The sequence below is a fragment of the Rhizophagus irregularis genome, chromosome 9, assembly GCF_026210795.1.
Source record: "Rhizophagus irregularis chromosome 9, complete sequence".
NCBI lineage: Eukaryota > Fungi > Glomeromycota > Glomeromycetes > Glomerales > Glomeraceae > Rhizophagus > Rhizophagus irregularis.
Window position 1 is genome coordinate 3,100,856 of NC_089437.1, and position 102,953 is coordinate 3,203,808.

A 102,953-nucleotide genomic window follows, 5' to 3' on the forward strand; every position below is an offset into this window, starting at 1 on the left:
TTGAATTTTTAACTTTAAAGAGATGTTCCTAATGTTTTAGCTTTATTTTTTTCGTAGAAACATAGTTTAAACTTAATCATTTTTTATCTTGTTTAGCTAATCTTGAAAAGTACAAAAGATAGTGTTTAAAAAAAAAAATAAACAAATAAAAATTTTTAAATTTTTTATACAAAATTTTTTGCTCTGGACTTACAACGGTTTCTGTTTCCTAGTTATAAAAATTATATATGATATAATTAAAGGAAAGGTAATTAATAAGTTTTAATAATTTGGGATTATTATAAAAGAATTGTGATTATGCAGGATGTGACCATATATATAGAATAACTGTATATATATTAATGATAATTTTTTTAATTATATAACTTTAATATAAAATACATTGATTTATATATTAAATTTTAAAGTTTTTTACTTGAATACTGTTAAACACTGGTAATAAATATTTTTTTTAAGGTTCTTTAATAATTATTTATTTTATTACTATAATTAATATGATGATATGACGTAGAAACTAGAAATTTTATACATTTTTATGTTATACAATACATGACTTATTGTGCAACACGAATCGATCGAAAAATAAGATCTGGGAGAAATCTTATTGGCTGATAACTAACTACGTCATTACGGAAGATCGAATCTTATTGGCCGATTAGGTGACGCATTTTAATAAGCTTACTTTTTTTGGTAATACAAAATGGTGACGTTTCCGTGAATTTCTGACCTTATCCCCCACTTTGAATTCAACTCCGTTCACAGGTATATAAAGACACCACTTTTAACAATGGAAGCTGTAAACTTTTCATCGAGAATTTTTTTAATTTTCTTGCTGAACAGCTTCGCTGTTCCATTATACTTATAGGAACGATATATTCTTGAAATTTTTACGCCGATTCAGATACGATTTCTTCCGCTATTTTACTGCAGTCTTATTTCCTTTTGTCATTTTTCCTACTTTTTTAATTTATAAAAAATTTCCGTCAAAATGGCGGGTTCTGAGTACTCTTCTCCTGAAATATTTGCTACTAGGTTAGCCGATCCTAACATTTGTACGTGTATTCTTTTTCACCTGCTTTCTAATTTACATGATTTCAACGTTATTAATAATACTTTTTATTTTGTTTTCGCTTTACTAAAGCAACTAGAACAAAATTAACAATTTCAATTAATTTACGGGATTCTATTGAAGCATATCAAAATGCCGACTATAACCATTTCCTAGAAGTTTTGATACCAGTTTTGAAAAAAATACTTGAAAATGAACAGCCAGTCTTTCACAGCAATTCCGAAGAGCAAGTAAGTTTTTTTTTTACGGATATTAGTGTATTGTGTTTCAACTAAAACATTTATTTTGCTTTTGCAGAAACTAAGAAATCTTCTCTTGGAAGTGCTTTATCGATTGCCGCAGAATGAAGCGCTTAAGCCATACGCAACTGAACTATTACAACTCTTAATGGGCTTGTTAAAAGTAGAAAATGAAGATAACGCTGTTATATGTTTAAAAATTATTATTGAATTGTATAAAAGTTATAAACTACTTTTGGAGGATCAAGTCCAGCCTTTTTTAGATATAGTTAGAGAAATGTATTTGAATATGGAACAAACGGTAAAGGATGCCTTTGATTCATCCGGATCTTCTGCAACGCCTGGTGCTAGCACTGTGAGTATTTAATATGGTATCGAATTTTCTTTAAGCATAATGTTTTGTATTATTAAGACTCTTCTCTTATCATATTTACGCGTCAATCAGCCAATTCAAACAATAGTACCACCTTCTCCCAGGCCTACATCACCTGTATCCGACGTAACAACTAATGAAGCTACACCAAACAAAGTCTTAGCGAAGAGTTTACACAGTTTTAAAGTCTTGACAGAATGTCCTATTATTGTAGTTTTACTGTTTCAATCACGCCGTGAATTTGTAAATGATAGTATAAAAAGTTTTGTTCCGCTTATCATAAAGGTAATTTGAATGCTAACAAGTCATTACAAGCGATTAACTGTTATTGAAAAAAAAATATTGGATATTATAAATATATCAGACGTTAGGACTTCAAGCTCGTCCACAAGCAGAAGCTCACGAAGCAGCTAATTCCAGAGGCGAAATTTTTGTTGGAGTTGCTCCGGGAATCAGGGACCGTGTAAAATATACAGAATTCATAGTTGCTCAAGTCAAAGTAAAGTTTTATATGTAATATGCGAGTCGATGCATTATTGAGAATATCTAACGTATTTATTACTTGTCTTGAATAGACAATGTCGTTCCTAGCATATTTTTTACGAGCTTATCCGGATTCGCTGTCTGAATATCAAAATAGGATACCGGATTTCGTTATTCGACTTCTGCAAGATTGTCCCCCCGAAGCTTCAGCAACTAGAAAGGTTTTCGAATATCACGTGTTTTATGTTTTTCACGTGAAATTCACGTGCTCATTATTAAAAAAATTTTACTTATTTCTTGTCGAATAGGATTTATTGGTTGCAACCAGACATATTCTGTCGACTGACATTCGAAATACTTTTATTAACAAAATTGATATTCTCCTCGATGAGAAAGTATTGGTTGGTACTAGCGTTACGTCTCATGATACGTTAAGGCACGTGACTATTTAACTTTTCGTAATTTCAGTTTCTAAATAGTTTATTATAACTTAAAATATTTCTTTAATGTAGGCCAATGGCATATAGTATGCTAGCAGATTTAGTTCATCATGTACGAAACAAGCTTACTCCTACACAACTTTCCAAAACAGTATATATGTATTCGCGCAATCTACACGATCCGACGTTGGCTGCCGGTATTCAAACAATGTGTTCAAAATTACTGTTAAACCTAACTGAATGTATTGTAAATATTCCTAAAAGAGATGACAAAGACGAAGGTACGTCCGGTGATTTTATCAGTATTTTATTAAAACGCGAATTAACAAGTTGCATTCTTTATAATAGCAAGAGAATTGTTAATAAAAATATTGGATACTTTTGCCACTAAATTTACAACATTGAATCTTCTTTTTGTGGATTATCAACGTCACCATCAGAAAAAGAAAAGTACAGAATTTAATGAAGATAATTCGGCAGAACAATCAACTGATTATTTCGACTTTGAACAAGCACGGCCTATCCATACAGCTTCACCTAATGAACTACAGCAGGATATAATAAATGGTATTTCGTTATTTTGTAATTTCTAACAGTGTTTATACTAAATTATTTATTGTTTGTTATTTAGAGGGACGATTTTTATTCAGAAATCTTGTATCATGCCTTAAACCAATTATAATTGGATTGAAACAAACCAATCCGCCACTACCACAACCAGATAATTCTAACGTAAATTCTATAAATCCCCAGCTGTATAATTCTGTTGCACGTGGTTTTACTCAAGAACAAATAGATATTTTTGTTCGTCTATTCCGAGATGGTGTTTGCTGTTTTGATTATTTTAATGTAGATAATTTAGAAAGATCTCAAATAAAACTTACCGAGAAATTAATATCTTTAGAAAGTTCAAGTAGAATTGGACCATTTTCGAAGCTTGAAAAAGATGCGTTGGAGCATTTTAGTAGTGCATTTTTCTTTATAGATCCTGCAATTTTCCAAGAAATATTTGCATCGCAAATGGGTCTCTTTTTTGATAAAATACTACAAAACCCTTCATTATTACAAATTCCACAATTATTTTTGGCAACTAATGAAGTAATTTCTCAAAATTTTGCCGGAATTCTATTGCGATTTCTTGTAGATAGATTAGATAAACTAGGAGGACAGGATACATTATACTCTTCCATAATGCTTCGTTTATTCAAATTGGCGTTTATGTCTGTTACCGCTTTTCCACATCAAAATGAAATGGTTCTTCACCCACACCTTGCTAACATCATTACTTCGTCAATGAAATTATCAGCAAAGGCCAAAGAGCCATTCAATTATTTTATGTTGCTTAGGATTCTTTTCAGAAGTATTGGTGGTGGTAGATTTGAAATGTTATATAAAGAAGTTTTACCATTATTACAAGTGCTTTTAGAAGGATTGAATACCCTCCTTTCATTAACAAACAAGCAGCGCATGCGTGATTTATTTGTTGAATTATGTCTTACGGTTCCTGTTCGTCTCAGTGTACTTTTACCTTATCTAAGTTTCCTGATGAAGCCTCTTGTCTTGGCGTTACAAGCTGGTACAGAACTAGTTACACAAGGCCTGAGAACTTTGGAACTTTGCATCGACAATTTGACGCCGGAGTTTTTGGATCCTATAATGGCACCCGTTATTAATGACTTGATGCACGCCTTGTGGAAACATCTTAAACCATCACCGTATAATCAATCTCATAGTCTTGTGACGACTAGGATATTAGGTAAATTGGGAGGTCGAAATCGTCGTATGCTCAAGGATCCGCCACAACTTGCAACAAATATACCTTCATTAAGCGGTCTAGATCTTCAAATTTATTTTGATCCTTCATTGACGTCACATTCATTTTCTTTAGATGAATGTTTATCGTTATCTATAAGAACATTGCAAGATTCTAATGTCTCTACTTTTTATAGAAAGCACGCTTATAAATTTTTAGTTGCTACTATTCCACTTTTGTTCGATTTGAACGAAGGAGATGAAGGTTTGGCTGCTTGTATTACCGAAAGACTTCATCAAGAGTTTTTGCCGAATGTAATGGGAGAAAATACAGAATTGCTAAATAGTAAATTGTCAGCAAGTCTTACAGACAATGACAATATGGATGTTGACTTACCTAATAGTGAAAATCAATCAGCAATATCGAAAAAAGTTAAAAAGGAGGGTCACAAACAAATTTTGAGAAGAAAGAATTTACAAGAAGATACATTGCAGAATGCGATTTGTGCATTATTTGTTGCTTCATCTATACCTGAACTTAAAGATCAAGCTTGGCCTTTCTTACAAGATATTTGTAAACATTTTGCTTTATTAGAGGTTGGTGAAGCTATTGATTTCCGTAATACTAGAGAGAAAAAAATTGATTTCCATAATTATGAGAAAAAATACAACTTAGAGAATAAAATTATGGTGGATGCTTTGGTAGAAGTTATGACATCTGAAAATAGCAAACTCCGCGAACTTGCTGCGTCAGCTTTGAAGATAATATACGAAACATGTATATTGGTTACAGGAACAAAGGAAGTAATATATTATTTCCCTATGTTTCACGTTTTGGCATCACGTTTTTGTTCTTGCTGTTACAAACAAGAATGGTATCGTAAAAGTGGAGGCTGTATGGGTATATCAGTTCTTAGTTCACAAATTGACATGGGGACTCGATGGATGATGGACCATCAACTTGAATTCGTTAAGTCTTTGCTATTTATTTTAAAAGACATGTCGTCTGAATTCGCGGCTGGCTATGTTGATAATGCGGCGGACATTTTATTGCATGTTCTTAAGGTTTGCAATCGAACAGAACAACTTGTTGATAGAGATGATAATCAGATGTCAGACATTCCTCAAGAATCGCCTGATAGACAAAAATTTGACAGGCTTATTACTCTCTTAGTTTCTGAACTTTCAAACGCAAATGCTACAGTTAGAGAAACTGTACAAACAGCATTTTATCTTTTAGCTGAATTAACGAAGAAAGATGTGACCGTATTACTTTCTAAAGCGAGAGATGAATTACTTAATCCTATTTTTGGAAAACCACTTCGAGCTCTTCCACCTTCAATGCAAATAGGACATATTGATGCTATTACATTTTGTTTATCATTGGATCCTCCGTTTTTAGATTTCCATCAGAATGAAGAATTAGTAAGGTTACTTAACGAAGCCCTTCAGTTAGCTGATGCCGAAGATCAAAATTTGGTTAGTAGAACTACACAATTCAAAAATTCGGCGTCTGCAATAAACTTACGGATCGTCTGTATTAAATTATTATCAAAAGCTATGGCACGTTCAGAAACTTTTCCACAGAATACTGCTGTTAATACCCGATCTCGAATTACAACCGTTTTTTTTAAGTCATTATACTCGAGAGCACCTGAAGTTGTTGATGTAGCAAATAAAGGACTTCAGCAAGTTCTTCAACAACAACATAAATTGCCAAAAGATTTACTTCAAGCAGGTCTACGACCTATTTTAGTAAATTTGTCCGATCACAAAAAATTGACTGTTCAAGGACTTGATGGTCTAGCTAGACTTTTGGAATTGCTTACCAATTATTTTAAAGTAGAAATCGGTAAGAAGCTTCTCGATCACCTTATTCAATGGGCGGAACCTACTGTTTTACAAGAAGCTGCTGGGAAACCTTTAATAGAGGTTGAATCCATTAGGATAATTGTTGCTATCTTGAATGTATTTCATCTTTTGCCATCAGCCGCTCATATTTTTTTGGGAGATCTGGTTCCCATTGTTTTAAATTTGGAAGAACAATTACGTCGCTCAAAATCTAGTCCTTTTAGATTGCCTCTTATTAAATTTTTGAATAGATATTCATCGGAGGCAATTGAGTATTTTTATGACAAGATAGGTGACAGAAAATATAGTAGATTATTTGTTAATTTGCTTGGAGCAGAAGAGGCATCTAAACTTCGACAAGTCATAATGGAAGATCCCGTTAAGTTAATAAATAGGACTTCAAGTATTCAAGATCAAAATAATTTAGATCAAAGTAGTCCAGATGAGGCTAAATTTCAAAGAATTTTGATTATTCGTCAAATAGTAAAGTATCATCCAAAGTGGTTAATTGAACCTTCTTCTGAAACTATTTTGAATTGTTTAAAACTTGCTTGGAATGATCAAGGTCGTTTAGAGCGATTGAAAAATGAAGATACTCTAAGTTTAGATCAAACCCGCGAATCTAAATATTTGGTTGAGATTTTTATTAGTTATTTAAAAGAAAAGCCAGATGATTACGACCTTTTATTTGATCTGGTTACAATCTTCTCTCATAGTAGTTTAATCGATTACACATTTTTGAAAAAGTTTTACCAAGAGGAAGTTGCAATGAAGTATACTGCGGAACAGAAAAGAATCATTCTGGATAAATTTTTGGATACGTTTGATGATCCGTTCATATCACAATGTATCAAAAAACAATCTTTAAGAATAATTATTACTCCTATGCTTTTATATGCCTTTTACAAAGGACAATATGAACAAATCATTGGAACTAAACAGATGGATAAAATACAGAATTTATGGCATTACTTGGCTGATACGCATGATGAGATTGAAGACTCATTACGGATTGAAGTACTTCAATTTTCAACTCTTCTTGTACAAAAAGTTCCACATATTATAACTACACGAAGCTATCTTGCAAAATTTGGTTGGAATTGGTCGAAAGTTGATGATATTACAGCAAAGCAAGCTGCTTTTGTTTTTTTAGCTCATATTTGTGCTGAATTTGATTCTATAAGTTTTAAAATAACGTTCCAATCCTATGCTGCATTGTTACGCGCTCACCAACCCGAGGCAAGGACATTGGTAAAGCAAGCATTGGATATTCTTGCGCCGGTCGTTCCAAGATATAGAATTCCGCCACCGCCAATCGATGAAAAGAAAGATAAAAACAAGAAATCACCACCTCCTACTTGGATTCATTATACTAAGAAAGTTCTTTTAGAGGATGGTCATAGTGTTTCCCAATTAGTTAATGTTTATCAAATGCTTGTACGTCACCCGGATTTATTTTATGAGTATCGGGAGCATTTTATGCCCCAAATAGCGAATACTTTAACACGATTAGGATTACTTCAGAGTGCAACTGCAGAAACTCGACTCTTGACAATAGATCTTTCTGAATTGATTCTGAAATGGGAAAGACGTAGAATATCAGAATATCGTTCACAAGATCATTACACTAATAGCGCTGCTTCAACTCCCGTCGCAACAACACCTGAAAAACGAAGATTTGAAGCCGAAACAGAGTTTTCTCCGCGTAAAAGACAACTAATAGAACATGGTGGAGAGTTGCGTGGAGTTATATCGGACCAAAATTCTAGATACATTTTAAATCTCAGTTTGAGGGAGAACGTTGTCAATTATCTTGTTCGATTTGTGTGTACTTCTAGTGAGTCGGTCATTAAAATTGGATTAACTCGAAGAGCTCTTGATTTAACAAAAGAGTTTTTACAACCCGAATTCTGGCCAGAAGTTAATGTGAAGTTGAATATTTTTGATCGCACTCTTAAAGCTGATGTTACAGATAATACTCTTGACAGTATTTGCAATAGTTTGGACGTTATTGATGTAATTTTGGATCGGAAACAGACTGATTGGTGCATCACAAACATTGACAACTTAAGAGAATTACTTGAACGTAGTATTAAAAGCAATAATTCACGCATTCAAAAATGTCTTCATCCAGTTCTAGTTAAAATCTACAAAGTATATGCAAGTATGTTCCCAGCTGAGCCAGTTGAATCATCACCAGAGCCGCAACCTGTAATAAAACAAGAAACAGATGTTGATAGCTTTATTAAGATGATCCATACAACGATTCAAGATGGACTTCAAAATTTGAATAATTTATATAGCGTGATGATGTTATTGAAAGCTGTCGGCCATTCAATGCCAAAAAATATTGATAATTTCTTACCTGGAATTATCCAAGTTGTTCAAAAACTTACAAATGATCCAATACAAAATACTACTTCTGGTGGAAGTAATATTGCGAATAATAATGTACAAAATCCAGATTCACCTGTTAATGTCTTAATTATGTCGTTACAATTAGTGAATTCTCGAATTACAGAGCTGACTGAATCAAGACAAGCCTTTCTTACATCTCTCTCACACTTAATAGAAAAGTCAAAAGACATTGAACTTTCACGCTCCATTTTCGAAATGGCAAAACAATGGGTAATTGATAAAGTTGAACCATATCCAACTATGGAGGAACAGGGTAGAATACTACTAAAGATGTTATGCTATGAATCTCTAGAAGACAAGACTTTAATTGAGGATTATCTAAATCTAGTCGTTGAAATATATAGTAACCCCTCATTTGTTAGATCTGAATTGACTGTAAGATTGGAACAAGCATTTCTTATGGGAACGCGTTATGGGAATCCTAAATTACGTAATAAGTTTATGGATATATTTGACCATAGCAGGCCTAAACTCTTACCAACGCGTCTCACCTACATAATCTCTGTACAAAATTGGGAATATCTTGTTAATTATTTCTGGATTCATCAAGCTTTAGATTTATTGATCGGATCAATTTCTTCTAAGAAAAAGATTCAGCCACCAGTTCATTGTTTACAAACAAAAGCAATTACTACAGTTGGAGTTCCTAATATCACATATCATCAATCGAATATAAGTGAGGAATTGAAAGAGTTTATTATAAGTCGTCAAGAATTTTTACGTGACATGAAAAAATCACGTGTTAGCGATTTATTATCACCTTTAAAACAACTTCATCGTTTAGACGATAATGTTGCTTACAAAATTTGGGTTGACCTATTTCCAATATGTTGGTCTGCTATATCAAATAAAGATAGGCAAGAATTAACAGATAGTTTGGTATCTCTCTTATCAAGAGATTATCATTCATTGCAGGCTGATGCGAGACCAAATTGTATACAAGCCTTATTAGACGGTATATCTCGTTGTGTGCACGTTATTAAATTGCCTCCACATTTAATAAAATATCTTGGAAAGATTCATGGTGCATGGCATATTTCTATGGAAATGCTTCAACGTACTGTGAATGATGGCGATAAAGATGATGAAAAATATAAAGATAGTACCTTGGATGCTCTAGCAGATTTATATTCTTCTTTGTCTGAAGATGACATGTATTATGGGTTATGGAGGCGACGTGGAAAATATGTTGAAACAAATTCAGCAATTTCGTCCGAGCAAAGTGGAAATTGGGTACAAGCACAAGTAATTTATGAAAATGCTCAGAATAAAGTTAAATCATCAGGTTCGCAATGCACTGAGCCTGAATATTTATTATGGGAAGATCGGTGGATAGTCTGTGCGCAGAAATTACAACAATGGGACATTCTAATTGACTTCGCAAAGAACGAGAATAATACTGATTTAATGATTGAATGTTCTTTCCGTTTAACGGATTGGACAATTGAAAAAGAGTTAACCGAACAAGCTAATATGTTAATGTCAGATTCCTCTTCACCGCGTGGTAAAGTATTTGAAGCATTTATATCTCTAATGAAATCTCTCAATAGCAATAATTTAGAAGAATATAAGAAGTTATCTGGCGAAGCTCATCAATCGGTTTTACATAAATGGCATACATTACCTAATGTGGTATCTCATAGCCATATTTCATTATTACATACTTTCCAAATATTAGTAGAATTTGATGAGGCTACAAAAATGTTTGCAACTTTAGCCAGTATAAATAATCAAAATGCGGACACTAAAGCTAGTGAGCTAAAAACTGTATTACAAAGTTGGAGAGAACGATTACCTAATATGTGGGACGATATTAATATATGGAGTGATATTGTAGCATGGCGAAGGCATGTATTTGCTGTCATAAATAAGTCGTTTGCTCAATTTCAGTTACAGCCTAACAATAATACGATGGCCCCAACAAATTACCCGTTTCGTGGTCATCATGAAACTGCATGGACAATAAATCGTTTCGCTCACGTTGCAAGAAAACACCATTTATCTGATGTATGTGTAAATTTCTTACAGCACATATATTCATTGCCTAATATTGAAATCCAAGAAGCATTCTTAAAATTAAGAGAACAAACCAAGTGTCATTATCAAAATCCAGGGGAAGTGTCAGCAGCTTTGGATGTTATAAATAATACGAATTTAAATTATTTTGGTCCTCAACAAAAAGCAGAGTTTCATACCTTACGCGGAATGATATTAGCGAAATTAGGTAGAAATGCAGAAGCCAATGATAGTTTTTCTCGGGCAGTTCAAGTTGAAATGCGTCTTCCTAAAGCCTGGGCAGCTTGGGGATACTATAACGATCGCAAGTTTAAAGAGGAGCCTGGTGATACCACTTTAGCTGCTAATGCTTTGAGTTGTTATTTACAAGCTGCGGGTTTGTATAATAATGCCAAATCAAGAAAGTTACTTATCCGTATTTTGTGGCTTTTATCTCTTGAGGACCCTCAGAGCCACATATCACGAGTGTTTGAAATATATAATAGCAAGAGTGACGTCCCAGTATGGTATTGGATAACGTTTATACCACAACTTATTATTTGTTTGATGCATAAAGAAGCCAAACATGCTCGTATTATTCTTATGAAGATTGCAAAACAGTATCCACAGGTATTTTCAATTTATAATGATGTTTCGCTTTATTAAAATGCAATACTTATTATATATATATATATAGGCGCTGCATTATCATTTAAGAACAGCAAGAGAAGAATACATGTTAATTAAAAAGCAGGCTGCTATTGCACAACAGCAAGCAGCAGCTCGTACTGGACATATGCCTTCTACTGTTAACACACCAGCAACTCCAACACCTGTACCTGCGTCAACGACAAACGCTGCCGAAGGATTAATTAAATCTAATGGAAATATTCACCGTAAAGTGCAGGCAACTCAAAGTCAAGCAAGTCCTAGCCCCGCTCAAAGAAGTCCTTCTCAGATGAATACTCATCCAATAAACTTTGGTAATCAATCAAGTTCTGTACCTCCTCAACCACCACAAAGCCCAGCAATGCAAGGTATCAATAATGGCATGAATATGCCAACATCATCCCCTAACGTTCCTGTACAATCGATACAAAATATTCAGGGCATGAATACAGTTTCTAATGGGGTGTCTCCTGCCACAATCTCGAGTACTCCATCAACTTCAACACCAACAAATAATATCCCTACAACATCTAACATTGTTTTGCAAGGACATGTAACTACAACACCTTCGGCGAGTGTTGAAACTGGAAGGTCACCAATGACGCCAACTCCAGGAATTAATCCAGCTATGCATACATTACAATCCATAAATCCAGTGGGAGCTCAACAACAACTTCCCAAGCAACCATGGGAACACGTAGAAGATATCATGTCTATATTGAAAACGTCATTTCCATTGTTGGCTCTTTCAATGGAAACCATGGTTGATCAGATTCAGCAACGCCTTAAACCGTCATCAGACGAAGATATTTATAGGTTGATAGTTACACTTTTAAATGATGGCGTACAGGTAAAATAAAAAAAATCATTTTTTTTTTGCTTATTCACTTAAACAAATACTTATCATTTGAATTTTAATCATAGCAACTAATTACAAGATTGAACAATCCCAATGACAATGGATTATTATCTCCAATAATGGAAGCTAATATCAAACGTTTTGCAGATAATTTGTATGCGGGACCAATTAAGGTAAAGAAGTATTGACATTTATTTTTTATTTGTCACCTATAAGGAGATCTATATTAATGTTAGTTTAAATTTGTCTTGTGAATAGACGGCATTTGAAGTGGACTTTATTATCCGGAAGCCAGACTTGGCAACTTATGTTGAGACTCTTCGTAAATGGAGAGATCGGTTTGAAATTGTATTGGATAGCAAACCTCGAAAGCAGCATTTAGAACATTTCAGTACCTATCTTGTTGAGTTTCAACATCAAAAGTTTGAGGAAGTTGAAATACCTGGACAATATTTATTAGTGAGTTAAATTAAGTTTGAAATTTAATTAACATATCGATACGCAAATAAATAAAATTTTTTTTTTTAGCTTAAAGATAACAATGCAGATTTTGTACGAATTGATCGATTTTTGCCAGACGTTGAAGTTGTTAGAGCTCATGGGTTTTGTTACCGAAGGGTTACAATTCGAGGGCATGATGGAAGTCTTCACCCATTCGCTGTCCAACATCCATCAGTAAGACATAGCCGTCGTGAAGAACGAATAATACAACTTTTTAGAATACTTAATAGGTATAATTATTATAAACGATCGATATTTTAAGAAAGCTAGAATTAACAAAATTCGATTAAATTTTAGCGTGTTAGAACGTCGTAAAGAGAGTCGCAAGCGCAATCTTTCCTTTCATCTTCCATTAATCATCCCATTAGCCCCTCAAATTAGAATTATCCAAGATGATTCTTCATATTGTTCACTTCAAGACATTTATGAGGATCATTGCGATAATACTGGTATATCAAAGGATGATCCAATTATATATTATAATAAAAAAATGAGAAATAATTTATCACATCTTATAGTGGTAATGTTTTTAATTTTTATTCATTCTTTAATTTGTGATTCAAATTTTATTTTAATTCAGTTTTTTTGAAAATTTTAGAGAAAAGATTTGTATAATTTAAGAGTCGAGATCGCCGAACAAATTGCTACGAAATATATCCCAAATGATACGTTAACAAAGGTGAGTTATATACTTATTTCAAATTTTGTATAATTATTAAAATTTTTTTTTTTAGTTCATGTATAAAACTATGAAATCGCATGAAGATCTTTGGACGATACGTAAACAGTTTACCAATCAAATGGCAGCAGTATCATTTATGACATACGCATTGTGCATCGGCCAAAGGCATCCACATAAATTCATGATTTCGCGAAATACAGGAAATATTTGGACTTCGGAATTACTTCCAAGTATGTTATTTATTTTGTTTTCATGCGTAATCATATCTTTTATAATATTCATAATCTTAAATATTTTGTTAAATTTAGCATTCAATCCACACCAACCCTTGTTATTCAATGCTGAAGCTGTCCCATTCAGATTTACTCGAAGTATTCAACATTTTATGACGCCAATTGGAATTGAAGGAGTTTTTATTTCAGGTATATTAGGATTATAATTACGGTAATTAAGAAAAGAATGAAAAAATGTGTATTAATACATACAATCTTTATAGCCATGATGTCCATTGCTCGTTGTTTAATTGAACCAGAGGTATGCCTTTAGTAAGTTTTTTATCCTCTTAAAATTATGTTAATATTATTTAATACTTTTCAGTTCGATATGGGCCAGTATCTTGGAGTATTTATTCGTGATGAGTTGATCACCTGGCACTATATGTGCCAAAGGATGATCAGCGAACAACAACTTCGAGACAGAGTCAAATTAAACGTGGAACAGATTGTTCACAAAGCAAAGATTATTGCTTGTTTAGAATCAGATCGAGAAAAATTGCTAGACAAAGTATGTAAAATCTTCTAATAGTTTTTGATAAATTCAATTTACCAACATTTTTTGTATATATGAAAAACAGCATTTACAAATACATCAGAGGGCCGTTAGCAATTCGCTTCTAGACTTGATCGCAATGGCTAGCAATCCACAAAATTTGGCCGCAATGGAGGTTAGTAATATTTTTTTTATACAAGGCTAAACCGTTTCTACTGTATTTTTTTAATCATATTCTTTATCACGTAAAGGTTATTTGGATGCAATGGTTATAAATGAATCCGTATGCAGCTATAAAAGTATTAATTTTTAATTTACAAAAATATTATCCAAGGTGGATAATAATCATAAATTTAACTTGTATTTATAATTAATTATACACGTGTCCTAAAAAACCAAGAATAAAAGAACTTTTCTAACAAAAAGTTTAGCTGAAATTAAGCATCATGTGAATTAAAATTTAGTCACATGAGAACGCTTACTTTGTACAACTTTTGCAATATTTTAAACCGTGTTTTAACTGTGAATTGTGAATTGATTTCTTTCGAAAAAAAAAATTATGCGTTAATCTTCATACATCGGTAAATTGTTTGACCGATTCTTAAATAAAGTTTGAAAAGTGTAACATCTTTGTCAATTGGATTTCTAACTCTTTTCATTAACTAATACCCCCTGTTGGCATTTTTCCTGCTTCATCCTTTAATAAAATACCTTTTCAAACTTGATAAACTTGGTTCTACCTGCTTTAAATATGCTGCAAAATACTCAGGTTTATTCTAAATATCCGAGGGTTCAAATATTTTCTTTCTACTTTATTCTATTTCTAATTATTTTTTATTTTTAAGGCCGAGGACATAATTTCGGTTAAAAAACATACCCCTTCCATAAAAAGCACCATCACCACCACAACCACCTCCTTATCCGCTACATTAACATATGATGATGAGCTGAATAGATTACCTAGAAAGATAGCAAAACGTGTTGTTACCTTTCAACCTCGTAGTTCACAATTAGATCGTGAAACTTTAGATTCGCATCAGTATCCATTTCGAGGATTTTTTACGTTATTCTGGATAGCAATGGGCTTTTATATAATCCAAACTGGTGTAAAAAATTTTCAATCAGCAGGAATTTTATTAGATTTAACATTCTTCCGATTATTTTCACAAGATGCATTGGGGTTGATTTTAAGCGATGCATGTATGGTCGGATCAATGTTTTTCGCAGTTTTACTTCAAAAAGCAATTGCACATGGTTGGATTAGATGGAGATATACAGGAATGATAATTCAACACATTTTTCAAATTACTTTTTTGTTTGTTCCTATTTATTGGACATTTTTTAAGTAAGACAAGTTAGATTTATTTAATTTTTTTATAAAAATTATTATTCACCTATTTTTTTAATTTAATAGAGGCTGGCCATGGGTACAAAGCGGTTTCTTTGTTCTCCACACGATTTCTATGTTAATGAAACTTCATTCTTATTCTTTTTACAATGGCGAGTTGTCTACTTATGTTATTTATCTTTACGAATTGAAGAAAAAATATGCTAATTTAATTGGAGATTCAAAAAAAAACGATAACGAAATAGATGAAAAGAAAGAAGATGAAAAGCAACAAATCTTGGATCAATTAAAAAGCAAAATTGAACAAGTTGAGGGTTATCTTCATAGTCCAGCAGGAAATATTCGTTATCCAGAAAATGTAACTTTTGCAAATTACGTAGATTTCTTATTGGTCCCAACCTTAGTATACGAACTAGAATATCCAAGAACAGAAAAGTAAGCGAATCTTAAATGATTTATATTTTAAAATTAGGTTAATTATTTATATTTTTGTAAAATGTAGAATTCGTCCTTGGTATCTTTTTGAAAAGATTTTGGCTACCTTTGGAACATTCTTCCTTCTATATGTAAACACAGAGACATATATAATTCCTGTCCTCCCTAATGTTTCAACTTCAATTTATAACGCAATGGTGCAAATGCTTTTTCCATTCATGATGAATTATTTATTAATATTTTATATTATTTTTGAGTGCATTTGCAATGTATTTGCAGAATTAACTTGGTAAGATAATAATATAAATGTTCGAATAAACTATACGTTATTTATTAATCTTTTTAATTCTTTAGTTTTGCTGATCGTAATTTTTATGATGATTGGTGGAATAGTACAACATGGGATGAATTTGCAAGGAAATGGAACAAACCTGTACATCACTTTTTACTTCGACATGTATATCAATCTTCAATCGAATCCTACAAATTGTCTAAAAGAGACGCTACATTTATGACATTCTTTCTATCATCTTTAATACATGAACTTGTCATGGTTGTAGTATCTAAAAAAATTCGAATGTATTTATTTTTTCTTCAAATGTTTCAACTTCCTTTAATTTGGTTAAGTAAATTACCCGTAATCAAAGGAAACAAATGGTTTGGCAATGCGTTCTTCTGGTTCTCATTATTTTTAGGACCTCCAATGTTAGGAATTTTATATTGTAGAGAAGTATTTGCATCGGATTAATAAAAAGTACTTAAATTCATTCTTTAAATATTCAAGAGATAAAGTTGTAATTTTAATACAATTATTTTCAATAAATAAAAAATAATTTCTGAAGGGTGATGACCTATGTATGATCGTCATCATATATCAAAACCGCGATTCTGGATCAGATTAAACGAGACGTTTTTACAATAACACTTAATTTGGGAAGAGGTCTCCCTCTTTGGATGCAACAATTTCACTAGTTATGGATTTATCGAGCGGATAATTATTATACCAGCCTATAATTTTTGACGCTGCACCGCAGAGGAAAAGAAGTCAGCTAAAACTTGATGTAGAACTGGGTACGGGTTTAATTACTAATACTTAATAGTTTTAATTGCCAACCCGGATAAGATCGGCACTATCGCTATATAAACGTATTAGTAAATTTTGGGGCAAATTTTATTATCATTTTTGGAATCTGAGTTGCGTATATAGGTAAGTCATAGATATTAAAATATAATTATTGATTCATTTTACTGTATATGCATATGTACATATACCAATTAAGTATTTTTGACAAATTTCCAAGGATTTTCTTGAAGTATAAAAGGTACTTTCTTATATGCTCAAAAAATCAATTCTTCAAATTTATAATTATTTTCATACATAGTATATTCAGACTATTAGTAATTTTATTAAGTACCTTATCCCCAAAATCAATTATAAAAATAGTGCTGATCTTATGATTGCCAATTAATTAGAATATAGATATCTTTTGATTTTATTTTTGGGAAATTTGGGTTTTTTCTTTACTCTTATTCTGTACAGTGAAAGAAGATTGGTGTTAAATCAGGCCATAGGTCTTGAAAACTTATTTCCATTTACTTTTAGATCCAATTATAGATGGGTGTAGTATAACTTCTTTAATTAATATGATCTGTTTAAAGAAAGTAGATGTATTTAGGATTAGCTATGAGTGGTTTGTTTTGATCATTTTATTTTTTGTTATTTTTTCTTTTGTTTTAAATTATATAGCTTACTACTGCAAGTTGGATGAAATAACCATATAAAAAGTTTTATATATTGCATAAATTAATTTTTACTTACTGATTTCAATAGGATAATTAAAAAAATATATATATATTACCACTTAGTAATTATAAAAGAATGGAATACAGCTCATTTAATTTGTCTTAATACAGAAGGCAATTAAAATTATCTGGTCAGTTTATTTTGCTAAAATTTTGTAGATTATAATGTATTAATGTAATATAAATAAAACTAGGAATGTTAATTTGCTTAATGGTTCAGCTTAGGGGCATGCCAAAAATCAGCTGATTTGAAAGGGGGTGGGGAGTCAAGGTCTATATATATCATGTGTCATTTATATATCTAAATATAAATGTAAGTAATTTAATTATTTTTATATAATTATTATAATGCAATTATCTTGACTTCTAGTGATCCAATTTTAATAAACTTTTTTTTTAATTTATAGCTCTTATTTAGCTCTACAAATTTAGCTTTACAAAACAAAAAAAAGTTTGTTCAAATTGAATCACTAGAAGCCAAGATATTTGTATTTATAATTTACATTATAATAATTATTATAATGCAATTATCTTGACTTCTAGTGATCCAATTTTAATAAACTTTTTTTTTAATTTATAGCACTTATTTAGTTCTATAAATCTAGCTTTACAAAACAAAAAAAAGTTTGTTTATTGAATCACTAGAAGCCAAGATAATTATATAATACTAATTATTATGTATAATATTTAATATTTAATAGTAATAATTTTTTTAGCCAATCAGATTTCAATCAGGTAGGGGTGGGGAAACTACCCTAGCGTTCCCAAGAAAAAAAGCACTTGGTGGCCGGCATTATGCGGAATTATGCACTGTCACATGAACAGTGCGGTGACAAATAAGGCGTGACAAATAAGTTTTTACCAACTCAAAAAAAAGCTAAGTCCAAATCGAGATAAATATAAACAATGAAAACACTGAGGGGTGTGACGGATGTGATGATTTTTTACATAGTCACGTGCCAAGTGCTTTTTTTTTCTTGGAACGCTAGGGATGATGGGTGGGGGATTAAGGCTTACTAATTGAGAAAAATCAGCTGATTTAGCGCGCCCTAATATAAAAAAAAAGAGGTCGTCTAAAGCGGGGGCAAATCACGTGATTCGGTGTAATTTTAATTAGATTAATTTTTTATAAAGAAAGATTAATAGAAACTTTAAAATCATAATATAAGCGTATTTTTATCTGCTTTGCAAGTTTACTTAAGGAAAGAAAGTGGATTATGAATATTGTTTTTTACTTTACGTATGAATGAACGAAACTTTGCCAATCATATCCAAAAATGGATAACGAAATTGAAAAAGTCAAATAAATCAAAAACAGCATTCAAACCCCTACTCTGCGCTCTAAGTAAACTTGCAGAGCAGGCAAAAATGCATTTAGGATGTGTGTTTAGAATGGTTGAATATATGGTAAAAAGTTTTATTTTATGAAAACAATTTTTTTCGAAGTCACGTGATTTGCACTTGCTTTAGACGACAATAAAAAAAAGTACTATTAAGTAAATTTTTTTTAATTATTTTCAGATATATTAAACAAAAGTGATTTTTTTAATTTAAGCTATAGTTTTCATAAAAACGTTACTATAATGTTGAGTATCAGTAGTATAATTTAATAAAGTCATTTTACATAATAAATTTATTTTTAAAATTGTTAATTTTTAATTTATTAAATTTATTAACTTAAATTTTTATTTATTTTATAATTTAATATAATAAGATATATTAAACTAGAAAACAGAAACTATTATAAGTCCAAAGTAAAAATGTGGCAGATAGAAAAATTTATATGATTAATTTTTTTTTATAATATATAAATATATATTATTTTTCACTTTACTCTGGACAATTATTATATTTACTTTTATTTAAAATTTTACAAATTAAAATTTAATTTTTAAATTAAATTAAACTAAAGTACAAAAATTTTTATAACTTAATTTAATAAAAATCTTATTTACTTATAATAAAAATTGTTAAAATTATAAAGTAAAATTTATATAAAAAATTTTATTAAACATATTTGCAAATCAAATAAAATGTTTTTTTTTCTAAAATAGTTTTACATCTATATAAAATTAATATTTTTAATAAAAAGAATTAAAATTTAAATACAATTGTATTTTGAATATACTCCCTTTTTTTGGAAATTTTATATAATAAAAATGCTAATTATTTTATTATATGATATTGATTTTTTTGAATAAATGCAATTTATACCTTATATACTTAAATAAACTCACATTATATGTGTATTTTTGCCTCTTCTACAACTTTATTTACTATGGTAAAAAATATTAAAACTTTATTTTTAATTTATATCATAAAGTACGTTCAAATACAAATATATTTAAATTTTAAACCTTTAATAAAAATTAATACTTCTTTTTATAAAATAAATTAATTAAATATTTATTATTAAATTTATTAATAAATAAAATTTCATACCATTCTATAATTTTACTTAAAATTTTACTTTAATTTTAATAAAATAATAATTATAGTATTAATATTTGGATAAATCTAATTGTAATAACTTGTTACATGTTATATTTGTAACAACTCCAATTTTATCCAATAAAATTTAAGATCAGGTATAATGTAAAGTGTAAACAAAAATAAAAATCAGTTATTTAACTAAAATAAAAGAATTTTTTTAAAAAATTTCAAAAAACTAAAATTTTATTTATGAAATTATTTTAAGTATATTAAGTAAAAGTTTTCCAAATTAAATTTTGCATATAAAATTTTATTTGTAAAGTGTATACTAAATTTATTATTAAAAAAAATAAAAAAAAGATGTTATAAATAAAATATGTAAAAGTTGTTACAAATACATTTATTCTTTAAAGGTTTTATTTTTTATCACATCTGTATTATGTTGCACCTTATAATATATTACATATAAAAATTAAAAATAACATTCTAAATTTTTTTTAAAACTTGTAAAATAATCAAAAATATGCATAGTATAAGGTTTTTTATAGTATATAGTAAATGCATAAGGTCTTATATTAGAATTTTTTAAGAAATCTTAATGAAGTCATATGATAAAAATAATTGACATAATTAATATACAAATTTACCAAAAAAGGGAGATGCAACATATCACAGGTGCGAAAAAAAATATATACTCTTATTCTATATACTTAATAATTTAAATATATATATATATATAAAACATCATATTATATTATTATAATGTTTTTCTTTTTAAACTAATTAACCAATAGAATTTTAATAAAAAGTAAAATGAAAATTTTATTTAATATAAATTAAACTATAATAATTTTTAGTTAAATAAACTATTAAAATTATAATAAATTTTGGTTTAAATTAAATTAAGTTAATTAAAAAAAAATAGTTATTATTATTTTTAAAATAAAAATGAATTTATTTCTCACTTTGGATAAAATTTGATATTTCTTTATATCTTTAAGTCATAATATTAAAAATGCCAAAAATGATATTTATAACCTTTTTTAAGATATTAAGTAAATTTGTAGAGTAGGCAAAATTACCTATAAATTGTAATTTTAAAGGTTATATAAAGTTCATATTAAGTTTTATTTTTTAAAAAAAATTTTTTCATCAAAATTATATTATTCCTTTTTGAAAATAATTGGCAAATAATCAAAATGACATTATTTTTATATATTAAATTTGAAAAGAGAAGTAAGAAATCACTTGAATGAGAAATAAATTTTTTTTTAAAAAATAAAATAAAATAGTTTAAAATAAAAAGTAAGTTATTTAATTTAAAAAAACTAATTAATTTAAAAAAATAAAAAAATTTAATTATTTAATAAAAAAAAAAATAAGCAAAATTCTAGTTTAAAAAATAATTAAATGTAATAATTTTAAAAAAAAGTTGATTAGAAATTATATAATTCTACTCACTGGCTAATTTCAGTTTAATTTCTTTTCTTTTCAGCTAAATATAATTATTCTCTAAAAAAAATAAATAAATTTCAGATTAAAATAAAAAGTTTCTTTTTAAAAAAATAAATAAATAAAACAATTTATTTAATTAAAAACTGAAGAATTTTTTTATTTTAATATATTATTTAGCAGTACATATAATTTAAAAATATATTAAAATTACCTGATTTGATAGAATTGGATTCTGAAGAATCCAATTTTGTATAAGCCTATTATATAATTTTTGTTGAAATTGTATATAGTTTTAAAAGCTTATTAATATTATAATTAAAATATTTATATATAAATATTATACATTTAAATTAATATATTAAATTTTAAAATAATAAACTTATTTTTAAAAACTTTCAAATGAAATAATACTTTTCAAATATATAGCCTTTTTATTTACAGTATAAAAATTTTAAAAATCAAAACTATATATTAAATTTTAAAAACTTTTTTTGATTTATTAGGATTTAAATTATTATGTATTAAATTAGGTAATTAGGATTAATTATAAATTATGAATATTTTTAGTTAATATAATTACATAGTACAGACTTAAATATATTTTATATAATAAAATAAATAATACCATACTATTCCAATCGGATCTTACCATCCTGACCATTATTTTATTTATTTACTTTATTTCAATTTCACTGTTACTACTGATTGGTGATTGGAATAATATTTAATTGTTAAAGAACTTTTTGCTATTGGAAATTTGAGTATTTGTTCTATAACCTCGGTTGTGTAATACAATTTCAAGTGATTTTTAGCTTATTTAATGAATCGTTCCTCATTAATCTAGTTTTTTCTGAATGAAACTCAATTATAATCTCCGTAAACATCATTCTATTGTAATATTTATATAATCGGCAGATTGAAGACGCAGCAATTTTCATTAAAGATGGTTTGTTTGTTTATAAAGTCAAATTTTATAAAGCATTAAACTTTTAAAGTAAAACAACTGAAACGAATTTACATGAAACGAAAAAAAAAAATCATGACGGAAGATTTATTCTTTGTTTTCCTGTTGTAGAGAATTGGGTGCACCAAAGTTTAATGGCCTTGTTGTAATTGATGTTAATTTTTATTTTCAAAATTATGATCCAGAAAAAGAGTCCAGTTTGTTACAAAAGTATCCTCATCATTTTTGATCGATCGTTATGAATTAGCTGAAGTAGATGACGCGCAGAAATGACACGCGGCCGATCTAATTTTAAAAGAGAAAAAACTTCAGCAATAAACGCGGTCATTGAAATTTGACGATGAAACATAAATTTGATTAAAAACGGAGACTTTTCGCCCCAATTTTTTGCGGCACCAGCGTAAATAAGGAAAGGATGGGTTCATCCGTGTCCTGAGACCAAATAATCAATTCTTTTTCAAGTATAGATTTTCTGTAATAATATCGCGGGTTTATTTGTTAATTATATAACTTCAAAGACCCACTCTCATGTGCAAATTAATCGGCGATATCACTTAAATATCATCATATGATCTATTCATAATCACTAAGTTGAAAGGTAGAATATTTATTTATGAGTGAAAGGGACAATTGCGAAGTATAAAAAAAAATAACTGCGCATGTTGTTGTTGCATGCATCTTTCGGTTGCCGTATTCAACTTTGGTACAACAAGAATATATTACAACATTATAACTAAAAAAATTAGTGTCGTAATACATGCTATCATCGTTCATAAAATCTAAAAATTTTGTCCTCAAAAATTTAAGACTGCTTTAAAGATTTTTTTTCAGTCAAGATTATTCTGCCGTACTTAGAATGTTTAAAAGAAAAGTTGTAATCCATTATTGCTAAGTCGTCATTTTTTCTTCTGATTTCTTTATATCCTTACAATGATTTTGTTATAACATCTGTTTTGTAGCTACGGAAATCGGGAGACTCAAGTAGTAGTAATAATGGCAGTAGTAATGGAAAAACTGGAGGCGCTTCAAAGTCTTCAGGAAAGACCGCTGCAGCCACAAGTGATAGTTCAAGTGCCCCAACGATCGTAGTTGTGAACGCCGGTGAACAGGTTCGTAAAACTTTCAGGTTTCACAAAGTTTCTACGAAAATATGAAAAAGGTTGCTATAATGCATCTGAAACTTTGTCGGACTTGAAATTATAATTTCCAAACTAATTAATCAAACTTATATTCTTGTTTCAGAGAGGACATGCTACACCTCCAGAAAATTCGGCACCTTTATCACCTGCAAGCAATCCGCACAAATCTCATTCAAAAGAAGAACCTCCTAAAAGGGATCCTTTAAATCGTTTGAAGGGAACACCAAAAGACGTTATCCCTATAAGCAAAGCACCACGCCGCCAAAGATCTTCAAGGTTCCATGTAACAGAGAAAGTTGAATTGGAAAAATTACCGAATTTTAATGGTTAGTTTGAGCTATCACCATATATTAGATCTTAAATAATTGAATTTAATAGTAACCTCTTATCAATGGAATTATCAGAGGTCCCATCGGACAAAAGACAAGACCTTTTTCTCAGAAAACTCAGTCAATGTGCTGTAATTTTCGATTTTAATGATGCAAGCGCTGACCTCAAAGGAAAAGAGATTAAGAGGTCAACACTGGCTGAACTTTTAGAATATATTACCACAAATCGAGGAGTTATCACTGAGCCAATATATCCTGAAGTCGTTTCGATGGTTGGTAATAAATTTTCTATATAAATAAATAAATATATATATAAAATCAGAATATGAATTCTATATTTTGATTTATTAGATAATAATCGAACATATACATGATTGGCTAGTTTGCTATCAATCTTTTTAGAACCATACCTCCACAAGTAAATCCTATAGGTGACGCTTTCGATCCCGAAGAGGATGAACCCGTACTCGAACTTGCGTGGCCTCATCTTCAAATTGTTTACGAATTTTTTCTTCGATTTATTGAATCACCCGATTTCAACACGAATATTGCCAAAAAATATATCGATCCACAATTTATATTGCAAGTTCGTAAAATTTTTTTTCGATTACTGATTATGTATTTCGCATTTAATTAATCTTTATACCTTATTTGTTTTATGGCTATAGTTGTTGGAATTATTTGATAGCGAAGACCCAAGAGAAAGAGATTTTTTGAAAACAACATTGCATCGTATTTATGGAAAATTCTTAAATTTGCGCGCATTTATCCGAAGGTCTATTAATAATGTGTTCTTCCAGTTCATATATGAAACAGAACGTCATAACGGTATTGCTGAATTATTGGAAATTCTTGGAAGGTAAAAGTTAATGTTGACGATTCGTTTTTTTGTTAATTTAGATGAATTGAGAATAAATTAAAATTTTGATTATTTTAGTATTATCAATGGTTTTGCATTACCATTGAAAGAAGAACACAAAACATTTCTCACAAAAGTCTTGATACCTTTGCATAAAGTAAAGTCTTTAACGTTGTATCACCCTCAATTAGCATATTGTGTGGTACAATTTCTGGAGAAAGATCCATCACTAACAGAAGAAGTAAGAATATGTTTTTATTGTTGTTATTGTTATATTATTATTTTTAAATATTGTTGTTTAGTTTTATATAGATATTTATTTTAAATTAGTTATATATTTCGTGTTCAATTGTTTCAGGTTATCTGTGGTTTGTTGAGATACTGGCCAAAAGTGAATAGTCCCAAAGAAGTTATGTTTTTAAATGAAATCGAGGAAATTTTGGACGTAATAGAACCACAGGAATTTGTAAAAATTCAGGTTCCATTGTTTCAGCAAATCGCTCGATGTGTATCAAGTCCACACTTTCAGGTATATTATTATAGTCAATTATAATTATCATTTATTATTAATAACATTATAATTGTAAATAAAGGTAGCGGAAAGGGCATTGTATTATTGGAACAACGAATACATCGTCAATCTGATAGGCGATAATGTAACCGTTATTTTGCCGGTTATGTTTCCTTCTTTATATCAAAATTCAAAAGCTCATTGGAACCGGTAACTAAATAATATTCTCCAGTCTTTAATCATTATTTCGTTTGCGGACACTTAATTAACTTTTCGTATGATTTATTAAGTACAATTCATGGCTTAGTATATAACGCTTTAAAATTGTTTATGGAAATCAATCCAGCATTATTCGATCAGTGTACGGCTCAATATAAACAGAGTCGTCAATTGTAAGTGTAATTCACAAGAATAATTTTACTAACATGCGTTAAATGTGATCTAATAGAATATTTAATATTTATAGGGAAAAGAAAAAGATGCGGGAACGAGAGGAAACGTGGCACAGATTGGAAAGAACCGCTGCACACAATGCTCAAGGACTTCCGCTTCCTTATACCATTGGCGGACCTTTGACGTCTTCAAGAACTGACGTGTCAAGTAAGAAAATAATAAAACGTATTAAGAATTTTTTATAACTACAAATACTTTCTAAATTAATCTTGTAAATTTTAGCCATCCAAACTTTTGACACCGAATTAGAGAATCCATCAAGTGGTGAAGAGTCAGGCGAAGATGAACATCAGGAAGTAGAGCAAGATGAACATGGAGAATTGGTTCGTTATTACTTTAAAATAATTCATAACATCGAAAATATATAATTAAAATATATACATATTTATATATATATATATATATATATTTTTTTTTTTTGCTTCCTTCAGCAACGTTTTGATGATCGACCAGATGGTTTTAATTTATTCCGTCGAAAATCAATTATACCTGTTGATGAATCTGTGTTGTCTGAATTATCTAGGCATCGTAGCTTGGAAGAGGTTCTTAATGGCCCACCAGATGCTTCAGGCAACCCAACAAAAAACCCTTAATTTTATTTAGTTCAATGATAGAACAAAAAATTTTTTTTTTCAATCTCTTTCACATTAGATGTTTGATTGTGAATGTATTGTATGTATGGGATGAGGATAATGGGTCTGGCTTGTTTAGTTAGAAACGCTGGATTAGTTTCGTGTATTTTACTTCTCTTTTTTTTGCTTATACTTCATTGCTTGCGACAATTATAGAACTAAAGATGATGTCGTATTGAAGTGACAAATTGTTTCAAATTATTTTATGTCGCTTGATATCAATTGGACAAATAGTTCATTGTGTCGCACATTTCACAGAGACAATTCTTTAAAATTTAAATGTAATGACAAAAAAAAAGAAAGGCTTTGCCAAGGCTTTCACAATTCTTTTAATATTGTATAATTTCCCACGCGTTTTTAATGCTAATATGTTCATATTGCAAAAGAAAAAAGAAAAATGTGTCGGGCAATTTTATATATATTTTTTATTTTATATTTTATTTTGGATGGGAACTTATTTGATTTTTTAATTTTTCTTTATTAGTATTAATTTTATAGTGCCGTCATACACACTTTACTTAGTCAAGTAGATCAGTGTTAAACCTAATATAACATCATTAGTATTTTTATTGCGCAGGCGCTTTTTATTGTTGCCTACAATACAGAAATGCTTTTCATAATAAATTTTTAAAGCACTCCTTAATTGATATTTTTTTTTAATATTAATTTGAAGTATAATAATTTAACATAAATTTATTAAAATATTATAGATGATAGAAAAATTCCTAATATATAAGGATTAAAGCCGGATATTCAAATAAAAGAATTAGAACTAATTTGATTGCCCAGTTTAACAGAATTTGACTATTATTGACGGATAATTTTAGATTTACTAAGTGAAAATTTTAAATTCACAAATGTTGTCAAAAACACATATGTATGTAACTGTAAATAAAGGTTCAGAATAACTTTTCATATTTAATTTATTTATTTACTTTCTCTAATTCATTAGCAAAAGAATCAATTTTTTTAAATTGCCAATTCCAAGCAGTATTATACAAAAATGGTCTTAAGTCAAATCTATTATCATCAGGACTATAAGCTTCAGCATGATATGATGGTGTCAGCGTAGTCATTTTATGCCGATTTATTGAATGATAAAAAAAGAATCTTTTGACTTTCTCTGCAATCTATATTATATTTTATTAAAAATTAAAAAATAAAAAAATAAATAGACCAGAAAATAAAAAGTTCATTAAAACAAAATATAAACACCTGAATTGGTCTTAATTCTGATCCCCATTCATGTATAAGTTTTGAGAACATTGAAAATGGGCCACATTTTTCTATTTTTCTTAATTTCCCAAATATTGATAATTCATCATATGTCATTTCCATATCAACCTATATAAGGAAATCACGTGTATTAAATATTTAATTATTTTTACGTTCACAACTTTGTGAATGCAAACCTCGTCAGCTTGAACATAATCATGAGTTATGGGCTCAAGTTCGGCTGTTGGAATTGCGTTAAGGAATCTTTTTCATAAATAAATAAAGTAAATACATGTTTCAAATCCATTCTTAAATTAAATAAACCTACTCATTTAGAAGTGGAATGTTAAATTCATCTCTTGCATAAGCAATAAATTTACGTAAGTCTTTTTTGCTAATACCTCCAATGGGATTAATATCAGCACTCGAACAATCATATTTGGTTAGATAACCTCGAAGACTAATTAGTTAAAAAATAAATTAGAAAACATGTTAAATATCAATATTACCATTAATTCTTTTACCATTCATCTACATTTGCGCTGCCAAGAACAAGCAGCGAACCATTTTGATTTCTAACCCATGGCATAAGTTGCGCAAAAAGATACGCAAGTATCATCCTTAATCTTGCCTTAAAGCAAAAATTTCATTAACTTTTGACGCGCAATAAATAAATAATATATGATTTATACCTGAATATTTTGAAGTGCAAGATTCTCAATATTTGAACCACCATGGACTCGAAATCGAGGTGTCTTGTTTGTGACCAAATTGAATAATGTTTGAATTGAAGTTACTATATCATTCATATTCAAATCAATGTGATAACTATAAAATTAGGATTTGTTTAAGTGATGTAAATTAAATAAAATGCGAATACTAGTAGTTGAACAATTTCGAACCTTCCTATAGCACTTGCTAAATTCTTAGCACGTTCTCGCGTCTCTTTACTTGAATTCTCAGTCCCCATATAGCAAGTGTGAAATAACCGACTAAAGGATATAATAACGTCAATTCAATACTAAGAATTTATAAACAAAATGGTTGTAATAAATTTGATTACTTTGCGAATTCTCGTGGATCTTTAGGAATGTAATCTGAATCCTTGCTCACTCCTGCAATTCTTCTCGCATCAATAATAACTCTAGTATCTATTAAAAAAAATCTTACATTTAATAGATGTAATAGATGAATATAAATAAATACAATTAACGTTATTAAGTACAATACCTCCATTTTTTGCGGCTTCTACAACAAGACGACACATTGAGTATACTATAATTGCCGTAGCGCAACTATCAATCCCCCCACTAAGAGGCAATAAATATCCATTCATTTTTGATCTACGAAGATAATCCCAAAGCCAACATGCTGGACCCAATCTAATAAAATTAATATGTTAATAATTCTTATTAAAAGTAACCATCGTTTAGGTAAAAGCAGCTTACGCAATTTCTTGTTCGGGTGTATGATAAAATTCTTCGATAGGTTTAGTTAAATGAATGCGTATATTATTATTTAACACCGATTGTGACAAAGCTATAGGAGCTTCAATGCGCTGATACCGAGGAGTATTTGTGGCTTGCATTCCTCTGCTGCTTATACTACGATGTGAGCGTACATCTTCTATGTCAATAGTTGCCGTAATCACCTCCTAAAGTTTGAGTTTGTGAAGATTGAATCTATTTTTTCGTGAACAAACTAGAGGAACTATAACGTACCACATCCTTTAAAGAAAATTGGGAACCTTGAGCAACGATTTGACCATTGACTGCAATTAAGGTACAGCCATCATAATATAATCTATCGCCATCACACCCTTGTTGATTAGCGTAGAGATAGACTCCACCGTTCTATCATAGATCGATTAAAGATTTTTATGAAATGTAAAAATAGCAATACGTTTAAATGTAGGAATACCTTCAAAGTTGCTTCTTTAATTAAATCTACGCGTCGATAAAGTTTTCGAAGTTCATGATGACTACCGCTACTGTTAGTAATGATTTCAACGCCATCCAATCCCATGCTTATATTTGGACTATAATTTAAAGATTGGGAGCTAAGTTGAGGAAATAAATGTTTTTTTAATTATATATTTATCATCTTCACCTAACCTATTTGGCGTAAATAATTCTTCGCATAATTCTATACCAACACACGTGTCAATTGTAGAAATCACCGCGTCACCAATAGGAACTATAGACTTTCAAAAAAAAGCGCAAATAAAATACCATAAGAAAAAAAGGGCATCTTTTAATTTAAAATAACTTACTTGGCCCGTAATTTCCCTTATGATACGTGGGAGTCGGTATTCTTCAACGTATCTTGCCGGTGACCAAGCAGAAAAATATCTTAGCTCGCGATAATTGCCGTCGTTGGCAAGAAACAACTTTGGACGGATTAATAAAATCTTGCCATTAAGAATGATGACGCGACAATTATATTTGACATTTTTATGAACGACGGGCCTTAATTAATATAAGAGATGAGAGATTATATTTATTATATATGAAATCTGATAACTAATGGCGCAGTAAAGCTTACATTCCAATATCAAGTAATATATTTTTCGCTTCATCGAATTGCAATATTTTGCCCATCATTTCCCATGAATGCAAATAAGTATCTCCTAAAGTAACCATTAACTTATCCGAAATTAGTTCATTAATAGATATGGTAGAACATATCAACAATATTTACCTTCTAAAAAATGATCCAAACATCCATAACCGCTGAAAAAATGGTTAATGCAACTTAGCTCCATGATTCGAATACATAGATTGATAAATTATCAACTTTATTATTACGTTATTTCAAGTTCCGGTCCAACGCGAAGTGTAGCACCTTGTTCTTTAGCAATACGAATACTCTCTAAAATACGCTCCAAGTTGCCCTCAAAATCTAAAGCCCATTGATTAAGAGAACAGGTTGCAACAGTTATGAGATGTCCCATAATATTTGATATTCTAATTTAGAGAAGCAAAGAATAGTTTGTCTTTGATCAATATTAAGATCATCATGTCCTTTCCCACCAAAGTCACTGTCACGTGATCATTTGCCGATCATATCTAAAATGGTCAGATTAATTGTCGAAAATTTTTTGAAATAAGGCCATTCTCATATCCAGGCCGGGTCAGTTTTTGTTAGATCTCAAAAAAAAAAATTTTTATACATATAATTATTATATCGGGTAAGATATTTTAAAAGTTAAAATTTTCGTATGAATTTTTATATATATAATTTTTTGAAAAAAAATTAAAAGCCGGGTTGCCGGGTCATTTTCAAAATTGCTATGTTAAGAGAACCAAAAAATTAAGTTTGCATGGATTAATGCTTAACATATTATTCAGATTTGGAAAATCATAATCCAAATGCATTCTTTCTCTACAAGTTTGCTTATGATTAAAAGGAAGGTTTTTAATGCCATTTTTTGATTTATACGGTCGTACCTCCGTATAGTCACCCCACATCATATATATAACAGAATAAATAGATAACACATTTGAGATTTTGAATTATAAGAAAATTCCCTCTCTATAATCACGATACAGTCAACTCTTTTTTTTTATTTTTATATCTCAGAGTAAAAACAGTGTCAGTAATGACTACAAAGAAGCTTTATACAAGTACCAAACGGTAGTACTATAAGTGACTGAACAACTAAGTCGCCCGAGGACCACTTTACTTAGGTGAATACGGTAATAATCTAAAGCGGAGTAGTATCACGTGACTTAGCAAAATATGTCACACCCCAGTGTTCTGGACTTTCTGGGGGACAATTTTTTCGTAATGCCGGTCAAAACTACTCCGCTCTCTCTTTTGATGAGTACATTCTGCTTTAAAAGTCACTATGTGTCCGACTGTGTGATTACATAGAGATACCACTGTATATCAAAGTTGACTTTAGTAAGAATTTTCTCTTTAAAGTAGAAATCCGTAAGTTTATTTGTTTTATTTGTTTTATTTGAAAATTCTCTCTTTAACGGATTATTATCTATTTTTGGAAATGAACTGCAAATTGATCACGTGCTTGGTTTTTTTTGGGACTCTGCGTTTTTACGGTTTTACACTATGAAATAAATATCTTGCAAAAATACAAATTAGATTATTAAATTAAGCAGTTCAGACGCTTGCTAATGGTTTAAATGGATTCATCATACGATATTTTTTTTAGTCAAACTTTAGACGCAAGCACCCCAGCTTAAACGGGGGATCATGCGTAAAATCAAACGAAAATCATATATTCTCACGCAATTTCAAATTATTAATTTAAGCGTAACCTTGTTACCAGATTACCGGGTTTAATCATATAATATTACGTGAGATTTGGATTTTTGAAATTACTTACTCGTTTGCTGTCTTTCAATTTCAGTCTAAGTTTTTGATCTTCCTTCTCGTAGGTTGAACAAAAATAACTTTTGTTTTGGATACTGGTCTTGAAATTTGCCAATGCTATAAATTGTTATAATGCCCGTTCTTGATTTGAAACTATATACCACCATCTCTATATGTGTCGCCCTTGTGGCTTTTGTTTATTCTTGTAATATCTTCACCCCTCAAAAATGGTTCCCACCACCAGTTGAAAATTCGCCAAATCAAGTTACTCACAGTGAGTCTGTTGAATACCAACCACCGCTTAATGGAGTTGATAAAATTTGGAGTAATTCTGAAAAAGGTCTTGGCGCTACTTCTTCAATATTTCAGAGTATGTTATCGGAAAGGATTTTAACGCCAAGAAAACCCGTAATGGGACCTTTTCTAACTTCTCTCGTGAATTTTTTGCAAAAAGAAAAAATTTGTATTATGGTATGTGTTTTATATTCAAATTTGATTTCATCGTTTCTTTAAAAATAGCATTCAATATGTTGTTTTGAATGCAAATTCTTTAGTATTGATGTCAATCCCATCATGAATTGTAAATTATTCATGTTTATAGGTTTTCATCAATATGGCTTATTGTTTTTTATTTCTCCTCGGAAGATTCACACTGAAGTTCTTTTTTGGGGAGTTAAGAGTTATCGAAAGTCAGGTATTTATGAATAAAATTTTATTCTTTTACATAACTATTATATTTTATTAATTGATATTTATTGTATAATTTAGCATATGTATGATAGGCTACTTAACTTTCTTTTATTTAAAGTAGTCTTTGTTGGAGCAATTTTGGAGCCAAAATGGGAAGAATTACTTATTTGGACATCTTGGTTTACAATTCTCGGATTTTTGAGAATTTTTAGTATGCTTTGTCGAGACAGATTTGAATATGTAAGACTTAATCTTCTTTAATTTCAAAGATTCCTATAAATTCGCCTTGCTTTTTTTAAAGCTATCATTACTAAAAAATTTAATTCCTCTTTAGCTTACATTTTCTCCAAATACTCCAGTTCAGGCTCATTTACGAATATTAGTCCTTTTAATACTTATTTTATTATCTGACATCTTCTGGTTTATAATGTGTATATCAATATTTCGGTCAATGCTGTTACTTCTGACATTTGAGGTTAGTGTCAATTTTTGTAAAAGCAGGTTTCTGATTGGACGATAAGAAGTGTAATCTAATTTGACATATTCATTTCACCTCTTTGTAAAATAGTGTTTTACGTTATTTTTGGATACTGTACAAACATTGATTAAATATTTAATTCATCTTAGAGATATAACAAGACAAAGTGTCTGGGAATCTAGAGGAATTCTTTTATATTATACCGAATTTGTTACCGATACTTTGATACTTGTTGCCACTCTTGGTCATTATTTACATATCATGGTGAGAAAGATTCTCTGTTTTTATTTAGATAAATTAACAACGTTTAACCCTTTTTTTTTCTCTGGTTTCGTTAGCTTCTTCATGGTATTTCATTTACCTTAATTGATGCAGTTTTGTTCTTAAATATGAGGAGCGTCTTCAACAATCTCAGGAAAAAAATTGTTGCATACTGCAATTACAGACAAGCTATATCCAATATGCAAACACAGTAAGATATTGAATATTTTGGCTTTAGTATTCGTTCAATGAGAATTTAGATATATTTCTATTTTTTTATAGATACCCAAATGCCACTGATATTGAGTTGAAGGAATATAATGATGACTGTGCAATATGTCGAGACTCTATGGATAAAGCTAAAAAATTACCATGTGGTCACATGTTTCATTTGTACGTTGATTTGTCTATTTATATTTTTACAAAAAATTTGCTAATTAGATTATTTAATATGAAAAAAGGACTTGTTTGCGATCTTGGCTGGAACACCATAGTTCTTGTCCAACGTGTAGACGATCTTTATTGAAAGGAGACTCTCCTAGAATATTAGAACATATGGAAGTTCCGTTTCTTTAAGAGAGTAGTTTTTATTTTGCAGGGACTTGGATACATATTAGAATTTGATATTCTGATATCCATTTGTAATCATATTAGACATGACAAATTCATTTTTTGAACAATTTAATCATTTCAATATTTCGCTTGTTGAAACAATAACAAAACCATCAGCAAATATAATGACATTGATAGTGTTTAAGAATATGAGAATATCATTTAGATACATATTACCTATTTCTGATAACCAATAATATAATTAATTGGTTTCGCGTAGGTATTTTAAGTTTGGTTTTCTTAAGGGTAGGGTATTTTAGTGGATTTATGAGCACCTTTTATAGTAATGACCTGTAAAATGTCCTGTAACATTTCCGAATTTGCTCATAATAAACAAAACAAAATACCCTACCCTGAAAATTTTATTGTTGTAATATATTTTCATTTATTGCTTTCTGACTTAAGGTCATTGTAGATAACCATTATTTATTTTAATATGTGTTTTTTTTTATTTTGCTAAAAATGAAATTTTTAACTTAATATAAAGTTAATATAAATATAAAATATAAAATTGCCAATAATAAAGATTTATATTAGCATTATAATAGTTGTAATATTGCAATTTTTTTTATTTAACTATATAATAGAAATCTTTATAAATATACTAGTTGTAACCTGTTACTTTGCAATAGGAAGATTTAATCAAATTTTATATAATACCTGAGCTTATTTTTCATTTAAATCATTAGTAATTTGTAGTTCCATTTTTTATAAAACTATCATTATATTTATAATAAAATCGGTCAATATGATCAATATGTAACTTTTATTGATTATATAATATAAATAAGCAAAATTAAAAATTACAATTCAAATTAGTACAAAATTGAATTTTTCTTTTTTAATATAATTTAGTAATAGTAATAAAATTTTATTTTAATTCTATTTATTATATAAGTAAAAATATTAACAAACTTATTAATACTATAATCATATGATATAACTATAATTAAAATTTTAAATATAACTATACAAAAATTTGAAAAAAAAATATGGATTTTAAAACTATTATTATCAATAAAATGTACTTTTTCTTTCTTTATAACAAATACCTAAATTAAATTGTATCTCATTACTATTTACTAATAATTTTCTTTATTTGTAGCTTTTACTTTTAAAAAAATTATACAAAATAAATTTATATCATTTATTTTTCAATTTTTATATTTTTGTTAAATCAATTCTTGTAATATATAATTAAATAATAATAAATTACAACTACTTATAGTCTACTTATTTTAATGAAAATAAATAAATTTACCAGTTAGAATTAATCCTTTTATAATATAAAACCTTTCTTTATATTGATATTTTGTATTTATTGCTAATTACTATGATTTTACTAATATCATTATTTATATGAATACTTATTTTATTTTTATAATAATATATGAGATCTTTGTATAAAAAAGAATGAAATTACTAAAAAGAATAAAAAAAAATAAATTAATGCCAAATATTGGAATGCTATAATTATAATTTGGGATGCTGTAATTTATTCAATTTATATGTAATTTATTATGTAAAGTGCCAAAATAATTTGGGATGTTATAATTGAATTTGGAATTTTACTTATAATTATAGCAGCCTAAAATAATTTGAACAATATGTATAATGCCAAATCTGGATTTATTTAAGCTTAAAAATAATATTTGATATATAAATATAAATTTGATTTTTTCTGGTAGTTTTATCCTTCTTTATTGCAAAAATTTTATATAATTAATATATTCATTATTGCTATTTTCAAAATAATGTAATACAATCATGCATGTATGAAATTTTGATTACCATTATGATTACTAAAATGATGATTAATATACCGTATAGTAGTGTTCCTAACAGATCATATTAGATCAGATTTTACTTAAATTCAATCTGATCTGAAATTAATTAAATCTGATCTAATCTGATCTGATCTGATCTGAATCAGGATCCCACCTACTACTAAGATATGTTACTGGTAAAAATTTTACTTTCATATGAAACCTTACCTTAGGATTTACTTAAATTCTATTGGTTAATTGACTAAAAAGGAAAAAAATCATAACAATGTAACATAAAATTTCCTTTTATAGTAGAATCTTTAAAGAGTTTTATATGTAAACTTTACCTTAGGCCACAGGATGACCTATCTTAATAGTAAGTGAGATCCTTCTGAATCAGATCGATTTAAATTTAATCTGAATCAGATCAGATTTAATCAGATTCAAATCTGATTTGATCTGATTCAAAACTAATTAAATCTGATCTGATCTGATTTGATCTGATTCAAAACTAATTAAATCTGATCTGATCTGATCTGATCTGATCTGATTTGATCTGAAGCTAATCTGATTTGTTCAGATCAAATTTTTTTGATCTGAATCTGAACTGCGGATTAAATTTATTTGATTTGATCTGAATCGACAGATCGGATTTTTTTCAGAAAGACTACCATATAGCACTCAAAATAAAATACTGCGTATATATCAATTTCACCAATTTAAAAATTGAATTATACCTGGAATATCTTGTATGGAATATAGAAAAATTGGCCAGAATTAGCCAAATTCTTACTAAAATTAAGATTTTTTAACCATATATCATACCCGGGTATATTATAGTGAGGTACGTGAATAGGAGATTTTTTGCTTTTAGTGCGCTATACGGTATTAATCTGAAAATATATATTCTTAATAAATTACTAAATATTTTAATCAATTATATTAGCTAAAATAATAAATCTTTAATAATAAAATTCAATATCTTATTGGTATTTATTTTGCTTGTAAAAAGTGTTTTTAATACTATAGTATTGGACTTAGTATATAAAAAAAAATATGCTTTTGTAATAAAAGTATTAAATTAAATAAAAAAAAAACTGAAATAACAAAGTAAAAGTTGTGTTTATTTAAATTTTATCATCTAACTTACAAGATGAACTACTTAAATTTATTATTCAAAAAAAAATTACCAAATTTAAATATTCTTTAGAATTTAAAACAATTTTTAACTTCTTTTTATATTTTACTTATAATAGTGCATTTTAAATAATAAGAATTAATTTATTTTCAAAAAAACTTTTAAGTAAAATAATTAAAAAATAGTAATATTGATATATTAGATAAAATAAATAGTATATTACAAATTATATCTATAATAAAACTTATTATGAATTTAATATTACTATCTAAGTAGATTAAATAAAAGTATCATCTTTAAATAATATTTCTGACATTTATTATTACATTATAAAACTAATTAGTAATGAAAAAATAATTCATTCAAATTATATAGTTATATTCAAATTAATTATGAAAATATGATTAAAAAGATAGCTAGAAATAACATTATTTTCTAAAGGAAAAGAAGAGTTAAAATTATGATAATGTTACAATTATTATAGCTATAAAAAAAAATAAAAAGTAAAAAATTTAATTTGATTAAAAAAAATTACTATTTATTATATCATAAATTTGTTTTATTTTTAAAATATCTCAGATCTTGAAAAATTAAAAAATGAAAATGTTAAAATATATAAAAAAATACATTCTAAAACTAGAAGAATTTTTTGAAATATTATAACAAAACATATTATTTATAATTTAAGAGAAATCATAATGTATACTTTATTAATAATAAAAGACACTTGAAACTTATTGTAATATATCTTCAATATTGGATTAAAGAAATTGTAATCTATTATTATTTTTTTATATAATATAATAATGCATATATTTATATAAATTCTTATTTTTATTTTAAATTTATGATAATTCTGATGATATTTAAATGCAAATTTACCAATATTTTTACAATTTACTTATATTAAAGTTCTTTTAATCTATTAAATTCAATTTCTTTTATTTATCAATTTCTAATTCAATACAATCAATATTATCATTTTTTTTATTTTATTTATCTAAAATTCAAATAATAATAATTAAGGTTGCTTGTCTAAACCTCTTCAAAATCCTACGATTAGTTTCGTCAAAATTTTACTATAGATTTATTATAGTTTCGGCAGAGTTTCAGCAGTTTTGGCATTTATAATAAGTTTCGGCAGTTTCGTCTTTCTCCAAAGTTTCACCAGTTTTTTAATATAACTTTAATATAGTTTCGGCAGAATTTTGCTTTTCGGCGAAACACCATCTTGCCTAAACCCCTAGGTTTCGGCAAGCAACCTTAATAATAATCCAAACCTTTACTATTACATGCATCGTCATCTTTACAATAATTTATTCTATTACTTAATAAATTCTTTTCTAAATTAAATAAAAAATTTGTACAATTTAAAAATATTTTTGAAAATAAATGAATTATAGTAGTAAATTAAATTTATAATTTTACCAATATTAAATTTAACCAATTATATATAAGTAAAATTGGATAATACAAACTATAAGACATTTAAAGCTGCAGCATAATATTACAAAAATAATAATTTTTATATTACTTTTACTAAATATAATTTTAGTAATAAAATTTTATTTTGTATAATTTATAAATAAATACAGTAACACCTCTCTAAGTGCACCCCCCTTGGGACCATAGTAAAAAAATAGTAGAATGTGCACTTAGAGAGGGTGTGCATTTATAGAGAGTAAAATATTAAGAGCTCTTATAAGTTGGGAAATTCAGATCGTGCACCCTTAAAGCTAAAATAATTTATATAACATACACTTATGTGAGTGCACTTATAGAGGTGTCACTGTATATATTTTTACAGTATTTTATGTTTTATATATAAATTGAATTTTTAAAAAATTTGTGAAGTAATTTGATTATATGCCACAAAAAAAAATATTTAGGTTACTATATAAATAATAAAATCTCTATATTTTTTATATAATAAAAAAAACTAGATTCAATAGAATTAAAATTAGAAAGTAAAAATTTAATATATTTATCAAATGCTTCAATATATTTTATAAAAATATCATTATGATAAATTTGTGTATTATCAAGTATAAGTACATTATATTTATTAGAATATAAATTCATTTGAAATACCTAATGTAAAAATAGTTTAAAAAAATAAATTAAATAAACCAAAATATTAGCTACTAGTTAAAATAAGAAAATTTGACTTTAATATAATTTGACTTATATTTAATTAAATTCAAAAAAATTTGACCTAAATATATATTTGATTTTGTTGAATTATAGTTGAATAGTTTATTATAAAAAATATGTGAAATATTAATCAATTATATTATGTCATACATCACTTATATGATTAAGTAATAAGTACAATTAAAAGTTTAATTTAACCTTTTTTCATTTTTTTTTTATATTGTATTTCTTCTACTTTTATATAAAATAAATAAATAAATAAATTTCTTTATTCTTTTTTTCTTTTTATTTCATTTTTTTCTCTTTATTACTTCATTTCTTTTTTCACTTTTTCTAAAAAACTTTATTTATTATTTTTTTTTTAGAAAATATTAAATGAATTAAAAAAAACATTTTTTTATTAAATGAATAAAAAAAAAGTTTTTTTATTGAAAAAACATATAACCTGACGTTATTTTAATAAATGAATCAAAAAAATGTTTTTTTAATGAAAAAATGCTAAACCTGACATTTTTCACAAAAAACATTTTTTTAAACATTAACAGGTTGGGTCAGGTATCTGACTCAACCTAATATAAAAAACGTTTTGACGTAATCTAATATGTAAAAAAATGCTGAAATGTTTTTTTTTACAAAATAATTGTAAAAAAAAATATTTAGAATTTTTTCTTATAATTTGTCATATAAAAAACGCTAAAACATTTTTTTTTGATTTAAAATATCAGATCAATGGGTTGGATCAAGTACCTAAACTGACCTATGATATTTGGGTTTATACATGAAGTTGAAATATTTTGACTTAGGAAGGTCAAAAGTCGAAATTAAAGTCAAAATGGTCAAAATTACGTCATGGTCATGTGATTTTCATAATTACAATTTAATATAAAATTTTAAACATGACTGTCAATATTGATGCTACAAATATGAAATACATATCATTGGAATCCTCTCTTAATGAGCTGAATCCAACTGTGTAAAGATCATAAAAATTGAATCACTGGATGCAGAGTTCGTTAACTTTGAATTTTAATGTTATTGTTTACTGTAAGACTATTTAATACCAAATTTTAAATGTGAATAACTCCGTCAATATTGATGCTACAAATATGAAATATATATCATTGGAATCCTCTCGATGAGCTGAATCCAACCGCATAAAGATCATAAAAATCGAATCACTGGATGCGGAGTTCGTTAACTTTGAATTTTAATATTATTGTTTACTATAAAATCATATGACTATGATGTAATTTTGACTATTTCAACTTTTGGATGGGCCCAAGTCGAAATCATTTCGACCATTTTGACCATTTTGGAGGTTAAAATTAACCAATTTCAGTTTCATGTATATTCAGGTTAAGTCATCAAATTCGTGATTTCCTTTAAATCAGGTCAAATCAATTACTTGATTCTACCTGATCCGTTCAGAACTCTATTCATGTATTCATATAAAAAAAGAAAAAAAAAGAAACAACTGTTTTATAATATTAAAAAATTAATTCATAATACTTATGACAAATCTTAGTTTATTCAGTTTGCTTAATAGTATTCTACAAAAAAAAAACATTTTTTAATTATAATAAATATATTAATACACCTGCTAATTTATTTTCTATTTACCTTTATTCTGAAAGAAAAGATTATTTCTAAAAAATAAAAATAAAATAAATAAAAAACAATAATAAAATTTTTTTAAAAAAATGAAAAAAAAATATATTAATCTTCAGCATTTTTTGTATTTTTAATCATGAAAATATTTTAAAAAACTATTTTTAAGCAGGAAAAATATTAGGTTTGACATTTTTTTAATTCATTTAATGAAATAACGTCAAGTTATACATTTTTTCATTAAAAAAATATTTTTTTATTCATTTAATGAAAAATGTTTTTTTCAATTCATTTAATGGAAAAATGTCAGGTTTAACATTTTTTGATTCATTTAATAAAATAATATCAGATTACAGTCAACTCTCTATAAATGTATCCTCTATAAATGCACCTTTTATCTAATCCCAACTTGGGCCTTAATGCTAAATGCACAGTTTTTATATATATGTATTCTGTAAATACATCCTTTATAAAAAAAATTTTATATAGTTTACTTATAAAATTTTTGTATTACCTTAATTTTAGATTAATATTATATAGATTTATATGTATTCTATAAATGCATACCCTCTTTAAATGCACTTTTATATCTGGTCCCAAGGGGAATGCATTTATAAAGAGTTGACTGTATATATTTTTCATTAAAAAAATATTTTTTTTTATTCATTTAATGAAAAAATTCAGGTTTAGCATTTTTTTATTAAAACAATGTTTTTTTTTTTATTTAATAAAATAATATCAAATTATACACTTTTTCATTAAAAAAAATGTTTTTTTATTTATTTAATGAAAAAACATTAGGTTTTCCGTTTTTAACTAAAAAAAAAGTTTTTTGTTTTTTTTTAATGAAAAAATGTCAGGTTTAATATTTTTAACTAAAAAAAACTTTTATTTATTTTTTTTTTTAATGAAAAATATCAGATTTAACGTTTTTGATTAAAAAAAACAGTTTTATTATTATTTTTATAAACAAACATCAGATTTAGGTCAAAAAAAATGGGTTAGCATTTTATATATATAAAAACGCTAAAATATCTTTTTTTAATTCAAAATATATCAGATCAACGAGTCAGATTACCTGACTTAACCTGATTCATTTAGAACTCTATTGTAAATTACATAATTTAATTTTGAATTAGTAATATTTATTTGTAATTTAAATAAATGCTAATAATAATAATATAATTATAAAGTTTTTAAACATTTAATAAATATAATACATTCAATAAATTTGATAATAAAAATTGAAATAAATTCAGAAAATAAAATAGGTTGTGATTAGATTATAATTCAACTTAATAAGTTTTAATGTTAAATATTGATTAATTTAAATTTAAATAATGGTTGAATAATTAGTCTGAATTTAAAACTATTGGTATTTAAACTACACTAAAAATATTAATCTCAATTTAATGCAGATCAAACTACCATTAGATCTATATTTAACCTAAGTTAAATTGTTTTTTTTTAACTAGTGTAAAATTTTATCATACTATATTTGAATAACAAATTTTTTAAATCTTTTATTTGTATAACTTTTTTCCATTATATTTATTATAAAGTATATTTATTTTTTGCAGCTTTATTCATAAAAATAAATTTACCAAGTTTAAATTCACATTTAACTTTCACAATAAATATATTTCTAAAAAATTCATTTTACTTATAAAATGTCTGATATATATGATAAAATAAAATTATAACAAATACTTACAAAAAATTACTAATTTTTTAAAATATTATTATAAACTTAGATACAGTAGCTTAGAAATTTCAATGAGTATTATTAGGTACAGTTAATGTATAATATTTATTTTTATATATTACTACTTATTTTTCTCATAATTTTCCAATTTACACTTTTATATTCTTGATTTCCTTGGCCACCTTCTTTTTCTTACTTGACTGAGTGTTAGTATCATTGGTTCAAACTTTGGAACTGCCTTCTTGATTTACCTTCTGAGGGTGCCTCCTTCTTTGCTTCAAGTTAGGGAAAAAACTAGCAATTGCAATAACTTATTTACCAAATTTTATAAGAAAATTTAATTTTTAAATATATTACTAACATTATACATGCTGCCCAAATTATTTTGAGATGCCATAATTATAATTTGGGATGCCATAATTCATTCGGTTAATATATAATTTACTATGTAAAGTGCCAAAATAATTTGGGATGCCATAATTGAATTTGGGATTTTACTTATAATTACGGCAATCCAAAATAATTTGGGTGGCATGTATAACTAACATATAGTAATATAGATTTATTTGGTAAGTAAAACAAAAATAAAAATAATTTATTATGATAAAGTAATTAAAGTTATTTCCTATTAATAATATATTTTAATAAATTTTAATAATTAAATTAGTTAGGTAAATTTATTTCTTAACTTAAATAAAATTTGATATTTCTTTAAGTTATAAATTGTCAAAAATGTCAAAAATGGTATTTATAACTTTTTTTTAAGTTATTTAAGTAAATTTGTAAAACAGATAAAATTACTTATAAATTATAATTTTAAAGATTATATAAAGTTTATATTAAGTATATTTAAAAAAAAATTTTTTTCATTAAAAATTAAAAATTACATTATTTTTTTGAAAATAATCAGCAAATGATCAGCATGATATCATTTTTATATATTAAATTCAAAAGGTGAGAAATTATTTAAATGAAAAATAAATTTTTTCAAATTAGTTAATTAATTAAATAATAATTAAAATTAAATAATAAAAAAATACATATTGTATTCTAATGTTGAATCTATAACTAGTTCATTAACTTTTATATTTTCTTAATTCAATTCTACTATTACTGCTACAATTGATTGCTTTTCAAATAATCATTTTACCTGTAAATATAATAAGAATTATACTAAAAATATATTGCTATGATATATTTTTCCACTTATTAAAAGCAAGAATTATACCAAACAAATTATTTTTAATATTATTAAGTAATTTTATTAAACTTCATCAATTGTATCTTTTAAAATACATTCTGATAATACTTTTTAAGAAGATAATACAATTATCAAATTTAACTAATAAAATAAACTTTTAACTGTAAGATTTTTAATCACCCTAATGCAAATACGTCGCTATTTCCGGAAGACAAGCACTTCAAGCACATTTGGAAGATTTGGAAGCATAATTTACTAATAAAACCTTTGGATTGGAAGCTTCCAATCCGAATTTTATTCTATTGGAAGCACAAAATGCACATCACTGCCCTAATGTTACTCCAAAAAAAATACTGGTTAACTAGCATTATGTAGAATTATGCACTATTATATAGATAGTGCAGTGATAATAATATATTAATATGTGAAAAATAAGATTTTATCTACTTAAAAAAAAACTAAGTTTCTCAAATAAATATAAACAATGAAAACACTAAGGGATATAACAGAACTCTGCTTATTTATAATAAAAGTTATTGTAGAAAATTAGCCCTTTATTTATAATTTTTACCTTACTTTTTTCTTAAATTCTATTGGTTAATTAGCTAAAAAGAAAAGAAATCATAACAATATAATATAAAATTTTCTTTTATAATAAAATTTGCAAAAAATTTTATATATGATTTTTATTTTAAAATGGCTAAGATAACTTATTTTATAAGTAAGCGGGTTCTAATATAATAGATATGATAATTTTTACATAGATATGTAATTAATGCTTTTTTAAGATAATGCTAAAATAAATTAGAATTTTTATTTTATTAGAATATAAAGTTATATAATAAGATAGTTATATCCAATAAAACTATTTGAATAATTATTAATAAATGGAATATATAATTATTCAATGTAATCTTATCTAAATTTGATATTTCTTCTTCAAGTATTGGATTATCATTGTTATCATCATCAGATGATCCATTAAAAGATAATTTTTTTTTTAAATAATTTACTCAGGATCTCAGATATCTTTTATAGAACTTATAATTAACTTTTTGCCAAAAAAAATCCAATTTGCTTTTTTTTTTATTTTCAGTTTTTTGCAATTATTTCAGCATTTAATAATCTAATGAATTTTTTTATTTTATAAAGTTCAATAAAAACTACAAAACAAAAAAAAAGTTTATATAAGAATGCCAAGATAATCACAAAATACTGATTTTTTTTTGAAATTTAAGGCTAATTTGCAAAAAGTTTAACATCTAAATTATATATATAATATTCAGGATTCTAGTCAGATATAATTATATGTAGCAAAGTATTAAATTATTAATAGCCAAATATATATTTATGTAGCAGGATATATTTTTTTAATATATATATAATTTTTTTTTTTTTTTTTTAATGATTTATATATGCTTTATTTTTAATATATATATAATATAATATATATTTTACATTTTTTTATATTAAAAAATCTAATAAAATATGTAAATAAATTTATAAATATATTTGTATAAAAGAAATTTCCAATTTTTAATATAAAGAATAAGTTAATTGTATACATGATACAGGAACTATTTTTAGATGTGATTATGTAATGTATTTTTGATAAAACAAATACATGACTGCGTAATATTAAAAATATAAAATATATACGTGTTCATATAATGCTAAAAAAATATATATTTAAAATGAGATCAATGGGTAGATGGGAAGGGTAAAATAAGTGGTTTTCTGTTTTTTTATAATTTTACATTATAATTTTTGTAATAATCAATAAAAGATATTTCATTTTTACTTAGAAAATTTTTTAAAAATATTTTTTTTAAAAATAAAAATTTCATGTATTGATAACATTACAAAAATATGAATAAATTCATAAATATCTATTAAATCATAATGAAAATTTATATATAAGTAGATTTAAATCTACTGAACAATTTTACTTAAGAAGATTTTAAATATTTACTTTGACCAAAGTGCTTAAATTATGCTTTGAAGTCACAGAATAGATATATTAAAATATTTATAAGAAACACTTATAAGTTGTAATATTACAAAAAAATAATAATAGCTTTATCCATGCATTATTTCAAATTTTTTTTTTTATTTTTTTTATATATATATTTTATAAAAAAAATTATATATATATATATATATCATAAAATAAGTTATTTAGTAGTGTAAAAAGTTTATGGATTAGATAAAAATTTACTTAGCAGACATAAAAAATATTTGCTTATTGACCTTAGTAAATTTTGAATTTTTTATCTAATCTATATATATATTGTTCAAAGTTCTGTAAAAATGCTGAAATTTCAGAAAAAAAAAACTAAAAAATAACATAACTTTAGAAAATCCTAAAGAGAAAAATTAAGTAAAGAAGGTAATAAATACTAATCCTCTATTTACCACTTTAACTTTTCAAACATTAATTAATAATAAAGAAAAAATCTATTCCTTAAGTGACTCTTCAAGAAAAACCTTCGCAATGTTTTTAAAAATAAAGAAATTAATGGAAAAACTTCACACTAATGTAGAATTTAAAGTCCAGCCACCCAGTACATAACTGTTACAATTTTCAGAAATCCAATAAAAGAAAAAGTTTTGCAGAAATAAAATTATCTTTAGTGAGAATCACTTCAAGTAAGTAATTATATTCAAACAAGAAGTTAAAGATCTGTTTAAATCTTAAAAGAATTACTAAGAAGTTTTTAAACAAATTAAAAAGCATTCTACAACCATTTAAATAAGAAAAACCAAAGTTTTTCCTTTAATAACTAACTTCTGCTGGAAAAATGGCCAAATAATCAGCAAATGAGAAATGTAGTTGATTCCTAAATAATACTAATATTTGAATATACTCAGATATTTGTAAATATCTAAGTCATAGAATTGCAAGTGGATAAAAACAGGTAATATTTGTTTTGTACCTGTTCCATATTTATAAGAGTTGACTTGAATATAATCTAAGTAATTTATATTGAATTAATTTACAAATAATACAATTTTATATAATGCTAAACTTGTAATAATAAAAAATGAAAAAAATTAATGAATATAAATTTAATAATGATACAGCAGAAAACAGTTCAACTGCTGTATAAAAACAAAATACTGAGCAATCATCAGCCAAAAAGCTAAAATTAAGCAAAATACTACTAAGGCGCCAACCAGTTAGATCTGAAATTATTTTAAAATTATTAATGATAATAATAATATAAAAAGTATATTTGCTTAATATAAAGTTATTAGAATATATTTAAAGTTAATAATAGAATGAATCAAGTTGCTTTTATTAAAAAATGGGTAATGAACTAGACTTACTAAGAATTAAATTTTTTTTACTTTATGAAATCTATATAGCTATAAGATATTACTTGGGTCAAATATGATAAATTGCTAAACAGGAAAAATAGGTAGGTATGATCCAAATACTGAAATTCTGATAGGTCATAGTTTTATTATAAGGTTCTTCTACCTATTAGTAAAATGGTTTATTCAAATTTATTTAAACAGTCTAAAAAGGTCTTGAGTCTCATCTATTAATGAATGTACAGCTTCATTATAAAAGATTCAGAGTATAAAGAGTTAGCATATTCTAAAATAAAATTTGCAGTTACATAGAAATCTATAGAACCTTTCTGACATTACAAAATAGTAATGTGAAATGTATTTTGTCTAATTTTAAGTAGATACATTAGATCCAATTTAAACTTGTTATTAAGTAATCTAATATTTTTAATTTTAATAATCCCTCTACTAATCAACTTGAATTAGTAAAAATTAAAAATTAAAATCTACCAATTTCATCAGCCCTTCTAAATTGACCGATCTATATAAATCTAGAAAAATTAAGTAACACCAAACCATTAGTCCAAATGATCAATATTTCAGTATCCCAGTCCCCCCAAAAAGAAACTAAGAGTAAAAATGCTAAAATTTCAGAAAAAAGAAAAAACTAAAAAATAAAAAGAAAAGTAATAACCTTAGAAAATTTTTAAGATAAAGAAGGTAATAAATACCAAATCTCTATCTATTACTTCAACATCTTAAATGTCAACTGATAATAAAGAAAAAGTCTATTTTTTAAGTGATCATCTTGCTTCAACTTGAACTTCAAAGAAAAACCTTTATAATACTCCCAAAAAAAAAGAAACTAACAGGAAGCTTTACATTAACGTAAAGTTCAAAATGCATAACTGTTACAACTTTTAAGAATCTGATGGAAGAAAAGCTTTACAAAAGTAAAATTATCTTTGATGAGAACTGTTCTATAGTTTTGTAATTTCACTAAAACTTTGAGTTAAAGATCTGTTCAAATCTTAAAAGAATCTTCAGAAAGTCTATAAATGAAAATAAAAGCACTTTACAACCACTTGAATGAGAAAAACCAAAGTTTTTCCTTTAGCAACTTCTGCTGAAAAAATGGCCAAATGATCAATAAGTGAGAAATGTAGTTGATCTTTCTTAATTTATTATTATTAAAATTTATGGGTTTCTATTTTTTAAATAAATTATTTTATAAAACATATATAAATCGTTAAAAATAAATAAATAAATAAATAAATAAATTATTTTATAAAGCATATATAAATCATTAAAAAAAAATAAATAAATAAATAAATTATTTTAGCTTATATACCAATTTTAATTCCAGTTTTTTTGTAATATACTGTATAATATACCATTATTTTTTTTAACATTTTTTAAGTTAATAAATATGTAAAATCACTTAAAATTTGAGATTTTAAGTTAGTTTTCTTTAAAAAAGTTTTTGCATTTAATTAATTATCTTAGAAATTAGTTGTAATTTGATAAGTTATTAAATTTATAAAAAAAAACAAACTTAATAAGAATAAAAAAATACCAAAAAATATTAAACATTATTTAAGAATTAGTTCTTATATAAAAAAAAGTAACTTAAAGCAAGTCCATTATTAACTTTTATTTTTATTTTTATTATTTTACCCAATTAAAATACTAAAATGGATTGTATTGTGGTAATTATTATTATATTAATAAATTCTTTAATATGACTATTATTAAATAAGTTAAAAAAGTATTAATTGTATAGCATTTGTTATCATTGCAAATATCTATTATATCTATTATATTTTAAAACAAAATTCTAATATTTTCTTTCTGTAAGGTTTATAGTTTTATCTTTAATATTATAAGGCATTTTAACTCTGAAAAACAAACTTTTATATATAAAATCTGTAAAGAAAATTTAGATCAGAAATCCATAGGGATGACTTTTATTTATGTAATCTTTTTAAATAAGTAGGCCGAATCTATTTAATTGCGTAGTTATAATATGATATTACATTTAATTATCTAAATAATTTCTATTCTCCTTTTGAATTTTAAGTAAATTGCGGAACAAATTAAAAATACATCTGAATTAACCTAATACTGTATACATTCTAATTAATAATAAAGTTCTTTAATGACCTGTTAAAAATATGTATAAATAAACGCTCATTTAAAAATTTCAATATTAACTATAAATAGCAATTAGAATAATTCTGATTTATATTCAATTTGAATTTTGGGAATTCCTTATTTTATTTTTAAAAAATATTACAATCAATATTAGTTGGCATTCCACTTGTTAAATATAGCTTTTTTCTTTTAAAATGCGCCATTATAAAATTAATTATCAAATATATTTAATGATACATTATGAATATGTGATCCGTTGATTATTTACGTAATAAAAGAATGTTTATATTTGATTTATATTTAAATATAAAAAAATGCTCATTTATTATATTAATATGATATCTTGTAACATTTTTAATCAAAAGAATATGGAATTATGGTAATATAAAATAAATTAAAAATCTAAATATACAATATGGGAATATAAGATAATTCTTGTGTAGTCAGCGATTATTTATCTATAATTTGTAGTACTTGATAAAGACCTTTCCTTTTTTGGTTAAAAAAAAATATATGATCTACCATTATTCGACTTTCGAACGGAAAAATACTTCTTTCATAAAAGAAAATTAAATTTCAAAATTTTAAAAATTTTTTACATTCCAAAAAGAAAAAAAACAAAATAAATAAATAATAATTTGATAATAATGAATAATTATATCGAACTTTATGTATGCTAGTTGATCTTGGTAAATTTGTCTAAAGCAAAAAAAGCAAAAAATTTGATTTCGAATAGAAGGCTATAATTATTTACCGTTATACTGTATGTCGTGTAATAAAGAAAATCTTCAAAAAAAGAAAGAATTAAATTTTTTTTTAAAATAATTTATTATTATTATTATTTGTTTTCATTGCCTGTCATGCACAAAAAAAAACAGATAAAAATAATTAAAATATAATTGGTTTTAATAAATCTACGAAAAAAAAAAAATATTTCTTTATTTAAAAAGCATGGTAGTGCTAAATTATAATAACAAATTATATAAAATAAATTACGATGATCATTATTCTATTTTTAAAAATCATGTATTATTAAAAGAATTTCGCGTGGGAAGAGTTTTTGATTGTTACTCGAAAATTAAACACGTTTACAGAGTTGTTTACTTGTAGGAAACCGGATGTTCGGCTCAGCAATCTGCTTCAACCTGCTTAGATAAAAAAAAAAAAGAGATTTTGCTTAGCGCATTATTAAAAAAAAAAAAGCCGTAATTATTTGAATATAGAAAGTGATGAGTGTGGCACTTTGTTATACAAGATACTAAACAAAGCCCGTTAATTGAGTTTTTTTCTCTTTTAATATATCTCAATGATTAAATTTAACATCAGAAATATGATATAGTATAGATGATAATGTATAATGACAATTATTTTTCCTTGTTAAAAAATAGTTAGTTAATTCACCTTATCTTTTATGTCCTTTGTTACTCCGCCTTCGGCTCTTTTTCTTCCATTGTCAATTTATTATTAAAAACAAATATTTCTTTTTAACCAATCAATTTTTCAGTAGACCAAACAAAAAAAACACTTACACTAGATATAACGGACTTTTGCTTTATTTTGAATAATAAAAAATTAAACAATATTTACAATATTAATTATTAATATTGTTATATTGTTAAAATAAAAATTAAAAGGTAAAAAAAAAAAACCAGAAATTTTTTATTTACATTTATTGGTTTCTTTTTGCTGATTGAAATATCTATTCTATTTACTTTTAATAATTTATATGAAGCATGGGTTTATCTTGTGGTACCCGAATTTTTTTTATTTATCTTCCCGCTCTTTTTTAAAATTTCTGAGCCCTTTTTAATAATCACATTCTTTTTTTTCGGCTGAAATTCTAATCGGAATATCAAATGATTCACAGCCAGTAAGAAATATTTTGATTTCACAAGTTTTTTTTACCAAAATTACAAAACAATTTAGCGCCACTTGACTTCGCCATAAAAAAATCAGGTAAATTAAAAAATCATTTTTTCCCGCAGTTATTATAAATACCCCTCTACCCCTCCTTTCTCCTTGTAGCATTTAATGTCACACCTCGAATATACCACATGTAACCAAAGTAGACTTATTACCCCTAATCCCCCCAAAATTGTCAAAAATAACGCAGGTGGTCGAAAAGTTATCTTTGCTTCTTTACCAAGATTCTCCCTTTCCCTCTATAATTTTCTTGGTAGTGGGCCACTGGCTGGTCCTTGCATCGTTATAGGTACCCAGTCACTCGTTTCCCATTCAAAGGAAAAACTTTTTATTTTTGTTCGTTATTAAAAATCTTTATATTAATATATATATATATATATATATTTTCGTCGTCTTCGCTTTTTATTTTCTTTTGTTTTTTTTTTTGTATTTTTTATTCTAATTTCCACATAAAAAGAACGACCTTACAGAACAAACAAATATATAAAAACAACTTGTATTTTCCTTTAATAATTTAAAAACGATATATATATATATATATATATTTTTTTTTTAAAAAAAAAAAAAAGATAAAAAGATAAACTGTATTCCTTGTAAAATAATTTTTTATAAATAAAAAATAATAATGGACGCCGGCGGTGTGCAAGTTCAACATCAACCGTCCAACCAAGACCCAACAAGACAATCCTGGAGGAATAACAGCTCAAACGGTGACCAAGGTAAACGTAGGGATAGTGGTAGTAATAAATCTAAGCCTGCTAACTTGAAGTCAATAAACGTGGAACGCGCTCAAAATATGAGTACGACCTCAAGAAACGTTTACAATAATAATATGCAACAAGGAGCACCTTCTATCAGAACTCCAAAGACGGCTCAATTTCCAAAACAAAATCATCAACAACAAATGTATGTAATGCAACCAAAAACTGCTACTTTTGTTAAAAACGATCAAAGACAACAACAAATGAACTTACCTAGGTCTTCACCTCAAATGTTGAATTTAAATAATAGGTCATCTCCACCTCAAACTGTTTTTATTTCAAGGTCTCCTCCACAAGTACATAACTTGTCTAGGAGTCCTCCTAAGATAAATAATGGTAATGTTCAGAATAATAATTCTACTGCTTCAAACAAACAACAACAACAACAAAAGACGTCAAGTTCTAGACCTACACCAAAGCCGCTTAACTTGTCAAAATCTTCATCTCAAGTTCATAACAATTTGGGAAGAGTTCCTCAAACGGCTACTTTTCCTCCAAAAGTGAATAGAGCCTTAAACCTTCCCAATCCTCCTAAATCGGCAACTCTTGTAAAACCATCATCTGGTTTTCCAAAAGACATCAGACAATCAATTAGACAACCACAATCAGCTACGATTCCTCAACAGGCATACACTTATGTATATGGTGAGCAACAATCAGCTTATTTGCAAGCTATTGAACAACAATCTAGGATTAGATGTTATGGTGCAAATCCTGCTTCTTTTCGATTTGTTTCGACAAATTATCGTGAATTGGGTTCAGGAACTCCTGTTGTTGTTCTTAGTCATCCTGACGATTCTGATTCTCAAGGTTCTTCGCCACCAACTCCAGGATATTTACCTTCCGATGGTTACAATGGTGCTGATAATTTTGATCTAAATTACATCATTCCATACGAAGAAGAAGCTGAAGAAGGTCCATATTGCTATTATTATTATGACTATCCACAAGAATATATTCCTCCTCAAACACCAACCGGGACGTCGCATCAACAACGTTCTAGCACAACTCCCTCAACTGCAAAAGAAGAGAGACGTAGAAGGTGAATAGCTTTTTTCTTTTTTTTCTGAAAATAGATACATTTTTCCGTTTTACTTATCTTTCATGTCAAATAAAAGCACCAGTAGATTTATTTATTAATTGAGATTATTAACCTTTTTTCCTCTGATTTCATTAGTGTGTTTGGGGGTCCAATGAAAGTACATCCTGACGCGGTTTTACCTATTCGTCAACCTAAAGGCCCAGATATGGCTAAAAACTTCGCTACTCGTATTCGTCGTAAAGCTGTTAATAAACTTTTTGCGGCGGCTGCTGAGAGACGAAGTAAATCGGCTGCTGACAGGAGAAAATCCGCATTGTTCTAATTGGAGATTTTGGTGATATTGTAAATCATCGTATGCAATCGCGTCTTTAGAAATAAAACTGAGTTGCATAAAAATTTATAAATTTTGTAAGTTTATACATAAAAAAAAAAATATATACATATCTTGTGATATATTTAGTAATATAGCAGTAGAATTTCTTTTTATTGTAGTCTTAAATAGGCTTTGATGTCTTTTTTCTTCTACTTATTGAATATATTGTAAACAAAGAACAAAAAAAAACAAAAAGATTTTTTTTATCGTAAAGCCTTTTTATTTCGCCACTTTTTTTTCTTAGTTACTTTATTTTTTTTTCTTTGTAAAGGACATTTTGGGAGAAAAAAAATCTTTTTTCCTTTTTTTTTCTATTATGAAATATATAATATATACATATATTTTATTTTTTTATTTTTGGATAATTATTTAATTATTTATTTTTTTCTTTGTAATATTTGAACACATGAAAAGATTTTTTCTTTTCTTTTTTTTTTTTTGAGTACAGGAATGTCTTTTATTTAAAAAGAATTATCTTTTCAAAAGAAGTTTAAAACGTTTGTATCTTTTGTAAAAACTATATGAAAAAAAGAGTAAAAGGTGAAAAACATTTTTTTGTAAAAAAAAAAAACTTTTTTTTTTAATTGAATATCACGTGTTGATCAATGATTTTACGAATTATGAGAATGTCGGTTTTTGCAACTTACGAAATGTGAATTATCTTTCATCATCTATCTTTCAAGAATACCATATATAGAATATATCTATTTACGGATTTACATTTCCATTAATTTTTTTTTTTTTTAATTTTTGCAATTATAAATTATAAAAAGCGATTTTATCCGCATCAGTTTTATGAATTTTGAGATTATCAAGGGTTAGTAACAAGTTCTAATTTTATTCGTTAATGAAATTCAACAAATAATTAAATTTTCAATTATAACATATTCAATGTACTCTTCTCATCAGTCAGTTGTCAAAAAAACCACATTGTCACATTGAACCACACTTTCCTTTTATTATAAAATTTTATCTATTTATTACTAATATATTTTCCATTAAAGAAATCACAGCAAATTCAGCTACAATTTTAATCAAAATAACGATAATAAGAATATCGGATGAAATATAAATAATTATGAAAGATTTACGAAAGTGTTCTTCCAATTCACCCACGATTTAATACTTTGAAGTTTACGAATTTTTTTTTTACTCATTTATTTACAAAAGTGTTCGTCTATACATAAACAAAAGAATCGCTCGTAATGTTGATTTTATAATAAATAATTATAACTTTTTTTTTTTCTTTAACCTTATTTATATAAGTGGATTATTTCTACAATTTACTGGAGGTTAATTTAAAATTACCTTAATTTATATAATATTTATTAAGATATAAAAATGTATAAGACTAATTTTAACCTGAGATGATCAACTTAGGTAATTTAACCTACTAGTAAATTTTATATAATTAAATTTCCAAAAAAAATATAAATTATAGTTACTACATTTAAAATTGTAAAAGATATTATCAAAAATGCAAGAAAATTCAATTATTATGCTGCATAATGTTCAAATAAATAAAATCTGTAACAAATAATCATTTTTTTTTTGAAAATTTTTTTAAAAAATAATTGATTAAAAAATCATATAAATATAAATTTTTAAAAAGATGATTTAATTCAAGTTATTTAACCCAACAAAACTCTATAAAAATTTTGGTAAAATTTAACAAAGGTAAATTTCACCTTAATTTACATATGATGTTAGAAGTCTATAATTGACAATAAAATTGAGATACTTATAACTCTTTTAATACTTTAAAAAATACAATTTCAAAGAAATAAACTGGTAATTTTATTCTTTAAGACAAATACAATACTATTAAATTACCAATCAGATTTTTAAAAAAATGTTTATATAAAAAATTATTAGTATTTGAAATTTGGTAATTTCTATATAATTAGTCTAAATTTAAAACGAAAAAATTATGTAAATTAAAGATGCTTACCAAAACTATTTTTTCAAAATTTTAGTTTAGTCAAAATAATCTAAAACTATTTTTTATAATAAAATTAATTGCCTAAACTGTTTTTATGTTTTTCTAAAACTAATTATAATTTAAAAAAGTTTTGGACTTACCAATTTTTCATTAAAAATAAAGTTTTTAACTTTCAGATTTTTGAATTTTATCATTAAATGAGTTTTGGTAACAACACTAATGTGAATGCATTTTATTTTGCAAAAATTTATATAATTCGAATTAATATTTATTTATTAAATACTATTTTAAAACTTAAAATATTTAATATTTAAACTTGTCTTTTATTAATTTAGTTTTCTAAAAAAAATAACAAAACTGATACAATTTTCAGTTTTTTTATTAGCTAATTTCTTTTTTTTATATACATTTTATTAAAAATCATGAATTTTTATTTTCTATTTACTACCCATATGATGAATTACAATTTGAAATAAAACCATATAATTATCAAGTATAAATTTCCAATTAATATTATATATAAAATAAATAAATAAAATCATCTAAAAATTAATTTATACATTTAATATATAAATTAAGATAAAATTTATTGTCCGAAGCGTAAGCGTAGGACACTTCCATACTACTCCAAACCATGCAAGTGTTGTCTGTCCACACACATGTATGACCAATAAAATTTAAGGATCAGGTGTAACCTTGAATTTATTTACGTGTACAACACTTTTTGTTTATGTCCCCTAATTCTAAAAATATCTTTATAAAGGCATATGACTACTGTTTATACGTTAAATTTAAAAATTTTTTTATCCCTGATTTAAATTTTCTTATTTCTTAAAAGTTTTCTATGGCATTTAAGTAATAAATTAATTTTGTTTTTACTCATAATTTTTACATTTTGTATTTTTTTTAATTAAATGTTAACTTATTATTTTTTTTTTGACAATCATGAGAATAAATTAAAAATTTGCAACATAGTACAAAGTATGAAAGTATGATAATAAAATGACATTTTTTAGTGATACTATTACTTTTTTTAGCATTTTTAGTGTTATATTTTTAGTGTTCAGTTTAAATTTATGAACATGTAATTTATGATGCTTCGGATGCACCAACGGTTACCGTTTCCTAGTCTTTAGTTAATTTTACTATAAAGTATTAAAAAATTTAATGTATTACAGTCAACTCTTAATATAATGAAATTGGTGTCCAGGCTGATCAGACCTTTATTATAGGAATATTCATTAATATGATAGGAAAATCTGGTATAATCCAGAAAATTTTTGTATATTATGATATATTGTCGTATAATAATTGTATCTTATAATGCAAAAATGCAAGTTACACAAAATATCTTCGTTATATTGAAAAAAAATTTGTTATAAAAGAAAATTCGTTATTAAAAGAAGGTATTTTTCATATACGGTTTATAAAATTTATTTCGTTAAACGGTATACAGCATTTAATTAGTAAAATTTTGGTATAATGAGATTTTTTTCATATGTTAAAATCTGTACCATACTGAAGATTTGTTATATTGTAAAATTCGTTATATCAAAATTCGTTATAAGAAAAGTTGACTGTATATAAAAATTTAATATAATAAATATAAATTATATAATATGGTAAAGATGAATTTTATCTAAATTAATTCTATCTTTAATGAATTTTACTTTTAATAAATATTAAAATTACTCATTTTTAAAATAAAGTAAATATTTTATAAAATGTAAATTACATATATTTTTTAAAAAATAATATATTATATAGTAGAATATAATATATAATAATAAAGAATTTTAAAATAATAAAAAAATCAAAATTTTAAATATCTTTAAAATATCTTTAAATTGGAATTTATATATAAATAATAAAATAAAGCTAATATAAATATACTATAAAATTTTATATATATATATATATTATTTTAAATATATTTAATTATATAATATAAAAATATATAAAAATAATTAAATTATAAAAATTAATAATTTAATAATAGAATTTTTCTAATGGATGAATAACTGAAATTATGACAATCAACTAGCATTAAAAAAATATAATGCCAGTAAAAATTGATAATTCTGGCCAATAGTGATGATCATACCTTGTGATTTAAAATAAAAAATTTAATAATAAATCTATTAATTTATATATATAATTTTTGATTTAGATTTATACTTTAATTTATATTAATATTTAATATAAATTTTTTATTTTAAAATATTTGAATGTACTGTAATAATTTTAAAATAAAATTATTATATTTTAAGGGAAAAATTTTGCATCGCGCCCTGCGATTTTCTAAAATTACACTTCAGGGGTGCGATACCAACATATTACAGCTTAAAAATAATTTTCATTACATGCGATACATAAATATGTCACTTTATTAAATTTATATTATATTTTACATTCTACAATAAAAAGTAATTACAAATTACATACAATATTTATTGTTAGCGTTCTTTAAGTTTGTCATTCTTATGATATGCTGCATTGGCCGCACTGTCCACATATACGACATTTATATGTATTTCAGCTTCAACAACCACTTTTACTACTTTCTCCTTTTCATGCTCAATACTACTTCTATATCTCTTTGTTGGAGGACGGCCTTTAGTTTTAGCTTTTAGTGGATTTTGAATATTTCCAAGTTCTTGAAATTCATTACTTATATTGGTTGATTTATTAATATGATTTTGTTCCATTTCAATTTCTGTATTGCTTTCTGAAATCATTTCATAGTTTCGCTTCTTTTTATTGATATAATCTTGTAATATAAGTTCCATTTCGTTATCATTAGATTCAAGTGCAAGTAAAGTAGCTTCACGGGCCATACCCCACAATTTACCATACTTTTTTCTTTTTTCAATAGCTTTCTTCATTATAGGTACAGTTTTTGGAATGGTAATAGCTTTACGAGTTGGAATCCTTATTTCTAAATCATTATTAGTATTATTTTCCAGGTTTTCATTTTCATGAAGAAAAATTAATCCAGTTTCCTGCGTCAATGGTTTTCCTTGATAAACATCTTGATACCATCTTTCTGGAATCATTGAAATATGAAAACCAGCAACTTTTCGAAAACATCATTACGCGAAAATAATGACGGCAAATTATACCCCTTGATATTGTGGTTAAACATGTACATAGAAACGAAATTTCATTGGAAATTACAATATAATGCATATGATCTTTTTTACCAGGACGAATATCGCAAATTTTCCAGATTTCTTTTACATCTTCTTTACCAATTTCATCAATAATTGACTGTAAAGTAATTTGCTGTGCGTCATAAAAATCTTCAATAAAACCTTCTATTTCCTAACAATAAAATAAATGTTACAGTTAGTATAATACTTAATCATGAATTCTTATTTATCTATCAAACCTCTAACCCATAATCCATACCCTAACCTAACACTAATAACACACCCTAATCCCGTACCCTAACCTAACCCTAATGCCACTAACCCTAATGCCATACCCTAATCCCGTACCTAATCTAACCCTAATGCCATACCCTAATCCCGTACCTAACCTAACCCTAATGCCATACCCTAATCCCGTACCTAACCTAACCCTAATGCCATACCCTAATCCCGTACCCTAACCTAACCCTAATGCCATACCCTAATCCCGTACCCTAACCTAACCCTAACCTAACCCTAACCCTAACCCTCTAACTCACGATTAATAATTACCTGTTCTTGAGTAAAATCCAGTTCTGAAAATAAAACGATAGTTGCTTGGAGATATAGACATTCGTGCCATTTCTACTTTAATAGCAGTTATAGTATTTATACATAAATACTTTTCCATTATCTTAATTACAGATGGAAAAAGATCTTCTCCTATTGATACTGAAATTGAACTAGTAGTTGAAGATCGATATTCATGAAATCTTCCCCATTGAATTTCTAAAATAAGTCGTTCAGATAATTGATCAACAAGTTGACACAAAGTGGAATTACTTCTAACAGTTTTTTTAATGATTGCATTCATTCCTTCAACTCAGGAAGTACTTTCAATGCCAGCTGTAAATATTTGTTTCAAATAACAGCGTGCCCATGATTTATTTGATGGCCATAATACTCTAAGAAGATAATCTTTAGCTAATGGAAAATTTTCTAACAAACTAGTCCATCGTGAAAAAAATAAAGGGTTCACAGAGACTATTGCGACATTTATAAAACTTTTCAATGAAACTATTATACAAACTTCCTAGTTTTGCTTTCAAATTTTTTGGCAAATTTTGGGCAATATGATATATACAATGTGCATGATGACTGTTTGGAAATTGAAGAGGAATTGCAGCATCCATTGCTGGATCTGCATCTGTAAAGAATACTATTGGTTGTTTTTCAGTTGCTTGAAGTGCACACTGCAAAATCCACTGGTATGTTTCAAATGTTTCGTCACTTACAATAGCTTGTGCAAGTAATCTTGTGCGTCCATTATTATCTATACCAACAAATAAACTTAATGGCATATTGTACATATTTGTTTTAAGTTGTTGTCATTAATAATTACATCATGATATTTAATCCAAAGAATAATTTGTTCAGGAGTCATCCAGAAGACCCGCACAAGACGATTATCAGCATCAAGTTCAAATTTAAGAAAAAAATGAGGATTTTCTTGCTTTTTTTGTACAAGACCTATAAGAAGATCAGATGCATCATTGTGCATATTACTACGGCTGATAATCTTGATTCTTTGTATGGCGTTTGACAAATCTGAGTCTGTGTAATTAATTTTTGGAAATCGTGCCTTTAAAAGATTGCGTTGTACGGTAATTGAAAGGTTTGCATGTTTAGTGGATTATTTCAATTTCATCCATTATTTCTTTTGAAATTTCTTATATCTACTATTAAATTCACAAGTATCTGATCTTAATTCATGATTGTGTTCATTTTCAAATAAACTAATGGTAATGTTTGTTGCATGTTCTGGAAATGTCAAATTTATGTGCCAGGGGTACTGACGCTTTTTAGTTCTGGTATTTCGTTGATTTCCAGTTTCCTTTTTATTTGACTTGAACTTTCCACCAAACTCACATGTAAATGTTCTTTTTGTGATTAATTGACTGGATTTATTTCTTGATATTCGATACTTATTTATAGAGAAACCATTATGACGCCCATATTCCTCAAGAAATATTTCAGCTTCTTCCCTAAGCAAAAGTAGTATCAAGACTAATATTTTCAGTGGCAATTTTAAGAGAGGGTTCGTTATCAAACTTACTTGAATAGTATCGGAAATATTGTTATTGATATTTTCTTGAATAGTATCAGAAACATTAATATTTTCTTCTTTATCTTCATTAATAATATATACATTATCCATAATGTGATTGAAAGGATAAAAAAAATATGATAAAGGTGAAAAAAAATATTTTTATTTATCGTGGAATAAAAAGGAAAAAGAGATTACGTGTATTATACTATGGGAAAATTTGTATATAAACTATCAATGATCAATCAGTAAAATAATAAGGCGATATTATTAATCATCGCCCAATAAAAATTTTATTTAAGAGCGATGCATGATAATCATCGCATGATATATTTAAGAGTAAGATATAGAATTTGTATATGAAGTGATAAATATGGAGATCACACCCCGCGATGTATACATTAATTCATATTTTAATTAAAGTATTTTATTTTAATTGATTTATAATTTTTATATTTGAAATTATTTTTGTTTATTATTTTATTTTTAGTTTATTTATTGGTTTTTTTTTAATTAGATATTTTATTTTGATATAGTTTATTTTACTTAAATATATAATTAATAAAAATGTTATAAAATAGATAGAATTTAAACATTTTTAATATAATTTATATATGTAATATGTAAAAATTTTATTATTTATATATTTTTTAGTTTTTTTTTATAATATTTAATTCTTATATATATTATGTTTTTCTTATTTTTATAAGTTTAGTATATATAAGTAAGCATAGTTATATTAAAATAAGATCGCATCTATATAAATTACTAATAATAAAAAAAAAATTATTTATATATTTTTATTTTTAGAAATTTACTAATTAGATTTTAATAAAATTTATATTAGATTCATTTTGATAAAAAAAATTTAATAGTAGTAAATTATATTTTTAATATCAGTATTAACTGAATTATTATAAAAAATGCATTTTATTATATATTATTTTTGAATTAAATAAAAGATATTTAGGATTTTAAACAAACAAAAAGTTTTTTATTTAAAATTTAAAATTAATTAACAAATAATTAAAATTGATGATCTTCAAATTATAATTCTAATTAAAATTTTTTTAGGCTAAATTCATAATAAAAGTTCAAATTTTATTAAAATCAATCCTTTTAAATTATAAGTAATATTACATTTATATAAGCAATTTTTAACAATTATAGATATATTTATTTAATTATTAAGAATACTTTATAAATTTTAAAAATTAAAACTTTACTTTATTCAATTTAATCTGACTAAAAAAGTTATTCATTATATACTTATTTTAATATAATAAATTAATAAAGCAATAAGAAACTTTTTTTTTGCTATTTTAAATATAAAAAAATATTATTTTATTTTTATTTATTTATAGTATTTTGTATTTGAATATAATATGAAATCCTGAAATTCAAAATTCTAATAAGTCAAAATCCTAAAATTTAAAATTCTGAAATTTAAAATTTTAACAAATTTAAAATCCTAATAGATATAAATTCCAAAAAAAATTAGACTGCTACCTTTTTATGTATAGCTTGAAGTTCTGTGTTCACCATATTTATTATATTTATCATATCCATTATATCTATTATATCCATTATTTAAATCATCTAACATCTTTTTCAAAATTACTATCATGATTACAGTAGCTATGTGACCAGTCATTTGAGTTATTTGAGGTCATTTGGCTTACTAGCCAATACTGATATATATAGAATGCTATTTAAAATTCTAAAACTCAAAAATTCTAAAATTAAATTCTAACAAGTTTAAAATTCTAATAGATACAAAATTCTGATAGGTCAAATCTTATTAAATAACTTTCAGATAACATTAAAGTTTAATGCTATTATGTACATTACTTTAGTGTTGTTTTGTTCTGTCACAATAATAATAGCCTCTATTATGTTTACAGAACTTCAAGCTATATATATATAGAAGTAAAATGCTAATTTGGAATAGGTAACTTCTAAAGAGAATGTAAATGACCTAGTCATTTAAAAATTACATCATAATTGTGGCCAGAACTATTCATACAATTTTATTATTTTATGGATAAAATTTTCACATGATATTATAAGTTCATAATTCTGGCCAACATCATTAACTTGGCTTAAATTATAAAGCATTAATTTTAAATAACTCAAATGACAAATGATCCAAATGACTAGGTCATTCAAAGGTTATTCAGAGGTCATCTCAAAATGGGCAAATGATCTAGTCATTTGCCATTACTGAATTATATATATATATATATTTGTATTTATAACCTAAAGTTAATAAGATTTTCTTTATAAATAAATACTTTTTATTTTCATATTAAAAGTAGTTATGATGATTATATAAATACTTGCAATTTATTATTAAAAGAAAAATAAAATTTTAAATTTATTTTAATAAAAATTCAATATAAAAGGTTTAATTTAAATAATAAAAAATTATTATATTTAACCAAATTTTCAATTAAAAAACAATTTATAAGTTTAAGTTTAATTAGAAATAGATAAAAAAAAAAATTAGATTATTTTATAAAATAAATGTAATATGTAAGTGATAAACTAGTATTAAAATTTTATAAATAATCATATTATATTAAAATTTGTAGTTTATAAATGCAAATATTTTAGTAAACAAATTAATTAAATTAATTATTTGAAGAATATGAAAGTAATTATATAAAAAAAAGTTTTTATTGCCTTTTTTTTATCATATTTTAAAAAGAAATCTTACATTTTATAATACTGTATATTAAATAAAGTTATCAGTTTATATGTTTTTATAATTACAATACAAAAATGGCCAGGAATAACTTTTAGATGGTATAATAAACCAATAATATTGAACAAACAAATATAACAAATATAGTTCTTGTATTAAAAGGAATCGTTATCACAAAAAAAAAAAAAACAAAAAAAAGATTATTAATAATACTTCAAATCTCATATTACAAATCAAATGTAAATTCGATATTATATGTGCAGTATTATTAACGTTATTTACAAATAACTGTTCTATGGAATTAAGCGAATTCAAGTAATTTATTTATGTTGTTTGCACATCGGCAAAATATTTATTTACGGTTTTGTCTTCTTTATGAAAATATTTATTGAATAGAGATGTTCATCACCTACGCCTAAAATCAAATTAATATTTACCAATAAATATGAGAGGAAGGTTCTTACCGCACCTATCAAATATCAAAAGATCCACCCATGAAATGTTTTGCTTATCTGATGCAACGTACAAATATTGTACAAACAGTATCTACAGGGAAAATTATTCAAGATAGCGGACAAGGAATATAAAAATGTGACACAATTCGTTAGCCCTAGTGATAAACTTGATGAACACGGCAGAATATCTTCTGTATATGTATTGTGGTTCAAACCATAAAACACTTACTATTGGACAAGTCAAGTTGTAACTGAAAGAAACAAATTAATGAATGAATGTAATTTAGAGCGAGGGGATCAATTGTTTCGCGTCTTATAAATATTATAAAGGAAAAAACTTAATAAAATATGGATTTAGATTAACATTATCTATAACCTATAATGGATTCAAAAGAAGTTACGCAGGCATTCACAATCAATTCGGATTCGAATTTTGGAACGAAATTATTTACGGCATTAAGGTTTTTACGGCATTTGATATTTGTAGTAATAAGGTTTTACGGTAATCCCAATTTAGTGAATTGTTGATTGATGCATCATTTATTCGAACTTTCACCTAACCCCGTTACAACAATGCAGTTTTTCTGCGTCCAAACCATTAGGACTATCTTAATAGTAAAATTATCGATACTTTTTGAATTCCGCATAATCTAGCATAGCCCTATTATTGCTAACCCTTTTATTGCCTGAGAAGATTTCGGATTATGACAATTATTATTATTATTATTTTTTATCAACTCTTCCAAAAAAAAATAAATAAAAAAAATAAAAAAAATAATGTAGATCTTAAATGAATCTATTATTGATTAAGTTATAAACAATTTAAATTTTAATGAAATTAAATACTAAGTTAACATTAATAATAATACATTATGCGCGCTTAATTTTATTAAGATTATAGTTAATTATTATTTTAATAATAATGCTCATTTAAACACCGGGAAAATTGTATTAAATAATTTGATTAGCACGCTACATGACATATCCTTAAAAGGTTCGTAGATTTGTAGATCTATAAAAAAAAAAAAAAAAAAGGTAACCAAAAAGTATATAAAAAATAAATATTGTAAATTAAAATAGCGGTAAATCACGGAATAATTGTATAATAATTACATTATATATTCGGTATTCTGAATAAAAAAGTACATCGTAAAACGAAGAATTGAATTAATGTTGTGCTTGCCTTGGCGGACGAAAAAAAAATAAATATGATTTGAGGAAAAAATGAGATAAAAAAGGGGAAATTTTTTTTTTTTAAAAATAATTCGGAATTTCGTTTTAACGAAATTGGTATACGGAAATTCCGGTCGAACTTTTTTTTTTTCGAATATGACTTTCTTTTTTCCAACGCACGGGCAAAACTTGAAAAAGAAGTACATTAAAAAGCACAAAAATAATGTAAGAGTTCATATATAGTCAAGATTTACTATTGCATGATCTGTTGTGTATAATGAGTAAAGAGAAAAAGACCCTTTTACAGCTTGTTTTTCGCCTTTTTTTGGGTTTATTTCATCAGTTTCGAAAGACCCGGCCGAAAATTGGTTGTATTTTTTTTTTCATTCTTGTTTGAAAACTTGATTTTTTTTTATTAAACCGGAAATTATGGTAAAATTCTTGATTTATTAGTTATTTAGTGTTCATCCATTAAAAATTAAAATCGTGGAAATTTAAAATAATGAAACTATAAATCTATAAAGGCCACGCGATTTAAGTTTGGTTTGACGTTACATTAAAATATTTAAATAATATTTTTTCCGGAAGCAATTTTTTCGGAAGATTTAAATCAAGATCTTTTTTTTTTTTTTTTTTTTATTATTACTTACTTATTATTATTATCATAACATAATAAAAAAAAGAATTTAATTTATTATTTTAATTAAATCTAAATTATTATTTAAATTTTTTTTATTTTTATGACTGCGGTCAATAAAATCATAATCGGTAATAAAAAAAAACAAATAAATGAAAAAAAAAATAAATATGTTTGTGTATTGTTTACAATTTAATATTTTTTTTTTCGCATCGCATATTGAATGAATAATTGATTTTCCCATTTTATTGCATTTGTTGTTATATGTGGTTGTATGCGTTGTATATATACTGATAATGATAATGGGAGTGTTTCGTATTTTTTTTTTTTAAAAAAAAAATGATTTACTTTTGAATTCCTCATAAGGAGGGCCGTGAATGAAATATATTATATATAAATTACGCAATTTGTACATTTTATAAGTGAATAATGTAACACCACCGCTCAAATCATTTTTTTAAAGTTTAGTTTTAATATTATGTATTATCTTATTAATTTGTTTGATTTTCTGACAAAAAAAGTTCTTGTTGCTTAACGTGCATCATACGCGCGATTTCTGCAGGTTATAAATTCTGCAACGAACTGTTTATTTGCATCGCCACATTCCTCCTTTGGGTATTATCCAAAGTAATGACGTCAGTTTCCACAAAACCAGACTTCTCTCATTTATATAACTCCTCTTCCATCGTTTTTTTTTTTTGTAAAACGTCAAAATTTTTTTTTTTTTTTTTTTTTTTTTTGGTCGCAAACTAAAATTTAATATAAATATGTGTTAAATATATAGTAATTTCATTATCTATTTTAACTATAAAAAGACAAAAAATAAAAAACTATTTTTTTTTTTCGATTATTCCCCTTTCAAAAAAAAAAAAATTTCAAGAAAAAAAAAAAAAAAAATATATATATAAAAAAAAAAATCATTTCATTCTTATCCTTCTAATTTTTTTTTTTTTAATAATAATCTTTCCTTTGTAATAATAATAATAATCTTTTCTTTTTTGTATAATATATATAATATAATAATATATATAATAATAATCATCAGTAATAATAATAATAATAATAATAATAATAATAATAATTTAATATGTCATCACCATTGTCTACTAGCGATAGTCAATCTCCTCCTTCTAATCTTCCTCCTCGAGTTAATTCGAAAGTTTTGGCTTGTAAATGGGATGGCTGTTCAGAAACTTTTATAATTCTAAAAGACTTGGTATCTCATTTACATGATGGTAAGATAAAATTGATATTCAATATATTATATACGTGATAAACTTGCAATCAAACAAGTTCTTCCCCAGATTTAGAAGGACATGTACTAATTTAGTGTGACCAATTAAAAATTTTTTTCTTTTTTTTTCTTTTTTAAAAAAAAAATTTCGTGTTTTTCAAAAATTAAAAGATCACGTAGGAAGAAAAAAAGCTAATTATACTTGTGAATGGGCCAGTTGTCCTAGAAAAGGTGCTACTCAAACTTCTCGATTCGCTTTAATTACTCATTTAAGAAGTCATACCGGTGAAAAACCTTATGATTGTAAAGTACCAGGTAAAAAGAGTAAAAAAGATTATTATTTATTTTTTTTTTAAAAAAAAAAAAAAAAATTCGTATATGTTTATATTTTAGAAATTCCTGAATCTTTCAAGTTAATATATAAGAATTTTTTTTTTTTTGTATTACATTTCATTTGTTTTTTTCTCATGGTAATATTTATATTTATATTTATATTTATATATTTATTAAATTTATCTTTTTTATTTGGTTTTAAATTTTAGGTTGTGAAAAAAGCTTTACGCGACCTGACTCGCTTACAAAGGTATGATAAATTCTTCATATCTATTATCCATTAAAAATTTTTCTTAACTTTTTCTTGAATTAATTCAATTAATTAATTTCAAACTTTTTAGCATATGAAAAGTCAACACACTGAACCACGTAAAAAACGAAGTAGTATGGAAGAACCTCAAAGAACGAATAAAAAACGAAAAATGTCAACTTCACCTGAAGATGAAGAGGATTCTCAAACTTCTCTTAGGTTAACCCCAAATCGTTCTTTATCAAGACAATCCTCAAATAATCATAATAATCATAATAATAACAGTAATAATAGTTCTCCTTCAAGATCAAAACAACAACAACAAGCATTAAGACATTCGTTAGAAAGACAAAGACAAAATCAACAAAATTCTTCTTTAAGACATCAACAACCTTCAGAAAATACTATTAATCAAAATCGTAATTATACCTCGGATGATGATTCTTCTTTATCTGATCCAACAAATTCTTCTTCTTCTTCTGTTAATAATAATAATAATAACAACAATAACAATAACAATAATAATAACACTAATAACATTAATAATAGTGAGGATTCACAACAAAAATCTTTTTATGAGAAATATCTAGTTCTTAAAGCTAAACATAGATATATTAGAAGAGAAAATGAATTGTTATCAGATGAATATCAAGTAATTAAAAAGAAATTGAAAAGATTAAAAACCGAAAAGGACATTTTATTAGATGCTGTTATGCAACAAAATGGTGTTGATGAGAATGGTGGTGATGGTGACGCTGATATATAAATATCTATCTATATAAATTTGAGAAAAATCTTATATTTTTTTTTCTTTTTTTTTTTTTTTATATGTTTCGGTACATATATATATAAAGGTATATATTTTCATATAATATATATGTATATACAATATTATGCGTATATTTGGATATAAAAAATTTCTTGCTTATTTTACACATATTACTCTTTCAATTTGTAAATAATTATATATTTTTTTTTTCTTTGGAAACTGGTAACGATGGAATTGACGAAAAAGATAATTTTTTTTTGTATATAAAGAGATATATTTAAATTCTTATGAAGAGCTAGTACAAAAAATATTTTCATTACAATTTTATCGTTATTTTTATGTTTTGTTAAATAAAAAATAAAAAATTAAAATTAAAAAATCCGATAACACAGGTTACCTGGTTAAAAACATAACTAATTTTACATTACTAATAAGACGATTTTTTTTAATTAAAATAATATTATTATTACAAAAATACTAATGAATAAAATTTTTATAATAATATTATTATTTTAGTTGAAAAATCAGAATCTAAACACATTTTAATAAAAGCAAAAGCCATTTATTTTTCTTAACAGACTAATAGTAAATGGTCTAAACCAAAAATTCTCAGATAAAAAAGTTATAAACCAATTTTTATTTTTTTTTTGCATTTTCAATTCAACTTTTATTGATTTTAATCGACATTAATGATCAAAGATTTACAGCAAATATTTTTTTTTTAAAGAAAAAAAAAACAAATAAATACAAAAACAGAAATGATGGATTTTATTTCTGAAAAATAAATTAACGAGAAGATTGAGACGCTGGAACCGCTTTTACGGAAGGAATATGACGTTCCAAATATTTAATTTCGGCTTCCAAATCCTGTTAAATTTCAAAAATTAATATTTGATAAAAAAAACAATTAACTAATTTAATATAATAAAATTTTTAATTAAATTTATACTAACTTGGCAATATCCATCCAATGGTAAATCATTTGTATCATAACCTTTGTTTTTTAAGAAAATTATTAATTTTAAAATTCAATTTTCATAAATTCAAAAATAAAAACAAAAATATTAACATACCGAATGGATTCTCAATTTCGGCACCTGTATAAAAAAAAATGAGTTTTTACTTAAAAAAAAATTTAATAAAAAAAAAGATATTTAAACGAAATATTACCGATAGATTCAACACCAAAAAGAATGAAGCCAACTAATACGACAATTGGAATAGTAATCCATCCGAGCATTGCAACTAAAGTGAATGGAAGTATCCAAACATATATAATGACGGCTTGTTTCCTATTCATAATGAAATAAAATTATTTTTAAAATCCAAATATCTTCATTAAAAACCAATTTTTAAAAACGTACTTACAGATGAACGTTATAAGCAAAAGGAATGGGTGTATTACCAATTCTTTCTAAATTACCAAAAATATCGACCAAGCTATTTAAATTTGAAGAAATAGTACCATAAGCACTATCCATAATATTATTTCGTTTTTTGTCAATATACAATCCAACATGAAAAATAATTTCAAGTGGTAAACTCATACTAGCATCAATTTCATTACCCCATTCTGATGCACCAAACCATATAGTTGTATTATCATTAGAATAATTATTACGAAGAGTACGATAAGTTGAAGGGGGGATTCTATTTGCAAGTGAACGAAGCGATGACCTAACATCGGGTAGATCTGTTGAAGGTCTATTGGCATCATGTCTATTAGGGTCTTCTTCACTTCCTGATCCCAATACTGTATTTTCTTGTGCAACATTTCCATCAAAGTTTGTTAATTGGAGTCCCTCAGGAAGAAGGTCATTTAAATCATACCAATCAATACCGAATTCTAAACGAAGATGATGTTTAACAGCAATTGCGAATGCCAATAAAAGTTTAACGTTCCTTTCTTTTTCTTGACGGTCACCCTCATCAACTTCCCTTACGCCAACCCAGATGTTACGTGTGGCGTTTCGAATGTCGGTACTAGTAAAACGAAAAATTTGTCTTTTTAATACTATCCATGTCATAGCAAATGAACTTTTTGATGTCGGCACGCGATATCAAGACTAAAATTATTTACCACATGCTAACAAATAATTTTCTGCCTTCATAATAACGATCATAAGCATTGTTCGTTCGAAAAGCCAAAAGAAGACCAACAACCACAGCAACAGTACCAACTGAAATTTACCATTATAATTAAAATATGTATAATATAAATAATTTTTAACCAACTTGATAAAAAAATAACTTACCCAAACTTTCTGGCATTCTGACATCTATATCAAAAATCTTGTATAGGACAACTACTTGAGTAGTGAAAAGGCCTGTAAAGAAAAGGACGGGAATTGTAGTCGGAAGCACCTATTAATGAATTCGGGTTAGAAAAATTCCTACAAAAAAAAAGACGAGATTTTTTCTTTTCTTTTAATGCTTACAGAGCCTCTAATTCGTAGAACGTCAGGGTAACCCCATCCTCTGCGCCGGCATAACCCACTACAAAATCTCCCTTTAGCGTTCGGATTTTTAAAATTAGCGTCAACTGGCATTTCGTAATTATTTAATTCGTTAAAATCGTTAAAATTGCGATGAAAAAAATAGAATAGAAAAGCTCGTAGAGGGACCTTTTATCTTGTTTTTGATGATAATCTCAGGTTGGTCCTCATTTAGAAATCTTGTGATGCTTTACAGCCCTCGTACATGCAATAAATATTTATTATTGGCCAAATAAATCAGCCTACAGATAAGGTCGCATATTGTACATTTAATCAATCCTTGAATTGGTGAAGTTTGGCGTTAAGGGTCCCTATAATGGAAAACAGTCTCGTAATCAATGACTCGTGTATTTCAAGAGTCGATTAGTGATCAGCATTAGATCAACTTTTTATGCCGATTTAAACTTTAAAAAATAATATTTCCAAATTCGTTTGTTGGTTGGCGCAAATAAATATTTATTTAAAATATTTATTTAAAATATTTATGATATTTTTCTGTTTCACCAAAAAAAAATTTAAATGTATGAATTAAACCACTCCAAGCCTCGCCCATTATAGGAAAGTTTTTCCGAAAATAATATAAACTATTGTATCAGCAGTTATCACACATGAATTTAACAATATACACTAAATCAGTAAATTTATTACATAAACATGAAAATTATCGAGTTTGAACCTAAAAATGAAAAGATGATATTAGAAGACGATACATTACATAAGAAAAAGTCTAATTATGAACATATTTACCAAATCATCGATCTTAAGCAGCATCTTTACGGTCTCTGCAGACAATTCTATTGCACTGGTTGACACAAGTAAAGGTTGTATGACATTTTCTTCGAGAATATTTGAAATTGTACCCTTAAATATAAAAGTGTATGTTAAAAACTTCCTTCAAAAAAATAAATAAATAAACAACCAAAATAAATCCTAACGCTACTTTTTTCACATTTATTCCTGCAGTTTTCTCTCCTAAAGCATGTTTATTTCTTAATTCAGTAACAATATTAATGGGATTCAATCCTGCATTTTCAGCTAATGTTATCGGAATAACTTCAAGCGCATTGGCAAAAGCTTCAAAACAATGAGCTTCCATGCCCTTTAGTGTTTTTGCATACTCCGATAATCGCTGCGAAACTTCAATTTCAGGTGCTCCCCCTCCTGCAATGAGTGCTCTAATTGAAGAATTACAAGCATTTAAAAATTATTTCCAAATGTTACTTTTAAAAATCAAAAATAAGAAATCTCACTTTTTCTTTACAAGACAGCGAACAACACAAAGCGCATCATGAAGTGAACGTTCAGCCTCTTCCAAAACCAGAGAATTAGCACCACGACATAAGATTGACACAGTTTTGCCAATGTGTTTGACACCAGTAATTTTAACAACACGAGCACCTGAAGTTTGAACTTCGTCAATAAGTTCAGCATAACCAAGTTTATCCTCAGCAAATGATTCTATATCCGCAATTGGTTTACAGCCAGTACTCTACAAAATGAAATATAACTTAAGTTGAAAAGGAAATTTATGTTAGATTTATAAATTATAAAAGAATTACCTTACAAATAAACTCAATCTCGTCTCTTTCAATATCTTTAACCACTAAAATTTTCAACTTTGACAGGAAGTGTAAAGACAAATCATTAACAGCATCTCTAAGAATTGATTTTTGAATTAAAAGAACATTACATCCTGTTTTTTTAATTTTTTTACACATATTAAGAAGATATTGTCTTTCTTCCTTTAAAATTTTATCCATAAGTCTATAATCATTAACTATGATTTGATTCTCCATCTAAATATTAAAAAATAAAATAAATGTGAATAAAAAGAAAACTGAAGAAATTAAATTTACTTGGTATAATTCATACATCGGGTTTTGGTGGAGATAATTGAAACTGAATTAGGCCTATCTTTGCTTTCTCAATGCGAGTCGGTCCTCCAGAATTTTTAACAACATTTTGGGTAAGTACTAATCCATCTATTAATTCGGTGTCATCGATTGTCCCACCAACTTTTTTAACAATACGAATATCTTTTAAATCCACATTAGTAGCTGTTGCTGGGTCAATTACGCGCAATACGGCATCAACAGCAATAGGGGCAAGAAGGCCAGAATATTGTGAAACAATCTATATAAAAAATATTAAATAAGACACATAAAATTTTTTGTAAAAAATTGATTACTTAACCTACTTTTGAGTTTAATGAAGTGCTAGCGGCCCTTAACAATGAATTCTTATCTGATAAATCTATTTGAGTAGACATCTCTGTAAGAAATTCAGTTGATTTATTGGCAGCGCGCTGGAAAGCTTCAGCAATTGTTGTAGGGTGTATCCCTGAGAATTAATAATTAAAAACACATTACTTATTATATATAAATCACTAATTGCATTTCTAAAGAAAGATCTTAGTTTAATGAGTTCTTCTCCTTTTAATACGATCCGCTATTTCTCGGACTATATGGAAATTTTATTACCCTTAACAAGCATTTTCTCAGCAGCTCCCAAAAGTGCGCCTGCAATAACTACAACAGACGTTGTCCCATCTCCGGCCTCAACATCTTGAGCAGCAGACAAATCAACGAGCTGCTCAATAATTTATTTGTTAGATTAAACTGAACAATTTACAAGTCTAAAACATAAATATAAAACTTTTACCATTTTAGCTGCGGGATGTAAAACAGACATGTGTTTCAAAATTGTAGCTCCATCATTAGTGATGACAACTTCACCACTACCAGTTTGAATCTAGTTGAATTTAATAATCAATAGCATATGATTAAGTGTAAATAATTAGTTGTGAGGTCATGTTTATTGTATGTGATCCATTTTTAAACCTGCAAAACATAAAAATTCTCACCATTTTATCCATGCCTTTAGGACCAAGGGAAGTCCGCACAGCATCCCCTACCGCTAAAATAAATGAAATAGATTAAATTAATAATTTTTTTCTAAGCAAAAATTTTAGACGAATTTAATTTAGATCTATCTTTCTTTGGCTACATTTTATTTTTTACGATCATCCAAATTTTTAGTAAAAAGTTTCTTTGCTTATTTTAACTTTGAATGGCCTAAGTGTTTTCGTATTCTCTTGTGCAAAACTTCAAGAACGAAAGATATTTCGAAGCGTGTTACGCTCCAAAGTTGTATTTAAATTAAATAATACCTTTAGCAGCGATAATGTTGCTAAGTCGAACTTCTACGGGCTTTTCCTTGTCTTTGAAAGATCTATAACTCGATACTTTGTTTTCTGTCATAACCACTGTGTACAAAAAAAAAATTAAAAATCAGTTGCAGATATTTACGTGTACGATCAGCCAATTAGATTAATAAGTTAGGATAAGATCCCAAAAAATTTATGATCAGCAAAAATTATATATATTCATATTTATCATGAGTTCTTCAGACAAGAATATTTCAATAGATTCTCAATCAAATGAATCAACAACCAAAGAAAAGCGATTCTCGATAGTTTTGAAAGTAAGTTGGAACCTTCACACAACTTTATAAACTCCTTATTCATTCGACTGACATTATGCTATAGAATTTGAGTCTGAATGACTTCAAAAATATTGGTAAAATTCCATGCGCCCGTAAAAGTTTCTTGTACGGAATTGGCGGAGGAACAACCATTGGCGCATTAAGATTTTTACAGAAAGGTTTGGTCAACTCTGATTTCATGGTACGCTTAGTACTGTACAAAATAAATCAAGTGTACTATATTAAATTAGGGTGTAATTATGATAATTACAGGTAGTGTTCTCTCGGCTTCAAATTGGGCTGTTGGATCGTTCTGTATGATCTCAATTGGAACATGGTGATAATATCTTTGCAATCTTAAGACTTTTTTTTTTCTTATTTTATATTTTATTTATTTTATTTGTTTATAATATTTCTTGTTGGATATTTATAATTGTTTATTGTAATAATAGGGAATATTGTCGTATTAAACGACAGCTCCAAAACGACAAACTTAAGATAGTTGTAGAACAAATCAACGAGTTAAATAGGAAGAAAGCTCAGGCTAAAGCAACAGAAAAGGCCAAGCAAGTAGACACAAATATAACTTGATGATTCATTCACGTTTACTATTTGTTATTACTAAATTAGCAAAAAAAAGTCGAATTTTTTATACCTTTTGTAAGAAATTTATCAAGGATTTCCCGTTATATGGATTCTCGATCATATTCTTGGGAATCTTTTCGTTGAGATACATACAATACGACGCGTTATTGTATTAAAGCAATGATCGATCATTTCTAAAAAAAGGAAGATTTTTCTCCCAAGTTTAAAACACCTACCCAATTTTTTTTCTTTTTTATTTATAAAATACAAATTCCAAATGGCGATGTTTATTTGCACCATTCATTCCACATTAGGATGTATGTTTTCCCTGTAAAAAAGTAGGATCTCGTGATTTTCTCCTTATTCCTAAAAAAAAAGATTATTAATGTGCGAGATTTATCTAATTATTGATTGCAAAACTTGTTTATGAGTATCTATATTTATAAAAAGAAATTAATGAACGAAATATATGGCGTATTGACAGGAGTTAATCAGTAATTGTGCCTTCACAATTATTAACGAGATGAGGCGGTAGATAATGAGTCAACTTTGGTAAGAAGTTGGAGTGCATCGAGAGCGCGTTGATTGGGATATTATCACGTGAATTTATGTACAATGTTTAACAAAAAAACTAGCTGGGAGAAGAACGTTGCAGAAATTTATCTTATGACGTCTAACTTTTTTTTTCAGTTACATAAAAGGGGGTCATCGAGAAAAATGCTTAAATCTCTTCTTTTTGTTTCTTATTCAAAATATCCTAAGTGTTCAACTGTTATATCTATCGATAGTGATATCGTTAAAGGCTGCTCCAACTAATTTCTTTTTTTTTTCGATACAAAGTTCGTTGCCTTTAACTTGATTTTCATCGAGACCTTTTCTATAAAGTTGATGTGACTCACGTAACGTGGTACTCACTGTTTCAACTATCCTTTGGTATAGGCACTTAATTTTAATTAGTAATACCCATTTTCGCCCCGCTTTCACGCATTTTTGTCCCTAATACTACCACAATTTTGGCACACTTGGGTGTGTGCCTTACTGACATTTACCCATCCTGGAACGCGACTCGCAACTTGGAAGGACTAGTAGCAGAGGCAATTCAGTCAATAACGACACACATCAACTTTCGTTACGAAGATTATTAGAAAGTGCTTCTGCTGCAGTCACTCAGACTTCTTCACACACACTGCTTAGCAACTTTGACGAAGATCAAGTTCCTTTACCTTTCTCTTTTGCTTCGTCATCACACATTACTTCTCCTTCGAACTCAAGTTCTTCTTTTCCTACGGACGAACTACGAAGTCAGACAAGTGGTTATCACCCTCGAGACGAAGTAGACGACTATCTTCAAGCTAGTGACTCTGATTCGGAGTTACGTTCACCTAAACGTTTGCGACTCGAAGAGCTTACAGAAAGACAACCAACAATGAGGATCAACCAAAATGAAAATGGTGTAGGAGGTAGCACTAACGGCGTTTCTCTTAATAGTAATGGAGATTCTCAGAATGCAACCAATGGTCAAGCATTGACTAGTAATAGAATACAAAGAGCTCGGCGACAAGAGTTGGTTAGGCTAATGGTTCAAGCAATGCAAGACATGGGTTATAGGTATGCTTGTATATTTTGATTCCTTGTGATCTCTTGAATAATAAATTCATTTTAATTTTTTTATAAAATTTTTTTAAGTCAATCTGCTGTCACACTTGAAAAAGAGTCTGGATTTCCACTTGAAAGTGCTGCAGTTGCGAAATTCAGGGATGGTGTCTTGAAGGGAGATTGGACTTTAGTAGAAAGTCTTTTCCCAACCTTGGAGTTAGATCAAAACAAAGATGTCGTGGTAAATTTTATGAATTAATTAATTTATAAATTCTTGCTATAATTTTAATAAATTATAATTTAATTTCTTTCAGGTTGTGAGATTTTTGATCCGTCAGCAAAAATATCTTGAATTACTAGAAACGCGACATATTAAGAAAGCTTTAATTGTGTTGAGGAATGAACTTGCTCCACTCGATTTTAACTCGGAAAGACTTCATTCCTTGTCAAGGTAAGTTGTGTTAATTGAAACTTATAATAATTAATAGACTATAAACCTTAATATTTATGAATCTTTCTTTCTACCTATAATAGTTTTATGATGTGTAGTAATGCAGAAGATTTAAGACGCAGAGCTGAGTGGGATGGCGCAAAAGGAACATCGCGCCAAAAATTATTAGCTGAAATTCAAAGTATTTATACATATTATTATTATTATTTAAAAAAAAAATATCATCTTTTTTTTCAAATGTTTAACGAATTAAATTTTTAGAATATATTTCACCTTCAATCATGGTTCCTGAACACCGTCTCGAGACATTGTTAGAACAAGCAACTACTTTGCAACGCATATCCTGTCTTTATCACAATTCAAGCGAATATATTTCGCTATATTCCAACCATGTTTGTGACAGGTATTATAAAGCATTAATTATTATTATTATTATTATTTATGACATTTTTCTTATTTATCATCATTTTTTTTTTAATAAAATAAAAAAAAAATAAATAAAATAATTAGATCGCAATTTCCTTCAGTTACTACCCACATTTTCAGACACCATTCTGATGAAGTTTGGTATGTTGCTTTCTCTAATAATGGGAAATTCCTTGCTTCTGCATCAAGAGACAAGACAGCTATCATATGGAGCCTTGAAGTATGAATTGTCAATATGAAATTTAGCAATAAGCTTATTTTCTATTTGTAAAAATTTATTTTTCGTTTGACTAACATAAATCTTATATATCAGACCTGGGATAAAGTTCATGTGCTCAGTGATCATACTGATTGTGTGTCCTTTTTGTCTTGGTCTCCGGATGATACAAAAATCATAACTTGTGGTCAAGATAATGTCTTAAAACTTTGGAGTGTGGAGGTAAAAAAATTTTTTACCAAATAATTGAATAAATCCGACAAGTTAATTAATGATAATCATAATATAGTCGGGTAGTTGTTTAAGTACCATGAAAAAACATGAAGAACCGGTAACTGCATGTGCTTGGCTCCCAGATGGAAAATGGTTTATTTCTGGAAGTCAGGATAAGAATACTTATTTATGGGTAAAATTAATTTAACTTGATTGTCATAATTGTTACCTTTTTATACATATATTTACAATTTTTTATATTAGAATTTAGACGGTACAACAATTCATAAGTGGCCTGGTGCGCGAATAGCAGATTTAGCAATTAATAAAGAAGGAACTAGAATGGTGGCAATTTGTCATGATAACAAGATACACATATATGATCTTATAACAAAAAAGGAAGAAGCGTACGTAAAAAAAAACAAATGATATATAATTTTTTCGGCGTAAAATTTTTTTTCACTCCATTATGATATCTAATATAGGACAATGGAAGAAAATGCAAAACTCACCTCAATTTGTCTATCGAGTGATTGCAAATATGCTTTAGTGAATCTATCCACAAAGGTAGGACTATTTAAAAAAAAAAAGTTATGAAGAAGGATGGTTATTTAAAGAGGATATTATCTTCCAATTTAGGAAATTCATTTATGGGATATTGACGAAAGGCGAATTGTGCGAAAATATTTGGGCCAGAAGCAAGGGAAATTCGTTATACGATCTTGTTTTGGTGGAATAGATCAGGGATTTATTGTTAGCGGAAGCGAAGGTTTCGTATAATCTTAGAGCGGTTTATGTTCTGAATAAAGGTGTGACACTATTGAATTATAATAATCATTTTTAGATTCGAAGATTTACGTTTGGCATCGAGAACATGCAGATTTGATAGAAACATTATCTGGGCACAAAGGAGCAGTTAATAGTGTTAATTGGAGTCCAGTCAATCCGTACATGTTTGCTTCTGCGGGAGACGACAATACTATTCGAATGTTAGTTTTATTTAACTAAGTTCTCAAAAGTTTCTTTATTTCTTATTAAATATTTTCTATATATAATTATTTGTAGATGGGGACCACCTGGTTCTGCTGATCATAATGGAAAAATGAAGACACCATGATCATGCATTAATGATTTATGCAGTTATGCAAATCCGTACATTACTTTCCGAAGCTTTGTACGGCTTTTGCGGATTTGCATTAAACACACTTCCGCAAAAGTTAAATTTAAGTTACTGCGTGCCCGACGCGCGTGTTTTTGTTGGTGTAAAGAATGGATTTTATATTCGAAAGATCCGAGATAACGTCTTCATTTTACATCATTTTTAATTAATTATTTTCCTTTTTTTTTTGTGTAGATAGTGATCCTATATGCTTCTGATCTGGAGCTTTTGGCTTTTTTCTAGAAGCATTTGAGATCGTTGTTTTTAGATTATATATAAAATCAATTCCATTTTTCTTTCTTTAAGTTGACTTCTTTGCAAAATATATACTGTAATTCCAAAATATTGTATATTTTTTTTCAAGATGTTTATTTCTTTTCTATTGTTAAGATAAATAGGAATTTTTTTTCAAATTCCTATAAATTGAATGTAAATTATACTGTCACTAGACGTAAATTTACAATTATGAAATTTTGAATTTTCTTTATTCATCTTGGAGAGGAATCATTCCATTCTTTATCCAACATGTCTGAGGCCAAATCTAATGACATATTATAATTAGTTAAATTATAATATAAAAATAATCACGAACAATAAATATGAAAAAATTAGATTTTACTCTCGCAAATACTCTCCCTCTAATCAAAGCATAAGGCACCGGACCATAACTTCTAGAATCTGTTGAATTACTCATATTGTCGCCTTGTAACCAAACGTGGCCACGGGGAACCTGTTAAAAAAAAAGAAAAAAAAAATTTAAACCAAATTAATTAATGGATACTTTTAATAAAATAAATATGCTTATCTAACTTACTATGATATATTTCCGATTTATAACTGTTGGATCAATGCAAATACGATCTCCCGGCTAAACAAAAACGTTAAATAATTAATTTAAGAATATCTAAATAATATTCTTTTTAATGAGTTTACCATTCCTAATATCCTTTTACAAACGGCTCTCCAAGGATTTGTAGGAGATATGCAAACTACTACATCTCCTATTTCAAGGCGTTTTAATTTGGGGCTGAAGTGTTCCAAGACTACAATATCTCCAATCATGTTGAAAGTTGGAAGCATTGAAGGCCCTATACACTGACATTTTTTGAAAAGTAGGTAAAAACGTAATTTTAATAATGGTTTATAAGGGATAATATTACCATTGTAACTTCCGTTACATGTTCTCCTATAAGATGGACAAAACAAGCAAATTTTATTGCCCATTCAATTTTTTTGAAAAAAGATCGACCGAAAGGTATGATAAATGGCATATTTTTTTAAAATTTCGAAAACGACGAAGCGAATTTTTTTAGATTGTACACTAATCTTGTAATACAGTATGAATGCTTTTCCATATATGGCATTAATGCAACTTATTGGGGCAAAAGTATCGATCTTGATACTGTAGATTTGCGGTACTTGATAGAATACCATAGAATTTTCTCGATAGAGCGGTAACGTAACACTGCATTTTATCGGTATTCTTCTTAAGTGCATTTTATACTTTTTCTTTTTGGTAATTTAGTTCGAAAAGTCTAGTTTTTGTAAATTTATTTATACTTACTGATATAAGTTTTCTTTAATAAGATTCATTTTGAACCCATATTTTAAGTTGGTGCAATAAATACGTTAAAAGAAGAAATATTAACAAAATTATTTAAAGTATGTTGAGATGGGATACGTATTTGATTTATCTTAAGAAGAGCAGTTTGTGACAGCCACAGTAATAATATGCTGTAAACCTATGGCCATGTGAAATGGCACAGTGAGAGAATTAAAATAAGAAAGTTAAAGAGATTTAGATAGGATAAGAAATGTAAAAAATAAAAATACTATAGAAATTGAAGAATGGTACGCCTGTAGAAGGGAGATCGTAAGAGATTAAGTTTTCTCGCCACTTAATAATTAAATACTTCTCTATTTTCCGGTTTCTTTCAAAAGAATATAAATTCCATCAACATTTTCTCTTATCCCTACATCACAAAACTCCTGCTTCGATGTTTTAAATGATTTTATCGATGATGTAACTTCCGCTATATTTGCAGAATTATAATTTTTCCATATAGAGTTTGCTTTATTCTTAATAATGAAGCTAAATTAGAACCAGAAGAGTTTGGTTCAAAAAATATTGTAGCAAGTGCTGAACATTCACCGCTAAATACTTTTTTATTTAAGAAATTTAATCCAAGAAGCAAAGAAGCAAAGTATCAAATTTTTCATTAGTTCTTTTATCAAAAACATAAAAGTATTTGTCATAAATTAAAGTCCCTCTCTATACTGTGCTTTCTGTAAAAAAAATAACCCAGTTTGCCATCAAAATCTGGTCGAAGATGGTATAATTCTGGGATGCTTATTTCCTTTGGTACTTGAAAGTTGGTACAGTCACTTAATACACGTTTCTAAAGGCATAAAAGGCTTAATTAATAAATATTTCAGTTAAAGAGACTCAACTTTTGTTTTTTTAACCATAATTATAGTAATAAAATTGCCGATGGAAATTTTTTCTTCAGAGAAATGCGGCTTAAATTTAAAGAATCTGTACACTTTGGGATCAGTGGTTTGGTTTTTCGAAGTCGTATGACTTTGATGATCACTATTAATCGTTTCTTGATCTATTACATTTTGGATTTGTGCATTAGTTAGTTTTGAAATCTCAGTTGCGCTCCTGATTTTATCTATACCAACTCCACTTTTTCCGAACTACATGAGAAGTTTCCTTGCCCAAAGAGTCTTCTTGTATATATATATATATATATATATTGCAAGTTACACTACTTGGTAGTGGGAATTCATATTTTATTAATTACTCAAAAACATACATATTAATAATACTTGAAATTTTAATATGTAATAACATAAATACTACAGAATATATATTCAAAATTTCATAGTTCTAGCTTTCATACAACTATATTAATTAAAAAAAGAAATTTAATAATTGCTACATTACATGCTTGAAATTTTAATGTGATAATATTAAGGTTGCCTGCCTAAACCTCTCCAAAATCATATGTTTAGTTCACCAAGATTTTACTATAAATTTATTATAGTTTTGGCAAGATTTCAGCAGTTTCAGCATTTATAATAGGTTTTGTCAAGCAAAGTTTTGCTATTTAATGTTCATTGAGATATAACTTTGAAAAATGTTTTTTATATAAATATTTTTTTTTTTTAAAAAAAAATATATACTAATAATATAAATGAATTAATTTATGAATCCTCTTCTTTTTAAAAATTGATAATGAATTTAGCATTTTGCTAACTTGCCAAAACCCTTTAGTTTTTCCAGTAACCTTAAATAATATAGATTTTAATAGCATTTCATTTTTTAGATACATACACCAGTTGAATGATGCCAAATCAGAGACCAATTAGATGATCGAATTCCATCCGATTGGTCCCTATTTTTTTTCAATTTTCATCAATCGGTAAACCTTATTTTTGACCAAGTACATTCATTAGTAGATGAGACTCAAGACGAAAAATGTTGAATTTGGTCATTCGTATGCCATTTTGCTGATAGGTGGAGAAATCCTGTAAAAATCATAGAGGAATTTGACTCTATTTTTTTATTTTTGATATTTTCATAATGATAATACTATAGTTTATATCAGGATTAGTTTTGTAATTTGTTTGGTTTAGACTACGAAGTTCAGAGGGCTAAGAAAAAGTTCAATGTAATCTGAACTACACTTATATAGCCATATAACTACCCAACTGTGCACATATAAGATTTCTTTAAGGAAATGATAAGTGGTTTATTTTGTTTAGTTAGTCTTAGTTAATTCTCTTATGTACTTATATATATTTGTAAAACTTTGACTTTTTTTTTAATAAATATACAGCAGTTAGCAAAAAAAAAAAGATAAATTTATAACAATAAGAAATCTTCTGATTGCATACATTTTTATTTAAAAATATTTAATATTTTACAATAATTTCACTTAATAGTTTAAATTTATTAATTTTTAAAAATACAAAATCAGAAATACTACTAATACTTAATGTTCTGCATATAGAGCTTTCTTTGAACAGATAAAATCCTAGGATTTATCTAGATTATCCTATTATTCAAATTTGTATCTAGTTAATTTTAACCAGATATTCAGATTTAAGAATTTACAAATGAATAAATTTTAGATTATCTGAATTATCTGAATTATTCTATAATAATTAACATTTATGTTACACATATAAATATTTAGTATTACTGTATTACTTTAAAAAACATTTTTTTTATTCTAAAACAAAGAAAAAAAAAATTAACAAAGAAATACTTTGAAGTTTAAATATTATTTCTAAATATGCTGTAATAAACGGTTGAATATCAAATATGAAAAGATGATAAAATTCAGTCACCAAATATAATTGCCAAATATTAAGAACAAACAAATTAATTATGAATTGGCGTAGATGGATGAATGATTAGCCGAAAAGGATAAACATTTAGAAAGAGTAATGATCTACATGATGTAATATTTATCGAATGATTAACAAGGAACCAATAGATTGAGTAGGGAGTCGATCAATTGCTGCTTAGCAACCAGTTTGTTGAGTTCAACAATAAGAACAATTAGAAAGAATAATTATAAGCCACAAAAGGTAAATCATATAAAATGGAGGGATAGCGGATTAAAGGAACACGCACAATGAAAATACATAAAAACAATATTATAAAACATATTATAAAAGATAATATAAAAGATGATACGAAAAGATATAAGCCACAAAAGATAGAATATAATATATTAAAGATAGAAACATATTGGAAGAAAGTATATTAAAAGATGGAACATAAAAAGATAACATGCAACATATTAAAAATAGAAATATATTGAAAGATAGTGTATTAAAAAAGATGGAACATAAAAGATAACATATTAAAAAAAACATATATAAAAAGATAACATATTAAAATAGAAGATACATGCATATTAAAAATAGCATATTAAAAGATAGTGTATTTAAAATATAGATAACATATTAGAAAGATAGTACAAAGATAATATGTAAAAAGAACATAAAAGATAGTATATAGATAGCACATATTAGAATAGAAAGTATCATAAAATTTGTTTAAATAGAGAGCAGAATTCAAAGCGAATTCCACAGTTATTTAGTTAGACAGTTTGGAATAACTCAATAAAAATATAAGTTTCATTTAATTATTTGTTAGTGAAGTTTAATATTAATTAAAGGTAATAGGTTCGCTCTAAACTTTAATTAATGTTTGCTTAATTAATTTTAATTGAATAAAATGAAAATTTTAAGATGAATTAAATATACACTTTTGAAAAGTAATGCTTCGTAGCGAAAGCTATCGAAGTTTGAAATTAAAGGTAAAGTGGATAAAAATTGGGGAAAATTCAGAGAAGTTAAATTAAATTTTATATCGCTCGATATTTTATATTACTAACGCTATTTACGTTGTAAACCAAGAATGTTGTTGTATATTGCTGTTATATGTTGTTGTATGTTGTTCGTTGATTATTTGCTTGTTTTATTGTTCGTTCGTTCGTTTATTTGTTCGTTCGACCATGAGAATGCCTATTCAACGTGGCAACTCTGTAAATTGATGACAGAGGAAATAGGGGGATCTCAATGCCAACCGAAAGAACTATAGAAATACATTTACAATCTGAAGATAACTATATTGATATAATTAATATAGAAAATCTTACACTATCAGAAAATCTTATAACATCTTTAGAAGATACTAATAGTATAGAAGAGTATACAAAAAATGCGTTTGATAAACTTCTTAATATAGAAGAAGATTTAAATTTTCAAACTAAAAGTAAAGAAGGATCAAAACTTTGAAGTTGAATATATAATTGGGAAAAACAAAAAAATTATCCAACCAATTCAAACAAGTTTATTTTTGAGTGAAATCAAAAATTAGATAATGATGAAAATTGCACTGTGAAAATTAAAACTTCAGGTCCAACTAGTAATATTAGTTATCTTAATCGAAAACACAAAATATATGAACATTCTAAACCTTTATCAACTATTACGCCATCCCTAAAACAGGTAAAAATTGATTGTTATACCATTTTGTCAGATTCACATTTACAAATAACATAAAATTAATAAAAATACTTGAAAACCCTTTTTTTTGAATGGCTTATTCTAGATTTTCAACCTCTTTATCTTTTGAAATCTCCTTCTTTTTATCGATTTATTAATGCATTAAATGAAAATTTTGAACTTCCAACTGATAAAGAATTTTGAAAAAAAATATTTAAAGTATATGGATTTTTAAAAAATAAATTTAAGCAGTATATTCATGAAAATACAACTTTGATTTCACTTACTTGTAATCTCTGAGCTTCTTGTAGTAAGCAGGGTTTTCTTGATGTTACCTGTCATTTTATTACACCTGATTTTGAAATAAGAGAAATTACTTTAGCTATTCAATATTTAGAATATCTATATACTGGAGATACTATTTAACAAACGTTAGAGAAAATTATTACTTAATAAAAATTGCAATATAAAGTTTTTTTCTGTATTACTGATAATATATCTAACATGAAAAAATGTCTTATCCAAATTGCACTGGTTAAATGAAAAAATTTTGGTATAGTAAATGCCAGTCAAATATTAGGAAAAATTGGCATTAATATTCATCCAATAGACCTTAATAAGAATTAATAAGTATCGGTATATGTGATATTACATTGAATATCATCTGTAATATTCTGATATGCATAACAAAGATTTGAGCAAATTTCAATAACCATATCGATTATCTGATATACTAGATAATCGTAGAACAATTAGTAATTCTAATTTAAGTATTTTTATCTGTTCATTTTTAAATAATCTCTCACTAAATAAATTTTTAAGTTTTTACTTATTATTTGATAATTTTCACTAAAAATTTTTTAGTTCCGTATACTATTAAAAAAATTTTATATGAATGTAAATTTCACACAAATATAATAAATAAACTAATAATTTGTAATATAATTTTAAAATATTAGTGAGAAACTATACTTTTTGTCAAAATGACAAAATACTAAATTAAATTTATTTTGACAGACGTAATTAATTCATAGTAATTTTATAATAAATACTGAATTGGTCTATTCGCTGAAATATGACGTAATTAATTAGCAGAGAAGTATACGAGAAACAAAGAAAATTAAATGTGGTATTTTCTATTTATTGGAATAATAGCTATATAATTTTTTTGGATTTTTTTGTCTAACTTTAAAATTTCCTGAAACAAACTGACATAATATATTATATATGAAAATGATGCAATTTCATCTTATTTCAAAAAATTCGTCTTTCTATAACTCAATATTACAGGAATTGATATTATCATCTATTGTAAAATAAAATCTTATTTTCCAATTTTTGGTTGGTTTGTACTATCTTACAAAAGCTAAATAATGCGTTTTTAGATTCTTCTTTAGGTCAATGGTATACTTGAAAAAAAATTGAATTTAGTTAGGATACATATCAGTAGTATCATCATTTAAAATAAAGCATGCCAAAATCTTTGCTGATTTAATGTATTTGGAAGATAATGTTAATCCAAATATTTCCATTCTAATTCTCAATCGGCTAAATCAGCTAACTTGCGTTAAGACAAGAATAAACCTTCTGGAGCATTACACTGGTCAAAATTGATGCTATCGGGTACATATCGGGTACCTATATATCAGTGACTAATCAGATACATATCGGACATTTATTATATATCGGTACCCGATATGTAACATATCAAATATGCCTAAAAATCAGATTCCCGATATCTAAACGATTAGTCACTGATATGTAACACTGAATCAATCTTACACATATCGGGTACTGATATGCAAAATATTTATTTATTGTATTTGTATTATATAATTCAAAGAGGTATATTAAAATTATTACTAAAAAAAGTATTTTAATATTAAAGATAATCGTTTATTCATATAAAACCCCTTATTTTCAATTTTTCTTTATTTTTTCTGATATCACAAATAACTGACGAAAATATTAAAAATATACATATTTTATTTTAAAATTAATTGGATTGAATGTTCAAATTAATCTTACATACAACTTTATTTTAATCAATTCGTATAAATGCTAATTGATAAGAATAACCTAATAAAAGTATTTAATCATAATATTTAATTATTTTTATGTTTTTTACCTCCTTTTTTTGCTTTTTTTGTTTTTTTTATTTTTTCTTTTTTTATTTTCATATTCATCGTTATGATATTCGTCACTTTCTTCATCTTTATCAGTATTATAATCATATGTTGGAATTTCATTTGTTGAACGATTAAATCTTTTAAGAGCCTTGTCGGTCAGACACCAATTTGGTGTATCCACTGGAGGCATACTTGTTGTTGTTTTACATCTTTGAACTCTTTTAATTTTTAGAATTCGAGGTTTTTTCCTCAGTTTTTCAACGGTCAGATCAATCCGATCATGTAATAAATGCTGAAGCTTTAATAAATAATTACTATTAATAAATAAAATAAATAAAATAATCATAAATATATAGTACATACTGCAGAAGAACGCCACCATGTTTTATATATATGAATTGACATTGTCTTTTCTTTAACAGCAGATTCTTCACCAATTATATCATTTTCTTCATCAGAATCGGTTTCCTCCCACTCCTCTGAATGATAACCAGATTCCTTAAGAATTCGTACAAGCTCCTTCTCCGGGTATCTACGAATGTATTTATCATTATTTTCTATTAAATAGTTTGCCGCTTGAGCTCTTCTTTTTTTTTTCTATAATAATAAATAATTATAAAATTAAATAAAATTAACTAAATTCCCACTTCATATTAATAAAATGGTTACTAACGTCCATAGTTCTTGAATTCTTCTTTAATCTCCTCCTATCTATTTTCACTTTGTCGTCTCCTTACTTCTTTATATTGCTTACACGATAGCGTGAACGCTAACGTCCATGTAACATCTTTAAGATGTCACTATTCGAAACATTATACTTTTTGTTGACTAACTTATAAAGCGGTGGAAGTAATTTTGTAATTATATTTTCTTTTTGCTCAAGCCACGTACGATCACTATCGATCTCATATATATCCTTAAATTCAGAATCTACCCAGATAAAGACTTCTTTCTATAAATAATAAATAAACGTAAATATTTGGGAAAATTCAATGACAGATAATAAAAAAATACTTACTTTAATTGTTCGATACATATTTTGATTCAAATGAATAGCATTGTCTGACAAGGATGAAGATGAATAGGTAGAAGATGATGAGGAAGATGAGGAGGTAGATTCTTGATCACTATCCATCATTGCCTACTTTGATTGCTTTGATTGAGAAGAGGAATTTGTGAAAAAAGATTTGTGAGCAAATTTATAGATTTCGAAGTTGTTGAGATTTGACTACGCAAATGAGTAACACGAGATACATAAATGAGTAATGCGAGATACGCGAATGAGTAATGTGAGATATGCGAATGAGTGACGCGAGATACGTGAACTTGATTTTGAAGAATTGCATGCAAATCTGATCTAAAAGAATAATTAAACGTTTATTTTATCTTACCAAAAACGCGAAACTGATTTTGAAATAGGAATTAAACGCGAAACTAATCTTAATCTTAAGGAAGAATTGAACGTGTATCTGATCCTAAAAGAAAGGTTGAACACGAAATTGAAGAATTGAACGCGAACTTGTTCCTGATCCTAAAAAAGTGATTGATGAACCTGATTTTGGAAAAATTGAATTGATAATTTTTTTGAAAATTTTTTAATAAGCGTACTTCATTTAAGTAATTGTAACCTTAACTTTCTTAGCTATTTCATAAAATACAAAATGAATAATAAAAAAAGTAAAATTGAAACCTTTAACTCCGTGTCTGATTTAGTAAAACACAAAAAAAGTAAAATTGAAACCTATACCTCTGTTTCTGATTTAGTAAAACCCAGGAAAAGTAAAATTGAAACTTCTACCTCCGTGTCTGATTTAATAAAATCCAAAAAAACTAAAATTAAAATCTCTACCTCTGTATTTGATTTAATAAAATCTAAAACGGCCAATTCAATAAAATCAAAAAAACCAAAAATGGCCGATTTAATAAACCCAGAAAAAGGTATTTGTATCCATGCCATTGACCCATTGTATTCGTTGTGATGGCGCAGAGGTTGATTTTCGCACTCAAGAAAATCATACAAATGATGAAAGTTTGTGGAACTCAGAGGATACTAGGAAAAATCAGGAAGATACTATTACAGCGAGAAAACAAAAAAGATTAATCATTATTCAAGATGTAAACCTTACAAAAAAGCGAAAAAGGGCATCAAGTTCTAATCTTGATTCTTCCCAACATAATAGTGGCTTTAATCCTTTCAATGAAGATACTGATTCATTCCAACCAAATAATAATGAAAACATACATACATTATTTTCATCATCACCATTATTGCCAAATCCTTCTTATTTTCATGTTCCAGCACCTGATGAAAATAAGGATAACGATGAATATATATATTACAATGAAGAAGAAGAAAATGATGATAATGAGGATGACGGTGATGAGGATGACGGTGATGAGGATAACGGTGATGAGGATGATGGCGATGAGAATAATGGTGCTGAAAATAATGGTGGTGAAGATGAAGGCGATTATAATGAAGAAGAAGATGATGATGATGATGGAGATGATGAAGAGGAGGAGAAGGATATAGAAGAATTTTTTTCATCTCCTGAAATTGGTAATGATGAAGTATTTGTGATGGAAAGTTTAAATGATTCTATAGAAACTGAAATTATTCTATGGGTATTCAAATTTCAACAAAGATTTAGACTTCCAGATATAGCACTTGAAGTATTAATAAAATTCTTACATATTGTACTTACTCGTTTAGATAAATCACAATTTAAAAATTTTCCAGCATCCTTATATCTTGCAAAAAAAATGTTAAATATCTTTCAACCAAAAATGCAGTTAGCTGTATGCAACAATTGTCATAAATTGTATAATGTTAGAAATATTGTTGAATACAAAGAAGAAGGAAAAGCTACTATTGCAAATTGCCTACATGAAGAATTCCCAGATAATCCAGTACCTAGTCGTCGTAATAAATGCAACAATCCACTTTCTATTCTTAAAAAAAGAAAGGGTGAAATAATTGCTGTACCTCGTATGATTTACCCTAAACAAGTATTCGTCGGCAATTAAGTATGTTATACCAACGACCTGGGTTTGAAGATATGCTGGAATTATCAGGGAGTTCAAAGAGGAGGGGTTAATACCTATTCAGATATTTATGATGGTAAGGTATGGAAAACTTTCCCATTTAATGGTGATACCTTCTTTACACCAGAAACTGCGACAACACACCTGGGCCTTCTCTTTAATCTTAATTGGTTTCAACCTTTCACCTATACTCAACACAGTGCTGGTGCTATTTACGCGTCTATCTGTAATCTTCCGAGAACAGAAAGGAATAAACCCGAAAATATTATTTACTTAGGTTTTTTGCCAGGACTGAAAGAAGTAGGGTTGAAACATATTAACCATTATTTACCCCTATTGTGGATAAGCTTTTAGAACTCTGGAAGGGCTGGAGAGTTCCAAAGACCTACCAATATACTGAAGATTTAGACATAAAAGTTGCATTAATTATTGGATCATCAGATACATCAGCAACACGAAAGTTATTTGGGCATGGCTCAGCAGTAATGAAATGTCATAGGTGTGAAAAGCATAGTACTTATAGTGAAGTTTATAAAAAAACTCATTATGGAGGAATGCAAGAATATGATAAATGGGTAACAAATCCCATAAATCCTTCATTACATAGGCAATATGCTCATGAATGGTTGCAATGCAATTCGAAGTCCTCCAGAAGATACACATTTTAAAGAACATAGTGTAAGGTGGAGCGAGTTGCTTCGCTTACCATATATGGATCCCATAAGATTTGCCGTAGTGGATCCAATGCATTGTCTTTTTCTAGGTATAGCAAAATGGATAATCAAATCCATTTTCATTAATCAAAATAAGTTAAGCATGGAGCAACTTCGAATTGCACAAAAGAGAATGGATTATATTGAATTACCTTCTAATATCAGTAGAATCCCCAAAGATTGCAATTGGAAATGAAGGTTTTTCAAATTTAACTGCTGATCAATGGAAAACCTTTATTATGATTTATTCCACGCCTATACTATGGGACATGCTAGATAATAATGATAGAAAGATCTTAGGACATTTTGTTCGAGCTTGTAATCTTTTAGTAGCAAGATTTATTACAGAAGATGATCTGAGAGAAGCGCAAGAGAGGTTGAAGGACATGGCTCACCTTATAGAAAGAACATATGAGCCGGAATTTATAACAAGCAACATACACCTTGCACTTCATATTCCCGACTGTTGCCGTGACTATGGTTCCATATATAGTTTTTGGCTTTTTCCATATGAGAGACTTAATGGATATATTGGTAAGATGTTTGTTGTTATATTAATATTTTTTAAAAATAAAGAATACAAATAAATCTATTATTATTATCCAGGATCATACCCTAATAGTAATCGACAAATAGAACCTGAACTTATGTGAATCGTTCTTAAGAATACTTTAATAGATTATCATTTATCTTATAAATGGTCATCTGGTCTTCTAAAAGAATCTCTTAGTCTTATTATGCCAAAGAAAGCTGTGGGTAGTTTGGCATTTACGGCAGAAAAGGATGAGTTACAACACTTTTTGTCTATGAGACATAATACATCTACGTTTTCCAAAATATATGGTACTGAGAAATTACCAGGTTAAATGCTTAATCCTTCGTGTTTCAAAGTTATTATATCTTTAGAATTGCGTAGATTTCTATGTGAATGGTATTCTATATTATATGAAAAAGAACAAAATGAAATATTAGGATTTATGGACCTGGTAATTGATCAACACGCAAGATTACAAATTGGTGCTGAAATATTTGGATCTATGATTTCGGGTCATCAAGAAAAAAATGTAACTATTCTTGCAAAATGGAAAGCGTCTAATGATGATTCAGTTGATATATACCCAGGAGATGTTCAATATTATTTTGAACATACACTTAGATTACCTGAAGGACCAAGAAAACATCTTCTAGCATATGTTAAGTGGTATAAAAGTGCACCTTCCTCTGATATCCGGTTTAAACATAGATTCATAGAACTAGAGATATCAAATACCAAACTATGGCAAGCTGAATACTTTCAGGAAGGTTGTGATTCAATAATAGCTATTCATAGAATACTATGTAGAGCTACAAAATTCAAAAGTGTGTGCGTAGGAAAAAGGAAATATTTGTCAATAATACCATTAAATAGAAAATTTAATTTATAGATTTCTTTAAAAATTAACATTTCATTGTATTACATTCGATAATAAAGGTAATACGGTCATACAGAATACAATAATAAAATTTCCTTTTATAATAATTAAAATTGATCATTACACCAAAATCATAAATTGCTAAATTTGTTAAGTGACAATATTAAATTTTGCTCGTAGACAAAGTCAAAATTAACCTTATATAGAATAAAGATCTACCGATGATTAATTCGCGATTAATATTTAATTATGCAGACACAAATTTTTACAATTACTTTACAATTAAAATTGATTGTATGCAAATCATGTACGAAATACATTAACATTATTAAATAACAATCATTGGTATCATACCGCACCGATAATCAGTCGGTGTCGGTCATAATTGTATTTGTAAAAAAATAAAATTTAAACAAAGACTGATTTAATAAATTTATAAATTTTTTTCTCGTGACGTTCACTCAACTTGCGAGGAGAATATTTAATTTATTTACGCTAGATATATTATAGTTCTTAAAATTGTTTTCTGTATAATGAATTTAATGATATAATACTTGTATCATTTAATTGTGTAATACCTGTATCAATCAAACATATCAATTTAATTGATTACTTTAAAACTGATTTTTTTAAGAGTATACAAAATTATTTCTCTGATTCGTAATACAGAAATAATAGAAATAATCACAATTAAGATCAAATTATATTATGATTATGCGCAGAAAAGTGGTATATTTTTTTACATAAATAAGGCAATTATCGAATTTTTTTTATTTATCTTTTTAACCCAATTTTTCATCATAATAAATCAATCTTTTTAACCCAATTTTTTATCATAATAAATCAATTTTTTATTTATAATAAATGGCCAACCTTAATATTTTAAACGTCAACATAAATAACGTACTTTCCAACTGGCCGTTCGATGCCACCAGGGCATTAATTAGGTAAATTTGTATAACTGATAAATCTTACAATAAAAAAAAATGGAAAGTTAAAATGGTAACTTTATTTATACTAATTAGATACCGGCGCTTGTACCATAATGTTTTCGAGGATCGTTCGATCCGAGATCATTCAATAATATGGGCAAGAATAGCGAGGAGAATAAGCAACAATTATAACTTTATTGTCACCCAAAATCAATGCTGCAATGAATGGAGGGCATTGAAGAGAGGTGAATCTTTTACCATTTGTAATTAATTTGTGAATATTAGTAAATACTTTATTAATATATTTAATTAATAATAGGTTTCGAAAATTTGACCAGGATTAATAATGGTTTGTATATTTGAGGTTAACGTTAAATTTCTTAACCAATTCACATAAAACCAATTTTATTTATTTTAGGGAATCCTGATGGTCACCCGATCCACTCTCCCAACAATTACGATATTCGCTTTTTTAATGAATTAAGCGATGAATTCTGGCTGCAAACTAGTAATTGATTCGATCTTAATTATGATACTTTGTATATATTACTGATTCATTAAATTTATATTTACATTTTTTTCTTTTTATTTTAAACAGGTTACGCAGAGTGTACCTGCAGCAGAGAGTGGATTGACAGATCTATAGGTATAGGGAATGACGCCGGCGTCATTCCCGAAGCCGTAGCAGCAGCAGCAACAGCAATCGGAGAAGGAGAAAAAGAAATAGAAGAAGAAGAAATAGGAATTAAGGTAAATACTAATTAATCATGAATTTATAATTAGATGGATATATATCACTAATGCATAAAACTATAATCTTATTCCATGAATTTTGCGAAAAATAGACCCTCCCTTCCTTTCGTTTTCCCTTCCCTTTCTTTCCCCTTCCCCTTCTCCTTCACTTTCGTTTCCCCTTTACCTTTCATTCTTCCCTTTACCTTTCGTTCTTCCCTTCCCCTTCCCCTTCCCTTTCGTTTTCCCCTTTACCTTTCGTTTTCCCCTTCCCCTTCCCCTTCCCCTTCCCTTCCCTTTCATTTTCCCCTTCCCCTTCCCCTTCTTCTTTCCTCCTGAAATCGTCATTTTTAATCTTTTATTTTAGTTTATTATTTTTATTATATTTTTTATTATAATAATAAACAATATTCTTATATCAAATTTTCTTATTTTTTAATATAATATTGTTAATTGGTTTTTGATTTTTGGGCTTATAAAAAACAACTGATAAACATAAAAGCTATGCGGGTAAACAAAAATGATAATCCTTAATCTTCATTATTATGCCATCTAGAATCTATATAATTAAAACATTTAGTCTGTATAAATAAATTATAATTGCGACCATCGCCCGTGATCTATTATAAGCTTATTAATCAATTAATACCCGATGCAAAGCAGCGGCTAAATTTATTCATATTGAATATTGGATGTATATCACGTATGATTATTCAATCAGATTATTTTGAAATATAAATTTATCAATGTAATTTTATTTATGTCACGTCGATGTTGTTTAAGATAATAAAAAAATTAATTCTGTAATATTTAAAAATATTAAAAATGATATAAAATTATATACATAAATAAAAAAAATTCTCAATAATCATTAATAAGTTCGTCCAATAAATAATTACATCAATAATATTATAAATCAACTTAATTCTCCAATAACAGATAATCATCATTGTTATTGATATATATTAACCAATTAGGATCATTATGATTACATACATGCATGTGATATTTAAAAATAGATAAAATCGTGTGATTGTTTTTTTGTTTATTTTCAATTCTTTTCTTATTAAAACTTACAAAAATGTACCCACCAACTCATTCAAAAGAAAAGAATAAAAGAAAGGAAATAATATGCCCACCTACCCACATACAAAAAAGAGAAAAGCCAATTTAAAATAAATAGTGGAGCTGTTAAGCAAGGTATGAAAATAGAATATACACGTATTTTTCATATTTTTCTTTACAATATGTTGTGGTTTGAGTCTTTCTTTGTGGTATAAGTGTGAATATATTTTTCAACGGCCATGTATCTATTGCTTGTTAAATATATTTGCAATTTCTTGTCTTTCTTTGTTAGACTGTGGTATTACAATATGAAGTGTGAATATATTTTTCAATGGCCATGTATCTATTGCTTGTTAAATATATTTGCAATTTCTTTTGTAATATTTGCTTTAGCCTGGAGGAAAATGTTATGAAATAGGGCTGGATATTTTATGACATTTTCTGCCTTCCAATTACTTTGTCCAGGGGTAGCCTGACAATTTGTCGTTGTCCGTCAGTTGTAGCAACCAGCATTTTTTTACAATATTATGATTTTAAGAAACAAAACTTTTTCAAAAATTTAATAAAGAAAGAACTAACTTAAAAATATTATTTTATTATTCTTTACAAAACGCTGGCGCTGGAGTTATTTTTTCTCTCACTTATCAAATCCCAACATGTCCAAAGACTAATCATGTAGTACGCTGTGGTCTGGAATATCTGAGGTTTTTGACTACCTAGGGATGAAGTTGTAGGGTACTCCTGCCCGATAGGCTAGCCTTCTCTGACTTAGGGTCTCCTTAATCGGGAGAAGAAGTGGTTCCTAAGTACCTTCCACATCAAGAGCGGACATTTTTTGATACTGTACATCAAGGCGGTAATCCTATATCTGCGAATTTAAGAAAAAAAATCTAAATCAAAAGAATTTGGAACCAACACATGTCAAGGTAATTTAAGCATTCTTTTTAAAAAAATTTAATCAAAGATTAATTTGGTTTATATACAGTAAACCTAAGGAAAAAGAAGATATAATGTATTTTCAGAAGAATATGATAGTAACGCATATCAAGGTAACTTAAATATTTATTTTTTATTTTATTAAAAAAATATAATAACAAGATCTATTTTCTCTTTAAATAGCAAACTTCGAAAAAAGAGGTGGAATAAAACTGGAATAAATATAAAGGTATATTTTTTACTAATTTTTATTTATATTATTAATATTTTTTTTAACACTCTTTCTTTTTTCTAATCTAACGTTTGTTTCTACTAATACTACTAAACATACTGACATTTTCTATCCATTTTATTTTTCTTTTTTTTTACTAACATTTTCTAATACCATTCCTTTTCTTTAACAATTTCGTTTAACATTATTCATACTAATATCTTTATTACTAAAATACTTTACTATTTCTATTTCTTTCTTTTAAATATTAAACAGATAAAAATATGCAGCAAATAAGTGAACACATTATTTTACACATAATTCTAATTTTTTATACAGCTAGAATAATTTTTATGATTTTTTGTAATTTTATTTATTTGTAATTAATTAACAATTAAATAAATAAATTAATATTATAATTGAATTTAAATTATAAATTTATTAGCATTCATATTATTGCATTAAATAAATATTATTTTTGATATGCGTTCAATAATAAAATCAGTAAATTATAGCTATTAGCCTATTAAGCCTATTAGGTATACTTCGGACATGTATATCAGCACTATCTGATAAATGTACGATATCTATCCAATCTTTTACTATAATATATCGGGTATCTGATAAATCTATGATATGTGACTGATATTTGACTACCCGATATGTATAAGATATGTACATGATGTTTACAATATATGTCACCGATTTTCTACATTTCTACTACACTTATCGGGCACCCGATATATGTAGTATTGTTAAATATCATACACATATATCACATATATTGCACACATATCGGGTACCCGATATGTACCTGATAACCTTGATTTTGACCAGTGTTATGAATATTTGATAATGCAGTAAAGTTTTAACCATAGATATTACAGTAAAATTCTGTTAATAAAAGTAACACATTTTTTGGTAAAAATACATTCTCATTCGATAGTCCTAGAAAAGAGCCTTAAAAAGCTTTAAATCTAAAAACTGCACCTTCTTCTATTGTTGTTAATAATAAGCAGAATGCCTTATAATCTTTGTCAGTATATTTATCATAAATAGAAAGACTTTTCACAGGTCGAAAAGTGAAAAATTAGGCATCAATCAGGCACCAATCGGTCACCAATCAGGTACCTGATTGGTGACTGATTGGTGCCTGATTGGCATTTTCGTTAAATACTGTCACCAATCAGGCAGTTTGCTAACTTTTGATCCAGTGATCAGAAAAAGATGAAATATAGCTCATTGGAATCGTCTCAACATGACGAATCTAATGGTAGTAAAATTGCATCTCTATGATTAATAGTTAATAAGTAATTAAATAAACTATAAATGATACATTTGGTTATTTGATACAAAAAAAATCATATTGGTGTAATTGTGAATAAGAAACTGTCATATAAAAGTTATGTAAATTCTCTTTAATTAGCCAAATCTATTTTAAAAACAAGTAGACTAATAGTTTAATCAGACTTTGCTATACCTTATAAAAGATAATGTGAATATTCATATGATATTTAATGAGGTGGAAATCCGTGGAATGTAATAATAATTTAATAATTCCCATTATAAGAAGTAATTATTAGCAATGCCATAAATCTATTTAAGGGGATGGCCAGAAATTACGTAATTTGATTTTTGAGTTTTTTACCCCCCTCCCCCCTCTCGTCATCATTTCCAAATAAAGAAATCATACAATCACGTGATATGTTAAAAAGGTTTGACGACGTAAATATTTATCTCTCTTATTTATTTTATTGAACGCGTATATTTTATAAATTTAACAGTTTAAATAATGAATTTTATATTTCTGTTTCATAAATTCAATGTATTTTATTTATCATTAAGCATCTGTAATACATGATAATTAAATGTAAAATTTCCTTATTTCTAAAGTTTTACTATTGAATTAATTATGTTTGTAATTTCGTGGCCTACCTCTACCTCTTTTTGTTGTCTTTTCTTTTTGAAGTTCCTGTGAAGTATTATCATTTGAATTCTCGTTCTCATCATCTTGTGTACTTTCTGCATTATATTCATAATCCTGTTGCAAATATTTGGATGCTTCAATAACAACATTTATTGCTACTCTTTCTACTGGTACCCTTTCACCTGAATGAATTGTTTTAGTGTGTTGCTTTAGAAATGCTTTGGATGGGAAATATCTAAAGTATTTTCGACATGTTAAACTGTGATATAAATCTGAAGTGATGCTAGGACAGTGCTCATCATAGCCCGGCAATTTTTCTCCAAAATACTCCAGAGTATGGATTAAATTTAAAAAATGTCCATCATGACCTCGTATAACGGGTGGTAAAAAGCCATTGTTTGCGGATAAAAGATTATGTATCTCCGGTGCACGTGGTTGTGCACAACAGTTTCGGTCTTTGCACTTCCTTATATCAAGAGAATACTTACAAATTTGTGCATGCCGATCAATCCAATCCCACGATTCCTCTTCTATATCTAAAAAATCTGCCCGATCATGATCCTCAACGTATGTGGTAATAACTGGATGCCCATTGATATTATCCCGGCTCCAAAGTTCGCATAAACGTTCACCTGCATGTCTAAAATTATTACGTCCGAGATCCCTATCCGTAATTGTAATTTTTCCTTCAACACTTCCAAGATGGTTACCATACGTAAATGCATTTAACTCAACTCCAGCTAATTTTCCAGAAAGTGACGCCATACTCCTCTCTACTGGATTATAAGCTGACTGCCCTGGAGCATGAGTTCGGACCGTAAGATAATCAAGATCAAGTTTCTTAAAAAGTAATAGATATTTTGTGATGTTGGCAAGGAATCGAGGGTTTTCGTCCGGTCCACCATCAGTTAATAAGCACCAAAATGGTTTTACAGTATCTCCATTATGTGTAAACTCACGAAAATTTTCTTCTTTTGTTATTGACATGAGATCCACCATATGAGTTTCGCAAGTCGTGCTTAAGAAATATTCTGGGCGAATAAAAATTCGCACTTTACCAGAGCGTAATGAATCGTTCGTATCGGAAGGATTTATCAACAGATAGACAGATGGAACTAATTTGTGCTTTGCGGCTTTAGGAAAGTCATGATCAGGAACGGATACCGGCTCATTCGTTGTTTGTATGGTCTTGAATGTCCTTCCAACAGCAGCCATTCCAAGTGGAACCTATTGAAACTTAAATTAGAATTTAAAATAATAAAATTAAAAGAGAAAATTTAAAAAAAATATTTAAATACCTTAGCTTTATCATCTTGCGAAATTATTAAAACGTCTTGAGGAAAAGCCGTTGCAAACGACTTCACGCCTTTAACTGATGCCAGGCAGTAATGTTCGTCAACATGGCTATTCATTTCGTCTCTTCTAACAGCTGCAAAACGAATCTGCGCGGGATGATGATGGCGCTGTGCCTCTTTCGATCCTGGATGTTTGGGTTGCATATAATTTTGCAACGTGGATTTAGCCATATAAATACCATAATCTTCGTCCATTTTTTCGCGAAAGTGCTTGATTGTACGCACTTTAATTATTTCTTTGCGTCGTTTATAATCTGCTGCTCCAAATTCAACACTCGCATGCATTTTTTCCAAAAGATCAGGATTTTTAATTAAAAATGACGGACGACCTGGTGTATCATACACTTCCACAATGTTTTCCTCTATATTTTCCTTCTTTTTCTTTCGTACTCGTTGCTGAGCTGCTGCATTGTTCCTCAACTTTTTAAGTCTATTTTCTTCTATTAATATTGTTTCCTCCAGCTTTTTAATACTTGAGACGAATTGGGAACGAAGTTCGTGTGATGATGCTGTTCGTAATAGATTGTTGTATTCATACAAGTCAACTTTAGACTTTTGAATAATATCAAGCGATTTTTTTTGTGCTGTTGCATTTGACGAAGGTTGAATATTATCAAATAGTTCGGGAGGATTCTCTAAAGGTATTAAGGGTCGTTTTTGAGATTCTTTTTGAGATTCACTTTGAGATTCTCCTACAGGTTCGTAAAAAGTGAAAGGGTAAGATCGAATGGGTGTACGTAGTAATTCAAAGATACGATTTTGAATATTTTCTTTATCTTCCTTTTTCACTTCTCGCCAACTATCTTGAGCTTGTTGGTGTAGTACTTTCTTGTTTGGTGTTTTATTGTGACTTTTTACCATTTCGCTGAATGCAAAGGCATTCACATATTGTTCATATAAATTTTTAGGACTTTGGATAAGGTAATTTTTGGAGTATTTCGGTTCTTTAAAATACGTTTGCTTCATTGCAGGAAAAGAACAAACGTATTAAATCTTGCAAAGGCCGCATAGTTCACAATCTACATTTAATAATTATGTAAAATAATTATGTAAAGTTATTATGTAAAGAAAAATATTTCAAAGCATATGCTTTTTTTACTGTGAGAATATAATTGATGATTCATATACTAAAAATGGAAAATCAAAATCGTGTGTAACGTCATCACAGGTTGACCCCCCCTTCCCCCTTTATTAAATTACGTAATTTCTGGCCATCCCCTAAAGGATTTTAGAACTAGTGAAAAAGTTAGTTTTATTTGTTATGCTTTTATGCTTTTTTTAGTTATATTAAAAATATTAAAAAACAATCTGACAAAACTTATAGTTATAAACGTACTTGAAACTTCTGTCAGAAAGAGAACAATTATCAGAAATATTATACAAGACATTTCTAAAACCTTATAGGTATAGTTCATATATTATGCTTAAATTTTCTGGCACTTCAGATATAACAGACAAACTTTTTTACAAAAGGCTAGAAAACAGCACAGTTTGAAATACCTTCTGTCTGTATTACACAATCAATATTGAATCAATTCCAAGAACTTTGAGATTACTTGAGAAACAGATAAATTTTCTCTTTCAACACCAGAAATAATTAGTGAAATGGATAGTACTCCTGGAGACAAAATCTCATCAAATTCCATATGTGATCAATGTGATGTAAAAGTCCAAACGGCAGAGGATCATTAATTATTCATTTGGGGCGGTACTAATAAGTTACTTCCAATTCAAACAAACTTTAGCGAATATGCAATAAAACTTCAACCTAAAGCACCAACATCTCCTTCTACAGGACGAGAAAAAGAATGTGATTCTGAAAAAAGAGGGCTGGGACTTCAGCAATTGTGCCAAAAACAATCTATTGGCACATTTAGCACACTGGAAACAAAACTTACCAATCTAACTACTTTTAATTTTAACGAAAGAGCAGGAAGTCAAGCCATCTTGCACAAATTGTCTTGCGACCTTGAAGCACAATACTTTCATGATGTTCCTTCACTTCTTAATATATTAAAAAGTTTTTATCCTTTTAATGAAATAAGCGGTGATGTCTTGGAAGATTATGAAATTAATGATTTCTTCAAGCTATATAATATTTCTAATATTCGTCCTATTCTTGCAAGTAATGATAATTATGTTTTTTGGTTAGAAGATACTGCTGATATTATTTATATGTGGTCTTGTGTAGAATAGTCTATGTCATATTTAGGACGTGAATTAAGAGAAGCTTTAGTAAACTACCTTTTTTACCAAGATAATATTTGTTATATTGTTGAGTTTACTCATGAAATTATACCAAAAAATGAAATCAAACAAAAAGCTAAAGAATTAGCAGATTTATGCAAGCCTATTAATATTGACGATATTGAGTGGAAAGTAACTAAAGAGTCTCTTAATTCAATAAAAAGAAACAAAAAAAAAAGGAGGAAAGAATAAGGGAAAAAATAAGAGAAAAAAAAAGAAAAAAAAGCACTAGCACTTTTGCTAGGCATTTAAATTTCATTCTACTCAATGAAAATTTTTTTTTTTTGAGTCAAGCAGAATGTATAAATAATTTCTTTTATGTAATTTCGCTTTTAACATCAATTATTTTATAATTGTACAATATCTATTTTTGTCATTTTAGATACAATATTGTGTAATTCGCTAATATCCAATTAGTTTATACATATGTATATTTGTAATAACAAAATTTTATAATAATAAAAATATGAACATTTAATTTAATGATTAACAAACATATCCTTTCTATTACTTCACCTATAAATTCTCCCATCTACTTTCTGCTCGAGAGCCTTCTAATCCAAACTCTTTTACCCATTTTCCTATTTTTTAAAAATGCTATATTTTATAGTTTATGAACAGGTAAGAGAAATAAACACATTTTCTGATAAGGAAGGCTGAAAACTTACAGTCAATTAATACGAGACATATTTATCAACTGTTAAAAATATTAGTATAAATATTTACTCAGTTAATATATGTAAGGAATTGTTCAATGTTCAAAGAATTTCTGAAAAGAAAAATGCTGAGAAAATTTTTATTAATACAGGTAGAAGGGTAAAAAATAAATACAATAGTTCAGGATGCATCCCATTATACAGGTGATAGAAGTGAAATGAGTACGAAGTAAAATAAATACAAATGCTTAGAATTTTGTCTGTGATACATATACATGCTGCCCAAATTATTTTGGGATGCCATAATTATAATTTGGGATGCCATAATTCATTCGGTTTATATATAATTTACTATGTAAAGTGCCAAAATAATTTGGGATGCCATAATTGAATTTGGGATTTTACTTATAATTACGGCAGTTCAAAATAATTTGGGTGGCATGTATAGTGATACATAACTAATTTTCTATCTTAAGACTTAATGACAATATCTGATTTTTCCTTAAGGTTTCCCAATAACCTAAGCTTTTTTATTGCCTTCTCTTCACTTTGTGAAGCTGAATCCAGCTTTTATACCTTCTCTAACAACCATGTAATATGTCTGAGAATTCTTTCAATATTACTTCCTATGTTTTCACTATCATATACAATGGTTACTAGCTTCGATAGTTTGAATCTTAGCCTGTCCTGGTCATTGAGCAAACATTCCATAAAATACTATTCTTTTGTGTTTGTGATAATTCCAAAAGTTCTACCTGTAAACACACTTTTGTTTGCCTTATATTTGTGATTCAATAATGCGAATTTGAGCTATACAGCATTCTGGGCAATACCCTTAAAAATATTTTCATCCTTTACTTCTGTTACACCAATAGTTTTTGCAGTTTAGAATAAGTCTATTGTGAAATTAGCTGGTCTGTATCTATTGGGTTCTGTGATATTTTTTTCTAGTTGAAACTCAAACTTTTCTTCATATAGATTTATCCTGAAAATAAGGTATAAACAAACATATTGTGATTTTAATGCT

At 27.0% G+C, this 102,953-nt stretch overlaps 16 protein-coding genes across 18 annotated transcripts; 9 read left to right on the top strand and 7 right to left on the bottom strand.

Annotated features, from left to right (window-relative positions):
- Positions 1-988: 988 nt before the first annotated feature.
- Positions 989-14,521, top strand: OCT59_029733 (uncharacterized protein; the record flags this gene model as incomplete). The annotated part of the gene is made up of 22 exons (XM_025331191.2): positions 989-1,052; positions 1,142-1,299; positions 1,367-1,663; positions 1,754-1,966; positions 2,046-2,180; positions 2,257-2,385; positions 2,473-2,600; positions 2,677-2,885; positions 2,953-3,171; positions 3,236-11,250; positions 11,318-12,139; positions 12,214-12,321; positions 12,407-12,607; positions 12,677-12,879; positions 12,947-13,169; positions 13,248-13,328; positions 13,384-13,561; positions 13,640-13,753; positions 13,828-13,865; positions 13,929-14,114; positions 14,185-14,274; positions 14,351-14,521. 22 exons carry the CDS (start codon positions 989-991, stop codon positions 14,372-14,374), a joined length of 11,835 nt encoding a protein of 3,944 aa, XP_025171906.1. The 3' UTR covers positions 14,375-14,521.
- Positions 14,522-14,635: 114 nt separating this feature from the next.
- Positions 14,636-16,665, top strand: OCT59_029734 (uncharacterized protein). Its single transcript, XM_025320221.2, has 5 exons — positions 14,636-14,868; positions 14,945-15,444; positions 15,514-15,882; positions 15,950-16,171; positions 16,237-16,665. Exons 1-5 carry the CDS (start codon positions 14,851-14,853, stop codon positions 16,628-16,630), a joined length of 1,503 nt encoding a protein of 500 aa, XP_025171905.1. The 5' UTR covers positions 14,636-14,850; the 3' UTR covers positions 16,631-16,665.
- Positions 16,666-23,393: 6,728 nt separating this feature from the next.
- OCT59_029735 (uncharacterized protein) lies at positions 23,394-27,252 on the top strand (the record flags this gene model as incomplete). The annotated part of the gene is made up of 13 exons (XM_066145923.1): positions 23,394-23,408; positions 23,497-23,646; positions 23,780-24,002; positions 24,081-24,277; positions 24,388-24,591; positions 24,674-24,864; positions 24,943-25,105; positions 25,223-25,393; positions 25,458-25,585; positions 25,666-25,767; positions 25,842-25,975; positions 26,051-26,151; positions 26,260-27,252. 13 exons carry the CDS (start codon positions 23,394-23,396, stop codon positions 26,419-26,421), a joined length of 1,941 nt encoding a protein of 646 aa, XP_065994850.1. The 3' UTR covers positions 26,422-27,252.
- OCT59_029736 (glutamine-dependent NAD(+) synthetase) lies at positions 27,129-30,628 on the bottom strand (the record flags this gene model as incomplete). The annotated part of the gene is made up of 17 exons (XM_025320220.2): positions 27,129-27,590; positions 27,676-27,804; positions 27,873-27,939; positions 28,004-28,135; positions 28,200-28,306; positions 28,368-28,503; positions 28,578-28,667; positions 28,739-28,826; positions 28,906-29,057; positions 29,124-29,329; positions 29,397-29,528; positions 29,596-29,713; positions 29,790-29,878; positions 29,948-30,143; positions 30,220-30,304; positions 30,376-30,407; positions 30,483-30,628. 17 exons carry the CDS (start codon positions 30,626-30,628, stop codon positions 27,384-27,386), a joined length of 2,112 nt encoding a protein of 703 aa, XP_025171903.1. The 3' UTR covers positions 27,129-27,383.
- Positions 30,629-32,142: 1,514 nt separating this feature from the next.
- Positions 32,143-34,015, top strand: OCT59_029737 (uncharacterized protein; the record flags this gene model as incomplete). The annotated part of the gene is made up of 8 exons (XM_025320219.2): positions 32,143-32,481; positions 32,612-32,704; positions 32,779-32,940; positions 33,035-33,175; positions 33,269-33,442; positions 33,517-33,650; positions 33,722-33,832; positions 33,901-34,015. 8 exons carry the CDS (start codon positions 32,143-32,145, stop codon positions 34,013-34,015), a joined length of 1,269 nt encoding a protein of 422 aa, XP_025171902.1.
- A 17,165-nt stretch (positions 34,016-51,180) lies between these two features.
- On the top strand, positions 51,181-53,723 carry OCT59_029738 (uncharacterized protein). The gene is made up of 3 exons (XM_066145942.1): positions 51,181-51,286; positions 51,455-52,800; positions 52,936-53,723. Exons 2-3 carry the CDS (start codon positions 51,623-51,625, stop codon positions 53,120-53,122), a joined length of 1,365 nt encoding a protein of 454 aa, XP_065994851.1. The 5' UTR covers positions 51,181-51,286; positions 51,455-51,622; the 3' UTR covers positions 53,123-53,723.
- A 3,848-nt stretch (positions 53,724-57,571) lies between these two features.
- On the bottom strand, positions 57,572-57,853 carry OCT59_029739 (uncharacterized protein; the record flags this gene model as incomplete). Its single annotated transcript, XM_066145953.1, has 1 exon — positions 57,572-57,853. The coding sequence occupies one exon, from the start codon at positions 57,851-57,853 to the stop codon at positions 57,572-57,574; it is 282 nt and encodes a 93-aa protein (XP_065994852.1).
- A 10,666-nt stretch (positions 57,854-68,519) lies between these two features.
- On the bottom strand, positions 68,520-70,501 carry OCT59_029740 (uncharacterized protein). 3 transcript variants are annotated; one of them, XM_025320216.2, is made up of 8 exons: positions 70,350-70,501; positions 70,167-70,275; positions 69,992-70,091; positions 69,280-69,894; positions 69,082-69,203; positions 68,985-69,008; positions 68,865-68,905; positions 68,520-68,778 (listed from the first exon to the last, which is right to left on the bottom strand). In XM_025320216.2, the coding sequence occupies exons 1-8, from the start codon at positions 70,458-70,460 to the stop codon at positions 68,698-68,700; spliced, it is 1,203 nt and encodes a 400-aa protein (XP_025171898.1). In that variant the 5' UTR covers positions 70,461-70,501; the 3' UTR covers positions 68,520-68,697. The 3 variants fall into 3 exon arrangements, with proteins under 3 accessions (XP_025171898.1, XP_065994853.1, XP_065994854.1); XM_066145969.1 differs by having other exon boundaries at positions 69,280-70,091; XM_066145970.1 differs by having other exon boundaries at positions 68,985-69,894.
- A 336-nt stretch (positions 70,502-70,837) lies between these two features.
- Positions 70,838-73,678, bottom strand: OCT59_029741 (T-complex protein 1 subunit delta). Its single transcript, XM_025320215.2, has 11 exons — positions 73,576-73,678; positions 73,270-73,322; positions 73,068-73,157; positions 72,887-72,995; positions 72,604-72,746; positions 72,279-72,539; positions 71,966-72,202; positions 71,657-71,895; positions 71,347-71,581; positions 71,154-71,267; positions 70,838-71,082 (listed from the first exon to the last, which is right to left on the bottom strand). Exons 1-11 carry the CDS (start codon positions 73,664-73,666, stop codon positions 71,068-71,070), a joined length of 1,587 nt encoding a protein of 528 aa, XP_025171897.1. The 5' UTR covers positions 73,667-73,678; the 3' UTR covers positions 70,838-71,067.
- A 124-nt stretch (positions 73,679-73,802) lies between these two features.
- On the top strand, positions 73,803-74,480 carry OCT59_029742 (uncharacterized protein; the record flags this gene model as incomplete). The annotated part of the gene is made up of 4 exons (XM_066145984.1): positions 73,803-73,889; positions 73,954-74,068; positions 74,163-74,226; positions 74,342-74,480. 4 exons carry the CDS (start codon positions 73,803-73,805, stop codon positions 74,478-74,480), a joined length of 405 nt encoding a protein of 134 aa, XP_065994855.1.
- Positions 74,481-75,197: 717 nt separating this feature from the next.
- On the top strand, positions 75,198-79,163 carry OCT59_029743 (uncharacterized protein). Its single transcript, XM_025323310.2, has 13 exons — positions 75,198-76,082; positions 76,161-76,311; positions 76,385-76,521; positions 76,605-76,702; positions 76,783-76,924; positions 77,032-77,167; positions 77,261-77,386; positions 77,454-77,570; positions 77,642-77,784; positions 77,863-77,944; positions 78,017-78,146; positions 78,222-78,366; positions 78,443-79,163. The coding sequence occupies exons 1-13, from the start codon at positions 75,901-75,903 to the stop codon at positions 78,492-78,494; spliced, it is 1,641 nt and encodes a 546-aa protein (XP_025171895.2). The 5' UTR covers positions 75,198-75,900; the 3' UTR covers positions 78,495-79,163.
- On the bottom strand, positions 78,889-79,859 carry OCT59_029744 (uncharacterized protein). The gene is made up of 5 exons (XM_025320213.2): positions 79,697-79,859; positions 79,470-79,631; positions 79,351-79,404; positions 79,156-79,266; positions 78,889-79,077 (listed from the first exon to the last, which is right to left on the bottom strand). The coding sequence occupies exons 1-5, from the start codon at positions 79,805-79,807 to the stop codon at positions 79,021-79,023; spliced, it is 495 nt and encodes a 164-aa protein (XP_025171894.1). The 5' UTR covers positions 79,808-79,859; the 3' UTR covers positions 78,889-79,020.
- Positions 79,860-92,729: 12,870 nt separating this feature from the next.
- On the top strand, positions 92,730-93,562 carry OCT59_029745 (uncharacterized protein; the record flags this gene model as incomplete). Its single annotated transcript, XM_066146000.1, has 5 exons — positions 92,730-92,812; positions 92,891-93,042; positions 93,117-93,146; positions 93,216-93,305; positions 93,396-93,562. The coding sequence occupies 5 exons, from the start codon at positions 92,730-92,732 to the stop codon at positions 93,560-93,562; spliced, it is 522 nt and encodes a 173-aa protein (XP_065994856.1).
- Positions 93,563-97,647: 4,085 nt separating this feature from the next.
- On the bottom strand, positions 97,648-98,433 carry OCT59_029746 (uncharacterized protein; the record flags this gene model as incomplete). The annotated part of the gene is made up of 2 exons (XM_066146007.1): positions 97,648-97,850; positions 98,157-98,433. The coding sequence occupies 2 exons, from the start codon at positions 98,431-98,433 to the stop codon at positions 97,648-97,650; spliced, it is 480 nt and encodes a 159-aa protein (XP_065994857.1).
- Positions 98,434-99,466: 1,033 nt separating this feature from the next.
- Positions 99,467-99,989, bottom strand: OCT59_029747 (uncharacterized protein; the record flags this gene model as incomplete). Its single annotated transcript, XM_066146018.1, has 2 exons — positions 99,467-99,485; positions 99,562-99,989. 2 exons carry the CDS (start codon positions 99,987-99,989, stop codon positions 99,467-99,469), a joined length of 447 nt encoding a protein of 148 aa, XP_065994858.1.
- Positions 99,990-100,628: 639 nt separating this feature from the next.
- OCT59_029748 (uncharacterized protein) lies at positions 100,629-101,219 on the top strand (the record flags this gene model as incomplete). The annotated part of the gene is made up of 2 exons (XM_025326287.2): positions 100,629-100,685; positions 100,743-101,219. 2 exons carry the CDS (start codon positions 100,629-100,631, stop codon positions 101,217-101,219), a joined length of 534 nt encoding a protein of 177 aa, XP_025176883.2.
- Positions 101,220-102,953: the final 1,734 nt, after the last annotated feature.

What these genes read in the sequence shown, in the direction of transcription:
- OCT59_029743 (XM_025323310.2), top strand. Translation starts at nt 75,901, where the DNA reads ATGAGGATCAACCAAAATGAAAATGGTGTAGGAGGTAGCACTAACGGC. An exon ending in ATCAAAACAAAGATGTCGTG is followed by an intron (nt 76,312 to 76,384) that starts GTAAATTTTATG and finishes AATTTCTTTCAG; the next exon opens with GTTGTGAGATTTTTGATCCG. An exon ending in TCCAACCATGTTTGTGACAG is followed by an intron (nt 76,925 to 77,031) that starts GTATTATAAAGC and finishes TAAAATAATTAG; the next exon opens with ATCGCAATTTCCTTCAGTTA.
- OCT59_029738 (XM_066145942.1), top strand. Translation starts at nt 51,623, where the DNA reads ATGGACGCCGGCGGTGTGCAAGTTCAACATCAACCGTCCAACCAAGAC. An exon ending in AAAGAAGAGAGACGTAGAAG is followed by an intron (nt 52,801 to 52,935) that starts GTGAATAGCTTT and finishes TGATTTCATTAG; the next exon opens with TGTGTTTGGGGGTCCAATGA.
- OCT59_029741 (XM_025320215.2), bottom strand. Translation starts at nt 73,666, where the DNA reads ATGACAGAAAACAAAGTATCGAGTTATAGATCTTTCAAAGACAAGGAA. An exon ending in CAACATTATCGCTGCTAAAG is followed by an intron (nt 73,323 to 73,575) that starts GTATTATTTAAT and finishes CATTTATTTTAG; the next exon opens with CGGTAGGGGATGCTGTGCGG. An exon ending in TGAGAAAATGCTTGTTAAGG is followed by an intron (nt 72,747 to 72,886) that starts GTAATAAAATTT and finishes ATTAATTCTCAG; the next exon opens with GGATACACCCTACAACAATT.
- OCT59_029734 (XM_025320221.2), top strand. An exon ending in ATTTATTGGACATTTTTTAA is followed by an intron (nt 15,445 to 15,513) that starts GTAAGACAAGTT and finishes TTAATTTAATAG; the next exon opens with AGGCTGGCCATGGGTACAAA. An exon ending in GAATATCCAAGAACAGAAAA is followed by an intron (nt 15,883 to 15,949) that starts GTAAGCGAATCT and finishes TGTAAAATGTAG; the next exon opens with AATTCGTCCTTGGTATCTTT.
- OCT59_029740 (XM_025320216.2), bottom strand. Translation starts at nt 70,460, where the DNA reads ATGCCAGTTGACGCTAATTTTAAAAATCCGAACGCTAAAGGGAGATTT. An exon ending in TTCTACGAATTAGAGGCTCT is followed by an intron (nt 70,276 to 70,349) that starts GTAAGCATTAAA and finishes ATTCATTAATAG; the next exon opens with GTGCTTCCGACTACAATTCC. An exon ending in CGAAATTGAGAATCCATTCG is followed by an intron (nt 68,906 to 68,984) that starts GTATGTTAATAT and finishes TAAAAAACAAAG; the next exon opens with GTTATGATACAAATGATTTA.
- OCT59_029744 (XM_025320213.2), bottom strand. Translation starts at nt 79,807, where the DNA reads ATGCCATTTATCATACCTTTCGGTCGATCTTTTTTCAAAAAAATTGAA. An exon ending in ATGTAACGGAAGTTACAATG is followed by an intron (nt 79,632 to 79,696) that starts GTAATATTATCC and finishes AAAAAATGTCAG; the next exon opens with TGTATAGGGCCTTCAATGCT. An exon ending in GTAAAAGGATATTAGGAATG is followed by an intron (nt 79,405 to 79,469) that starts GTAAACTCATTA and finishes GTTTTTGTTTAG; the next exon opens with CCGGGAGATCGTATTTGCAT.